This window comes from Cervus elaphus, chromosome 32 (assembly GCF_910594005.1).
Source record: "Cervus elaphus chromosome 32, mCerEla1.1, whole genome shotgun sequence".
In the NCBI taxonomy this organism is placed as follows: Eukaryota; Metazoa; Chordata; class Mammalia; order Artiodactyla; family Cervidae; genus Cervus; species Cervus elaphus.
In genome coordinates, this window is record NC_057846.1 from 22570327 (window position 1) to 22714505 (window position 144179).

Consider the following 144179-nt stretch of genomic DNA (forward strand, 5'->3'; position numbering starts at 1 on the left):
TGTTTAAGCAAAACAGAATCCAACATAGTTCTAAAAAGCCAAACACGAGGGTATGTCACTTGCCAAGCTGAAGCACATTCTATGGAGACATTCTTTACAGCCACTAACACTTTCCAAGGACAGGAAATCCTTTAAAACATTCCTTCCTACCATTACAAGAATCCTGTTTAAACTGAAAGCCTCATCCTTAAGACAATCTGGAGATGTTAAGGTTTCTACTAGAAGTGAATAATGTGCCAGCTGTTGGCACATCCTCTAAGCACCACAGACCCCTGGAGCCATTGCTCCTGGGTTCAGTGTCACATTCACCCTTTAAGGATGCTCTGTAGAAGACAGCGCCGTACCCAAGGCTGCCCCTGGGTGGACCTGAGGAACAGGTGAATCTCTCTTGGGCCTCATCCTGGTCTCTGCTCATCAGTTCTTTCCTACAGCCTTGTCTCTCAGATACAGGAGGAAAGCCAACAGCTATCTAGAAAAGTTCTCTTCTCCAAAGGGGTTCATGTTATAAAAGAACCTACAAGAGGAGGATCCTAGGGGGCACAACCTTCCACTTCATCTCACGAGAGTCTATTTATGTGTCTTTCTGTCCCGTCAGTCTGTAAGGAACTTCTGGAGGGGAAGGGCTGTGCCTTAAGGCACCGATGTTTTTCCTGTGCAGACACAGACCTCGATGTTTATGAAGGAATGAATGAACACACGTGCGAACCAAGGAAGGCATGCGGGAGAGAGGCCGACGGAATGTGGACACCGAGCGTAAGATGACCTGCGACAGAGACTCAGATCCATGATAACCACCTGGAACTCATTTCATTCTGCTTTTAAAGTGCGGCTAACTAGATGAAGAGACTGTGAAATAAAGGTCCGTTCTTCCAAGAAGCCTCTAAGAAAAACCATGTGGCTCTGATTCTGATATCTATGCAGGGGCGGGGGGTGGCATTCTTATCAACGTGCCTAGCGAGGCATGATTATCAGGAACTTTTAAAACAGAAACCGATACTTGCAATATATTTGAGATAGCACATATTTATGTGGTTGAACAACAACTTGAGTAAAATTAGAATTAGGCTTACAATATGAATCCCTCCTGAACCCTTGTACCACGTGACCACTGCACTGCACGTGGCTGGAGAGATTCCAACACACACATATGTATTCACGCATGCAAACAATAGTATCACACAAGTAGTGTGAGGACTGGGAAAGCCATTCATAGGTGGGGACCAAACATTGAGAATGTCTGGTCTATGTGTTATGCCTCACTGATATTAATTTTTTTGTTTGTTAAAAACAAATATATGTTTGTTACAGGAAATCTGAAAATTACAAGAAAGCAGAAAAGAAGCAAACAAGAATTATACATTGTCATATCTCCCAAGATGATCACAAGTATTATACGGTATGTATTTCTTGTTAACGTTCTTACACATTTTTAAACAAAATTGGGGCCACCTAGTCCAAACTATTTTGCAAACTGCTTTTCCCCCATAGTTTTCATGAACATTTCTCATGACTTTAAGCATTCTTAAATATTCTTCTGCCATGTTCCTCTCAATGGTTGCACAACAGGTCTTTCCTTGAATCATTTTCCTTCTGTTTCTCATTGTTGAACTTTTCTTTAAACGTTTTCCTGACGCTGGAATTTTTAGGCTGCGGCGAACATCCTTAAAGAAATCTGAATGTTTTCTGAAATTAGAATTCCTGGGTCAAAATCTGCATGCATGTTTAAGACTTTTAAAATATATTGTCCCATTACCTTTCCCAATTTGTTGTGTCCATTTATCCTCCTGCCAGAAGTTATGATAAGATTTATTTTTTAAAGTATTTAAAGGTCAGTTTTACTTTGGTATGTTTATAACTGTATCCATTCCTTTGTCAGTTGTATTCAAGGGTTAGATTATGGTGTCTAATCTGCAGAATTATTCAGTCTGTTGATTGAACCTTTAGCAGGAAAGATATTAATATCACACATCTCCTAATGAAGCTTCAACAAAATAGTATTAGGATAACAGATTTTTTTGACTTTTTCACCTTTAGAAGTACACCGTGGGAAAATGAATCAGTCATGTCTTGTCATAAATATGTTGAGAGAAAGGAACTTTTTTGCTTATGTATCTTTTTCACGTGGATGGCCAGCAACGGTATTCCAGTTCAGAGTTGTTCCCCACTTTGTTGTCTCAAGTTGGAAGCACAGTATAAGTATGATTAAGTCTCCAGCTTGGCAGCAAAACATTTACAGTGTAACCCAGATAGGCTCACCCTGTGTGTACAGGTTGAGTGAAAGCATCTCTAATTCCCTTGAGGATGCAACCTCTTATGTTTTTCATTTGAGTCCAGAGTGAAAGCTGCATGGAAACTCCTTGACAGTATTCTTCTCTATCGGGAACATTAGATTCCCAAGATGCAACTTGTTTTCAGATTTATTATTCTCCTATAATGAAGAAACTCAAGGATACTTCAACCTGGAGGAGCTTTTTATCTGACATCTTTCTTTCAAGGTAACAGCTCTGCAGCGATTTTTTTTCGTATGCACCCGCTTATTAGTGGTAGCTTTTGGTGAAAACATGCTTATCAAAAAAGGATGATATATAGTGAAGAGCAGCTGCTCCAAATCACAAACTATTCATAAATAGCTTCCCACCCCCACCCTGAATGAGGCCCTCTATTCTCCAGTTAGAACAGTCAGCAGAAAATGAAAACCCTGTAGGGTGATAAATAGTTGAAAAAATATGTCTCCCTAGTGTTTCGAATGTTGTCTTATAATGCACTGCACTTTCACTGAATCAGAAATTGTCTGTAATAAAAGAATATTGAGGGGGAAATGTTTAGATTCTCATTGAATGCTAGAACTTAGAAGACATGCTCTGCTTTCACTGACAGAGGTTAATAGCCGAGTATATGTCATCAGCATCAATAAAATGAGAGGTTTTGGTCCTGAGCCCCTAATAAACAATTGCAATTTTTAACATGTAAAAGCTGGAGACCTTTTCCCCCCTAATTTAAAATAACAATCCAATTAACAATAAGCAAATGATCACTTTTTAAAAATTCTATAAATATTTCATTTTTTTAAAGCCATCAAAAATAAAAGACCACTTCTTTCAGCTGTCTTTTGACTTAAAACCATCTTTTCCATTTATCTAAGGAACAAATACTATTGTTTCTGGAAAGTATGCTGCTTTCTTTCCTGGTTATTAATCATCTGTTTATACGTTGTAGGGACCACACTCCTACACACACTCTTAACTTGGAGCTTCCTTCCTCATAAAAGGAATTTGGGCAACCCGGAAATCATTTCAGAATCGTCCCGAGATCTACTGAAGTGAGATCTAAATTGTCAGCTGTGATAACAAATTCACTGTCAGTTCTGGACTGTGATTTTCCTACTTGACCAACTTGATTCTGCCAGGGGTGAATTGAATGTCAGTCTTGCCTATAGGTAACTCTTTTTTCGAGCTATTTAGTACAGTAATCATCAGTATCTACTGAAGAGAACTGCAGTTGTAAACAGCTTGACTGTGTCTAAAGTGCAACTCTGTTCTTACCCTAGAGGACTAACATCTCAAAGTCCTTGAACTTTTTATTTTTTTCTTTCAAGTATGTGCACTAAACCAAGAATGTGAGCTGGTTTTCCTCAGTCTGAGTCTTCCATGGAACAGATGGGGCTTGTACTTATCTGGATGGTTGTGGGGGGTGGGGGGAGTCCTGAGGACTCCCACCTTGACATTGCAATGAAAACTTTCCCTCAAATCTCTAAATTCTCTCATCTGGCACAATAAATTAGAAAAGCCTGCTGTTCCCTTTGGTAGGCTTATGGAGTGCCCCCATGTTAGATTAATATCCAGAAATCATCTCTTCTCTGGTGGAGCAGAAGGCAGGTGATGAGTCCCAGATGTTTCTGCACGACCGTCATTCCCAGACATAATAGATGACATCAGGGAAAGAACTGTGCCTTCTCTTTTTCTTTCTTCATCTTTTTTCCCCTCCTTCACCTCCTCCTCCCCCTACTTCTTCCCTCCCCCTCACCCCTGCTTACACACACACATGCACACACACACACGCATGTACACAAACACACACATCTTTTTCTTTCTTTTCTAAAGGTTTCAGAGGGTTTGAAAGTTGACTAAGTAACCTCACGTAATGGCCCAGTCAGTAAAGAATCCACCTGCGTGCAGGAGACACAGGATCGATCCTTGTGTCGGGAAGATCCCCTGGAGGAGGAAATGGCAACCCACTCTACTGTTCTTGCCTTGGAAATCCCATGGACAGAGGAGTCTGGTGGGCTGCAGTCCATGGGGTCACAAGAGTCGGACATGATTTAGCAACCAAACCACCAGCAGCAGCTTCATTTGATAGAATAACTTGCCCCACACTTCAGTAACCACAGCTGGCGCTGAGGGCAAAAGGACTTGGGATTGTCGGGAGATACCTCAGAGGTGGCAGCCTCAGCCATGGGACTTGGACATGGCGATGTTGAGGGCTGTGAACAGCATTGCAGGACAGTGGGTCACTGGGTTGTCCCTCCTGCAGTTCTCCTTGCTCAGAGCTGCGGCTGAGTCCATCCTCTTTGCTTTCTCCCTTGTTGCCTTAGAATTATAGGGAGAACTGTCAGCTCCCTAGGAAATTCCAGGAAGTCTCCAGCTGCCTTAAGGAAAGTGAACTTGGTAATAATTGAACCTCCCCCATTTCTCTAGTATCATGCCGGCCCTTCTGTTAGATTAGAGACGATGACTTTCAAGAATGCATTCAGCACTCTAATTTCATAGATGAGGGGTCTAGGATTCAGGGGAGCACGTGGTCCCGACCCATGGTCCAAACACGTGAACCCAGCCTGCACATCCAGACCCGTGTGACTCTAAAGCACGTGTGCAGGGGCCCGAGGGAAGAACCCAGCCTGCACACCCAGACCCGTGTGACTCTAAAGCACATGTGCAGGGGCCCGCGGGCGCTCAGTGCTTCCAGCTCCGCTGATTGCAGGCTCTCAGCACGACGGCATGACGCCACTGAACCCGCAGACTTGGCAGAAGCGCTCTTTCTGCCTTTAGGGGGCCCACAGTCGGGGCTCAGCGCTCACTGCCGGTGCCCCTGCAGCTCCGGATTCCTCCTCCTGACATGGGGAAGATCCTGAACAGAACAGAGACAAACCCTAGGGCTTTGCTGTGGCCATGTGCTGCGTGGTGCTTAGTCTCTCAGCCATGTCTCATTCTTTGTGACCCCATGAATTGTAGCCCACCATTCTCCTCTGTCCTTGGGATTCTCCAGGCCAGAACACTGGAGTGGGTAGCCATTCCCTTCTCCAGGGGATCTTCCCAACCCAGGAATTGAACCAGGGTCTCCTACATTGCAGTCAGATTCTTTACCAGCTGAGCTACCAGAGAAGCCCTCTTGTGGCCATGGAAGTTGATCAAAAGCTTTTCTAACTGCAGCGCTGTCTCTTTTATTGCTCTCAAGCTTCATCCACCTGGGATGAAAGGAGTTTATCTTTCTCATATTAAGGAGTTTCCCAAACTAGAGAACATACAGTGCCCTGTGATGCTTTCACCAGAGCAGACTTGCTTCATAAGCTTAAAAATCTGTAAACACTGTTTTCTTAGCCAATGGTTTCCCATCTAACTGAGAAGGGTTCATGGAGACTCATGTGCTCCTGTGTTTGGATGTGACCTCCCAGGGAATTGGTCTCCGAGGGAGAAGTGAGAAGCCTTCTTCAGCTCTCCACTCTGTGCTCTATGATTTAGTCCATCAGAGTCTGTTAAAAGTGTTAGTCACTCAGTCCTGTCCAACTTTTTGTGACCCCATGGACTGTAGCCCACCAGGCTCCTCTGTCCCTGGATTCTCCAGGCAAGAATGCTGGATTAGGTAGCCATTCCTTTCTCCAGGGGATCTTCCTGATCCAGGAACTGAACCCAGGTCTCCTGCATTGGAGGCAGATTGTTTACCATCTGAACCACCAGGGAAGAGTCTGTTGGGCAGGAGGGAAACTGAGACGTTGACTCCCTTTCTTGCTGATGAAAGCAGGCAGCATTTAAGAGCTTGGAAATGTTCAACCATCCACACCCATCATCCACTCTCCCTTACCTCCTATGCCTGCATCAGATGTGTGCAGAGCTTAGCCCTGGAAGTTAGATGGCTTACGTAACTCCCCGCTGTCAATTATTTTGATCACACTACCAGGGTAGCTTAAGTAGCTGGCATCCTCTCCTTTTCAAGAAGGGGAGGTTTGGACTCAGAGGTCCAGTCTGTTGTCCACAGTGACAAACAGCAGAGTCAGAACTCAAACCCCAGCCAGCCTCACCACAAAGCTTCATCTCAGGGATGTCAAGCTGCCTTCTGTACTTTTAGATCAACGGAAAGTATCATTTTGCCTTCTATTTATAAGACCGAGTTACTTATACAATTGGTGATTCCAGTGTTTTTGGAGTGTAGCATGCCAAACCAGGCTCGCAAAGGGTCACAGCAGAATGTGTCCACAGTCTAACCACTGTGCTGTTTACAGAAGACATACTTCAGAGCAAGAGAAATTCCGCAGAGCGTGGTGTTTCTATGAAGCCAAGCCATCAGGAAGTTTCTTTTTAAAATAGTATTTAACTTTTTTTCTGTTTATAAAAATAATACATAATCAGTAAAAAAAGAAAAAAAAAGTCTAAGCAAATAAATGGAAAAAATAAAAGCCACCTATAATGTTAACATTATGGTATACACAGTTTTAATATTACTATTTGTAAGTATATATGGATACATGCATATACAGGACTTCCCAGCTGCTGCTAGTGGTAAAAGATTCTGCCTGCCAATGCAGGAGACATATAAGACAAGGGTTTGATCCCTGCGTTGGGAAGATCCCCTGGAGGAGGGCATGACAACCCACTCCAGTGTTCTGGCCTGGAGAATCCCATGGACAGAGGAGTCTGGGAGGCTACAGAATCCATGAGGTCGCAAAGAGTTGGACATGACTGAAGTGGCTGAGCACCCACGCACGTGCGTATATGTATACATTTTTTAATAAATGTATATTAATATGGCTTGCATATTTAATATATTTATAAAAGTATATATTGTCTATATAAAATCTTTTAATAAAGTTAATGCTATATAGCATTAATCTAATTTTATATAATTATATGTATAATATTCATATGATGCTATATGTCTATATGGCTGGGGTTTCTTTTAAGCATGACGCTTTCTGTCACCATATGGCCAGCCGTTAGCCACGCCGTGGATCGATCCAGGGTCTTCCTGCAGGCCATCTCATCTTACAGCCACAGTGCTGCTCTGGGAGGATTTCCTGTCGTTGGCTGCCCCCAGTGGGGGGCAATGGGGCTACAATGACTGTCAGCCCACTTCGGGCTGGTGCAAGCATCTGGTAGAAGGCCATCTAAATTTGGCTTGACTTGCCATCTCTTATCACCAGTTGGTCATTGGGAATTCGCCACAAGGCCACGACGAGCATTGGCTGAGGTCACCAGTGTGGCCGGTCCCAGCGTGCTGGGGTACAACTGACTGGCTCCTGGGCTTAATCTGTGCCTTCAGGAACAGTTAGGCATCAACCTGTGTATATCATCTTTCTGCGATGGTTGAGCACTTCTTGAAATGTCCAATTTTATGGTCAAGCGGACCAGATAGCACCAGTTCATGAATGGCAAGTATGAAGTGTCTGGTCACTTGGTGGACTATGGTGATTTGCCAATCTGCCCCTCTGCCCCACCCCCCCACCCCCAGGGTCTAATGGCAAGCTGGGAGCTATTACCCCCAGAAGGAGAAGAGGTATTTGTTGGAAACTAGCTTAAATTATAAATCTTAAGGTCCTGCATTTCTGATGCCCCACTGAAGCTTGAGATAGGCTCCAAATGTGTCCTGTCCATCAACTGGTGAGTGGATACGATGTGTTCAAACGAGGAAAGTTATTCAGCCACAAAAAGAATGAAATACCAATATATGCTGCAAACTGGATGGATCTTGAAAGCATTATGCCAAGTGAAAGAAGCCAGACGCAAAAACCCACATATTATGTGATTCCGTTTATGTGAAATATCCAGAATAGGCAAGGCCATAGAGACAGAAAGCAGAAAAGCAGTTACTGCAGCTGGGAGAAGGTGGGAATGAGGTGGATGGGGGCATGACTGCTTAGTTAGTGGGCATGGAGTTTCCTTCTGGAGTGATATCAAAGTCCTAGAACTAGATAGACGTGATGGTTGCAAAACACTGTCAATGTACCAAACACCACTGTGTAATGGTTAAAAAGGTGAATTATGTGCATTTTACCACAATTTTTAAAAAGTCACAGAATTACATGAGATTTCTTTTTGTAAACACCCTTTTGTCTATCGGAGAAGGCGATGGCACCCCACCCCAGTATTCTTGCCTGGAAAATCCCATGGACGGAGGAGCCTGGTAGGTTGCCGTCTATGGGGTCGCACAGAGTCGGACACAACTGATGCAACTTAAGCAGAAGCAGTAGCAGCTTTTGTCTATCTGGGAGTTTTAAGTTGTTACTACTTTTTTTGCATGGCTTTTCTTTATTATGTCCTCAGACTTTTCAAATGGTCTGTAACAGTAGGTATTTCTCTTGTGCCCAATGTTTTCCAGGAAACCCATCACTCACAGCCCTGATTCTCCTCATCTAAAAATGAAAGTTGCTCAGTCGTGTCCGACTCTCTGCGACCCCATAGACTATACAGTCTATGGAATTCTCCAGGCCAGAATACTGGAGGTAGCAGTTCTCTTCTCTAGGGGATCTTCCCAGCCCAGGGATTGAACCCAGGTCTCCTTCATTGCAGGTGGATTCTTTAACAGCTTGGTTAATTTCTCTGCAGATTTGCTCCATGGAAATTCCCTTGACTTACCTGTACTTTTCCTGTACCCCTGTTTCCCCTCACCTTTTATGTTTCTGTTCTTTGCTTAATTTAAGCATATCTTCAAGTAATTGCAGATTGTCTCATCTGGAAATGTCTATAATCCACCCTTAAAACTGATTGGTTAATCGTCATGGTTAAATATACTTTGCCCTCTGCTTTTTTCTAGGCTTTAGTGTTGTTTCTGTTTTCTCGTATTTTGTATGTTACTTGTTTTCTCTCCCAAGACGGTATGAGATTCTTCTTATTATCTATAGTATTATGAAATTTCATTATGATATGCTTGGATAGAAGCCTTTTTTCATGCATTCATTTGTTCACGTATTCAAGTGGTCTCTTAAAATGTAAAGACTTTTATTTTTCAATTCAGAAATTTTTCTGTGTTATATCTTCACTAATTTTCACTCCTCTATTTTCTCTAGTCTCACTTCCCCAACCCTTATTTGGAAGGACATCATATGTATTTCTAAAAGATGGAAGACATCATATATAGTTCTCTTAGTTTTTTAATAGTTTCTTTTAGGCATGTGTCTCCCAGTTGTTTTTTTTTTTTTTTTAAAGAGATTTCCTTGACTCCTTCCTCCAATTACCCTATTGATTTATTTCATCTCTCTCATTTTTTAAAAAATATTTTTTATATGGGCCATTTTTAAAGTCTTTCTTGAATTTGTTACAATATTGCTTCTGTAATGTTTGGGGGTTTTGGCCATGAGGCATGTGGGTTCCCTGGCCAGGAATGAAACCTGCACCCCTGCATTGGAAAGCGAAGTCTTAACTGCTGGACCACCAAGGAAGTCCTTCTCATATTTTTAATTTGTAAGAATTTTCAACTTGTTTCATACCCATTCCTTTATCAAAACATACTGCTTTAATTTTATAGATTAAATATAATTCTTCAATCTTCGGGGGAATGCCAAAATTGTGTGTTCATTTAGTTCTTTCCCTATTTTCCACATCATTCCTTCCTTCTGGGATCACACTTTCAATCTGTTTATCATGAAGTCTCTTTTTTATACTTTATATTGATCTCAAGTTATCCATTCATATTTAAGAGTTAAGAGTCGAAAAGAAGGTTGAGAACATTATGTATTGGAATAAGGTTCTTGTTTTGTTGTTGTTGTTGTTTTGTTTTTTTAGGTCTCAGGCAGTAAGGCAGCCGTTACCATAGGAGTCCATCAAAAGCCAGAATGTGGAGGTCTTTCAAGGGGAAGGTAGTTATTTCATTTTCCAAAAAAGAAACTCTGATTCTTCAGCTTTGGAATGCTTAGGTCATAGCAATCTGCGGAATAGTCCGGGACATTGATTGCTTAATTTACCGACTTTTAAAGAAGCCACATGCTTGCAGCCTCAAATTTCACCTCCCTTTTGCCATTCCGAAGTCTGCAATTCCTACGCCCTGGAGGAATCCTGCGGGGCGCGCCCTCTCCCCCTCCCTTTGATTCAGATTCCCCCGGGTGAGTACTCACTGCTTTCTTCCTCCTCCTTGCGTAGTCCATCCATCACGCTCCCCAGGCCTTCTTCCCTTCAGAGTTTTGTGGAAATCCCTCATCTGCGGATGGGCCCTCTCCAATCTCTCTGACATGCAGGTTAATATATTTTTAATCTTTTATTATCCTTACATTATAGGGTGTCTCCAGGGAGAAGATCTTTTTTTTTTTTCTCTTTTTGCTATGGACTTAACCTCTCAATTTATTAATTTCGCCCAACTACAAAATGGTCTTTTCAAAAGTTACTTATAATTTTAAAATTCTGTTATAAATCTCTTCCCTACTAGTGAGTTGACCTTATATCCTCAAAGCTTCTGCTTCACCAAGTTGCTTCAAGTCTTCCTCAGACTTAATGTTGAGTGAGTGAATAATTTAACTTTTTTCCTAAAGGGACTGATTTATTTTGACCTGCTCCACAATCTCCCTAGAGTTCTTTGAGAAGCATTAACCGTTACATGTAGTTAACAACTCCTCTCTCTCACCTGGGTCAGCCTGCACAGAGTTATTCACGTGAAAAGTATCTTGAAGGCAAGTATTTGCCCTTGTGATTTTCAGGTTAGGGCTTACATTCAAAATGTCCCGGATTTTTGTCAATGGCATCTTAACATTCATAGATGTCTCTTCTAATTTTCAGTCCTATGAGACTTTTGTTGTACTCAAGTTTCTGCTGTTCTGGACAAAGACTGTCTATCATTTTGAAGTTTGCTTTGGCACTTTCCCAAAGTGAATTTAGACCGTACCATTTATTTTGAAGTCAGATGACTCTACATTTGGTGAAAACCTGTCTGGATATGTTGTGTGATGCAGATAGAAGTTTTATTTTTGTTTTGCTCTATTTTTGTTTCTGTTTATCAATACAATTTAAAACCTAGATAAACTAATAAAGTGTGTAACTGACAAACAAATTTCTTCATCATACAATACTATTGAGAGGAAATTCAATATTACACTTAGTTCTTATATACCAGGGACTGTTTTGGAGAATTTGTATTCATTAATGCCTTTAATCCTCAAATGATCATGTAATTTTACATTGTACAGATGAGAAAAAGGGAAGCCAGGGTATAAATTCAGGCTGTTGGGCTCCAGAAGGACATTTTTGTGGAAAGTTGTTTCTTTTCTTTTAGAAATTGTCCAGATAATTCCTTGTCCTAAGGAAGAGACATGAACCCTGGAGTTATTTTGGTGGAGAAATAAGAGGAAGAAAGTAAATATCTCAGAAATCAGAAGATGATACCCTTGTTCGTTAGGAATTATAAAAGTTTCATTAAGAAAAAACAGAGGAACCACAGAGCAGAATATCCAAAGAGACTAATAAGCCTTCTTGGTTTTAGAAGAAACACTCTTGTACAAATGTTTTAAAATTCTTCCATATCCTACATTCAATATCACTTTTTGATATATTATGGAAAAATATTGAAAAGAATTTTGTACCCAAATTGACTTATCTACTTACTCATTTAACAAATTTTTTAATTCACTGATATTATCTATATATATATACATACATATATACATTCTTTTTTTAATGTTCATTTCCATTATGGCTTATCATAGCTGCACTCTTCACAATAGTTAAGATACAGAAACAACCTAAATGTCCATTGGCAGAGGAATGGATAGAGAAGAGGTGGCACTTATGTACCGTGGATTACTAATCAGCTATTAAAAAAAGAACAAAATAATGCCATTTGCGGCAACATGGATGCAACTGGAGATTATAAGTGAAGTCAGTCATTCGAAGAATATTTTTTGAGCACCAGCTGAGAAGCTACCATCAGTCTAGGTGGAGAGGATGCGTTTGTGAACTAAAACTGAGCTAATCTCGAGCAGGTTGTCAGCAGGTGGGGGCAGCACCGGCAATAAACATCAGAAATGGATGATGTGGTAGAGGATGCCATGGAAGGAAGGAAGAACAGCCCGGGGTAAGGGAGATTTGGAATCCCTAAGGAGATGGGCACAGGTTACAGTTTCCAACATGGTGGCTGGGATAAGCCTTTAGAGAAGGTTAGAACGGAGCTAAGGCTTGAGGGAAGTCAACGCGTTAGCCTCGCTCCATCTAGGGGAAGACTGTTTCCAGCAGAGGGAATCGGTAAAGAGGAGCACCCCAGCATGTTGGAAAAACAGCAAGGAGGCCCCCCAGCAAAGGGAAGAGATGAACTCCGAGAGGGATTGGGGATCCAGAATGTTATGGGCTTAGTAGGTTGTTTTGGGGGCCATGACTTTTCCTCTGAGTGAAATGGAAAAGCATGATAGGGTTTGACATGGTCCAACTTCGGTTTACAAAGACTGCTCTGGCTGCTGTGTTGAGAAGAGATTACAGAGGAACAGGAAATGGATCAAAAAGATCGCTAGGAGACCAGCACAGTAACCAGGCGGGAGGTAAAGGGGACTTGAACCATTGCAGGGGAGGAGGTGAGGAGTGTTCAGATATGAATGTATTTTGAAGTTGGAGCCAGTAGAATTTTCTTATATGGGACTTGGGTTGAGAGAAAACTCAGGATGCAGGATTGAACTCTGGTTTTTAACTTGAGCATCTGATGTCGCTTCCATGAGGACCATGGAGAAAGTTGTGGGTGGAACAGTTTTGAGGGTCTGTACCTATCGAAGCTGACATTTCAGTTAGACATCTGAGTGTCAAGCAGGCAGTTAGATGATACAAGTGAGGCGTTTGGAAGGGAAGTGTGGGCCAGAAATATAAATCACTCCCATGAATACTTGACTGCAAGTGATTCATCTAGTTTACAGTGGGGTATACTTTTAAAAGCAATCATCGGGAGCACTTAGGAATTTGTATAAAGTGAGAACCTTTAAAATCTACAAACTGTCTCAAGTAAAGAAAATATTTGTGAATTCTGAGTCTAATAATCAGATGGACATAATGTTTTATAAATATTATGGGCTGAACCGTGTCTCCCCAAAATTCCTCCGTTGAAGTTCTAACCCCCAGTATCTCAGACTGTGACTGTGTTTGGAGATGGGGCCTTTAAAGAGGTAATTAAGATAACATGAGGGCATGGGGTGGGCCTTAATCCAGTATGACTGGCGTCCTTGTAAGAGGAGGTTACGACACAGACACACGGGCAGGGAAACGCATGTGAAAACACAAGGAGAAGGTGGCCAACTGCAAGCCCAGGAGAGAGGCCTCAGGAGAAACCAACCCTGTGGATGCCCTGACCTGGGACTTCTAGCTTCCAGAAATATGAGAAAACAAGTTTCCATGATAAATGCCCAATCTGTGCTACTTTGTTGTGTATTAGTACAAGGACATAACAGATAGCTAATTGAACTTGAATTAATTATATAGGTTTTGTATTTTTACAGTGGTTTTATATATATATATATATTTATATTTTTTTTCTTCTTTTTTTTTTTTTTTTTAATTTTGCAGAGTTTTGTAAGCACTGAAGTATGTGCAGTCTGGGCATTGAACCCAAGGCTGAAATGGTGCTGGGGAGGGGGCGGGGGGCAGGGGAGGCACTGTGGTCAAGACAGAGAAGGCTTTAACTGAAGGCTTGGAAGTGCAGAATTTCCTCCCGAGAGGATGAGCTCGCCTGTTTTATTTGATGTGTATCTAGAGAGACAATAACTTTGTGTTTTCTCTGTTTTCAAGTTCTGTCTTTTCACTTATTTTTTCCTGTCTGGGTGTTGCCTTTCACAGGGAGAAACAATGACTTTTTAACTCGGCTCCTTTCAGAAGAAGGCTTTATTAGCATCCTTATCTTACCGAAGGTGAGGCAAGTCACTGAAATTTAATATCATTTATTATCCAGAATCTGGTGTGCGCTGTGTGTGTGTGTCGTTTTAAATGTGTTCATGAATAAGATATTGTGAAAACGGTTGTTAGGAGATTTAACTTAGTGCAATTAATAGTCAGCAGTTGGGTGCAGCAATTCTCTGCCTGTTCATTACTCACAGCTGAGCAGATCAAGTCACTTGGTCGTGTGCTGAATATCATCATTTGCTCAGTGGTGTAGAGCCTCGAAAGAGAAGATGGTCAGCTGGGATCCATACCCGAAACTGACCTTGCAAAGATCCGGAAACCCGTCTCTGAATTGCTAGCAACACTGGATATTCCTGGAAGGGAGGAGAAAATGAAACATTCCCACTCACTCAGAGATAAGGCTTAGAAGGGAGCCAGCCGGCGGAGGTTGCCCTCACCGGTGGGAGTCTCGGCTCCCTGAGGGCCTGGTGTGAAGTACCCTGTAGTAGCTTCCGGAACATTCCCTGGGGCCCAGCACACAGAAAGCCTTGAGTATGTCGGCTAAACAAATAGATCTGATTTTTTTTCTCCCTTAGGAGTGAGTTTTGCTAGGAGGTAGCGGGGGAAGAGCCTAGAATGCAAGATCAACACTTTTTAAATAAAACAAGCGAAATTAATTTTCTAATGAAAATTCAGTAAATCCAGAGCTCAATCAAATATCCAGAATCAAAGCTTGGACCCAGAAGGAGACTCTCTAGCTCAAGAGGGCTTCCTGGGCTCCCTTCTTCACTAAGGTTTCACTTCTGCTGGGGTTTGCTGGGCTCTGCTGACCTCAGGGGTGTCCCTACTTGGAAAGTGCTTGCTTGAGCCTGGATGCCATGGCCTTCTCCATGTTCCCTTCAGTACAGATACAGTGGGCCGGGGCCCTGCAGACAGGGTTCCAGAAGGTGGAGCAGATGGAAAAGAGGACACAGTACATGTGAGCATTGGAACAGCCCCACTTTGAAAGACTGAGCTAATTCCTTTTCACCTCCAAAGACCTGGCACAAACCGGGTCACCCCTTCTGGGTTCTTGAGTCCCACCTCTTAGTTTTGCTTCAGAAAATGTACTCGCCCATCAAGATTGTGGCCTCCGAAAACCAGGGTCCCTTTCTCTGTCCTGTCCGAGGCTTTCCCTCCAAATTCCAGGTTCAAGTTGGAGACGTGGGCTCCCTTCCCTGATGACTGACCTCCCCCCCCGCCCCCGACATTACTCTTCCTCCAGTGAGTCCTCCATCCTTACTAGCAGAGAGGGACCCGGTGCTGCCCCAGGGCCACCTGAGCACCCCAAGCCAGAGGAGCCTCAGGGAGCGTCTGTCACAGGCAGCCACAGTCGGACCAGCTGCCACCCTTGCCCGTCACATGCAGACCCCAGCACATTTGGAGGGAGAGAGGAAAGAAACATCGCGAGAACAGCTCAGTGACAGACGGCCGTGGCCCCTCCGGGAACCAGCTCTGCCTGCTTTCCAGTTCCGCCCCGACCTGCTCTGCATTTATCATATTTGAGCTGGGGAATCGGAGGATTGAAGTAGAGCGACTGTGTCTTTAAAGTGGTCACAAGAATGTCAAAAACAAGCAGCAGCTCCATTTTAATGGTTTTCCTTGGGGAGTAGGCAGCCTGGCCGCCAGCACTGCCTCCTCCGTGCGTCCTTGTGTCCTGAGTCAGGGTCTCCTGGGAAGGAGAAGGATGCTCCAGAGAGCATGTGGGGCCACTTCCTTTCCCCTTGGCTGGGATTCAGGGTGTAAAACTCTCAGAACAAGGCTGGTCTCTCACATCTGTCACTCCCTCAGCCTATTTGTGGGGTTTTCTGGGCCCTTCTCTGTCATTGGCTGTGTACATGCGTGCTTAGTCGCTTCAGTCATGTCTGACTCTTTGTGACCACATGGACTGTATCCCACCAGGCTCCTCTGTCCATGGGATTCTCCAGGCAAGAATACTGGAGTGGGTAGCCATGCCCTCCTCCAGGGGATCTTCCCAACTCAGGGATCGAACCTGCGTCTCTTAATCTCCTGCATTGGCAGGCGGGTTCTTTACCACTGGCGCCGCCATTAACTAACAGATGCCAAATGGTTTCATGTTCTAATCCCCGCTCCGCTAACTTTTCCATCAACACCACACCCACCCTCGTAATGGGCCTGAACTTGCTGTTGTGCAAACATTGATCTTGGCCAGGTTTTAGTTTGTCATTATGCCGCATGTAATGTTCTTAGATTAATCTTCCTTCTCACTCCCTCGGCTTGGCTTTATATTAGTCATACCGCAATCAGAAATGCTTTATTTCTTCATATTCTGAATACTGATATTTCAGATAGACATGGACAATCTCTCTGGAAGCCTCAGAGAGGCTTCATTTGACTGAGAAAGGGGTTGAGGAGAGGTATCTTGTATCATTTGTAAGATATAAAAAGGGCTTCTCTGTGTTTCTGTGTTGTTTAGGTTTTTTTAAAGGATGACCTGGGCTACACTTGAGACTTCTTGAGAGTTTGAATCCGTCTGGCACTTTTATCTTTTACTACTTCTCATCTCAGTTTTATTCAGCATGGGGCAAAAAAAAAAAAAAAAGGTCACAAAACTTCACCACAAAAACATTAGTCAGAGGTGAACGCTTTGTTCTTTGCCAAAACTTTGGAAAAAAGGGAGGTTCAGAATTTAGATTCCACCCCCCACCCTTGTCTTTCCTAGAAAGAGCTCTTCTTTGGAAATAACTCAAGACCACAGATTCTTCCTAATCCCACCTGTCTCTGAATCTTTGTGATTTTCAGTCTAAATAAAGTAAATGTTCTTGACTTTCAGTTGGGTTTCTAAATGAGGAAACCATGTGCGAAGTCCCTCCGCAGGGCTCTTTTGGTATTTTAAACTTTAGTTCTCTCCCAAATGATGATGGTTCCTCAGTGAGTCTTGACAATAATTTCTAAATTAGCCTTGTCTGAACTTGTGCTTGGTAATCTCAGGTATTTAATTGTAAGTGTCGTAGATTCCTAGCGTTTCCAATGCAGGTGTCAGATTAAAAAAGACAGTTTGACATCCTCATTGCGTGGGTCATTTTAGTCATTTTCCACACCAGGAGCAAGGTAATTAATATTGTCCCCTCACTGCAGGGCTACAGTACATGTGACACTCCCATGTATGGACTGGGATCCACACTGTACCAGCGGTTTTTCTTAGGAGACACCACAGAGGATACCATGGTCAGAAAGCCAGACCGTGAAAAGTAATGAGGTAATTCTATCAAGAAGCGGAGTAGCCAGAGCTATTGCATGGTCCTGTCTGCTGAAATGTTTATTTTACATAATTCTTGAAAAGTGAGCGGAAACCATGCTTTTAAGTTGTCTTAAGAGAGATTGTGTGATGGGGGAAATCAGATGCGCAAAGTATTCAAAGGAGGACACTTTGGAGCTTAGAGTCAGATTTGTTGTTCTTCAGCTTCTTACCAATTGCTGAGCAGAGCTCACGGCTGGTTTTGAAATCAGGCAGACTTCTGGACGAAGTAGGAAAAGAATCAAGCGTGGGGAGATGGTGATTTCTGGTACCTATTGTGATGTTGCTTCACAATCAATGTTTTTTCAGTTCTTCCCAGATATTCATCCCTTTCCAGGCATCAGAATGCTCCTCTTTAGTTGGAATTTTGCTGGAGAATTTAAATGAGCAATCAGTAGGTTGCTTGGTGAGCAAGGGATTCAGAGACAAGGGGAGTGAATTGTTTCAGGGGAGGATACCTCTAGGTGAGGGAGGGACCCATTACTAGTGCCTGCCGACAGCCTGGCCACCCCTTCTGACTCCGTCTGTGTCCATCTGTTCCCTGCTTCTCTGCATGGGTTGTACCCCAGGAATCTTCTCAGTCTCTGGTTTGGGCTTTACCTCTTTCCCCAAGTTCTGGATATGTATCCACCCATTGCCCAAGTCATGCACATGAATATACTTAAAGAGCACCTGCCTGCCGGGCTTTGGTTCCCAATTTTTCTCCAATCAAGGCATCATACAATTGATTTTGTGTCCCCTCATTAGATCACACCCCTAGTCCCTGCCTTCTGATATTGCCCCATGTTGATTTTAATAGGATTAGAGATAGTTTCAAAGTGAGTTTTGTTTAGTGAATGAAAGTTTACTGGATAATATACCATTGAAACTGAAAACATCCAGTGTCTCTTTTGGAGGAATTCAAAGGAAACCAAAGCCCGGTAAAGATGAGTAGAACAGAAAACTATTTCTAAATTCCTCAGTGGCACTGCTTACTTCATGGATTCATATCATTACTGTTATTTTATATTACAGTAAAATTTCCAGTCTGTCATATTTCCCGCTGGTGGGGGGAGGGAAATCTGTGAATGGTGTCAGTGGCTGGTACATCTTGGAAAGAATTTGAAATAGATGAGTTGTTCCTCTTCTGATCACCTGCATGTGGAGTTGATGACTGTGGGATAAGAGAAATCAGTGGCCGACTTCCAAAGATCCCAAATAATGTCCTCAAATAGAGGGATATGTAAGGATCTGATTTTTTTTTTTAGTTTTTTGGAGGTATAACTGGCAAGTAAAATTGTAAGATAAGATGGACAACATGATGATTTGTCATGTTTATACAATTGTGAAAGGATTCTCTCCAATGGGTCAATTAATGTGCCCATCACCCCCATATTTAAATTTATCTGTGTGTTTAAGTTCTATTCTCATAGCAAATTTCAAGTATAAGACACAGTATTATCCACTAGAGTCACTGTATTATACATTATGCTCTCAGAACTTATTCATCTTATGGCTGAAAGTCTGTTCCCTATTTCCCCCATTCCCCCCACCAGCCACTGGAAACCACTTTTCTATTTTCTGTTGCTATGAGTTTAACTTTTTTCTAAGATTCCACGTTTAAGTGATACCATGTGGTATTTGTCTTTCTCTGTCTGACTTATTTCACTTATCATAATACCCTCGAGGTTCATCCATATTATTGCAAATGATAGGATTTCCTTCCTTTTTTAAGGCAGAATAGTATTCAATTATATATGTATATCAATCACACATGTATCTCACATTTTCTCTATCCATTCACCTGTGGACATACACATAGGTTGTTTCTGTGTTTTGCCCAGGGTGAATAAGGCCACTGGGAACACAGAAGAACAAATACTTCTTTGAGATAATGATTTCCTTTCCTTTGGCTATATACCCAGATGTGAAATTGCTGAATCATATGGTAGGTCTATTTTTAATTTATCCGATGTGCTTTATATATTATATCATCTATTGTATATTTTATATATTTATATATTATATGTAATTATGTATTATATATTTACATATATGATGCCTTTGGTGCCTGCCATGCCTGTAGACCCTTCTGGGGAGCTTAGAGGAAAGAGAAAGTCAGTGAGCAGCATCTTAGATGCCGGAAGCCTTGGATGAGCAGAGGCAGGAGGAAGAGTTGGCTCTTCAGCCCTGGCCTTGGAAAGGCTGGGTTCCTGGGATGATGGAGCCATAGTGTGAGGAGCAACAGGCAGACCGCACCAAGGGGACTGACTGCAGCACCTCTAGAACTCGGCCTGCTTTTGGCTTCCCTGCCAGGGCTGGATGGAGCCTGTCTGGTCAGCGCAGGTCCCCTGGTTTCTCTGGGCTCCTGTGCATGCCCAGCCCAGATGTCTGAGGCTGAGGTCACCTGAGTGGGTCTCAGTCCTCACTGCATAAAAGAGCATATTTACCAGCAAGTGTCGGGAGCTTCGGGAGACCCAAGTCCCACGAGGTCAGGTTTGCTTGTGCTGAGCCTTGACCTGTCACCGAAACTTTGGGCTTCGCTTTCCCATCATAGGCTTCCTTGGTGGCTCAGACAGTAAAGAATCCACCTGCAATGCAGGAGACCTGGGTTTGATCCCTGGGTTGGGAAGAGCCCCTGGAGAAGGGATTGGCTACCCACTCCAGTATTATGACCTGGAGAAGTCCATGGACTGTATAGTCCATGGGGTCGCAAAGAGTCAACATGATGGAGCAACTTTCACTTTCAGCCTTCATATGTGAAGATAAGGTCTTAACTCCACCCATGCAGCACACATGTTGAGCTTTCTGTTTTTCCTTAGTAACGGTAGGAGAATTTTGCTTATTCATCTAATATTCTGGATGGGTTTCACTTGTCTTGTGCCCAACAGCTCACATTTTGCCATATTTGGCATTTAAAGAGGCACTTCCTGAGATTAAACCATGGAGATGGGTGGCCTAAGGGGAGGGGATGGAAAGACCAGGAGGGAATTTTCTCTTCCCATCCAGTGAAGGTGATATTTGTATTCCAAACAAGAAGTCGAATTCACCAACTAATGGATTAGAGGATGATTTGATAAAGAGGGAAAGAGAGAACCACTGAGTTGCCCATAATAGAGCTGTGTGTGTGTGTGTGTCTGCGTGTGTATGTTATGATATGTTCACTCAGACAAAACCTTCCAAGCCAATTCCTGTGGATGTTGGGGTCTCAGGAAACGTGTGTCAGGATGGGGTAGTGGTGGTCCCAGGACTAAAATGCAAATGATTCTTAGGGAAGAATTATTAGTTTTATAGGTAATGGAAATGCGAATTTACTTTAAAAACAAACAAACAAACAAAAACTGGACTCAACTGCAGTTTATCTATTTATTTATGGCCGCCCCGTGTGGCATACAGGATCTTAGTTCCCGAGCAGGGATTGAACCTTCACCCCCTGCAGTATAAGCCTGGAGTCTTATCCAGTGGGCTGCTAGGGAAGTCCCCTGGAAATCTATTTTTAATTGGACAATTTTCTTTTCTTCTTTATAAACTAAAAACCTTACTTTATAATCTTAGTACAAAAGGTAACATACCTTCATTTTAGATAAACTGGAAAATACACAAAGCCCCCACACTTCCCCAGAAATAAAAATCTTGGCTTTTGTTCTTGGTCCCTTAATTGTTCATCTGAAGATCGAATGAGAAATTTCCAAGAAGGTAGAAAGCTTAAATCCAGATCTCACCTTCTCAACACTTGCTGCCCTTGAGGGGACTGTCTCTTCGCTCTCCATCAGCCTCTGCTCACCAATGGACAACCAAGCTCTGGGTGGACCTGTCTCCTCCCTCCCTTGCAGGCCCTCCTGGTTTCAAATATCATCTCTTGACTCCAAAATCTGGATTTCCAATCTCGACAGTCCGTGTAATCAATCTTCTACAGAAAATGCACTGTTCACTCCACTTTCCTCGCTCCTTCTATCGCCCTAAGACATCTCTCTTACCAGATACCAAGATGATGACAACATCCTCTAAACTGCTCTCCCCCACTCCAGGGCCTTCTTCTAACCCATCCTTCATCCTGGGATTAATTTTAATTTTCTAAAGCAACGCTTTGAACGTTGCCCTTCCCCTCTGCCTCTCTGGTGCCTCTAGGGTAATGTGCTAACACTTGACCCAGGAAATCAAAATGCTTTGCAGCAAGTCTTGCCCTTATTTACTTGATCGACTCATCTTTCCCATGACAGTCCAGTTATGGCAGAAATGTTTCACTTTCACTGAAAACCTACGTGCTCCCCTGCGTTTCTCCACCTCTCTTGCTATTAGACTGGCCCAGGTGGCTGGGACCTGCCTAAAGAGAGATGGGTAGAAATAAGGTTTATCACTTCCAGGCTTGGCCACGACAGCCCCTACCTGGCTGTCTAGTCTCTCTTCAGGTTTCAGTGTCTCTAGAGGCCATGTGTTGAGAAGATGCTGCTATAATACGGTGGCACCTCCTTCAGCCTGGGACCCCGAGTGTCCATGTGGAGTAGAACACCTTGTTGACTCTTGCTGGACACGTAATATGAGAAAGAAGTAAGTTTGCCCCTGGTGGCTGGTAAAGAATCTGCCTGCAGTGTGGGAGACCTGGGTTCAATCTCCGGGTGGGGAAGATCCCTGGAAGAAGGGAACGGCATCCCACTCCAGTATTCTTGCCTGAAGAATCCCATGGACAGAGGAGACTGGCGGGCTACAGTCTATGGGATCGCAAAGATTCCCACATGACTAACACTTTCACTTTTACTTTGAGATTTTTAGGCTCAGTGTGTTACTAGACTTCTTGATTCTGAGTTAAGAGATGGGAACACTCTTGAGTGGTCACACCAAGATGTGGGTAACGAAGGGTCAGGGATCAAGGGTAGGGGAAGGCTTCTCACAACTACTAATAAGTAGCAGGGGTGGGATTTGAACCCAGGTCTTACTCTACTATCTGAGAACCACACTGCTCTTGGGACATTGAAGACTCAACTCTGCAGGGCAAGCCCACAGAGCTCCCTGCGTTTCCCAGAATGACTCTGGGGCCATCATTTGGCCCCTCTGTTGTTGACTCCCAGATCCTGGATGCTACCTCAGCTTACTTCCTTGTGCCTGGTTAGGTCTTTCTAGGCTCTTCTAGAGGTCTCTTCTCCTGGGAACATTTCCAGATCTGAAACTGAGGACTTGAGCCTTCTCCCTCTCACAGCATCCTGGATATATATCATAGTAGAGTACGTCCTGTCTGCTAATTATCCACTTCCTGTTTTCCTTGATGGAGTTGCTCTAGGCAGTGTGGACACCCTATCCCTGCATCCCACTGCCTCCTTACTTTGCCCATCCTAAACCTTTGACACATGTCTGTTCAATAAGTGAATGAACACGTGTCTGAATGACCACATCTAAAAATGCCTCGCAGTTATTATGCTGTCTTGCATTAGAAGAAAGATGTGCTAAGTGTTTGAGACTTTTTTTTTTAATCATGGTTACTCTAAAAGATTGAAATTTTCTTCAGTTACCTCTGACTATAACTTATTGACGTCTTCAGCCTAAAACAGTACCTAGCAGCTTTTCACTGTGCCTGTTTGGGGAACCTCCTGAGGGCAGATTTTGGGTGAATTAGAAACTCCTCTTGCTCTGTGTCTCAAATAGGTGTCCCACTTTTTTTTTACCTTTCACGGTTGTTGAAGACAATAAAGATTTTAAACTTCACCTTCTTGACCTGAATCTGAAAATAATGGCTTTATCCTCCCAGTTCCAATTCCAGCACTTAGACGGAGTGAAGCTCTGAGTTAGATAATCACGGCCCATTCATGGGGAAGCTTTGTCTTGCTTGAGACTGGAATGATGGCTGGTTTAGTAACTCTTGTGGATGGAAACGAATCTGGGAGGGCACAAGGATCCACTGGTGGTGAGCACCTCACCTATGCGTGGTCCTGGGTGCCAGAGTCGGGAGAGAGACCTCGGGATGTTCACCTGTGTTCCTGTCTTGGGCCTCCCAGGCGGCGGTAGGTCACCTTCCCAGTGGCGTGAATCCATCCTTACTCGGCATTGCCAGAAAAAGGCATTTCGGAGCAGAGGGAGAGGAAATAGCAGCTACTTGAGCACCCTCGTCCCGCCCTATGCCTTTTACTCATAGAGGGCTTCCTTGGTTGTTCTCAAACACGGGGACGGGACGGGCGCCCTGGTTACACCCCGGCAGCAGAGTGCATGCCCCAACCTCTGGCTGCTGGAAAGGGAAGTTGCTGTTGTTGTTGAGTCGCTCAGTTGTGTATGGCTCTTTGCAACCCCATGGAATGCAGCACGCCAAGCTTCCCCGTCCATGGGATTTCCCACGCTGGAGTGGGTTGCCATTTCCTTCTCCAGGGAATCCTCCCGACCCAGTGGTTGAACCCGGGTCTCCCACATTGCAGGAAGATTCTCTACCCCTGAGCCACCTGGAAACCCCTGAAACCCCTGGAAAGGGAAGGATAGCCCCCAAACCAGGCACAAGATTCAACCACTCCCAGCTCATCCTTCTGAAGACTGCTGGATCCCAGGACCCTGATGCAAGGCCGAAGGGTTGCAAGAAACTGGTGAGACAGAGGCCCTGTCGCGGGTGAAACCACCCACAGTGTATGACCTGGCGACCTGGCTGGGTTTGCACGAGGCCAGGACACCCGGTCAGTTCAGGCTGTCGCCTGTGTCTGAGTCACCTGATGGCTGCTGCAAGGCCCCTTCCCTCCTCCCCATCACCGTTACTGACTCCCACACAACCTGATGGTCTAAAGCTTTACTGGATTTTTCTTCCTGAGAGGATCTTCTCACGTTCACCCTGTCTCTCCCAGTTTAGAGAGATAGTGAGAGCCACAAAATTCAAGTTATTCCCTGAAAGGCAGAGCCTGGGTGGGCCTCCAGCCATCACATCAACAGGCAGCGTCTACCAGCCAAAATGTGGCACCCTCGCCATCCTCCCTTTCTGGTGTATAATTGCTTCCTGATTTTCTTTTTCCAAATGGAAAGGAATTTTATTTTATTTGGTCATTTAGAGTTTTACAGTAATGCAAAATTAACATTAGGAATTCTGACGAAGGCAAAAAAATAGCAGATAAACCAAAAGCACAGCATTTATGTTCTTACTATTTTTATTACTAATAGTTTGATTATCATTATTAGATTATTTTCTTTAAAATTATTTATTTTCAGATTATCATATTATTTTATCATAATTGTTTTTGATTGGTGTAAAATTGGCTTAACATTGGTGTAAAATTTGCTTAAACCATTTTCAAGGGAGTGACTCATTGACATTTGGTTAATTCACAGTATTGAGAGACCATCACTTCTACCGAATTCCAAACCATTTTCCTCAGCCCCAAAGGAGCCCCCAGACCTAATGGCAGCCCCTCCCTGTTCCTTTTTCTGTTTAGCCTCTGGTAACTATTAATCTGCTTTCTGTCTCTGTGGATTTACCTATTTTCAATATTTCATATGAATGGAATCACACCGTATGTAATCTCTGTGCCTGACTTTTTTTTCAGTGATTATTCTAAAGCACTGTTTTCTACAGTAAGAAGTAGCTAAATGGAAAACATTAAGCTTATTAGGATTATTAAGCGTTCACTCCTGAATAGACTTTCATGTTCAAGGGTGCGGCGGTGTTTTATTTAATCTTTTTTTTTTAACCATGCTTTACTTTACATGCTCAGGACTAATTTGTCTTATAACTTGAAGTTTGAACCTTTTGATCACCTTCACCCATCCCCCACTCCCTGCCTCTAGCAACCACCAATCTCTTCTCTGCACCTATGAATTTGAGATCATTCAGTATTTATCTTTGTCTGACTTATTTCCATTAACACAATCCCCTCAAGGCCCACCAAGGTCCAATAAATAGACAAATGTTTCATTTATCCTTGGTGCACCCCTCTGCCTGGGCAAGTTAGTACCACTGTCTTTTGTGCTTTATTACTACTGTTACTGGGCTTCCCTGGTAGCTCAGTCAGTAAAGAATCTGCCTGCAGTGCATGAGACCCAAGTTCAATCCCTGGGTCAGGAAGATCCCCGGAGAAAGAAAGATGGCAACCCATTACAGTCTTCTTGCCTGGAAAATCCCATGGACAGAGGAGCTTGGTGGGTTACAGTCCAGGAGGTCACAGTAGTCGGACACAACTTAGCAACTAAACCACCACTATTGTTATTACTATTAATAAAGCACAAAAGGCTTTATTAATTAATAAGGCACATTAATTAATAAAGCACCAAAACCCCCAGTGGTACTAGGGGCTTCCCTGGTAGCTCAGCTGGTAAAGAATCCGCCTGCAATGCAGGAGACCCCGGTTTGATTCCTGGATTGGGAAGATCCCCTGGAGGAGGACATGGCAACCCACTCCAGTGTTCTTGTCTGGAGAATCCCATGAACAGAGGAGTCTGGCGGGAGGCAGTCCATGGGGCTGCAAAGAGTGGGACACGACTGAGCGACTAAGCACAGCACAGCATTACTATTAATACACTTTATTTTTAGAACCGTCTTAGATTTACAGGAAAATTAAGCAGATAGTACAGAGAGTTAAAATAGAGAGTATATAGGAATGCACTACCCTCTGCCCTTCATACAATTTCCCTTATCATTAACATCCTACTTGAGTACAGTAATGAACCATTGTCACAATTAATGAGCCAGTGTCAATACATCATTATCAAAGTCCATAGTTTATTCAGATTTCCTTAGTTTTTACCTACTGTCCTCCTTCTGTTCTAGGATCCCATCCAGGACACCCCATGACAGAGTAACATCATATCCTCTTAGACTCCTCATGGCTGGGACAGTCACTGGCCACGTGATTTTGAGGACCTTGACAGTTTGAAGGAGCACTGGTCAGGTTTATTATGGGATCTCCCCTTACCAGGATTTGTCTGATGTTTTTCTCAAGACTAGACTGGCGTTGTCATGGGTTTTTGAAAGGAAGGTCACAGATGTAAAGTACCATTTTCATCATGTGTATATTAGGGGTACAGACCAACATGATGTATGACTGTTGATCTTGACCTTGGTCACTCACTAAGGCAGTGTTTGTCAGCTCTCTCCACTGCAGAGGTACTCTCATGGTCCATCCCTTCCTGACTTTTAAATTAAAAAAAAAAAATAAATCTTGTTTTCAGGACTAGATTGCACTGTTTATGTAACTAAGTGGATGCTTTGTGTAGATGCAGCCTTGAAAGTCTGACTGGCCTCGCTGTCTGTTCAGCTATGCGGCCGTCTAAACAGAGGCAAACCTATTCAGGGGCTGTGTGTGCCCCAAAACTGCAGCCCCAGTGATGAACACGGGGTGCAATCCACACTGACAAGAGAAGTATGTCAAGAGAAGTGACAAGAGAAGGCTGGGACGCTGGACACTTCTCGAGAACAGTCAGCAGTTGGTTCTTTTCTGCTTGAATTCTTCTTTAAAGCTCTTCCCAGTTTTACCAGTCATGACATCACAGCTAGTGTGAGCAGGCACAGGAATGCAGGAAGAGAATCACATTTCATGTAGTCATTCAACAAACATGCCTAAAATGGGCCCAGCATTCAGCAAGGGTGCGTCATTAGGGTCACTAAGCTCCCTGTGACAAACAGGGATTGTCCCTCTGCAGTGTCACAAATGCCCCTTCACAAAGCAAGGGAATCTATTTAATACATGGCATATAATAGAAGCCCCAAAGGCATAGTCGCAAAACCTATCAAATAGTCATGCTGTTGCTTTCATGAACATTCAAGTAAATGAGAGAAGAACTCTGGGTCCTTGACACCTGGATTTAGGAATAAACTTTTTTTTTTTCTGGTTGCCTCGGGTCTTGTGGCATGTGGGATCTTCTCTTGCAGTGCCCAGACCCTCTAGTTGTGGCTCTCAGGCTTAGTTGCTCCATGGCCTGTGGGATCTGAGTTCCCCAGGGGTCAAACCTTCCTCCCCTGCATTGCAAGATGGATTCTTAACCACTGGACCACCAGGGAAGTCCCTAGGAATAAACTTTTGCCTGTATGTTTTCAATTAAAGTGTAACAGGACATATTTGGATGGTGGAGACAGAACGCCCAAGGTCCTTTTCATTATACTTTGCTGATACTTTCAGAGTTCTTCAGTGAAAAACTTGAATGTCCTGTTTGCCATTAATAAAACCCTTAGAAAAGACAGGAAAATAAGCACCTCTCTTTATCAAATAAGACTGGGAGGGAACTGAATAAAGTTATCTGGGTAACTGGAGACTTTACATAATTATGTGGAAAGTAACTTTCTGGCTTCAAATTCGGGACAGCAGGTGGCTCCACTGACCTACCCTCTGGCTATGGCCCCAGAGCACGGGAAGAAGGGAGCGGGGAAGGAAGGGACAGCGCGTGGAGGAAGAGGGTGGGCTCAGCTGGGCTGGGTAGCTTGAGTCTGGGGGCGGGTGTCGTTCTGGGGCTCAGATAATGAGCAGCAGACAAAAGCCTTTGCCCAGTAAACACACTCAGAAAAGTGGACAAGCAGAAGCCCAGCTAATGGTCCATCATCACCATCACCCTGATCGTCATAGTATGGTCAACTTGCACAGGGCATTCTGCCCGCCAAGGGCTGTTCTATCCATTTTCTCAAGAGATATTTAAGGATGGAGATATCAGATTGGTCAGTGCCTTTGAGTGAGTGACATAGCTGTTGCAGACTGAATGTTTGTGTCTCCCCTAGTTTATATGTTAAAGCCCCAACCCCCTAGTGTGGCTGGATGGGAGGTGCAGGAAGGAACTAAGGTCAAAGGAGGTCATAAGAGTGAGGCTTTGATCAAATAGGATTAGTGTTCTTATAATAAGAGACATCAGAGAGCTTGCTTTCTCTCTGTCCCTGTACAGACACGCCGAGGAAAGGCCACTTGAGGTCACAGTAGGAAGGGGGCCATCGGCAAGCCAGGAAGAAAGATCCCACCAGAACCAGAACATGGTCTAGGACTTCTGGCCTCTAGCACTGTGAGCAAACAAATGTCTGTAGTTTAAGCCACCCGGCTTGGTATTTTGTTATGTCAACTCGAGCAGACGAAGACATTTGGAGGCAGATGGAGCCTTTCAGCTGGAGCTTCAGGACTGTGCTGTACTTGCCACTGAAGGGGAGGATATAGGCTTATAGGGTTAAAACCTTCTTATATTGGGGTACTTTGCAGTCACTGCCCAAGACGTGTTTCAGTCTCTCAGGAAAGAGTGAAAGGAGCTCTGAGTCTGGTTTCAGGTATTGTCTCTGGTCCACCCGGCACGGGGCTGGCTTGTCTGAGTTTGGCAGTTTCATCACCCCAACGCCACATCGGTCACCTGCCCCCGATATCTTCATTTGAATGGCCTGGTTTATGAATAACCTGGATTTCTTTAGTCTGAAATTACCAGCTGACTTTAGGGTGGGTCTCTCCCGACTCCCGTAAGGCGATCCAGTGAGGGAGCAGGCTGCAGGACAGCTGCACTGGGAACCAAGGTCAGGTATTGGTCAGGAAACCTGAAAGCCACTATTACCATCTAGTGCCCCGGTAACACCTTTGTTCTGATCAGCTGATCACATCAACTCTGCTGAAAGCAAAATGCCCCCAAAGCTGGAACTTGGGGCCAGAGAAAATTATGGCAGAAAAGTTGGAAAGCTCCTGGGTTTGTGGCTGAGTTGGGGAATTCCTGAAGAGGAGGAGTTGCTGGGAAACTGAGTTGCATCAGGGTCCCTAAGACCTGGCTTTGATAAGAGGGGGAACTAGGAAAGGGCAGGCTGATCCCATTTCTAGGGGAGTCGCCTTTGGGACTGTCAGCCGCTCCATGACTCCTACCAGCTTTGATCTCCAGGGCAGGCCAAACGGACCCCTTCGATTTCCCTGAAATGGTAGGATTTATTTATGTCTGTATCGTATCTGCAGATGTGTATGATGTGGGTTTCCTCCACTGTGTTTCTTCAGCTGCACTTTTATAATTTATTCTGCCAGGCTCGGCCTGTCCTTGACATACCAAGCCATTAACTTGAAATCAGAAAAGGTCTGAGAGGCCGCTACATTCTTTCCTCTGATTATCAGGCCCTACGCTAGCTGGATATAAAGTCACCGGGCTGGAAGGGGGAAAAGAATTGGCCTCAACGGTCATGGAAAAGTCTAAACAGAAGATTTTCTTTCTCTCTCCACTGGCAATGATTTATTTTCATGGTTTTATGAGACTTTAATGAGGAAACCTTATCTCTACGCCTGGTAATTATCAACCAAATTCCCATTTCCTGTCAGAAAATCCACCATAAGTAAAAACAAAAAAGGTGGAATCGAGAGACTCTTTGACCTCTGCGAGCTGTATGTCTGAGAAATCACTCACTCTGCCATGCAGAGAATGTGACGGCGAAGCACGTGTGTGACATCCTTGTACATTGACTGCTGCTGCAACTGGACTGATACGCAAATCAATTTAGTGTAACTCGTGCAAGCAGACGAAGATGCCCCGGTCCTGCTGAATGCTGTCTCAAGACACAGCTGATTAGAACAAAGGGAAGTGCCATTCCGCTCTTCAGTGCTTAGTCTCTAGGTCGTGTCTGACTCTGCACGCTCACGGAGTGTAGCCCACCAGGCTCCTCTGTCCATGGGATTCTCCAGGCAGGAAGACTGGAGTGGATTGTCAGGCCCTCCTCCAGGGGATCTTCCCAACCCAGCCATCAAGCCCAGGTTTCCTGCATTGCAGGTGGATTCTTTTATTGCCTGAGCCACCAGGGAAAACCCATGAATACAGGAGTGGGTAGCCTATCCCTTCTTCAGGGGAACTTCCTGACACAGGAATCAAACTGGGTTCTCCTGCATTGCAGGCAGATTCTTTATCAGCTGAGCTACCAGGGAAGCCCCATTTCCCTCTTTATGATTTAACCTAATTTCTAGTCTGGTTCAGTTCCTTCTACTGAGTAAATGAGTTCACACCTGAAGCAAAGCCCTGACAAGATGCTATGAATTTTGCCTTTTGAAAAGTTGAGTTTGGGTTTTTTGTTGTTGTTGTTTGGGGGGGTTTCTCTGGCCACCAGTCACAGTTCTTGCTTGTACATAAAGAAGCTACAATATCGGTCACCTGGTGAAATCGCCATGATTCAAGCCACCAGGATGGATTCTTCCCAGCAGCTTAGGATTGAGGCAGAGAGCTTGTCAAGCATCCAGACCTCTAGGATGGAAGAGGAGCTCAAACAAGCTCACCAGAAAGAAGGAGGCCAGTGAGAGTGTTAGAATCTTTTTAGAATTTTAAGGCGCCATAGCACCCAGAGCAGCCAGGAAGTCAGAACACATCAAATCTTTATTTTCAGTTCCAGTTTTGTTAACAAGGTGAGAATCTCTTTTTCTTGCACTTTCCTCTAGGTGTAAAATTTGTCATGCTCCCAAATAACCTACGAATTTCTCCCTGCCTGTTCTGTCATTTAAAAAGAATTATGTTCGTGCTTCATCCTATCTTCACTGGCATCTGGGCCAGTGATAAGAGGACTGGAGTAAGAATGTAATGACTTAAATTAAAGAAATAATCTTCAAAACGGTATTTTCAAGTCACTGCAGATAGGATCGGATAGCCTTGTTTCAGGTACAACAAAGTGCACTCTGGGAGAAAGTGAGATGGCCTTCATTTGCTCTTGCCCTCACTAGAGCTGGGTACCACCTCCTTCAACCCATCACTGCATCCCTCCTGTTCTTCCCTTCCCTACGAGGGTAGGTAGGAACAGGACCCTAGATGATAGAGTTACTCTATAGCACACGAGTGGTCAACAGGTTTGACATCACTGCCATTTTTATTGTCTTTTCAGTGATTCATTTATACCCTTGACTATATACTGCAGGAGTATTCATGCCTGGCAGCCATTTTTGGACTAATCAATGAGCTGGGTCAGGCTTTCTTCTTCTCTTTTCTCTCTTGAGGAGCCATTTACAATTTAATCACCTTGCTAAGATCACAATGAAGAACAGGTTCTTGACACACCAGTATTATCCAGAAGAAGCATATGACAAGAGCAAGGACTTCTATAAATTAAGACCCAGACAGTATACAGATCTAGAACAATACTATCCAAGAAAAATATAATGTGAGTCACAGAAGAAACTTAAAATTTCTGGTACCTCATTAACAAAAGAAAAAGGAAACAAATGAAATTCATTTTAACATATTTTAGTTCACAATGCATTTCTAAAACATTACTGTTTCCACATATATCAATGAAAAAATGCTAATTAAATTTTTTCTCTTTTTTGCATTAAATCTGTGAAATCTGGTTTCTTTCATACTTATATTAAATCTTGATTTGGACTTAAAATCAATTTCACATTTTAAGTTTTCAGTAGCCACATGTGGCCAATGGCTACCCAATCACACAGCCTGAATACACAGTATTTATCTGCTCCAAATAACTATATAACCTCAGTCATTTATTTACTGCTCTGGGTACATGAATGACTGTACTTAGTAATGGTGTGGAGTCTCCCTCCCCCAGAAAATTCTGCCTCCCCTGTCCTCTCCACGATCCATTCTGAAGCAGAATTTAGGGACTTCCCTGGTAGTCTAGTAGCTAAGACCCAGTTCAATCCCTGGTCAAGGAACTAGCTCCCACAATGAAGATCCTGCCTGCCAAATAAATAAATATTTTTTAGAAATAATTTAGAACAAGGGTTGGAATTCAGTTAGGCCCAGTCTATCCCTGTCTTCAGAGAATCATGCCTTAGTTCACCAGCTGGCTGTAAAATTTAGATCCCTGATTCTCAAAGGTTGGGATGAGAAGAATCAGCTTACTTAAATTCAGATTCCTGGGCAGAACTCCAAACCAACCATGAACTCCAAACCAAACTACAAACCATGATGGTTTCTTGAGGTAAAGCCTGGAAATCCGCCTCTTATTAAAATCACCAAGTGATTTTAATTCGCCCTGAAGTTTGAGAACCAAAGACCTTAAAACAACTTAGGATGGCATTTCTCTACGAACTTCCGGGTCGCTACTCGTTCAGGGATTCGTTCAACTTCCCGCGACAACTCACATCGCACAAGTCGTCCCGGGCGCGCGGAGCCTGCTGGGAAGGCTGCTGGTCAGTTTCCGCCCTACATGTCATCATCGCCTTGCTCCCAGCCAGTTGCATCCAGAGACCTATCTAACACCCACGCCAACCGAGAAACAGCCCTGGGGTGTGTTTTTAAGTCTCCAACTCTCCTTTTGAACTTTCTTCCCTTTATTTTTGTGTGTGCCAACAGAGCCAGCCATGTGCACCACCTGATGCTTACACAATCACAGTCCCGGGGGCTTTCAGGGTATTTAGAAACATCTCATTAATCTTCAGGGCACCCCTGTAAAGTAAGTGATAAGTGAAATTGTCTTCATCTGGCAGGAGGGAAACCGAGGCATCTGGTAATTGATGTGTGAGGAAAATAAGGGTCTTCACCTCCTCCCACCACCCACTTTCCATTTCCCAGCAGCAGAGGTAGGTGGGACTCAGAAGGTGTGGGAGGAAGGGAGCAGGTGACTGGAACGCCTCCTCTTCTTCCACATGCTAGGACTTGAGCATCCAGGGCTCTGAACCGCCTTCTGCTGTCTCTTTCAAGCCATAGGGAAATGACAATGCAGGCTTGTGTTAGCATCTTGTTGAAAAGTCGAATTAAGCATGGTGAAGACAGGACTCATTTATCTTTTCTTCCTTATTCCCATCTGCTGCACTTCCTAGTGTTCATGGCTAAAGAGGGGGCCTGCTGAAATGTTGAAAAAGAAACCCCTGCCCCCTGGATTCCATGTCACACATTAGTCATTTGTCAAATCCTGCTACTTTCTACAAAAGATTTCCTGCCTCTGGCTTTTACAACTTAGCACTACTGTGAGAAGCTCTGTCCAAATTTAGGTCATCTTATGACCAGAGTGTCCTAAGCTTTTCCATTCCTTCCTTCCTTCTTTCCCTCCTTCCTTCAATAATTCATTCATTTCACCAGGCAGTTATCAACTGTTGTATGGGCAGACTTTGCTACAGATGTGGTCTGGTGACTTCAAAAATGAGAAGATACAATCCTAGCATTCTGCTTAGCTAACAGCCTTGTTGGAGAACACTTGACAACAGATTATTACAAGGCAATGTGATTTGCTCTGCAGTAAATGAAACAAGAAAAAAATGTGAGAGCCCCAAAGCCTTACAGAGAAGGCTCTGAAGGATAAATGAAAGTTTGCCAGACGGAGAGTGGGAAGGAGCATCCTGGACATGGGACCAAGGTAAGAGAGTTGACAATGGTTCGTCCGGGGCCTCAGCTGAGAAATTTGACATGAAATATCCAAGATGTAGAGGGATGTTAATCCATAGAAATGGATGGGAGGCAGAATTTGGAGTTTAATTCCATAGGAGTGAGAGACAAGGATGGTTAGCTGATGCCTTCTTCATTGTGTTACTCCTGTTTGCTGTGAAATTCTCTCCTTGCATTGCCAACCTTGCATAGCATCTCTCCTTGCATCTCCTTGCATAGCAACCAGAACATTTCATTCTATAGAAACGAGAATTTGACTCCTCTCAAAAATGGAAGAAATGACACAGGGAACTATATTCAATATCTTATAATAAACCATAATGGAAAAGAATATGAATCTAACCAGAAACTAACAGAACACTGTAAATCAGCTGTACTTCAATAAAAAATTTTTTAAAAATGGGAAGAAATGAAATGACTACCTTGTAAATTCTGTGAGAACAGGAAAGATAGTTTTTCCTCTATGCATCCCCAAAAGGTAGCCCAGTACCTGGTGTGAAGGAGGAGCTCAAGAAATCTTTGATGAGCTAGATGGACTACTTTGAAAGCAGTTTGAAAGGTGTATTAATATCCTGTGGTTGCTGAAACAGATGACTAGAAACTGGGTGGCTTAAAAGAACAGAAATGTATCCTCTCACGGATCTGGAAGTGAGAAGTCTGAAATTGAGAAGCCATGCTCACTCTAAAGGCTCTAGGAGAGGACTGTTACCTGCTTCTTCTAGCTACTGGTATTGTGACGCTTGGGGTTGCATGTGGCTGGTGTAAAGAGTGTCAGCCAGCGGGGCCTGATCTGGTTCAGAGGGGTGTAAGGAAACATTGGCCTGAGTTCTCAGGGAAGGGGCACTAAGTAGGTGAGGATGGGGTACTAATCAAGGAGGAGAAAGTGACAGGATGGAAATACCCTAAGGCAAAAAGAGCTTACAGAGTGAAAGGGAGAGTGACCCGAGATCAGGTAAAAGGACACACAGGTGCCAGCCCCAGGAAGCCTGCTGCAGGAGTTAAGATGGTAGTGGGGTGGCGGGGCAGTCAGTGATGGGTTCGGGCAGGGGAGCGGCATGGTCAGCATTTGAGCAGGACCCTCAAGTGGAAGAGAGGAGAACGAGCCAGAGCCAGCCTCCGGCATCTCAAGAACACCTGTCAGGAAGCTGACGCACAGTGATACGTAGATGTCCTGGCTGGGCTGCTGGTGAGAAGGGGCACGTGGGCTGTTACTGGTTTCTGGGGTGATGCCATAAGGATGCTCCGGGAGGGACTTCCCTGGTGGTCCACTGTTAAGACTTCACCTTCCAGTGCAGGGAGTGTGGGTTCGATCCCTGGTCAGGGAGTTAAGATCTCACATGCCTCATGGCCAAAAATACCAAAACATAAAGCAGAAGCAATATTGTAACAAATCAATAATGACTTTAAAAATGATTGACATTAAAAAAAAAAAGAGAGAGAGATGCTCTGAGAGAGACTGAGTGTATTTGAACAGTAATGTTGGCTAGAGCCTGAACTCAGACAGTCACAGAGTTCGTGGCTATTCCATTTTCTTGAAATATCCCCAAGAGGCAAATCTGTAGAGATATAGTTTAGAGGTTGCCTGGGGGTGGGTTGGGGGGAAGTGGGGGTGAGTGCTAACATGCTCATGGATATGGAGTTTCTTTTGGGGGTGATAAAATGTTCTAGAGTTGATTGTGGAATAGTTGCACAGCTCTGTGACCATACTACTGCCATTAAATTGATACTTTAAAAGGAAGGGTTATAAGGCATGTGAACTGAATCTTGATAAAACTGTTACATTTTTTAAAAAGTAAATATGCTTAGTATATTCAAAATCTAATCTCCTTCCTTTCTTCCACCAATCTGTCAAGTTTATAAGCTTGGGATGGAATATGCTTAGTCCATGAAATGAAGTATAATTATATTGTCACTTGGGTGATAAGAAAAGATTGCAATCCAAAAAGGAAAGATTTGTTTGAAAAAGTACAGACAAAGAGAAAGACTATATGCTGTGTAAGCAAGTCTCCTCAGTTTTATTTATTCTTTTTTTGATTCAACACATTTATGGGACATTTACGAAACACGTGAGACACAATACTAGGTGCAATTTTATGATTTCAAAGCAACACATAAGCATATCTTCCATCACACAGACCTGAGACCAAGTTTCCTGTGGTTTATAACTAGGCTGTCAAGCCTACCATCTTTCTTCCTCCTCACAAGTAACTTACAAGAGCTGACTTTGGCCTATCACCAATTGCTTACAAAGATTAAACACATAATCACATTTGGAAATCTCTTGAGATTTACAGACATGTAAAACACTTTCATAGAAAATTCATAAAAGAGCTGTGTCTTGAACAACGAGTTTGTCTGATAGCACCGTTGAGGATCTTAAACTCATGGGGATTGGGTATTGAAAAGCCATTTCATCACCGGGACTTACAGATCTGCTTTGGTTTTAGAAGGGCGGGAAGCTGACCCAGCTGGGATCAGTAGCCAATGCCAGGCTGATGGCCACTGAAGAAACCAGCAGATCATGAAATTGCTGTGGGAGACTCAGGTGTACCAAGGTCAAATCAGAACCCACCACTCATTAGGGCAAACCTGGACCTTAGATCCATGTGACTTAAAAGTGTTGTGGAAAGCCCCATGCCAGGTCCTCAGAACCTGCATCTCCAGAAGAGGGCCAATGATGCTGGCAATCCCAGAAGGTTTGCAAACTGCTGTCTATGACAGTTCAGATCTGCTGTGGATTTCGAAGAGCCCTTTAGAAGAGAGTTGGGACTTTGTAAGTCAGGCCTCTTGGAGGTGTGAAAGAACTCCCTGGGTCTGCTCTAATGGATGCTGAAGGCTTCAGAACGTAGTTGAGTTGGGTTCTGGTGATTCTGCATACAGGAAGGGACAGTAGCCTCTCACCTCATCTTTAACTTAAAGATCACTTCTTTCATCTGTCTTTGGTATTTGCAGGTCACTCCAATGACCTTCCTCCTGGAATTAGCGATGAAGTGGTAAAGTAGGAGGAAAGTTGTGTGTATGGTCCTAGCAAATGTTACTCTGATGGAACAAAATGCATTTAGAGAAAATAGAATTTTCCTTGGGAAAAGAACATAGCTTAGAACAAAAATCAGAAGAAAAAAATTCTAGCTAAACAGTTGAGCCACTAAAACATATGTGTTGCTTTAGGTTTACGGTTTTGCTTCCACTCAGTGTCTGAATTTTCTTATTATTCACCAATATTTATGACTCCAAACATGTCTTATTGTCATTTTTGTTGTTGTTGTTGTTCAGTTGCTCAGTTGTGTCCAACTCTTCTCAACCCCATGGACTGCAGCATGCTAGGCTTCCCAGTCCTTCACCATCTCCCAGAGTTTGCTCAAACTCATGTCCGTTGAGTCGGTGATGCCATTAAACCATCTCATTGTCTGTCATCCCCTTCTTCTTCCTTCAATCTTTCCCAGCATCAGGGTCTTTTCTGCAGAGTCGGCTCTTCGTATCAGGTGCGCAAAGTACTGGAGCTTCAAAACGACTTACAGAGTAACTACGCCTTGCCAGGCAGATGTCTGAAATTTGATTATGTAACTTGAAGATTTTAGGAATGAGTGAGGGGAAAAATTGGTAGACCAGAGTGGGAAGAACAAACTCAAGATGGTGTATCTGTTCGTACCCCTCTAGACTTGGATAATCCACTTTTAATTGAATCAGTGGGTTTCTTTTAGGTCTCCTCTCTTCACATGGGAGCACAATGAGCTCCACCAAATTCATTAGAACACAGTCCTTTACAGAGAGAGAAAACTTCAAACAATAGATGTTGTTTCAATAACCACCACAATGTTCCCAAAGCACTAATTGGCTTTCAGACAGATAACAAAGGCTGATTTGCCTTTCCTATTGACTTGATGGTTTGCTAGCGCTTTAAAAACACATTACATAAAACCTTAGAAATCTTTTGTGAAGATAAATGTGATATTTTTAAGCAGTGATCCTTCGCTCTCATGATTCAAGGTCTAGAGATGGCTCCCAGACTTCTTGAATCAGGGTGAGCGTAGATTTTCATTTTTCAAGGTAAACAGCACATAAGGGGCTTTATTGTCCTGCCGAGACCTGATCTGTTGTCTTTTCTTGATGAAATGTCTCATCTGCAGGTGGAATTCATTTAGCACAAACTCGTTTTTAAGGCAGTGATACATGTCTATGACTCTGATCATACAGAAGTGCAAGTATCCCTTGTTTTGCAACAATATATCTCCTATAGCAGACTTACAAGACTAAAAACATTTCAACCAAGGCTCAGAGCCTCTTCTTTGGGGTTTCTTAAAAACCAAGGTCTCTGAGGTGTCACTTTGCCCAAACTGTTACCTAATCAAATGGCTGAATGGTTAGTGACTGGGATTCAGTTGCATCACGCTAACTCTGTTCCCTGCGCTCCACCATTTTTCTTGGAATTCTGGGTGACTCAAGGATCCACTTTGCTGTGGCTGTTAAAGAAACCTTGCTCTCAGGGACACGGGTGCATCAAACCTACGCTCAGTACGTCACCATTTCAAGCAATGGAGTGAGATTTCTGCAAGTATGTCCACACTGTCATCAGCCAGACATCCCTTTCCCCACCCGTGATGACAGATGATATGTCAGGTGTTGCTGGAGTTTACCGTGGCACTAGTGGTAACAAACCCACCTGCCCGTGCAGAAGGTGTAGGAGACCTGGGTTTGATCCCTGGGTTGGGAAGATTCCCTAGAGTAGGAAATGGCAACCCACTCTAGTATTCTAGCCTGGAGAATCCCATGGACAGAGGAGCCTGGGGGCCCCAGTCCATGGGGTTGCACAGAGTCAGACATGATTGAAGTGACTGAGCATGCACTCACATTCCATATAGGATCCTCTAAGTCAGCCTCCCCACAGGCAGATGGGCAGACAGGCAAGGCAGCTCCTGGCGTGTGTGTGTGTGTTCACACCGCGAATACGCTAGGAGAAGGCTCGTAGGAGCCCGTATCTATGGTAAATTCTTCTGCTCCTCAACGCGGGGAGAAGATTTTGTGCACCCAGACTTTGGGAAGGAACCCATATCTTTCATTTTGTTCTCTGAAATTCTGCAGTTCTTAGTGAGTTTGACTGATGGGTGAGCCAAGCTAAGATAAGCCCTTTCTGGGACTTTGTATGAGGTGAAGAAACCCCACGAGCTGGGTCAGAAATAGACAGCAGCTATTGCTTTCACACGAGCCTCCTTTATCCCCCGATGGAAGGAGCTGTGCAGGATGGCTCCCAGGTGTAGACAGACCTCAGACCAGGGCCTATTTTGTGCAAAACAGAGGGGCCAGGACTCCATAGAACACCCACCTGGGGTCTGGTCACTAGAGCGGGAGGCCCTGTTCAGACAATTCATCTGAGTACATGAAAAAAAAAAAAAGAAAGAAAATAACCTCTAGTTGAACAAATGAAAAGCTAGAACTTTCCTTACCTCTAGAAAAAACAACAACGATTCTAAAGAAGTAGGGACTCTTGTGTATGGAATCATCCAAGAATAGATTAATAGTTGTATGGCCTTGCATGAATCAAGGAGGTGGTTAATTCACCCACTGTGCCGAGTGTTGGGGACACGGCGCACGCAGCTAGGCCAGCATCACCAGCAGTACCACCAGGACGGTGACCAGTGCAGAGGCGCTGGGCGGGGCGCCCGGGGCCGAGCTGGCCGGGTCCTTCAGCATGCACATCACCCGGGACCAGGACCCGTTGTTGGGCAGGGGGGTGACGCCTGTCACTCTGCACATGAGGTTGTAGATATCCACGACTCTGATGGGAGCGGCTCTGAAGTCAGACTTGAAATCTGCAAGGGAAAGGCAAGGAAGTAAGTGGTCAAGGCCACTCCTGGGCTGGGCAGGGCAGAGAGGGGTGGGTCACGCAGTGGAGGGGTTACGCTTGGCATTTCAGCAGCTCTAGAACTGGTAGATCCCCCTTGTCCATGGAGCCTGGCCAAGGGATTGTGACCCTGGAAGGAGATCTGGAAGGTTCTAGGTTGTGAAAGGAAGTCGCTTTTTATGGTTTACAGAGATGTGAGTGTGCGCTAAGTCGCTTTAGTGTGTCCCACTCTTTGAGACCACATGGACTGTAGCCCGCCAGACTCCTCTGTCCATGGGATTCTCCAGGCAAGAATACTGGAGTGAGTTGCCATTTCCTTCTCCAGGGGAATCTTCCTTACTCAGGGATTGAACCTGCATCTCTTATGTCTGCTGCATCTGCAGGTGGGATCTTTACCACTTAGCGCCATGTTTCTTTGAAAGACAAATCAGACAGCAAACTGATTTGTGCATAAGTGTGCTTCCATTGTAACAACAGAGCTTTCCCTGAGGACCCAAAGGCCACTTGAAGCTGCTCATTTCTGCAAGCCTCATCTTGCTCAGCTCCCCAAACCCAATTCGGTTGCAGAGGTCTCTACCAGGCACCTATCTAGCAGGGAGTGGTTAGCCTGGGTGCCCCCAGCTCAAGAATATTTCCCATTTTTCTGCCACGTGGAGGTCCCAGGACTGGACAGAACTGGCAGTGTGGCTAGTGCACAAGCCACAGAGATGGTCTCCTAAGTATGTCTGGAAGATCAGTTGAACATTCCTTGGGAGCTTTTCCCTAGCAGATAAAGTAACTTAGCTGTGGGGAAGATAAAGAAGCTGGTATTGGAGTTGGGGACCCGAATGAAGGCTGGAAGCCATCTCATGAAGGAGAGTGCTTCCACCCAGATGCTGCTCCAGACTCTACGTGGACACAGGCCACCGGGGGCAGGGCTGGCTGCTCACAGCATAGCAAGTAAGGGCACTGAAGGGACCGTCTCTTTCTCCATAGGAGGCAGGAAAGGTGCTGAATGAACATCATCAACTCAATGGACATGAGTTTGAGTAAACTTTGGGAGACAGTGGAGGACAGGGAAGCCGGGTTAGCTACAGTCCATGGGGTTGCAGAGTCGGACAAGACTAAGTGATTGAACAACAAAGAGTGAATACAAGACTTTAGTGATATTCATAAGCCACTTCACATTTAGGTTCCAAACCAGCGCTTCCAACAAAATACCCAAAACTATTGAAGTTGAATTTAGGAGGGACTTTTATCCATCAATAGTGGCTTCCCTGGTGGCTCAGTCGGTAAAGAGTCTGCCTGCAATGTGGGAGAACTGGGTTCTGCCCCTGGGTCCAGAAGATCCCCTGGAGAAGGGAATGGCTACCCACTCCAGTATTCTTGCCTGGAGAATTCCATGGACAGAGGAACCTGGTGGGCTACAGTCCATAGGGTCACAAAGAGCTGGACTTGACTGAGTGACTAACTTTCACTTGGATTATCCATCAATAAAGGCCCAGGCATGTGCTCTTTCAGTCCCTCCATAACTTTTTTAAAAGGTAGATTGGGGGCTGTGAGGACAAGTTTCTATCTTAGAAAATAATCTTTATAATTGCTTTGCTGAAACGATCACATATCCTTGATTTAAAAAGCAAACATCAACGGCGACAGCGATGTGACCCAGAAGTGTCCACACCAAATGCCGCTCTTACGTTAACCCTGAAATTACAAACACAGGAGCAACAGCGAGAACTCTGCCACAGAGTGTGTTAGATCCAGAGCAACGCCTCAAGTGATAGGTTTTGCTCATTTTGAGGTATAAAAGTAGAATTCCATATAAAGAAGTTCACAGGCTTTACAGAGCAGCCTGCAGCCACTCACCAGCTGGATAACCTCAGGGAATGGGCACAGAGATGCAGTTGCAGGCTAGTTGCAGGCTCATGTCTGTGCTCAATAGATGGGAGCTGTTGATATTAATAGAATAAGTGCCCAGCAGGGGAAAGTTCGCATTGAAAATACTTACCCCATAGCTTATGTGAAGTGTTCACTTACTTTTAGGGTATGGAGGGTAAGGATCTGCATTGCCTCAGGGTAACACTAATATCAAACAAATCCAGAGCCACCCTGGGAAGGAGAATGCAGAGCCTGGAGTGCCAGCCCTTCTCATATGAAGGAAAACATTGCAATTAGCTGAGGATGGTGGTTACGCCTCCCCAGAGAAGAATCAGCCTCAGCTAGGAGTCAGTGGCGAGGTGGTCCAATGACACGGAAGACTTATCTCCCTGACTTGCTGTGGATGTGAGGTCATCCTGCCACACACATCACGCGGTGGCCGTGTCTTGTCACATGTGCAGGTGGAGGTCAATAGCAAATCCCCAGCCTTTCAGACGTCTCTTTCTTTAACATTTGGCAAGAAAAATTGAGGTCAGGCTCTTCTGACCAAAAAAAGAAAGTTAGTGGATGGACTTAGGGATTATCATACTGAGTGAAGTAAGTCAGGCAGAAAAGGAGAAATATCATATGTGCTTTGTCACTCCATTGTGTCCAATTCTTTGCGACCTCATGGACTGTAGCCCTCCACGCTCCTCTGTCCATGGGATTCTCCAAGCAAGAATACTGGAGTGGGTCATGCCCTCCTCCAAGGAATCTTCCCGACCCAGGGATCAACCTCGCATCTTCTGCATTGCAGGCGGATTCTTTACCATCTGAGCCCCTAGGCCACCTAGAAATAATGTATGATATCCCTTATAGGTGGATTCTAAAAGGAAACGCTATAAATGAACTTCCTTACAAAACAGAAGGAAGACTTACAGACTTAGGGCAAGGTTAGATTGTTCCAATTAGGAACTGGGGTTAACCAGAGAGAGCCTGTCTTCCAGAATGATTTCCCTTTCGCTTAGCTGGACCAGACTTCCTGACTTCTAAAGCTGTATCTGGGCAGCCGTAGCAATGCTCAGCATCCTGTATAAGTGAGAATCACCTCCAATTAATCAGGAGGGCAGTACGTTTATCTCAAAGTGCAGCTAGATTGTTATTAAAGACCTCGCTCTTAAATTTTCTTCTGCATAAACAGTCAGTGTGTAGAGCTGTTCAATCTTGCATGAGAAGTGAAGCCAGAAACGTGATGGTTTGCGGGAGGCTGTATCTGCCTGGAAACAGTTTTGCAATTAGCCCAGTCCATTTTCATCTGGGGTCGTCTTTCTGTCTATAAAAGACTTGGGCTTTTAGTTTTAAAGGAGCGTATGATGGAGGCCTTTGTTAATGGATAAAAAGCTCCCCGCTGAATTTCAGCTGTTGTAGCTCTGGGTGCTTGGTTTAAAATTTTGGTTTGAGGCTAGATTCGTTTCTGTTTTAAATTCTGCCCAAGATGCTTACTCATAAACACTCCAGCTGACAACTGTTTTGCATTCATGATCTGATTCCTCTCTTTTGGGGAAGGAGGAGGCGATGCCTTTGAATGAAAGCACCCCTGTCTCATGTTCCTCTGTGTAAAGGCCATGGCCTGGGAAGTCTCCACCCTGATCTAGCGGTTGACCTCACAGCATCCTCAAGGCTCCATCCTGAACTGAGTTGGCTTCTGAGCTCCGCAGATCTAACCTGGGGCTTGGCTAACAGGTAGCTGTTACCGGTTGACGGTATCATGAGGGAGCATCCTCTGAATTCTCTGAGGCCAATGTCGTGAACCCAGCTGTGCCCTAGAAATGCTTGCAGCTACTGGTCCTGTTGCTTACTTAAGGACATGAGGACTTGGATGATGTGCGGACAATGATGTGGGCCCACGTGTGTTCCCTGGGCTCAGGCTCCCAGAGGCACCCATGGCGGGGGCAGACGTTGACGCCTTGTAGCTCTCAGCAGGTTTTTCTCGTGGTTGAGAAAGTGACCCAAGGTGGATGGAATGAAGGAGGGCTCACAAGCATCTCTGTCCAGTATGTTGCGGAGGAGGGCAGGGCTTCCAGGTGTGACCTCTAACCTATCACCTGATAGGAAAGCATGGGCTTTTGTGGGCTGAAACATTTTGATCAAAACATCCAGAAAAAGGAACCTGGACTGTGGATATCAGGGTAAGCTTATTATGTTTAATAAGGAGCGTGGACAACAGGAAGGAAGACGAAGAGCTCGTGATCTGGTCAGCTGACTCTTGATGGTGGTTGACTGCTTTTCACTCTTTTTTTTAAAGGGAGTGTACAGGTAGTAGCATGATTGTTAGAGCGTTTGATAAACTTTTCCAAAATGTGAATTTTACAGTGCTGTATTAATTAAAGCAAATGACCAAATGGGCCCCCCTCTGCCCCACCTCTCTTTCAGACCCAGGAAGACATCGGGTCCAAAAGGGCAAAGTCAATTCGCTCTCATCCTAGACACTGCAAAAGTCATTCTGGCTCATCCTCAGAGTCAGTCGCAAAACCGTTTCCTAGCCTGCCGTGAGCACATCCCAGCTTCTGGTGGGCCCTGGACTGGATGACCCGCACCGGGGTGGCCGCTCTAGACAGAGAGGAAGTGTGGAAGTGTCAGACCCCGTGAAGCGAGCACGTCGACTTTGGGACTTGTGGCTGTCAGCAACCTGGTGCCTGATAAGCTTCCCTGGACATAAGATGACTGTGAAGGGATGTTTTGATGAATTAAGTAAAAAATGAATCACAAACATGTGGAATACATTTTCCTCACCGCGCTTGAGATTTAAAACTTACAGGGAGAAGTATTTGGCCACGTTTGCCAAACCCAAGAAGCATTTGAAAGCAAGCCAGCCAAAGACATTTCGTGGAGACCGGCTGGCTTTGCTCAGCTTTGCTCATAAAGAGGATCCGTAAAGAAATCACTCCAGCCTTTCCGAGCACCGTCAGCCCCTGATGCCTAGGGGAAGGAATGACTAAGATCATGCCTACCGGGTCCGAAGGCCAGGAAGATGCCCCTCATGGTTCTGAGCTCGTTGTCATATCCGTGCCAGCCCCATTGCCAGCCTTCTGCCTTGCGGGTGATGGTGCTGTTCATCCAGAATGGAAGCGACTCTCGATTCTGAAATCAACAAAGCATTAACATCACCCGGTGACCAGGCCAGGGGGTGAGCAAGCATCAGGTTCAAACTACCACCCACCCAGCGCAGGGCTTTCCTGCTCAGGGATCTCAGCCAGGGTTGTCCGACCTTAGCCGGATCACTTCCCACTCCAGGTAGCTCGGACCTTTGGGGGTGGCCCGTTAAATTGCCAAAGAGCCCTAGTTCTGAAGGTCTCTCCTTACACTGGGCTGAACTGTGCCTCATAATCAGTTTCAGAGCCACTAAACATAGCGTGTCAGAGACAGAAGGGATGTGAAAGTGTACCTGTGGTATAATAAAAAATAGAGTTGGCCTTTGTCCCAGGTTCCCTGGCCCAGAGCACCTAAATCCTTGGAATTTCCTGAGTGCTGGGGGTGTTTTGTTATTCATGATGAGTCCTTAGTTCCCATACCTGAGTTTATGCTAATAGGATGGGATGATCTTTGGGCTGGGGGGCTAGATAGCTTCAGGATGGGGGGCTGGTCACCAGAAGAAGCAAGCGTACAAGGAGAGAATTAGAACTTTCAGCCCTCATCTCTGATCTCTAAGACTGAGTTCAACCGTGTGGGTAATGATTTTGTTACCTGGGCCAACCCAGTGAGACCCCACGTAAACCCCCAGGAACAGCAGGGTCCGGGGAGCCATCTGGATTAATGAATAGTGATGGGAGGCTGGTGCACCCAACCTGGGTTGTCTGCACCCCTCGCCACCACACTGTGCCCTGTGCATCTCTTCCATTTGCCTGCCCCTGCGTAGCATCCTTTATAAGATTGCAGTCGTAAGTGTGGCACCTTTCTGAGTTCTGCGATTCATCTCAGTGAATTATCAAAGCCGAAGGCGGGTGGTGAGAACCCTCAGATTTGTGGCCAAGTCAGACACAAGTGTGGGCAGCCGGGGGACCCGGGACTTGGGACAAGCATTCAGATGTGTGGGCCGTCTTGTGGCATGGAGCCTTTAAAGTATGGGTCTGCTCTAACCTGGGATGGTGTCAGAATTGAATTGACATGGTAGGACACCCGATTGCTGTGGGAGAAATGTCGCTGGCAAACACAGCGGCTAATGGAATCGCTTCATTTTTCTAGCCCAGCCTCGGAAGCCCAGAGGCAGCAGGCCTGCACCACCCCAGGAGCCCCTCCACTGGAGGACCACCCCTGTCCTCTGTTTATCCAGCTTCACCCCGAGGAGCAACTCCAAGCACAGAAGTCCTCCTCCTCTCCATTGAGTTAGCCTTTGAAGATGGCCCCATGTTCCTCTCCTCCACGCCTTGTGGATCTTCATGTCCTTTGACCATTCTTCATTCAGGATGGCTTCCAGACCTGTTGCTGCCCTGTCACCCTTCTTTCCTTCAGAACTAAATTTCCCTAGACTATAGTAGCTTACTTGAGAGACAACAAAGCTCACAGGAGGTTTTGCAAATCCCGAGGAGACTAGCCAGCTGGACACAAACCGAGCTCTTCGAGGTGAACTGAGATTTCATTCCTGATAGTCCGTCATCTTCTGGCTCAGCAGGGTTTAATATGACAAGTTTTCCAAATGAAGGAGGTAGAACTGACTGGTCGTGATGAATGCGTGGAAGCAGCACAGCTCAAGGACCAGGGATTTACAGGTCAGCTTCCCTGGTAGCTCAGACAATAAAGAATCTGCCTTCAATGCAGGAGACCTGGGTTTGATTCCTGGGTCAGGAAGATCCCCTGGAGAAAGGAATGGCAACCCACTCCAGTATTCTTGCCTGGAGAATCCCATGGACAGAGGAGCCTGGCAGGCTACAGTCCGTGGGGTCACAGAGACCGACACGACAGAGGGACTAACCCTTTTGCAAGACTTGTAACAGCACATGTATGCCGTTTTGTGTACGGTTCACCAAGAGCCTCCCCCGACATCCACTGGCGTCAACACCTGCTGCGGACGGTATTTTTTTTTTTTTCCCATTTTGGCACAGAGAGGTTAAGTGACACTCTTAAAGTCACGCAACTGTTGGGAGGCAGGGCTGGGCTTGGAAGCCAGGGCGTCAGTCTCCTGGTCTTGGTATACCTTCCAGGACCCCACAGCCAGAGGTCACTGCAGGGGTCCTGTAGCCTGTCCCTTGCCTCTTCATTCACAGAGTGGCAGCCAGTATGGAGATGAAATTTTGAATAGGATGTGGGTTCAATTCCAGTTTGTTGCTTTCCAACTCTGTGATGCTGGGCAAGCTGCATAACTTGTCTGAGCTTCAGCTTCCTTGCTGAATGTGACAACACCTGCCTCAGAGACTCTGAGGGATAACCTGATTGTGTGCTAAGCCCTACACACAGTAGGTGCTCAATAAACAGCCAGGGGCAGTCGCCAGATGCCACCGGCTGCAGGGTGAGGTGCTCGGGGCTTGTGCAGCAGGGTTGAACCCTCCTTTGCTTCTTTAGCTGTCATATCACATTGCACGCCCGTCCCGTCTCACCCCATAAATCGCTCCCTGGCATTACTGCTTTCCAAATCGCACTGTTTCATTGACTCTCTGTTTCCTCAATTTCCATCCCTCCTTCTCCAGCTGTAGCTTGTATTTTTCCATGGGAATATATTTATTAACTTACTGCCTTTCTGGCTTATACCCTCTTTTGTTCTTTGTGGTCATGCTCACGATACATGCCAGCTTAGCTTCGTTTGCTAATTTCACGTGCTGCTCCCCTCCCCATCCCAGTCTACAAGGCAGTGATTCCCAAAGAACTAGGTAGGACATGTCACTAGCGGTGTCACTAATCATGAACCCCATGGGACACACATGTCCCATGGGGGAGGGACAGGTGGAAGGGAGACGAAGACTGCCTGATTTGAAAATTCCAGTCTAACTTCCACATGCAAACATACAGCAACGAGGCATCTCAGCCCTGAAGATGACGGGAGATCTGGATGATTGCAGGTAAAGCCACTGATATTTTTATTAACACGACAATTTGCTCTCGTGAAACAACTGTTCTTGCATTTTTTGTTTTTTGAAACAACTATGTTTACTGATTTCAAAAAGTAATAATAACCTGGCTAGTTATGTGAGAGGCTAAGTGACTGATTACGTGACATAATCAGACTGAGTGGATTACATGACATAATCTAATTACATGACTTAATGAACCTCAAGAAGGAGTTGATGAATTTTCCCCTTGTCCTTCCTGGTGGCTTTCACTGATTCACTTGGTCCTGTGTGCCCCCCCCACCCCCCAAAACACACACATTATCACACCAGTGCGGGCCCGTGCAGCCGTGTAATGCACACCTCACACGTGCAGCCCTGCTGGTGAGGCGCTCCAAACCTCCCGCGTCCCCAGGCTGGGGGGTCCTCAGGTTACTGGTTGAGGAGCCTCCATCCCTCCTGAACCTTCCGGGTCCAGGGACCTCCACACAGCGCCACCTAGCGACATCCTGGGGAGGTGCCCGGGCCCTCCAGATGAAAGCGTGCGTGCGTGCGTGCGTGCGTGCGTGCGTGTGTGTGTCTGACTTGGGGCAGTGCGGACACAGAGGAGTCCCTGCAAGGCCAGGGGATCTTGCGTAGTGACTGCATGTGGGAAGCGCATGAGAAGGAAGCACCGTGAGGACGCTGGAAGGAGTGAGGCGGTTTCTCTACGAGGTTGTGCCAGTCAGAGGGGCTGACCAACCGCCCTGGTTGGCCCAGGACTGAGGAGTTCCAGGGATGCAAAAAAAAACAAGACAAAAAAACAAAAAATAGGACTGACCTGGGCAAGCCGGGACAAGTTGGTGACTCTGTCATGAACACTTTCTTGGCAATTCAAATAAAATCTGTGCTGAGTGTCATTTGTCCAGCACCTTCCAGGACCCCACCTCTGTACGGGGTGGATAGCAGTGCCAGGACCCGCCCCCCATTTATGAACCCCTAAACTCGTTCATCGTTTCTAACAGGAAGGACCTGGAAACAGTTCCCCAGGAGGAACACTGTGAGGAACGGCTGTTCCTGTGTTTATAGATGTATGTTCTAGTATTTGGTGCCTGCCTTGTATTTTTGAAGCCTCACTCCACTACTAGCCCCACCAAACGCCTGCCAGCAGCTTGCTGAACTGGGGAAGCCAGGCGATCACCTGTGAGATGCATGTTTTGGTTTCTAGACTAGACTTTTATCTCATTCATCCTTGGCATTAACAACAGCAAAAAGTAGCCTTCACTCTACCCCCAAGATCGGCAAACCAGTTAATGAAGTTTGTTCAGCACTTGCCGGGGCCCATCTCTTTGACTCGGCATTTTTGGATTCCTTTCTAGAGCTGAGCTGAGCTGTCGGGGGGTGGAGTGGGGGCACAGTCAGAAATGGGGCTGGCGCTGGGAAGGAGGGTCGGGGTGACAGGAGTGATGGAAGGCCGGGGAGGAGCAGAGGGCGGCCTGGACAGTCTGCAGTCACTGCTGTCTGTCTGACTTGCAGTCACTTGCTTTGGTGAACTGTCCGGCATTTACTCACTTCGCACTGTTGCATTTGGAGACTATATTAGCACATGCTGTTCTCACCGGCTCCTTTCAAGTTCCCCTGGGTGCAGATCAGAAAATAGTAGCTAAGCCACAGAGAAAATTATTCCTGAGGAGGCAGGAGGGTCACCAGGTCTGGGAAAACATCTGGACACCAGCTCTCGCCTCACACCCCAAAATGACTTCTCCTCTGACAGCCAAGGAGGTGGAAATCCGTCCTCCGGGGGTTCTGTCCCCTGACCACAGGCGCTGGTGGGGGCCTTGTCTGCCTGGCCCTGCCCTGCCCTGCCCAAGCGACCTTCTCTTCCGTCTTTCCCTGGAAACACACTGCCTACACTGCTGGATCCCAAGCCTGGCTGTGCACACAGCACCCTGATTTTATCCCAAGTCTCACTTTGGGTGTTTGGATTTGCAGGTGGGTTAAAGCGGCAACTCTGGCTATTTAATAGTCATCCCCTGGGTGGCTGGGATGCAGCGTCCGGCCTGATAACCACTGGGAGTCTTTCACCTGGCGTTTGTCCTGGGCTGTGTTCAACGATTATCTGTCCATTCCTGAGAATGTTTTGTCTTACGCTGGTTGCCACGCCGAGTCTGTGTTTCAGCTGCTGTGGGTGCAGAGTCAGGCTCGGAGTCGCTCACATGGGCTGCTTTCCAAAGAGGCATCGTGGCAGCCGACTGGCTTTTCCCAGGATTGTTGGCCGGCGCCAGGTTCACTGATGGTTACACATCTTGACCGCCATCCCTCACGTCAGCCCCTGACAGTGCAATTCCTGCTGAGAAGTGGGGTCAGGGACCCGGGTGTCCCCTCCTTCTCTCTGGATGAGGCCTCTCACCCCTTGTCTAGGGTGCTGGGGAACAAAGGTGCAATCAGGTCCAATTAAAATCAGTAAGTAAAATGTGAACCCCTGTCTGCGGTTTGTGACGGGCCTAATACAAATGCAATCGACCCTATTCCCCCAGGTCAGGGTTGTAACAGGAGCTTCCCCTGCCCTCCACAGTTCAATAAACTCACAGCATCTCAGGCTGGAAAAGGCACCCCATGATGTCTTGGAAGAGGCCTCAGTCAGGACTCTTGCGGAAGGAAGCACGGTTTGGTTGACTCCGGGGTTTTGCTGCCAGGGTTAAGGTCGAGTTAGGTGACAAAGCGCCGTGTCTCATCACCATTTTAAACCCTCCTCCCGAGAGGCTTCCTGTGGGGCTGCCGGCAGCGGTGGTCACAGACCCTCAGATGTGTGTTTGCCACACACTGCTGCGAAGACAAGTCCCCCCAACTGTTTCTCCGTCTTAGAAGGCCACCTCTTTCTAGAACAGAATGTAATGTCTTAGGCCCCAGACCCTGGTCTCACCCTGCCAAGCCTACTGCCACATGCGACCTCGTTCTGGAAATTGCGAAATGCCAGACAGCAGGAGCAGCAGGGTCCAGAGGCGGCAGAATTCCTCAGAGAAGAGAGAAGAGCTGGAGCAGGGCGCCCAGCGGGTGAGCTGGCTTTTACTTCTTCTTTCTCCCAAGATCGTGTTTGCTGAAGTGCGCCGAGGGTGAGGAGGGCATCGCGTGCCCTCCAACGGCTTACAGTGACGCCCCTGGTCTCCGCCAGAAGGCAAGCGGCTTCCAGCCCCCGACACAGGCATCCTGGACCTCCGGCACCCCGGGCCCGCAGGAAACCACTCCGGCTGCCACTAAAACTCAGGAGCCACGCTCTCCAGCTTGTCTTGATTTCCCCAAGTATTTTGGGCCCGGGCCTAACTGCCACTCAATCCCAGGCCTGAGAATTGAGCCTGGCATTTCATATCCTTTGCTGGTTTTTGAAATAAATCTTTCCTCAGGAGACTAATACGGGCCTTTTTTTGGAATCTGAAGCCTGCATTTGCTGCATTTCTCTCCACACAGATGAGAGTCCGGAGGATCCACAATGAAGCTCCATTGGGTGAAAGTCTCACGATCTTTCACCAGCTTCTGGCCACCATTTGGCCGCCTTTCTGAGCATGGTGTCAGGAGGGGACACTGTCCAGTAGAGGCCGTGGGAATCAGCCCCTGAAGCTGAGTGGGGACCAGGGACAGCTGAGGTATCCGCCCGCCCCTGGACTCCAGCTGGGGGCTAGCTGGGCCAGGACAATGGCCACTGGGGGTCTCAACACCTTTTCTCTGTTGAAATCTCTTCTAGGGCTACTAAAAATTAGTCCAGGTGAGAGGCCTGACTTAGCTTTCCTTTCTGGGTACTTAGTCACTGATTTATTAGCCTACAAAGTAAACAATCTGTCAAAAAGATCTTGATGCTGGAAAAGATTGAGGGCAGGAGGATAAAGGGGTGACACAGGATGAGATGGTTGGATGGCATGACTGACTCAATGGACGTGAGTCTGAGCAAACTCTGGGAGGTAATGAAGGACAGGGAAACCCGGCGTGCTGCAGTCCATGGGGTTGCAAATAGTCGGACAGGACTGAGCAACTGAACAATAACAACAAGTAATCAAGAGCCAGCTGTCTCTATTTACGAATTCATTTCTTAATTTCGTATTCCACAAACATGTACTGAGTCTCTGCCATGTACCAGGTTCCACAGAGGAACACTCCGGTCAAGATGCCACAGACCTGTCCTCAAGGAGCTTCCCCCCGAGGAAGCATCACTGGGCCTGCCTCCTGAGGATGTTTGGACCACCCTAGACATTGTGACAACTCCAGTGGCTCAGAGGGTGAAGCATCTGCCTGCAGTGCAGGAGACACAGGAGACATGGGTTCGATCCCAGGGTCGGGAAGACCCCCTGGAGGAGGGAACTGGCAGCTCACTCCGGTATTTCTGCCTGGAGAACCCAATAGACAGAGGACCCTGGTGGGCTACAGTCCAAAGGGTCTAAAAGAGTCAGACACGACTGAGGGACCATGCCCTCAGTGACGCTTATCCCCTGACAAGGACATGCAAAGAGACGGTTTACAGAGGATGGTGACCAGGTCTTAGGGGGACAGAGGGGTGGAGGCACCATTTCGGAAGCCCTGTTTCCATGCTTGAAGAAAGGAGCTTGGCAGGTGTGACAGGCTGGGGCTTAACCTAGGCAGGTGACCTGGGTTTTTTGTTTTTGTTTTTTTCCTGCTGCTTCATGGTTAGTCTTCTGGGAAAATGAACACACTCAGCTTCCTGCCCCTGTAGGAGAGGAGGCCAGAGAAGGTACTGGCACTAGTTGGGAATCCAGTCTGTATATTAACTCTCACGATGAAAAACAGTCTGTGGGAGCCACTGGGCAGCGGGCCTTGCTTTTATGACGTCAGCAGTCACGCCGGATAATGGTGCCATTCCAGGTGACAAAGTCAATCTGTTTCCCTGCCTTTATCTTTTTCAGGGACAGCTCTCCAAGCAACCATTTAAAAAAAATAAAAAACAGAAAGTGCTCCATGGCATCTTCCTGTTGGAGTAGCTGCCTAAGAGCCTGCAGAACTTAAGTTGGTGTTTATATGGGAAGGGCATTTTTGCCAAGGAAACCAAATCTTGCATGTTTTTGGGCTAGCGGTTATAGGGAAAAAGGAAGGAAAGATGGGATTCTGTTTTATTGGCCCCAAACAGCAGCAATTTGTCCTGACTCAGCTGTTTTCATATTTAAGCCAGAAAGAAAAAAAAGGCTCCTCTGCTAGCCAAACCTAGACTCAGAGCAGCTGCTTTTAAAGCTGAGAAACCGTCCCGCTGCAGATGCAAAGTGAGATCCCTCGCTGGGTACTGGTATGGAGGTTACAGAGCAAACACAGGTTCTGTCACCACGTGGGGAGAGATTTTGCAAATAAGAATGGGGGAGATTAAGAGTCTTGGCACAGAGCAGCAACAGGGGCCTAGAGCGACGTTTTCAATTCTCTGTAGTCAAGTAAGTTTAATAAACAGCAAGGAGATGTAAAAGAAAAAAAAAAAATCTAAGCAGGGAAAGAATGGGTGCTCGCTTTTAGGATTTTTCAGAAGATAGAGTAAAACCCCAATATTAAATCTAAGTATCAGAAATTATCCATTAAAATTAGAAATTATAACTTTAAAAATTATAATTTATGAATTATAAAATTATAAATTTTAACTAGAAATTAAAGTCCTTAGATTATTATATCTAAGGATCAGAGATTATTGTTATGCCCGATAACTGAATCCCCAAGCGGGAAGAGAGAAGACCTCCACGACAATGCAACACGCAAAGGAAGGGAATTTATTGCTGACTCGAGTCAGGGCCCCTGCCGCAACCAAGGCAGTGGTGCAGAGTCAGAGAGCCCCGGGCACAAGCTGTCACACACATTTATAGGGTGCTCAATTTTCGAACATAAGCAGTAGGTAGTTGGTGCAGGCGGATTGGTTACATGTTTGCAAAGCAATTTCATTGGTCAAACACACTTTAAAACTTTCGCGTGCGCCCGCGCGGGAATTTCCAGGGGACTCTCCCCGGAGGTTTACTGGGCGCGTGCTGATTGGCTGGTCTCTGGTGGCCTGTTGAGGGCAGATAATTACCCCACCCTTGGGAGAAACTGAAACTTAGGCCTACTCTTAGTTCAGGGCGCCTGTCATAGCACTAGTTATGCCTGTCTCACAATTATAATTTTCATATGTGAATCTTAAAAATAAAAATCTGTAAATTCGAAGATAGTAAAATGATTAAGATAGTCTAGGAGACTAAGGTACAACAAAAGACTGACTAAAAGATATCTAAATTTCTCTTAAGGGGACCAGGGACTGCCGTGATTTTCTAAAGAAACATTTATGTTTTTATGCTATATACACCTTGAGCTACAGTAATATATACTGTATATTCATTGCGCTTTCCTCTTTGAGTTGGCTGCTAGGAAGCTCAGAACCATCTTTGCGAATAAAGTTCACATCAGCGAATCCCCGTTTTTCACACCTGGGTCCCTAAATGTCTATTCATTTGCCTGATCAATATTTCTGCTGATGGCCACCCGCCCTCACTCTGGCGGATTAAATACCAGTCTTGGGTCTGATATAATTGTCCCTTAGTGTTCACAGGGGATTGTTTCCATGACCCCGTTGGGTACCAAAATCCATGGACGCTGAAGTCTCTTATCCAAAATGGCATAGCATTTGCATATAAGGACACATATTCTCCTGTGTATCTTAAATCCTCTCTAGATTACTTATGATACCGCAGACAATGCAATGTGATATAAATAGCTATAAATATAATGGAAATGTGATGTAAATAGTTGCCATAAATATAATGGAAATGTGATGTAAATAGTTGCCATAAATATAATGGAAATGTGATGTAAATAGTTGCCGACACTCAGCAAATTCAAGCTTTGCTTTTTGGAACTTTTGGGACTCTTTTTCCCCCCTAAATATTTCTGATTTGCAATCATTTGAATCTACGGATGCGCAACCTCAAATTCAACTCTACAACGACCCTCATGTGCCAACATTTGCCACTCTCTCTTACTCTCCAGTCTGATCAGTTTGCAGCCCAGCTTCAAGTTCATACAGACAAGGACTCAGGCTCTGTCTGGAAACTGACTATACACAGAACCGCAGATTCCCCTGGAAGGGGGTGAGGAGGTGGGCTTTCCCAGCTGGCCAGGTATCAAAGCTGATGGAAGAGCCGGGTGAGCACGGTGTCCCGGCAGACAAGGAGAAGGCTGCTGAGGTCTTTAGGGCATCAGGCAATCAGGGTTTGGACTCAGAAGGCAAGAGAAGCTCTGTAAAATCAAGTTGGCAAACCTGAGACCTGGGTCTGCAGGCGGACTTTTGTTTGCCAATCACTGCTGTTTAAGGTGAAAGCAAAGCGGAGCCTCCCCTGGCTGTTCGATGCCCTAAAGCAATTGCTTTGGTTCACAGTAATTGTTCCACTTTCCACTGAATAGGTTACATTGTAAGCCTTGGTAATTGAGTTAAGGCCCATTTGTTAAAATACAACAAGTCTGGAGCCAGGAAGTCTAAACCTTGGCTCTGGGTGGGAGCCTCCCGTTTGCATCTGCAGTCATCTGACCAAGCCTTTCAATTGTCTCAAGAAGGAAATAACGCAGCCAATGAGAGACTTGGGTAAGAACAAACATTTTTCAAGTGGAAAAGGTGAGTAATTATTTACATTTGGCTATTTGATAGAATTTGTATCATGGATGTCTTGTTGTGTGTTTTTTGTTTACCTCAGTTATGAACCATCCTTCATCAGCCACTAGGGTCAGAGGGGAGACAAACTTCCCTTTCTTGTAATGGAACCTGCTTGGAATGTCTTCCTTCTTGTAGACAGTCATGTGCTCCACTCGCCTCAGTTTGTTATATATCTGTAAAGAGAACCAAGAAGGACCAGGTTTGCATTCTCTTTCTTACATATACGTGACCATATATTGGTCCTGGCGGAGAGGATCCTCTTATAAAAACTTATTCATGTCAAAAATACTATAGCAAAATTAAAATACGAATGAGGAATTGGTCTGCCTGGCGTTAAATACCCCCAAGATCAAAGAAATGCATTTATTCTTTGACTAGACCTAGAGCGTGTCCTACCTACACCTGATTCTAAAAGAACTAGTAGGGACGTCCCTGGCAGTCCAGTAGTTAGGGCTCCATGCTTCCAAAGTAGGGGGGCTAGAGTTCCAACCCTGATCGGGGAACTAGGATCCCACATGCCACATGGCCAAAAAAGAAAAATACTAGTAACTGTTTGCCATTAATTACACTGCTGATCTGATGAAGGCATAAACCCTGTATGTATTTTCAGTATTTAACAGCAGCTTAAATCTGTATGGCTAAAATTAAAATCAACTGGCTGATACTTAGCCAAATCAGACATTCATTCCTGGGTAGACCTGAATAGAAAATTGAGTTTATCCACTCACCTCTGGAAAATAATGAGTCTTTAGGCTGCTTGGTAGAGAGTTTCTAATGGCCCTGGGAGTTATAATTTCCTATATTAGAAAACCGTAATTCTTAAGGAAAGGAGGGTGCATCCCCAGAAAGATTTTAGTTAAGTGGAAACTCTGATGGCACGCAGTGGGTCTCACAAACTCTTGCATCCATCATGTGATGAGCTGTCAACCAAACACAGTCCCTGCTCCTGAATAATCCACCAACTGCTTTAGGCAGCTTGCACCTGCCTGACGTACACACCACATTGGAAGCAAGAAACTCCCCAGCTAGCGAGCCGCTGATGCCCTGGCATCCTGGGGCCCAGGTGCCAAGTTGGAGACATGGATGGTGTGCCTTGCCTGCGAAACGGAACTCCTTTGCAAGAAGCCATTGACTGCAGGAGTGGCCAGCGTGGAAAGTATTCTTCCCAGTTTCACACTTACGGAGTTCATGGGAACGTTGAGCACCTGAACTTGCTGACCACGGAGCTTGAGAAAAAGGGGGGCGTCTGTGTGGGGAGGGGATAAGGCTGGGGGGAACGGCTATGTGGGCACCGTGTTCCTCAACTCCACACAGACAGATCTCAGACTCTTAGGTGGGAGGGAGCAGGCAGGGTTGGGAGGAGGGTCTCTCTCTGGGCCAAAAAGGAGGACACCCCCCGCCCCCCCAGCCTGCACCAGCGCTCCATCAACACCAACCACGTCACTGGGGTGAGGACGGGTGGAGGCACCAGGCCCCGCTGAGGCCCATTCCTGGCTCCCTGTGGGTGGCACCTCCACTGCAGGTGGGGTGGGACCCCCGGAGAAAGATGGCAGTTCTCTCCGGGAGTGGGCGGAAGCCCCAGGGCCTGCACTGGGAGACGATCAAGCCACATGGGGCCAAGCAGTCAGCCAGAGGTGCCACTTGCTCCTTTAGCTTCTCAGCGTGGTGTGCCAGCCACTCAGACGGAAGTATTGTTTGGAGGGAGGGGTGAGTGGCGGTCTCACCAATCCCAGGTGCCCAGTTCCCGGGGGGCAAGGACTGCCACATCCTCTTGGGAATGGCACTCTCCAGGGGTGATCACTGTCCTTGGTGACCATCCGCGGCCCCTGCCGTGGGCCCAGCAAGCTTCTCTGTGCTTCAGAACCACCCAGGAGGGCAGCGATGATGCCGCCAGCTCCTAGGCAGGAGACGCAGCAGGAGGGCCGGTCAGGGAGCCGCTCAGTGGCTGAGGGTTGGATCCCCATCCCTGGCTGACCTATGGCACACTCAGCCTCGCCCCGGGTTCACTGGTCACCTTCTCCTCCCCGGGCCCTGATGGGAACAGGTCGGACTGGCCACTTTCTTGCAGAGAAGAGCACCCTGGGCGGGCATCCACTGTGCCCAGCTGTGCCTGGCATGTGCTGCATGTCGGCCAAGAAGAAAGCAGCCCTGTTAGGGGCTGAGCCCTTGGCAAGCTGAGCACTGCACATCCTTGTCTCGCTTCAGAGCCACTAACGTTCCGAGCTCATCTCAGACAAGAGAAGACACGGAGGATGAACCGCCGGACAGAGGTCACCCGGCGAGGGAGGGGCCGGGTGGGTCATCTGTCTCCAGAGTCCTGGCCCCCCAAGGTCGCCCTGCGTTTCCGCCTTGAAACGACAAAGACCCAGCACAGACACCCCCACCCCCGCCCCCCCTGACTTGGCCCACCACCCACCCTTCGTACCTCCGAATGCTTCCCAGGGGCTGGCCACAGGCTCATGATTGGCCCTCGCCCCTTCACCTGCTGCAGATCACGAAGGTTGATGTAGTTATACAGCTCAATCACTTTGTCTATCCACGAAATATCAGTCATCCCGTGATCTGAGAAGATGATGACATTAAGGTCGTCCTGCAGCTCCCGTTCCTTGGTGGGGGGCGGGGGGGGGCGGACAGGAGAGGCGGTCAGGACGGTGTCCACAGAAGGACCCTCTTAACACCAGCTGTCTTGCAAAGAGGTGTTTTCTCTCTTTTTTTTTAATTTTTAATTTTTTATTCACACCAAAAACATTTTGTATTGGGGTAGAGCCAATTAACAATGTTGTGATAGTTTCAGGTGAACAATGAAGGGACTCAGCCATACGTTTATACATGTATCCATTCTCCCCCAAACTCCCCTCCCATCCAGGCTGCCACATAACACTAAGCAGACTTCCCTGCGCCACACAGTAGGTTTTTGTTGGTTATCCGTTTTAAACATAGCGGTGTGTACCTGACTTTCTCAAAGTCCTTACTTAACTTACAGACTATATATAGGAGCAAGAGTTCGTCCTCAGTTCTGAATTTAATCATCTACTTGTCTGCCTTGATGCGACACGGCTCAAAATCGTAGCAGAAGCACTTTGGGGAGGGGAGCCCGGAAGCCCAGGCTGAACGTGATACATACAGGCTCCAGGTTTTTAAGGTAGCCACTCGGTTTTCATCCTCTTTGGGGCTTGCAAAAAACTCGTGTGGGAAATATGACGACTCTCACTTGCCCGTTTTACACAGGTTTGAAGAATCAAGCCCAGGAAAGTTTAAAACATTAATACTTTTAAGTCAGACAGAGAAAGTCAAATATCATATGATACCATTTTTATGTGGAATCTAAAAAAAAAAAAATGCTATAAATGAAATTATTTACAAAACAGAATTAGACTCATGGGCATAGAAATCAAACTTACGGCTACCAAAGGGGAAAGTGGAAGGAGAAGGATAAATTAGGAGGTAGGGATTAACATATACACTCCTGTATATAAAATAAACAATAAGATGGTGGTGGTGGTTTAGTCACTAAGTCGTGTCCAACTCTTTGCAAACCCATGGACTGTAGCCCACCAGGCTCCTCTGTCCACGGGATTCTGCAGGCAAGAATACTGGAGTGGGTTGCCATGCCCTCCTCCAGGGGGTCTTTCTGACTCAGGGATCGAACCCACGTCTCCTGAGGCTCCTGTTTGGCAGATGTATTCTTTACCACTGGGCCACCTGGGAATACTGTAAAAATACAAGGGACTATATTCAATACCTGTAATAGCCTATAGTGAAAAAGAACCATATACATACGTGTGTGTGTGTAACTGAATCGCTTTGCTGTACACCTGAAATTAGCACATTGCAAATCAACTATACTGCCTTAAAAAAATAAAATTAAGAAATAATCCTGTGCTTAAAGTCATTCAGGAAGGGTGTGGCAGGATCGGGGACAGAACCCAGGCCTGGTTTCGAGGCTCCCGGCGACCTGGTGACCAGACTTTAGCCTTGGGGTAAAGCATCGGTCCACCTCGCCCGATGAGCCTGGAGGCCATGCAGATCAGGTCACTTCAGCACCAGTGGCCCAGCTGCTCACAGGGGATCTTGGAGTGTTTGGGGAGATGCTGTATGAAGAAAGGGCTTCCCTGGGGGCTCAGCTGGTGAAGAATCCGCCTGCAATGCAGGAGACCTGGGTTCCATCCCTGGGTTGGGAAGATCCCCTGGAGAAGGGAACGGCGACCCATTCCAGTATTCTGGCCTGGGGAGTTCCAGGGACGGTATAGTCTGTGGGGTCGCAAAGAGTCGGACACGACTGAGTGATTCACTGTATGAAGAAAAGAGAACCTACCCCCACCCCCGTACCCGCAGACCCTCGAGCTGGCCCAGTCAGCTCTCAGAGCAAGAAAGGCGATGTGGAGGGCTGGGACAGTCCAGGGGACAGAGGAGACGGACAGAGGGGAGGCTAGCCCAGGGGGCCGGGTTTCCGGTCACCTGGATCCACTTGGTCAAGTACGCCATCACGGTGTCCACGGCCTTCACGGCGTCTTTCCTCTGTGGCGACCAGGGCCCGTGATGGTGGCCTTCCACGTCGACGCGCTCGTAGTAGATGGCCGCCAGGTCCGCCTGGCCACTCCTGGGGGGCAGCAAGAGAGGTGCGGCTGAGAGAAGCCCCCCAGCCTTCTCTCCTCCCGACCTGCGGCCCCGGTGGGGGCGGGCCTGTAGGCCGAGCACAGCTGACACCCTGAAACAAGCAAGCGGGTTCTCCGAGGGAGAGACAGGACGAGTACATCTAGGCCGGCCAGTCCCGAGCGCCATGGTGACGAAAGCCACAGGATGTGCTTCTGTGTCACCTCCCCTCTCAGCTCATCGGGACCCAGGAGTCGGACGAGGTGGCCACAGGCAGGGGACGGTTCTGAAAGGCCTCCTTCCTGCCGGGTGCCATCGGAAGATCATAGAGAAGAGGAGCGATGATCACTCAAGTAACGGCTGCCCCATTACTGCTGGCCTTCGGGGAAGCCTCTAAAGGAAACTCTGAGCTGTAGGTGTAGCTGACCGGCAAGAGTAACAGCAAGCTTTACCAGGCCACCTCGCGGGAGGCAGACAGGTTTGTGTTCAAGGCTTGACATCTGCAGACACCCCCAGCATGCTTGTTCCCCGGGCACCCAGGACGGCTCAGCTCCAGGGTGGACACAGAGTGAATTCTGGCACTGACCACACTTCCTGCCTCCCAGGAAGACTCGGTTCTGGCTAAATGCCCGCTCGGGGCCAGAGTACTGGTGTTACAAACCCAGCTATTTAAGCCTCCACTCGGGGTTGAGACCGAGTGGGAACTAGAGAGATGAACTGGAGCAGGAGGCTGAGGGAGTCTGGGAGGAGAGAAAACACGGGGCCATGTGCCCTCCCCGCCCCGCACAGCGGGGGGCTTCCCACTGTGACTGTCCCCCGGCAGAACCCCCCCAAAGCAGGGGACAGAACTACATTGGTGAGGATGCTGGTGATGATGAGTGTAGTGGTAAGAGCAACTGACAAAAGAGGAAACAATGGAAAAGGAATGAAGGCTAACTCCTTTGCTTGGACTTTACAAGGATTAATAACAAATACTCTTGGCAGACTGCCTCATTTATCTCGAAAAACTCTATTTAAACACACAAGGGAGGCGGCAAGGTCTCTCTGGGTCTGGTCTCCCCGACCCTTAGAATGAGAGAACGTGTGTCCTGAATGCCTGCAGCGCCTTGGGCCTTGTGATCTACAGCAGAGGAAAAAGAACCCCAGAGTAGTTCAAGAGCGTGGTTGCATGAACGAACACCCCCGCCCGTCCTTCAGGTCTCAGGGAGATGCTGCCTCCTCCAGGAGCGTGTCCGCACGCCCTGGCTCAGCTGGGTGGTCCTCCCGGGTGCTCCTCCCGGCTGCTCCTGCAGCATTCCTGGTTCATCTCCAGGTTGTGATTCTTCACACTGTGCTCTAATTGCCCATTTATGTATCTTTCTCCCCTCTAAATCACAGGGTTCTTTCGCCCCCGGGGTGCATTCACGCTCTATCGTATCTCAGCTCAGTCTAGGATCTGGTATACTGTAGGAGCTCCGTAACTGTCGGTAGAAGGTATAATAATAGTAAGTGCTCAGTGTGTGCGTGCATGCTAGATCAATTCAGTTGTGTCCGACTCTCTGTGACCTCACAGACTGTAGCCTGCCAGGCTCCTCTGTCCATGGGATTCTCCAGGCAAGAAAACTGGAGTGGGTTGCCATGTCTTCCTCCAGCGGATCTTCCCAACCCAGGGATCGAACCTGTGCCTCCTGCATCTCCCGCATTGCAGGTGGATTTTTTTTATGGCTGAGGCATGGGGGGAAGCTCCAAGTGCTTAAGTCAGGCACTAAGTTGAGGGCTTTTTATGCATTATCGGAATTCATCCTTACAGCAACCCTGTCAGGTACGAATACTGAAAACAGAGAGTTCAAGATGGTTGTCCACATCACTGAGCTCATGAGAATCGGAGCCAGCACTGAGACCCCGGTGGGGCTGACTCGACATCTTGACCCAACACCCTGAAAGGACTCAGCAGCCCGCACCAATAGGGGAACATTCTGCTTAGCCCAACTGACTTGTGGAAATGGTTCTCATTCGGCTATCGGGTCCCACCATTCCCAAGAAAGCCGGGTGTGAGGTGTGGCGAAGGCAGCAGTCGCTCTCATTTCCCGGCGTGAGCTCTGTTGGATGTGCCTCCAGACTCTGGGTCTGTGGTGAAGAGCGTCCCCAGAGAATAGCTTTGGCAGATTTTGCAGGTGAGGAAACAGGCCAGAAAGGATGCGAGGAGTTACTCAGGGCCTCACAGACCTGAGTCATGGCTGCTTAGTCGCTCAGTCGTGTCTGATTTTTTGTGACCGCATGGACTATAGCCCACCAGGCTCCTCTGTCCATGGGGATTCTCTAGGCAAGAGTACTCGAATGGGTGGCCACACCCTTCTCCAGGGGATCTTCCCAACCCAGGGATTGAACCCAGGTCTCCCGCACTGCAGGTGGATTCTGAGTCTGAGCCACTAGGGAATCCCAAGAATACTGAAGAGGGTAGCCTATCTCTTCTCCAGGGGGAGTCGTGGTTAGGACTGGAGACTGTGAACCTTCCGCGTGCAAGGTCAGGACACATTGCTCCACAGCCCAGGCTTTCAAAATGTCCACACCGACGCCGTTCACTGCACGGGGATGGAGTCCAGAGCAGGTTCAGCCCAGCGTCTTCCTTCTCCACGGTCATAATCACCAAGAGGGCACACCCTTTAACGATACTGTGATGTTCTCATACCCAGAGGTGTACTTCATTCATGGTTTGGAGGATACACGGGTTTCAAGGTAAGGGAAATTGCCAGTCAAGCATGATTTTCTCTTTTTAGAACAAAACAGACTGGTCCCTCTTTAACAAATACCGTGTCCTCTCTCCTCCACAATATTGTTGTTCAGTTGCTTAAGTCAGGTCCAACTCTGTGACCCCACGGACAGCAGCACACCAGGCTTCCCTGTCCTACACAATTTCCTAGAGTTTGCTCAAATTCCCGTCCATTGAGTTGGTGATGCCCTCTAACCCTCCCATCCTCTCTCGCCCCCTTCCCCTCCTGCCCTCAACTTTCTTAGCATCAGGGTCTTTTCCAATGAGTCGGCTCTTCACATCCCGTGGCCAAAGTATTGGAGTTTCAGCTTCAGCATCGGTCCTTCCTCCATGGTGAGAACTGTGTTAAGTTATTATTTGGTTGTTTCTCACAAACAAAATTATCATCATTCATACTCGCTAACATGTGGATGACTGATAACAAATCCCCCTGCCTTTACAGACAGCAGAGAACAAAACATCACGGAGGGTCCCCGTAATGTAGGCGGTGGGAAAAATTCTTACTCGGGAATGGCATTTTCACATCTCTCCGTAAACTTTTTTGAGGCCCATGTTCATTACACTGATGGGCTGATGGCATTTCCTCCACCATGTTTGAACATAAAGGAACTTGCCACAAAATCATGCCCTCAGACGTGCCTCCGAGTTTAGCTGCCTTATGTACTTGAGCCTGGAGCATCCCAGACGTGCTGGTCCTCACAGTGCCTCCTATGTTTACCACGCACACCTCCAGGGTGGGGCTTGGATGGGGGGGGGGCGGGGGGAGAATTTCACAATGTTGACTGGTTGCACTGAAGTTCAATGAAATGCTTTCAGGTCACTAGGTTTTAGACACTGCACCTTAACTCAGCAGCCACTGGCCTGGCTTCTTTAAGGCCGTTTGGCATGTTCATAAATCTCCGTGTGGTCGGAAAGCTATCAAGTCTCACAGGTTTACCTGATGGCTTTGTGTCAGGAAGCTGTCAACCCCAGATGCCAAGAGCACTGGAGCTGCGATGCTTGCGATTTGGGGATTTATACGCATGCCTTTTGTGAAAGACGTCTATGTGGGAGCACGTTGATTCATGAGGGACCAGAGTCTTCAAGGGCTGAGCGCGCTTGCCTGTTTGGAGCTTAGCTGACAAATTCTTGGTGGCCAGCTGTTTTCCACATGGGTCTGGTCTCCATCACAGGTCAGCTCATTTGTCACGGAGGGGCCGGGCGAGGAGCGGTGGATAGGAACGCCTACAGATCTGTTTCTGGCCCTTTATAGCCTCCAGCCCAGGAACCATGCCAGAAGGACATGTGGCCATGAGCCCAGTTACCTGAGAGCTATGAGGGGCCCCCGGCCCTGGGCTTTCAGGGACACCCAGATCTCCCATCACCTTAGGATTCTGTCCAGATCTCTTTGCAATGTAAAAAAGTGCAGGATGTCACATCCATTTTCCTTATTGAAGTGGATTGTAAAGAAGGAATTAGGCAGAGAGAAATGGAGGCAGTTTAAAGGGATAGTTGAAGTTGTTGACTATTAAAAAAATTCAAGACTTAGAAGTTAAGTCAGTTTCCCCGACTCTAGTCTGCTATTCAGGAGAGCTCTACTGACTTCTGTGTTTTTCAGACTGGTGTGATGATAAGTTGCATGGGGAAGAAGGAAAAAGCTTTTATGTACTAATATGCCAATAGGCTTTGTATGTTTCCAAAGAAGATGGCAGAGTAGGCAGTTTCTCCAAACATTTTTCCACCACAGATTTTCCTTTTTTTTTTTTTTTTTTTTGCCAAAAACTTATCGATGTCTTCTGAGAGCCAAGCATTCACTATATCATGATTAGAGAAATACTGACGTTCACATTGCTTCTCTACTATCCATCAACACAAAGAAGAACGTCCCAAATACCTGGAGACTTCCTTGCTGTCAATTCAATGTTTCCAAAGACCACCCCTACCTAAAATTTCTCACGCTAGCTGGTAGCAATCACCACGGGAAAGGCTCACCACCTCTCTGAAACACTGGGCCACCTATCCCAAAGGGTTCTTAATCCACTTGAGCATTCTTTATTGGTCCTGGAAACAAGGAAGAACACTGGCACGGCTAAGAATTTGGGACACTCACTTGAAGACGTCAAGAGCGCCGCTGACTGCGTTGGCAAAATTGGCATCCGTTGGGACAGATTTATACTCGAGGCAGTAAGTAGGTCTGACGCCAAGAATCTCAACCTCACAGCCTAAGGAGGAGAAAGATGGTTAATGGTTACTTTCTTCAGTAATCAAGATAGGGTCGTGGGGCAATTTTAGGAAGCAAATAACATTAGCTGAAACGAAAATTTTTTTTCATTTTTATTAAATAAAAATGTATTAGTGATAGGTATTGTATTTAGCTCTAATTTTGTTTAAGTGGGTTTTAAATGTCATTTCTATAGAACACTTGGGTAGGAGGAGAAGGGGGTGACTGAGGGTGAGATGGTCAGATGGCATCACAGACTCCATGGACATTGAGTCAATGGACTTTGAGCAAACTCGGAGATAGAAGGACAGGGAAGCCTGGCGTGTTGCAGTCCATGGGATCGCAAAGAGTTGAATACACCTGAGTGATTGAATGATGAATAACAATACAACATGGTGTCTTATGACAAGAACTAGCAAAATTGGCTAATGGTTATCTTTCTCAGTTTGAAACAATGACAAAAATTAATTAGAACACAAAATGTCTCAATTAAAACTTTTTCTATAGAATATTTACAACTACTAATTCTTCTAGTGTATCTTTGCCTGTTCTAGAATCAAGTAGAGAAAGTCAAAGTGAAAGTCGCTCAGTCACGTCTGACTCTTTGCAACCCCGTGGACTATCCAGTCCAGAATTCTCCAAGCCAGAATACTGGAGTGGGCAGCCTTTCCCTTCTCCAGGGGATCTTCCCAACTAAGGGATCGAACCCAGGTCTCCCGCACTGTAGGCAGATTCTTTACCAGCTGAGCCACAAGGGAAGCCCAGAATCAAGTATAAAGTAGTATCTGACCAGCCTGGGAATAATAATCTGACTGGACTCAGAAGTACCGCACTGATGGAAATGCCTAAAAATCACTGAGTTCAAGCAAGGATTCTAAGCCAAACTCTTGCCTCTTCCAAAATGAAGCAAAAGAATGAAAAGCATTTAGATGTTAGGAGCTGCTGTGGCCTCAGTTTTTTCATCCCCGACCTTGAACAAGTTGAAATGGTTGCCCTGAGAAAGAGACACCCAATCTTATCATCAGAAAATAGAGCAGGAGAGGAATGAGCCAGCCTCAGTTTAAAATAGTTGAGTCTATTTCTTGGGCACCAAGTAGGTCACTATGTTCAGACATAGCATCTCCATGCTGTTTTGTTCTAGAATCTAGCCTAGTGGGAGGGGACCTCGTGAAAACAGTGTCAGACTTGAAGTCTAAAGTGAGGTGCCTGTTTACTGGGTGGTAAGGGAGTCAGACACAGGCACATTCAATTCAGATATTGTTTCCTCCTGGAAGCTTTCCTTGAATCCCCAAATGCACTCAGGCATATAGACTGTGTCTGGCCAAAGTGTTGGGGGCTGGAGGTGGAAAGAAAGAGATGCCCGAAGCGATGAGAGCAGCGGAAGCAAGAGTTCAAAGGGAGAAACAATAAGGTGTGTGGAGACCAGCAGGTACGTAACATTCCCAGGCCGGGAGGAGTCTGGAGGCCAGACGGTGAGCTATTTTGTAGCCCAGAGAAAATGAGTCCCATGTAAACTTGGTACAATCCTTATGAATCCTATATAATACTTGATCATGCCTCCATTTTATCAGGAGGAACTGAGTCAGAAAAGTGGTGAGATTTTCCCACTGCCACAGGGCAAATGTGAGGAGCAGCTAGCATTAGAATCTAGGGTTACCTGACTCCAAAACTTTAGGTATTCTTTTAAAATAGTACCTGATGAATTCAGACATGCATGGACAGAAATTATGGAAACTAAGGACAGAGATATTCCCATACTATTTAGATTTACTCAAGTTTATTGAGAAATAAGTCAAAATAATAGAATCTAAGAATGAACAAGATAGGGTTTTGAAATAAAGCAGCAGCAAAAGATGAAATCTTAAAAAACAGTTAAGTGTTAATAATAAGTATTAACGTAGTTATGTGAAAATATTTTTTTGAAAAAATAAGATGCATATTTTTAAAATGTTTAATATAATAATTTGGATCCAAAGTTCCAAGTTATTTCAACAAAAATGAAAGGAAAAGCATTTTTATTTTTGTTAGCAGGAAGGAATCATTAATATATAGCTTTTATTCTAGACACTGATTTCAAAAGATTGGAATATACAGAAAAAAGCTGTATGCATAACTTCCAAATCACTAAAGGAAAAAAAAGATGCATAAAAATCAAAGTACGTGAAAAGTTTTTTTAAAAAGGAAATATCCAAGAAGCACTAATACTGAAAGCATAATCAAAGAGAAAATCAAATATACTTGTTTCAAAATAAATGTGAATGGGTTACACTCTATTCTTGCAAGAATGTCAACATGAAGTAACTATAAACTATTTTTTAAATGTATAGTTTAAGTAAAAGGACACAGAAATGTTAGATATAAAAGAGTAGACCAAAGAAACCCACCAAAAGTAAACCAAAAAATCAGGTCTATCAATAGTATTAAAGTTTATTATGATCTCATAAGCCTGAAACAGCTACAAATCCACATTAAGCATTTAGAATGTGAATTAGCATTTATGTACCATAAATATACACAACACACAGAAGGCTTGGAAATATAAAGTGCAAAATTACAGTCTTGGTGGGAGACTTTAATGACAGCTCAAGATATAAAGAATAAAAAATATGTAAGATAGCTACATAAAGATACAGAGGCTTTGAATGTTAGTATCAATAAGTTGTACTCAATGTGTGTGCAAGCTCAGTCACTTCAGTCACGTCCGACTCTTTGTGACCCCATGGACTGTAGCCTGCTAGGCTCCTCTGTCCATGGGATTCTCCAGGCAAGAATACTGGAGAGGGTTTCCGTGCCCTCCTCCAGGGGATCTTCCCAACCCAAGGATCGAACCAGTGTCTCCTGCATTGCAGGTGAATTCTTTACCATCTGAGCTACCTGGGAAGCCCAAGTTGTAGTCAATAGACATTGAAAATGTATCTTATTATTGTAGAATGTTACTATAGAATCTTATTATTATAGAATTCTTATAAGAATGGAACTTTTATAAAAATACAACAGTTGGAAAAACTGACCATATTCTCATACACAGAGAAAATCTCAATAACTTCCCAAAAGTAGAAACTTTATAGCACAATGTATATTATCTCTGACCACAGGTAATAAAACTAGAAATTAATCATAACAGTTAACTAAAAATAAATCCAACTCATTATGAATAAAAAAGAAAACCTCTATGAAACTTGATGTAAAGAGGAAATGAAAACTTCACTGACAGGCTAGTTATGAACAATGGTGAAAATTCTACATTTCAAAACTTCACGGGACACATTTTCATTTAGGGCAGAAGCAAATAGGAACATTGCCGTCACCGCTGTAATTTGTTACTGCTACAGAACTTCTTATCAAGGCAATTAACAAGAAGCAGAAATAAAATATGAGCACTGGAATCAGAAGGCAAGCACGAACATTCCTCTATGGGAACATTTTAAAAAAAACTTTTTGTCACCTGTGGCAAAATACTCATTTTGCTTCTTGACACAGAACACACACACTCACAGAAGAAACAGATGTTGCATCAAACTATACGCAGTGCCTGCTAATATTCTTGTTCTATTCTGTTTTGTGTAGGTTTTTTAAAACACTGGTTTGTGATCCATATGTGATATCACTGTCCTTGTGAATCAAGATCGGTGTTTGAAAAAATCAACATGAGGCATACACCTAGGAGTGAATTTCTGGGTCACTCTCTTCCATAGTGGCAATGTTGGGTAATACTTATGCCATTTTTGATTGTATACATGCTTTGCCTTGCAAGCCACTTCAGAAAACATGTTCTAAGAAAATAAAGTTGCATATACAAGCATCTTTAATACAGTATTATTTAGAATATAAAATTAAGAAGCAATTTAAACATTTGGTAATAGAGGTATGTTTAAATTATGGCACATCCAAATAATGAAAAGCCATACAGGAATTAAAATTATGTCATTTGTATTCACTGGCATACTATTTTGTGTGAAAAAAAGGCTAGTGAATAGTTGGTAAAGGAATGAGATCATTTTTGTAAATATTTAAAAGATGATTATGTCTAAGAAAGAGTGGAAGCAAATATAACAAAATATAAGAAAGGGTAAAATTTCAGTGGCTGATTTGGTAGACTTATTCTTGGCTAAACTGAAGTAATTCTGAACTTCCTTTGCATCCCTTAGTATAAAAAGAGGAAAACTTTCTCAAGTGCCCAGGCTCCCCTATGACTAGGAATTACTCACGTGACTCGCCAGGGCATTGATATCTGCTGAGATGCTTCATGGGAAGATTTGCTTCCACATGAAAAATAAACATGAGGTGCCAGCATTATCTCTTTTCCTCTTTTGCAATTTGGAATGTAGATTGTAAGGATATGCTCCCTGGACTGGCGGCAGCCATTTTGAAACCATGAGTCAACAAACATGAAGATAAAATGTTAATATACCAATATGGAGCAGAAGGATAGAAAGAGCCTAGGTTTTTCAAATGACATGTTAAGCTGCTGAACTACATAAAGTACATACTTCTTGCATGATACAAAGAAATTCTTATGTGTTTGGCCATTGTACACTGTTGGCTAGGTTTTCCAAAATTTGTGGTGAGTAGTTTCTAACTGATACAGAAGGATCATAGTTGACTTTTAAATTCCTATTATTGTTTATTGAATTGAACAAACTTTCCTAAAATAAATACCTGTTATTTTTGTTATAAGAAATGAAAGACATATTTTTTAGTTGTAACTTCCAACTTCTTTCTAATAGACCCATTAGGACACAAAAGTTCTAGTATGAATATCCACTTTTTAAAAATTATGGATAATGATGATATAAACAAGCTCATACACATTCTTGGATGCACTTAGGTGTGCATTTCTGTTGTAATCTGCTTAGGAAAAGATTTGCTAAATTTGGGGTGTGCATATGTTCACCTTTATTATTAGATAATTCCAAAGAGTTTTTCAAAGCAATTACATTAATCTGTTCCTCCCAGCACTATATAAGCCTGTGTGTCTCCACCCTTGTCATCACTTGGATGTGTAACTATTAATTTCCATTTAAAAATGACATTAGTTGCATTCTACTGTATTATATGTAATATTTTCATTATTCCTCAATCTAAGATATTTTCCAAATTTCCATACTTATTTCTTCTTTGAACTATGAGTTATTTAGAAGTCTCTGGTTATTTTACAAATATGTGGATTTAAATTTTTCTATTATTGACCATAATTGCACTGTAGTCAGAGAACACATTCTGTATAATTTCATACAGTTCCAATTTGTTGAGAAATGCCCTGTGGCTAACATATGGTCATTTTTGACAAACGTTCCATGTGCACTTGGGAATGATGGGTATTTAGCAGTAGCTGGGTACAGAGTTCTAGTAATATCAATTAGTAAATATGTTAGTTATGTTGCATAAATTTTCTGTATCCTTCTAACCTTTTTATTTTCTTTTTTTATTGATGACTGAGAAAGATGTCTTAAAAATCTATCATCATTGTGAATACTCATTTCTCCTTTTAGTTTCATCAATGTTTGCTTTATTTATTTTGAGATTGTGTAACTAGGAGCATTAAAATTTAGAATTATTACAACTTCTTGGTAGATTGAACTTTTATATCAATGTGAACTGTTGTTTTTTATTTAAAAATAGTCTTAAGCTTAGGGTCTGCCCTAGTTAATGATATAGCTGCATCAGCTCTCCTTTGGTGAGTGTCTGTGTGCTATGTCTTTTAAAAATGCGATCACTCTCAACATTTCTGCATACTTACATTTAATGTAAGTTGTTTTGTTTTACATTTTGGCTGTACTGCACAGCATGTGGGATCTTAGTTCTCTGACCAGCAATGGAACCTCTGCCCCTTGGAGTCTTAACTGCTGAACCACCAGGGAAGTCCCAATGTACATCGTTTATAAGCAGCATATATTAGCTTTTGTTTTTAATCCAGTCTGCTAATAGTTGTTTTTCATGTAAATTTCTACTAAAGCTTAACAAAAAACACGTACAAAGTGAACAAATGATAAATGTACTGTTGAACAAATTCTGGCAAAGTAAATGGAGCTGCGCAGCCAGCACCCAGCCCAGGAAACAGAACATGACCTTCACATATGAGTACCTTCTCACGCCCCCTTTCAGTCACTGCCCTTCCAAGTGTAAACACTATTCTAACACTAGATTAGCTTTACCTGCTTTTGAACTTTATATAAATAGACTCCTTCAGATTAACTGGAGTATTTAATGAAATATTAGTAAAAAAAAATTTTAAAAAACTTTTACATGTAATGGACTTAAGAAAATTTTTGTGTTTAAATCAGCCACCCAAATACATGTCTTGAATTCATGATGCATTTGATAGCTTTTGTCTCCTTTCTTAATTCCTTTCAGATTATATATGTACGATTATTATTGTTCAATTTTCTCTCCTCTATTACCTTGTATTTGTATATTTTAATTAACCTCTTTCTGGCATAGTGCCCTAAAGATGATTTGTTAAAATTGAAATTGGTTTATTGAAATATAAATTTGTACTCCCATAATGTTCCAGGCAATGCAAAGACATTTGAACACTTCAGCTCTGAATTTTACATTTCTCCCACCTTCTATGCTTCTCTTGCCATGTATTTTAATTCCTTATGGATTTGTTATCTAAAAATTATTATTACTAAATATTATTATTTATTAATTTACATTTTCTACACATTTACTCTCTCTGTGGCTCTTCATTCCTTCCTCCATCTCTGTGCTTCCATTTGTGACCATTTTCCTTCTGCCTAAAGAGTTTTGCATTTCTTCTACTCTAAACCTGCTGGCAATAAATTCTCTCAGTTTTCTGTCTCTAAAAAAAAAAAAATCATTATTTTGGCTCCATTTCTGAGGGATATTTTTCACTGAATACAGAGAAATATTTTCCTTCCATCACTTTGGGAATATCATTGTATTGTCTTTCTGGATTCCAACGTTTCTGTGGGAAAGTCAGCTGTCAGTCCTATCACTGCCCCTCTGCAAAATTTTCTGCTGCTGCTTAGAAAATTTCCTCATTGTCTGAGGAGTCAGCAGTTCTCATAGCCATGGTGTTCACTCCCGGGTTTCACAGCACTTCTTGAGTCTGTGACTTGATATTTCTTGTCCGTTTTGGAAAGTTCTCAAACATCATCTCTCAAATATCACTTGTGTCTCATCCTCTCTCTCCAAACCTTCCTCATGTGGCCTTTTCATGATGTCCCATATATCTTGAACAGCCTTTTTTCATTCTTTTCCCTATTTAAGCTTGAGAACTGTCTTCAGCTCTAGAATTCATTTTTTAAAAAAGGTTCTAGTTTACTAGTACAAGTCTCCATTTTGTCACTTAATTCTTTTATCATACCTCAATTTAAGTTATCTGGTATCTGGATCAGTGAGTTTGAGTATTTTGTCCACTGTGTTTCTCTTGATTTTTCAGTCAAAACTGGTCTGTTTATTTCCCCTGAGTTTTCAGTCAGGCCTTGTTTTCCCATATTCTGTTTTTTTAAATAGCTGAACGCTCTCTATTGTATATGGAAAATTGTAGCTATCATTTGACACTCTGTATGTTATTAACTTATTCTGGAGAGCATATGCTTTTGCTTATCATGGGCATATAGGCTACAGCAGACCATCTTAACCCAGAGTGAATTTACTTTTTAAACTATTTATTTACTCGTCTGCACCGGGTCTTACTTGCAGCACATGGGATCTTTCATTTGTGGCATGTGGGATGTAGTTCCCTGACCAGGGATTGAATCCAGGCCGCTTGCATTGGGAGCACTGAGTCTATACTACTGGACCACAGGGGAGGTCCCAACCCAGAGTCAATTTAGTCAGAGATTAAGATGATTTGATTTTCCAGTAGTCATGTATGGATGTGAGTTGGACTATAAAGAAAGCTGAGCACTGAAGAATTGATGCTTTTGAACTGTGGTGTTGGAGAAGACTCTTGAGAGTCTCTTGGACTGCAAGGTGATCCAACCAGTCAATCCTAAAGGAAATCAGTCCTGGGTGTTCATTGGAAGGACTGATGCTGAAGCTGGAACTCCAATACTTTGGCCACGTGATGTGAAGAACTGACTCATTTGAAAAGACCCTGATGCTGGGAAAGATTGAAGGCAGGAGGAGAAGGGGATGACAGGATAAGATGGTTGGATGGCATCACCAACTAAATGGACATGAGTTTGAGTAAACTCCGGGAGCTAGTGGTCTGGCATTGTGAAGTCCATAGAGTCTGAACCGAGGATGATTTGAAGCTCGGCCTGGGATTTATGAAGGCTTCAGCCATCCAGAGGTCATCACCCCTTGTCTGCTTCTAGCTCATTCTTCAGTTTAGTTCAGTTCAGTCACTCAGTCATATCTGACTCTTTGCAACCCCATGAATCACACACAGCATGCCAGGCCTCCTTGTCCATCACCAACTCCCGGAATTTACTCAAACTCATGCCCATCGAGTCGGTGATGCCATCCAGCCATCTCATCCTCTGTCATCCCCTTCTCCTCCTGCCCCCAATCCCTCCCAGCATCAGGGTCTTTTCCAATGAGTCAACACATGAGGTGGCCAAAGTATCGGAGTTTCAGCTTTAGCATCAGTCCTTCCAATGAACACCCAGGACTGATCTCCTTCAGGATGGACTGGTTGGATCTCCTTGCAGTCCAAGAGACTCTCAAGAGTCTTCTCCAACACCATAGTTCAAAAGCATCGATTTTCAAAAGCTCATTCTTACTCCAAGGATATTGTCTGTTACTGTCCCAACTGAAAGTCTAAGATGTTTTCTATATCTTCTCCATGGTGACCTGTGAATGCCAATCTTTGTCATTTCCCCCATCCTGATATCCTGTCAAAACCTCAGTTTAGTGTCTTAGTCTCTCAGGGGCTGCTTTTGAGGTCAGTGTTTGAAGGGAGGGGAAATATGGTGCCAATTGTCAGATACACCTGGTTCTCTAGATCTTGGTCTGTGTCTGATCATCACCTCCCCCGCAATACACACAGTTCAGCAGCATTTTCAGTTGTTGCTGGAGAGAAGAATTGTTTCAAAGTATCTTTGGCTGTCATTGTACCAAGTGGAATCCCAAATTTCAGTAAGTGATTTTTAAAAATAAAAAGTTAGAGCGATGTTAAGGTCACCAAGAATAATTTGAAGGTGGCCAAGGACTTGTTTTTAAAGTGTTTTCAAGTCTACCGATAACTCTTGACATTTAAAAATGAATAAGATATGAATGTTTAAAATAATGTTTTCTTTAAAAAAATAATAAAAAGTTAACAATTTTATTGGAAATGCACCTCATAGTGAAAGGAATAGGATCTTTTAAAAATCAGTTTGTATATCCATGGATGAATATGATTGATCTGTAGAATGAGACAAGTTTAGAATTGACTCTATTCCTATTTGTTAAATCTAAGTGCTAAGAGAGTAGTTTACATAAATAAGTAGATGGAAATAGAAGTAGTTTGTCATTTAATTCTTTGAACTGCTTCTTTTTTTTTTTTTTTTGAACTGCTTCTTTGAATGCTAACATTCACATAGTGATCTATCATCATAAATTTTTAAATACTGCTTCAGCTGACAATTCAATTAAGTTTTTCTTAAATAATTTAAGAGAGAGCATTGGAAATTGCTTGGTTTTTTTTTAAGTTTTGTTATTTTGTCACTGTAAGCATTCTTTTCTATACACCTACTCCAATATTTTGAACAGTTCCTTTGTTTGGTTCTGGAGGCTTTTAAATACTAGGGCAAAGCACCTTAGTAAGGTTCTTCACCAAGGGGTACTCCTTTCTTGTATAAAGTGGGAAAAGGACATATTTTTAATCAGAACAAACTTTGCACTATATATGAAAGATGGTGATCTTCAAAGAGATTCCTTTAATAGTGCTCTTGGAAATCCTTACAGTTTGAAGACCCCTGAACCAGGAAACCAGGCAGTAGTCTGCTACTCTAAGGGAACTTCAGAAAGCAGCAGGGTATACAGTGCCTTGGGGAGCTGGAGGTAAGATGTGATGGATGGCTGTCATTTATTCTCAGGCTTGTCCCCCCGCTGAAGCTCTAGACGCTGAGCAGAGAGAGGGAAAACCTTCACTGCAGAGAAAACCGAGCATTATTGCTCACTGTCCCTGCAGATAAGCAGAAAGCCAGATGATGGAGTGAGAGGATTGTGTCTCAACTCAGCGGAGATGCCCTGAATGCAAGTCCTGCAGGAACAGTTAATTTGGATAGAACCTATACACCTCCATCTGGATCCGGGAAGGGAGAGCCCAGTCCCTGAGTACACAGAAATGGGGGCCAGTACCATCCTTCTGCATGCTTTGCCCTGAATGGTCTCTCCTGGGTGGAAACTCAAAAGGCAACACCAGCCACCAGACCTCTAATATTGAAAACCCAGAATGAATGAATGACTGGCAAAGGAAACAGCCAGCCAGCAAAGACAGTCATGGTGCAATGAAACATGGAAAAGTGAGTGGTAATTTTAGAGAGAGCAAGGCTCATTATTCCTGGGAGAATTTGTGTGGGGGCTTGGTTTTATTTCCTTTAGTCTTTCTCTGATGGAAATAAGCGCATCAGAGGGGCTGTGTTGCGTGGATCCCATGAGCTGTTTCTCTGGTCAGGAGTCTGTGGGCCCTTCTCTGGATCCACCATGGGCTCAGTCTGTGGGCCTGGGTGCCCTGAGGCTGCTTCCAGAACATTTTCATGGCCTCCCCAGGAGCGTGAGTCTGGCCAACTGAAGGCGTTCGGGTCACCCTAGCCATGCCTGAGGAAAGCAAGGATTCCTGAATCTCTGCACAGGAGTCGTGGGGAAACAAGGGCAGTGGCCTGGCTCTAGAAGTTTCAAAGACCAGCCGGCAACTTGGCAGGAAGCATCAGGCTTCATCAGCCCGTCAAGGGCAGGCCTTGGCTTTGCTACATCTTGTTTCCTCGCGGTTCCCAGGGAACTTGGAAGGGAACTGCCCTTAATTAGGGCTCATTGTCTAGGTCCTCATCTTATCTCTGTCAAAAGTCTGTTTTCCCACCTCAGCAACCCAATAAAAATATCCTGAGCTGAGAACAAAGAGTTAGACGGAACTTAAAAGACAACCTAAGAGAACCACTAATCCCATGCACCTTTATGCAAACAAGAAAAAGAAATTTAAGGCTTTCTTCTTCAAAACACTTAACTTCCATCCACTAGAAAATTATTTTAATATATCCTAGCAACACTTGACTGTCATGGACCAAAATACTGTCAAAATAAACATGGGAATCAGATGGCAACAGTGTCAGCCACGCCCCCATTCGAACACAAGGAACATCCCTTCACAGCAGCCTCACGTCAACCCTTTTTATTTTACAGCTGAGAAAGCAACAGCCTCAGGTGGAAGAGGTGATCGCCCCAAGGTCTCCTTGCCATCTACTAATCAGCTTCCTGGCTCTGATACTTTTCCGCTGTTTTCCTGAATAATCCTTGCTTCCTGGCGGCTCCCTCCAAGGACCACCAAGCTGAGCCCGTGAAAATCACGCTTTTCCAAACTTCCTAGAACACAGGTCTCGCCTTCCAAGTGCTGCTCGGCTTGCCAACTTTGATGCGTCTTGTAACAATAACCCCTGCGAGCTGCATTTTATGTGATAGGAGGCAGGTGTACAGCCGCTGAATATGTGTCTCAGGAGAGCTTATTAAAACAGCTAAGCCAATTAGCTCTCTTAGACACATGTAACCTTTTCCAGGGAGACACATGGGAGGCACGGGAACTTGTGGGGACAAGTCCTCGGGGGAAGCTCAGCCTTTGATCTCAGAGATCCTTTCCCGGGTTGGCCTGGCCCACGGGGCTGGGAGGACTCTTCTGATCTGGGGGCCTTGGGGGGTGGGGGGCTGGCTCGAGCACAGGGGGCCACAAGGGCTGGCCCGCCATCAGGGGCAGAGAGCTGAGACGAGAGGCACCTATCCAATAGAGAGGATTGTGGAAACTCCCCTGAGAATGACTCACTGGGCATAAGAGGTGACTGATAGGAACCCAAGGGCGGGGGCGGCATGTGCCTAACCGTGGCTGGGCAGCTGCTTTTGGAAGGCAGTGGGGAAACTTCATCAAGGCATTGTGAGGCCCAAAGTAGGTTGCGGTCTCTGCCTCTGGGAGTCCGATGGGAAGGTCTGTCTCGGGTCAGGGATCACACTCCTCCCCAGGTGTGATCTCCCAGAGACCACGTTGCCCCCAGCAGACCCAGGTGAGGTGTGAGGGACCCCCCCTGGCAGCCCCTCCTAGCAGACATGAGCAGCATCTTTGGGTCTCAGGCACATGATTCAAGGTCATCAAAATCTTGCAAATGACTGCATGATCACAATGACGTCATGCTCCCCCAGGGGCGGAGGGGGAAGGCGTCTTGACTGCTGTCCCTACCAGAGCCCCCTCCTTGAATAGTGGTTTCCTGGTATTTGGATCCGAGGCTTCCCTGGTGGCTCAGATGGTAAAGGAGGGAACCTGCGGGGACACGTTTCAGCCTCCAGCAGCGTCTGTATCCTTATCTGGGGTGTCAGCTGCTGGTCACAATTACCCATCTCAGACTTTGTGTGATCAGTCTTTCAACCATGTCCAACGCTTTGTGACCCCATGGACTGTAGCCTGCCAGGCTCCTCTGTCCATGGGATTTTCCCAGGCAAGAGTTCTGGAGTGGGCTGCTATTTCCTTCTCCAGGGGCTCCTCCCGACCTAGGGATCAAACCTGCGTCTCTTGCATCTCCTGCATCTCCTGCGTCTCTTGCATCTCCTGCATTGGCAAAAATAAATAAATAAATAAACTTCCATTGGGCTAAACCTCTGAGACTCTGGGGCTTATCTGTTTCTACAACAGATACTAACCTAATACTCCTTGTTCCTTGAACTCAAGTTCCTTTGCCTACTAAAACCTAAGTCCCTGCATCTTAAGATCTGGCCAGTTTCTGAGCTTTTGGCTCCTGCCTTAGTCTCTCAGCTGCAATCTTGTCCTACTCTCTGTAGTTCCGTGAACACAGTATGCCCAGGCCTGCTCCTCTTTGAACCTTAGCACATGTTCCTTTCTTATGCCTCAGATGCTCCTAGAAACCTATCCCACTTTCGCATCCAGTACCACATCTGCTGTAATCACAGCATCGCCCACAGTGGGGGCTGACTGCGGACTCCTAGTCTGCCTTGAGACCTGAGACGTGCCTGTTTGTCATCAGAGTATACCAGCTCCTAGCGGGAGTCAGTGGATTCACTAATCAGAATAAAAAAGGTGTTTTTTCTTTTTTCCTTTTTCTGTTTAATTGAAAAGTGTGGGAAAAAATCATGACAAATTTTATTCTTTGTACATTTTGTTTCCTTCAAAAACCAGTATGAGATGAGGTACAATGATCACTGTCACTATACAAGCCCAGACTCTTCCGCAATAGATGGGAAATTAAAGGATACTCTGGGGTTATTATTATGGACACTTCTTGACACTACATTGAAAAATGTTAAAGAAATTAAACAGCTACAGAGTTCGGAGCCGGCCAGTGATGCTGTGGGTAATTAATCCAGGTGCAGTATTTGCCGCCCCCACCATACCCCTCAACAGGGAGCCTGGGGACGGCCACTCTCTCCTGGAACCTTTTCTTTCCTCTCGTCTCTGCAGCAAGCGGAGCCAACTTCCAAGCTCCTCTCATCCCTTAACACGAGTTGTCCGCTTAGTCCGGATGCTCCTTCCACCACTGCCCTTCCACCATGCCCTCAGGTGTTAACGTACATCGCCCTCTAGGGTGAAACCAGATCCCCTCTTAGATGAGGTCATAAGGCAATCGACTTTTCGTCATTATACTTTAAACAAGTGGACTTTTCATTTATCTGAGCAAGTATTAGATTATCATCTGTCTCCTGGGCTGGATGGATGGTAAGTTCCCTGGGGGAGGGGGCAGAGGCGGGGAGAGCCTGTATCTGGTTTTGCTCACAGCCGTCTCCTGAGAGCTTATTACCGGCCCTGAGTCACACCCTTGTAAGACGTTTTATGAAGAAGCAGATTTGCCATGATTTGTGAAGAAGGGGAGTGCGTGCCTGGGTTTCTCTTCAAGGCTTTCCAGTGACTATAATGGACGTTGCTGAGAAACTATGGGCTCCCTTGGCCGAGACACCGTCCTAGGAGAGGAGCCTGGCTGTGGCTGAACGGCTCTGAAGACTCGGGAGAGCTGGGGGAGCAGTCCGTGGCAGGCAGCGCTCCAGAGCAACACCACCCTCCCGTCTCTCTGCAGCGGAACTGGCTGAGCCTTTGAAGGGAGGTTTTCGAAGATAGATCACTTCTCTGAGACAACCTCTGACTTGAAATGCGAATGTGTCATCTTTTCCTTGCTGATGCAGACAGATCACAGCCGCAGCGACGCAGACCTTACCCCCAGGTACCAACAAAGGAAAGAACCCAAGGTGCATTCAACCAGAGCTGTTGCTCAGTCACCAAGCTGTGTCCGACTCTTTGTGACCCCATGGACTGCAGCATGCCAGGCTTCCCTGCCCTTCACTGTCTCTCTGAGTTTGCTCCAACTCTTGTCCGTTGAGTCAGTGATGCCATCCAGAGACTCTTAGGGAACTCTGGCCCAAGCCTACTCTTGGCAGACAACATGAACCAGAGGATTGGGGGGTTTTATTGATACTTTGATGAGTTTTCAAGACATGTTTCTCTCACATTAAAAAAAAAAAAAACAAATCTATTAGATAGAATAGATGTATATATGTTGTCATGTCAAAGACCATCTGGTATTTCTCATCACTGTAGTCTCTTGCATTATATGAGCACTGAATTGTGAGTGTAGTATGTATGTGTTTGTTTTTCTAGCAAAAAAATGAAACAAAACATAGTTTTGATCAGTTTCCTAAAGAGATCTTGATTTACAAGTGTAGGAACCCGAAAGTTACATACTGACTAAAGCCTCTTTGGGTCCTAAAATTGCATCCATCTCAAAGGTCAATGCCAAACTGGCAGTGTTACTGGAAAATTTAGTGAAAATCTGGGTCCCTGTGTTTGAATGTTAAATGTTTGACAAAAAATTCCAGTCTCTGGTCTGGATGTTTGGAGTCACATATAGATAGAATCCAAGAACTTACACATTTGCATGATTGATGCTGGGCTCCCAGACTGCCCCAAGCCTAAGTTCATTCATCTAAGTTTGCCCAAGGGAAAGCTGTCAGGGACCTAGCATGGTGGGTCAGGGCAAGATGCTGTGAACCATCCACAAGTCCTGATCAGTAGCCAGGAAGTGTCTCCTCACTTATCCAGACTAAATCAACTTGATTTTAACAACCCAGACTGGACTGGGAAGCTTCCTTAGTGGCTCAGACAGTAAAGAATCCATCTGCAATGCGAGAGGCCTGGGTTTGATCCCTGGGTTGGGAAGATCCCCTGGAGGAGGGCATGGCAACCCACCCCAGTATTCTTGCCTGGAGAATCCTCATGGACAGAGGAGCCTGGTGGGCTACAGTCCATGGGGTCACAAAGAGTAAGACACACCTGAGCGGCTGAGAACACACAAACTGGACTGGAGCTGGGTCACATACCCACCTGTTAACTCCCCACGCAGCCCACCTCTGCAAGGCAGGGGAGGAGAAGCCAGTTGGAAATGTGCCTTTCCCCACATAAGGTGTCTTATTTGTCTCAACACCTGCATAGGACAGGATAGAGGCCATATCCCCACCCAACACCATCCCTAGCCACACGATCGGTTGCCCCCAGGTCTTCCTAACTGCTTGGACTTGGAGTTAGTGCTGCAAAATCATGACTGAAGATGTAACCTTAGAGTCTTCAGACGCTTGCTCCAAGAGTTTTAATCACAGACTCCTAAAAGGCTGCTGGTTTTTTTGCCTTTGCGGGGGTTTCATCAGAGCCATGAGAATAAACCTAAAAACTTCTGCCATTGTGTAAAGTAACATCAATTGTTCACAGAGCCCAAATTCTATTTCCATGCAATGTTTAACTTGCCCTCCTATATTCCCCCATGTCACCTCTTCCCCTCAGGCATCCTTCTCTTTGGTTTGGTCTCCATCTGAAGTGAATATTGGAGCCTCTTCTTTTTCCTCCTCAATAAAACCCCCTGGACTTCAAACCAATGGATGGAATAGGGGAATAAAATTAGGGGATGACATACCCTCAACTCATCCTTCACAGAGCACTCGTAGACCCTGGCTGATCTGGGGGAGCCTTCCCTCCAAGTATTTGATTTAGGGCCTGGGATCATTTCCTGAGGGGACCATCTCCCCACTGAGCAGCCCCATGGCACCACTGGGTGGGGAAATAAAGGGTCTGTTTACAATATTAAGTTTCTCAAGACTTGAGGTGGGGTCCTTTGGACTCTTCAGCAGTGATCAATTTTTCAGTCTGCCGCTTTATCTACCTGACAGGAAGACTTGAACTCCTGCCATTTCTAAATTGCACTTCTAAATATTGACTTCATGGCGAGACTCGGAGTGTCATAACACAGCTCACTGGAGCAACGAAGATTTCCCAGGCCTCGTCAAGAGGTCTGTACAATGTCCAGTGGGGAGTGGAGAGGGGAGAGGAGGATTTGAGAAGGAAAAGAAAACCAAGTCAAGTTCAGAAGAAACGCCACTGCATTCTGCTTAATCTTGCAGAGGCCAAGGAACACCCCGGGCCAGGCGCTGTGTCTAGAAGGGACAGAGGAGGGAAGGAAAAAGACAGCTGTCCCTGTTAGTGCCTCGGCGGTCAGCCAGTAGGAGCGGAGGGGCTGGAGCGCACTGGCCGTGGGCTGGGCGGCAGGGCCTTCAGAGCCAGCGGGTTCTCAAGGAATCTAAATTTGTGGATCCAGTTTACAAGGACTGGACAGTGTCTAAGAAGCCAGAGACTTTTCATCCAATTTCTCTCAAGACTTCCACACAGCCAGACAGTTAGCTAATCTTCGTTTGGGTCACCGAGGAAATTCTAGGAGGTTATCTTTTTTAGCTTCTGCCCTCCCGACAGGTAACACCTTACACTGACCTCAAGGTGTATTTGTCATGTCACGTTAGCTGGGACTCAGAGAAAGCGACGGGCTTTTTCTTGCCCTTCAGGAGCCGTTTTGGAGGTGCAGCAAGATACTTTACATGCAAACTAGCATCAAGACTTTGTAGCTACTCGGCGATATATAAATTCAAATTGTTGATCATGGTTACGGAGCCAGATGCCCCAAGGTGAGATCAAGAGTGATGCTCTGGAATAGGGCAGAGAGGAGTCTGAAATACGGCAACTGTCTCCTTTAGGGTCTTCCTCTGCCTTTCCGCGAACATCAGCATTCAAAGCCACCCAAAAGGTCATGGGAGAGGGGGAACACAGGTGGATGAAGCATGTGGGGTGAGGGGAGGAGATTCCGGGGAAGGTCCTCTCCAAGGCAGGAAGAACTCAAGTTCCAAGACATGGAAAGTTAAATTAACCGGATACTGTGGAAGGGCAATATTTGTCTTGATGGTCTGTTCTGAGGTGGCCCCTAAGACAGTGCGATCCATTTGTGCCTCTGCTGGGCCTACACACCATGATCCTTGGGCTTTTCAACGCCGATTACTGAGAATGACCTCAAAATGCGGCAGCGTTTGGCTCCGGATCTCATCACATTGTGCTGAACCTAAGCTTGCCTCCTCTCGGAGTCTGATTAGCTTGGCTGAGGCACCCACTAGTTTTCTTAATCTTACGTCCAACTCTTTGAAAAATGGAGCCTCCATTTAAGGTGATGGCATCTTCTAAATCCTACCCTTGCTTGAAAGCTTCTTCTCACGTCAGCCAAGGTAGCCATTAGGGACCAAACCCCAGGTGTCTCCTGAAGCAACTCTAATGCTCCCCTAGCTCGGCATCTGGCAGCAGGACCAGTCTGTCTGTCTCGCTGCTCGGAGGTGAAGTAGCTGATGTGATGTGAAAGCCGCCCTGGTCGTCCCCGGCTCACCTCTGGGTGCTAGTCTCTGCTCAGTGGCGGCTTTAGGGCACTCGCCACAGCATGGCAGGTTGCCCGTTCTCCATCTGTCTGTGTTCCACGCTCCTCCCCCGGGAGCTGGCACGGCCTTGAATGCCCTGAACCACTCTCCACGTGACTGCCTCCAACCAGCATCCTCCAAACTCCTGCTCAAGGCCCACGTCCTCCACGTGGGCCACCTGTGACTCAGCCTGGGCTTACTCACCCTTCTCTCCAGGCTCCCCCAGCCCCCAGAACCCACCACGCTCTCACCATTTCATCAGGCTGCTCTGCCACCAGCCCAGCCCAGCGAAATCCCTCTAGCAGCTTCTCTGCTTGTAAACCTTCGCTTCTTCTAGGCCTCCCCCATCTCTCCTTCCACAAGGACGATCATCTAGTATTACACCATGAAGCAATAGGAAAAAAGTGTCTGCAGCCATGTGCGTGGAACAGTCACATTGTGCACTTGCCTAGCAACATATCCCATCAATGGGAAGACAGAGGTGAGTTGCTTATTTTGCTGTCATGGAATCCTGTCACCCTTAATGACAGAGTTTTGGCTGACAAAATGAGAGCCTCCCGGACTTGCCTGGTGGACCAGTGGTTCAGACTCTGTGCTTCCACTGCAGGGGGCACAGGTTTAATCCCTGGTTGAGGAAACTAAGCTGTACGGCGCAGCCAAAAAATAGAATAAAACAAAAAGATGAGAGATGCTGAAGCCTCCTTGCGGTCTCCAGGACAGTCTACATGACTGCTTACCTCCCTCACTGAAGTAAGTTAAGTCCTTCAGTTTCTCATTGACCTATGATGTGCAGGCAGACTGTTAATACAGAGGCTTCATTTAATGCACAACCAAAAAGTTGTAAGAGCTTTGAACCCTCTTTCCAGTATTGTAGGGGATCTCAAAATCTATAGAAATGGTACTCCAAATTCTTTAGTAAAGCAAATAAGCACCCTATTACTTATCTCTCCTGGGTATCCAAAATTCTGCCCATGAAAATGCAGAAATATTGCTGAACAAGGATAGTAAGAGATGGCATAGTGTCTGGTCTGATGCTAGCGTTCAAACCAAAATATAAAGGAGATTTCCCTAGTGGTTAAGAATCTGCCTGCCAATGCTGGGGACATAGGTTTGATCCCTGGTCTGGGAACTAAGATCCCACATGCCACAGGGCAACAAAATATAGAGGAACACTTCCATAAGCCATTTTTTGAACAAAGACCCCACTTTTCCAAACCCTGGCTTGGTCTTCAAATATATCTATGTGCAGCAAAATATAAAGAAACACATCCATAAGATATTTTTTGAACAAAGACCCCAGTTTTTCAAACCCTGGCTTGGTCTTCAAACACCTCCACATGCATGCTTGTCCTCAGAGATGCCACTGTATTTTGAGATTTGGAAGGTTGGAGTGGCCTGGAGGCCAGTTCACTCACCTGGCCAGTAGTACATGTAGACCTTCCTTTTGGCCTTGGTCAGAGTGACCCACAGAGGTTCTGATCCGTTCCACCAGAGAGGCAACCGGCTGTCTCTGTTGATACCTATGTTAAATGACTTGTTGGTGTCAGAGTCCCACATGTAGTTCTCGGTCATGTGATGGACCTCACAGTGGCGACCTGCATTAACGAAGACACATGGCTGTCAGTTTATTGTTCTGGTATTTTTACATGTCATCTTTATTTTCTGAATTTATAAGCTGTTCGTGCTTATTTAGAGAGCAGAGAACAGCATACATTCTTATTTTTTGATTTTTAAAAAAAAATCATAGATGTTTCTTTTCTCTTAGATTGTACCATAAAGGCAAACAACCCAGTAAGAAGTTCAATACTGATTGATGATGAGGCCATTTCAAGTGAAAGTAATTGGCCAAGTCTGAAGCTATTTTAAGTTAAACTGAGACCATCGTGTGTAAAACCTGACCCATTGTTCGTGGCTCGACATCCAGAAAAGAATCAGTGTGAACACTGCAGATTCCCATGGGCTTGGGTTATGTTCTCAGCCCAGAGCTCTCTCTGCAGCTTTTCCAAGTCCTCCTCCCACCAGATCACGAATCTAGACGCCACGGAGTTTGTTCCCATTTTTCCCAGATAAAGAGGAGTTATCGCTTCAAGTGCCGAATGATGATAGAACCCCTGATGTTTGGAACAGAATGGTGAAAAATAGACTCCGCTTTGAAAAACAAAGCAAGAAAACAGCCCTCCCAGTGGAGCGTGGTGTAGACACGAGGGGAGCTTCTGTTGGGTGCAGAAGTGAAAGACGCAGCACTTGGACTCATTTGAAACATGAAGCTTAAATTATTTATTTTGGAGCAATCTGTTACATCTTTAAAGTAAAAATAACACAAACATTGGCAAGTGCATCAGAAATTGCTGTGATTTTAGTGAGCATCATTTGGCTCCGGGATGACACATGCTTCATCGAGTTCACTGACGATGCTTCATCAAAGTGGCTTTTTTGTTTCCTTGTTTGTCTGCTGTTGTTCTTTCTTCCTGCCAGCGCCTACCCCTCAACGCCCACACTTTACTTTTAATCAAAAAAGGAGAAACCGTAAAATATAATTTTGAAAATTTGCAGACTCCAAATATCCCAAAGTAAAAACCTCTTATTTCATCATAGAAACTCAGGTGTTCCACAAGTGATGCTTTCGATTTAAAGCCCAGAGAGCCAAACAAAACTATTTTTGTTCAAAGCTGTAGAGTTAGTTTTTTGACCCTGACCAAAGCTTTCACGTGTGAATTGACAGAATTAATAAATAAATTAAAACTTTGAGCAAATTATCCAATGACTACAGAACTTCCGAGTTTCATTTATTCCTCCAACTAACATTTATTAAATGCTCCTCTGGATGTAGAGATTCACATTTGAATAAATGTGGTACCCATACTCAAGTACCTTGTTATGCATGTTGTTGTTTAGTGGCTAAGTCGTGTTAGACTCTTTGCTACTCCGTGGACTATAGCCCTCCAGGCTCCTCTGCCCATGGGATTCTCCAGGCAAGAATTCTGAAGTGGGTTGCCATTTCCTCCTCCAGGGGATCTTCCCGACCCAGGGCTCAAACCCACGTCTCCTGCACTGGCTATCAGATTCTTTACCACTTAGCCACCAGGGAACCCCTTGTTATGTATAGCGTTGGCCAAAAAGTTCAAATAGTAGGGAGAAGGTGTGTGTGTGTGTGTGTGTGTGTGTGTGTGTGTGTGTGTGTGTGTGTGTGTGTGTGCGTGCACACGCGCAGCAATTTCTACTTTCAATTGGAACTGTTTCGATTACTGTAGAAGAAATGCATGAAACCCAGATCTAAGCAAGGGGCCTCATATGATTCAGTTTTGAAAATGTGCTGTATTCAGAGAAGCATGAAGCAAACAAACAAAAAAACTTTAAGTATTTAAAACTTCCATCCTTGTATGTCTGAGAAACCCTACAATATCATTTGATGAAATTCCCCTCTTCTTTTCAACACTCGCTTTCAACACTCTAGACCCAAAGTTTACAGGCTTTCTTACTATCTTTTGCTCTTTCCCTCATGGGTGAAAAGTGATGGCATCCCCTAGATTATAGAGCTGTAACATGACTGGATTGTGGAGTGGGGGTGTGTGCATGTATGTGTGAGAGAGGGAGGCAGAGAGAGAATATTCTCCCTGAGAATTTCTGCTAAACTAAATTCTCTACTTCTTCCACTTGTGTTTTTTAAATACCCACAAGGCCTCACTGAGGAGAGGTAGGATCTGTGTGTGCAGCTAATGCACAACTCTACCATATTTTTACATTTCAGATGATGAAAACTTTTTTCCTGTGGTCATCTGGGTCTCTTCACTTTTTCCCTAAAGGGTCTTCTGTTCTCAACGATAGGTAGGACCTAGCATTAGTTTTTGTATCTTCTTTCCATACCAATTGGTTATGGAGCCTGTAGACTCCGGTGAGCCTCAGAGACCTTAATTATGGCCCTCTCCAGGGAAGCATCTCTGAGACAAGACCTCCAGAGATGGCTTTGGTCCCCACCGGCACCCAGGCTGGTCCAGGCTGGCCCAGAGTGGCACATCCCTTCTAAGGGGAGCTCAGACCTAAGCAGGTAATTCATCCATCCCCACTGTCCCGAGACCCAACCCCTCTCCAGAGGATGAATGACATGAGCACCAGCAGGGAGGGTCCTGACCACTTCCTGGGAGAGGATGGTGCCCAAGAAGGTCCTGGAACCAGTGGTTTCCCTTCTATGATTAAAGGGTTTCGAAGTGAAGAGGGAGACCTTTCAACAAGAAGGTCATCTCGGAAACCTGTTCAGAAAGTGGGTTTTATTCTTTTAGTAGATTGGGCCTTGAGTTGAAGTGAGAGGGTGTATTTATTCTTCAAAGGCTTAATCACAGATGCCGGGCTGGTCCCCAGGGGCATCCCTTTGTTCTGGGAAGCACTGCCTTTCACGGAAGCCAGCAGGAGACGTTTGCTCTCCATCTCCTGCTCAAATCTTTTCTCCCGGCTGAGCTGGTTTTCCTTCGCATGAATATATGAAGGCTGGCAGTCTGTGTCTGTGACTCTGAGTCTGCTCTTCCTCAGGCTGGTTTCCTTACCCACCCTGGCCTTCTCTCGCTCTTTTGTTTTTATTGCTTGGGCAAAAGCGGAAAAGAACAGAACAGAGCACAATGTACCGGCTTCTGTAGCCCACAAGCTCTCCTTTCCATATTTCTGCCTGACCTGTCTATTTTTATGCATCTGCAACTCTTCTTGATTTTTCTCTGCTCTGGGCTTTCTAAACAGAGCCTCGCTGTAGTTTGATTACTCAGACCCTTTGCTCAAAACATCAGTAGAAACTCTCCTGACACCATCACAGACCACAAATCTCAGGTGGATTTCAGGTACAGTGTTAAGGAAGATCAACCTCCTCTCCCTCCTCCCCCACCTCCTCCAAATGAAGCTCTGTACACACATATGCCTATGAATACATACATAAATTCGAGAAGGTAATGGCAACCCACTCCAGTGTTGTTGCCTGGAAAATGTCACGGACAGAGAAGCCTGGCGGGTATCAGTCCATGGGGTTGCAAAGAGTCGGACATGTCTTAGCAACTAAACCACCACCACATAGATGAATACATAGCACATAGTAAAACCTCTGAACATTAAGTTACATTATTAATATGAGGGTAGAGAGTCATGCTGACAAATGAAATCTGGAGATCAGTTGGAGCCTCCTTTCTTCTGAGTTCTCCATGTGATTTGTCCCAACCCCGTTTCCACTGCATTCTTGCACTTTCCTGTGACACTCACTACATCACAGGCATCTCTCCTTCTAGACTCCTGCTGCCATAACATATGGCACCCCAGAAGTGACGCTCACTGCTTTACTGCCTGGCACAAAAAACCTGCTCACATGAAACATGCACGAGTCGGATAAACTTAACTGGGGATTCAGTGGGGTACGAACAGGAAGACTGAGAGCAGTGCAAAGAACTGCAGATTGAGGGTCAGACATCCAGGTTCTTAAAAGTCCTTTCAACTTCCCCCACCAAGGTTTCCTCCTTGGCCCCTCACTCAAAAAACTCTGACCTTGCACACCTTACTGATTCATCTCTGCTACATATCACCTACCTCCAAAATTTCTCCCTGAACTTCAAAGTTCTCTCAAAAACAGTTCAGCCCTCCAAAGCTCCTGCTTCACTCCTAAGTTTGCATAGCTCATTAGCTTATGCACGCGCACTAAGTTGCTCAGTCCTGTCCGACTCTTCGAGCCCATGGACTGTGGCCCGCCAGGCACCAGAATCCATGGGATTCTCCAGGCAAGAATACTGGAGTGGGTTGCCATGCCTACTCCAGGAGATCTTCCCAACCCAGGGATTGAACGCAAGTCTCTTATGCCTCCTCCATTGGCAGTTGGATTCTTTACCACTAGTGCCTCTTGGGAAGCCCTCATTAGCTCATCAGTTCAGTTCAGTTCAGTTGCTCAGTCATGTCTGACTCTTTGTGACCCCATGGACTACAGAACGCCAGGCTTCTCTGTCCATCACCAACTCCTGGAGCTTGCTCAAACTCATGTCCATCACATCGGTGATGCCATCCAACCATTTTATCTTCTGTCATCCCCTTCTCCTCCTGCCTTCAATCCTTCCCAGCATCAGGGTCTTTTCCAATGAGTTGGTTCTTTGCATCAGGTGGCCAAAGTATTGGAGTTTCAGCTTCAGCATCAGACCTTCCAATACTCATTGGAAAAGGACTGATTTCCTTTAGGATGGACTGGTTGGATCTCCTTGTAGTCCAAGGGACTCTCAAGAGTATTCTCCAACACCACAGTTCAAAAGCATCAATTCTTTAGTGCTCAGCTTTCTTTATACTCCAACTCTCACATCCATTAGTGACTACTGGAAAAACCAAAGCTTGGACTAGATGGACCTTTGCTGGTAAAGTAATGCCTCTGCTTCTTAATGTGTTGTCTAGGTTGCATATGTTGCATATGTTGTCATAGCTTTTCTTCCAAGAAGCAAGCATCTTTTAATTTATTAGCTTATAGAATGCTTTAAAAAATGGGGGTAAGGGGAAAGAAGGAAGAAAATAAGGAAGGACAAAAAGGAAACAAAACAAAACAAAACAAAAAGAAAATGTTTCTTTGAACAGGAACTACCCACTTCAGAAGGCCATTCTAGTTGGAGTTGTTATATTTTAGTTAAAAAAAGAAAAGTTCTAAGATTCCCAGTTAAATTTGAGTTTCAGATAAACGATTTTTTACTATAAATATGTCCCCAATATTCCATGGAACATACTTCTGCTAAAAAATTATTTGTTGTTGACCTAAACCTCTAATTTAACCAAGTATCCTGTATTCTATCTGGCAGGTCTAGAGAAAGCATCCTTTATTTGCCCCTATTTCACAGTCACAGTGAAGGAGAAGTAAAATCAGGAGGTATTCAACTGAGGTGATAGCATGTGTATACAATGATGAGATGAGGGGGAGAACATTTTATTCAGGTGAAATGTAGAACTTTCCACCCTATCACTCAGGGCTCCCTTTCCTGGGAAGGCAAGATCTCCTTAATGACATGCTGGGCTAGTATAATTCAAAACAGTCAGAGCTTCCCGCAGCCAATGTCCTGGCATGACACATGGTTGGTTATCAAAGGGGTTGTTTGCAAAGGGGTGGCCAGGGCCCTGGGGGGTCAATAAGAGACAGTGAAGCAACCCGGGCTTTTTCCATTTTCACCCATTGTGCACCTGCCCCCCAGGGTTGAAGGGCAGGGGGAGCTGGTGTGGCCAGCAGGGAGCCTGGGGGGAGATCAATACAGGCCTCCACTGTCCCCCCAGTGCTGTCCAGCTGAGGCTCTCCGTGAGATCCTCCAGGGGCTCCAGGCAGGCCAGAGAAGGGGGAGGAGGGCAGAGACCAATAGAGAATTCCCAGCACAACCGCCAAAGAGAACGCTAAGGCGTGGGCTTCTCGAGAAAATCAATCGTGTTGACTTCTTAGGTGGAGGAGTGAGTCCTTAACTGGAAATGGGGACCACCTGAGCCTGAGGTCCCGGCACACGCCTTGTGAGTGCATGTGACCCTACACACATCTCAGGAACGGAAGACACCCCAGCTGGTCTCCTGCTCTAACTTCTGCGTGCGTGTTGCTCAGCCGCTCCAGTCCTGTCTGACTCTGTGCAACCCCACGGACTGTAGCCTGCCAGGCTCCTCTGGTAAGAGCACCGGAGTGAGCTGCCATGCCCTCCTCCAGGTAATCTTCCCCACCTAAGGACTGAACCTGCATCTCAGGTTCTTTACCATCTGAGCCACCAGGGAAACCCCTGGCCTAACCCACCACCTATGAATTCAGAAGTAAGGAATGACTCTCCACATTTTATATGTATTAGCTGCAAAGGGTTGAATATTTTGCTCACCGTCCCAGTGCTAATAAATCGTATGTGGACGGCGGTGGGGGCAGGGGGGCGGGCAAAGAGATACGAGCGACTCGAACTTGGGTCATCTCTCTTTCATCATCATATTCTGGGCACTTCACTTTTTCATGGTTGCAATAGGTTTAGTGGTTATATTTGCAATCTGGAGCATAAAACTATGCTGACTTCAAGATGAGACCTCTTGGCCTTTTTAGATCATTTATTTATGTCTCTAAACACACATGCCGAGAAACGACGACATAGTGAATTCATCACTAAACACTCAGGTTCCACAACCAATGAGGAATTTCTCTATTATACAAAAGCTTTCTGAATTCTTGGGGTGTACAATCACCTTTACAAAGTTATACTAATCTTTAATTTCTAAAGTCATTCATTGTTTTTCTGACATCCATGTGTTTCCATTAGCTGAATATGGCCACGTCTACTAGATATCAAAATAGCTGGTTGAAAAGTGAAGTCATACTTTAGGCACATCAGTTTAGTCAAAACATGGAGATATAAATACAGGTTATAAAATATTAATGTGGACTTTGGAAATGATTCTTTTAGAGCATACACATTTTCACCCAAAGGCAGCACTCAGGTGACTTCTGAGCCCAGAGCTGCAGGCAGGCAGGCCTCTGTGGCCACACCGGCTGGAAGTCTGGGTCACAACCATGCTTAATGGACACCCGGCACCAGCTGTGGGCAAGCTGTCCATCTCTGAGAGGTTGACGGGGACACTGGAGAGAGCATGAGCCTGTGGTCAGACAGGTCAGAGTTGGGGTGAAGGCGTCTTCCCCTGTTTCTAGCTGTGGAAATTGAGGCTAATCTGTAAATTCTCAGAGCCTCACTTTTCCATCTCTAAAATGGGGATAATAATACCTCCCTGGCTGGACTGTGGTGAGTATTACAGACAAAAACAGTTTAAAAACATAGGCAATGCTTACTGTGTTCCAAGGTTTGTTCTGAGTCCGTCTGTTACAGGTTGAGCGGTACTGTGCTGTGCCGAGTCGCTCAGTCATGACCGATTCTTTGTGACCCTGTGGACTGCAGCCAATTAGGCTCCCTGTTCATGAGGATTCTCCAGAATACTGGAGTGGGTTGCCATGCCCTCCTCAGGTTGAATGGTACCCTTCCCCCAAAAATATACTGAAGTCTTCAACGCCCAGTACCTCAAAAGGTGACCTTATTTGGAAAGTGGATCTTTACGGAGGAAATCAAGTTCAAATAAGGTCACAGGGGGCCCCTAATCCGATGTCCTTATAAAGGGGGCATTTAGACACTGGGACCCACATGCACAGAGGAAAGATGCTGTAAAGCCACAGCGAGAAGATGGTCATTGACAAGCCAAGGAGCACCAGGGGCCCCAGAAGCGGGGAGTGGCAAGGAAGGACCCTCCCCTGGTGCCTTCAGAGGGACCGGGGCCCTACCAACTCCTTGGTTTCTGACCTCTGACCACCAGAACAGCGAGACAGTGCATTTGCGGTGTTCCAAGGCACCCAACTTGTGGTACTTAAAGCAGCTTTAGGAAACCAGCACGTTTAATCTTCACCATCACCCTCACGGGCAAGTACTCGTGGTAGGCCCACTTTATAGGAGAAGTAAATGAGGCCCGGAGAGTCAGCTGGATTGAATTCTCACACCGGCAGGTGAAGTTGAGCCAGGATTCAACCGAGGGAGCCTGGACCCAGAGTCCTCACTCTTGACCACGATGACCCTCTAACACCAGCTAACTGGGGGTCACTAGTTCACCTGACACTGGGTACCCTCCACAGCCCTAACACACCCACAGAGATGGAGCTGCTGCCACTGCTGGACCAGCTTTCATGCCATCGTAGAGCATCTGCCCTCAAGGACCGGTTGACTTCCGGGGACCATGAGGGGTCAGGGGTCAGGCTCTGGGGATCAGCCCACTCAGGAAGCACTTTACCTGGGCTGGAGTTAGACTCAGGAGGAGCCATGACCTGAAGGCCAAAGGTCTGAGCCAACTTGACGGGTGTCTGCTGATCAGCTTAGTAAGAGGACTAGTTAGTTCCCAGGTCTCCCCCACCTTCCATGTACCTGGAACTAGGTGCTTCCATCTCATTTAGTTTTCAACACAACTCTGAGAGGCAGATAACACTGTGCCCGTGCTGCAGGTGGGAGAGTAAGGCTCAGCGTGGCTGAGGGGCAAGGCTAGTGCCAGGGAGCCGCTACGAGGGCAGAGCCCCAGCTCAAAGCCAGGTCTCGGGGACTCAATGCTCACACCCTCCCCAGCAGCCTCTCCCCTCCGGCCACCGGGTGGCTCCCCGGCCCACCAGGGTTTGGTCATTTGGGTAGAAACTGCCCCAGATCCAGGGACTGCCTCTGAGGCTCTCCCCGAGGTGACCACAGAGAGGAGCTCGGATCTTCAGAAAAGCCAGACCCGCCTGCCGCTGGCAATTGATTATCATGCACAAACTGTACCAGAAATATCTCTGAAGGAGGGGAGACTGCCAGACAAGGGGTACTAACAAAGCGGATCGGGACTCCTACCCTCCCTCTCCTTCTGGAAGGCGTCCAGCTGCGGAATGAGAGGCTCCCAAAGGTCTGCAGTGTAGGGGTCTCCAGTTAATGGGTGCATTTTAGAGACTGAACGTATGTACAGACATCACCTCAAATTGACACGATGCCAAGAAGTAACTGCATGCTGGATTCAGAGCCCGGCAGCCTGAGAACGTTATATAAGCCAGACTTTTCCACCGCTAGACTCCTCTCTGCACTTTTCCATTTGGAGGGTCTACAAATGAGTTGAGACCCTGTTTAGACTAGTGAATGTTCAAGGAACCACTCGATACCCAAGAGATTTGAAAGAATGAAGAGTGCGCTGCTCGAAGCACCGGCCTAGCTTACAAACTGTAACTGGCTTTATGGGTCACCTTTGCTAGGAAATACATCTCATTTTCTTAACTTGGTCAAAGACAGGATTTGGTGTGTTAAAGAAGAGGTTTTAAGAGAAATATGCAAGATCAAGTTGAAAGAAAAGTTCACAATTTGCACATCTTTAAATGCAACAACTGATGTATGTGCTAGACACAGTCCTGATTAAGTCTGAGTCACAAATATTGCAAGTCCGAGATAATAGGCTTTGATTATAGTGTGAAGTGTAGGGACTGCAACAAAAATAACCCCAGAATGTTAAGAGAGGAGAGATTTTTTGATTGGAGATAGTCATGCTCAGAGTTTTGAGGTCACTGGACTCAAAAGAATGTATTATTTTTCTGGAACATGCTAGCTTGGTGTAATTATTTAGCAGCTAGAAGACAGGTACAGAAACAAAAGCTATTTTCCAGTATAAGGACAAAAAGGTAAGCTTGGGACTTTTAAACACTCTTTATTTGAGGAAAGCTAATTTTTACCAAAGCTCAAGGATATTTCCAGACAATTTAATCTATCCTCATCTCAGCACAAAGCTGGAAAAGAGCTTGAATTAATTACTGCATTTAAGATGGAATCCCTTCTGAAACACACTCCCATTTTATTGAGCATTTCTGTGCTATGCTGTGCTTAGTCACTCAGTCATGTCCGACTATTTGCGACCCCGTGAACTGTAGCCCACCGGGCTCCTCCATCCACGGCATTCTCCAGGCAAGAATACTGGAGTGGGTTGCCACATCCTCCTACAGGGAATCTTCCCAACCCAGGGATCAAACTCAGGTCTCTTGCATGAGCATTTCTAGGGTCTTCCAAAGATGGTAGGTGTGGGACTTCCCTGATGGTCCAGTGGTTAAGACTCTGCATTCTCTATGCAAGGGACACAGGTTTGATCCCTGGTTGGGGAAATAAGATCCCACAGGCCATGCAGCCAAAAAGTTTAAAAATAAAAATAATAAATAAAATTGAGTCTCAAAGAAAAAAATTTTTTTAAAGATGGTAGATGTTTGGAGGGGGAAAGTCCTTATTCCTGGCCTTTAATCTTCCATACACAAGAGTGTGTGTTTTAGTCACTCAGTCATGTCTGACTTTGCAAACCCATGGACTAGAGCTCGCCCAGCTCCTCTGTCCATGAAATTCTCCAGGCAACAATGCTGGAGGGGTTATCAGGGATCTTCCCAACCCAGGGATCGAACCCAGGTCTCCCGCACTGCAGGCAAATTCTTTATGGTCTGAGCCGCCAGGGAATACATCATATACAAGAGAGAACCCACCAACACCTCAGTCTAGAAGCTTCTTCTCCCTCTCCCCAATGATAAAGCATCCAACTCCTCCCCACTCAGCCAGCCTCCCCTCCCACAGTGACGTCAGGTCGGCCACAGTCCTCCTGCTAAGAGGGGATGACTTTGGCATAAAACAGGCTGCAGCCACCTCCCGTCCTGTCTGCCTGCTGGTGGTAGGAGGCCCCTTCTGTGTTCCCTCCCCATAAATTCACCCAGGACAGGAGTCTTCCTCCCACCAGGGCAGGGGGATGCTCTAGTTCTCCAGCTGCCCCCACCTGTGACTGGGGCAGGGCTGGGGGTAAGGAGGGGAGTTCAATTCTGTTTAAAAAAGGGGGAGGGCACACTTAGGTCCTGGATCCAAGCCATGTTCGACAATCCATCTTTTCAACTGGTGCACAACCTGGAATGGCTGATGGGTGATCTCCAACAACAGGTACCAAAACATTATTGGATCAACCATTAATGACAGCAATTGATAAAAAATGATCAAATTCAGCTATTCGGGCATATGAGGTGATCACAAAGTTAATGGTTCAATCCAGCCCCTGGTGGCTTAGTCAGTAAAGAGTCCTCCTGCAGTGCAGGAGACTGCCTGTGATGCAGGAGACCCGGGTTCCATCCCTGAGTCGGGAAGATACCCTGGAGAAGGAAACGGCAACCTGCTCCAGTATTCTTGCCTGGGAAATCCCATAGACCAGAGGAGTCTGGTGGGTTACCCTCCATGGGGTCACAAGAGTCAGAACTGGTGACTAAACCACCACCAGTGTGAACCAACCAATCTACAATAAACAAACAAAAACCCATGTGTGAAGTATGATGCTAGCCCATCCAAGTTCACTGCCTTGGGTCAGGTGTGGCCGTAGAATAGTAAGACCAGTCTCCCAAATCATGGGATTAAAAAATCAGTTTAGGTCATGGCTGTAGCCACAGCTTATCTGCCCAGATCAATGAGCGACCCGCATATAAACAGACTGTTTGGAGCTGACCCTGCACCTGGCCTAATGATCTGTGTACATAATTCTCCTTAGCTGCTCTTTGCATATATAAAATGTGTTGAAAGATAACTTGCCCTGGGGATGAAAGAGTAACTCAAATGAGCACCATCGTCACGTGGCTAGGTGTGAGAAGTATCTTTCTGATGTATTGAGAGCTTCCCAGTCCAAACAGAAGACGTCATTGGAATAGAGGAGCTTTTTGAGTTAAAAATAGAAGCATCCGGAAGGATGAAAACTGGCAGGAACTGAGGACCGATGAGAAGCACGTGGCCGAGCGGAAAGCACTTGGAGCCCAACAGATCAAAGTCGGCCCCTGCGCTGGGATCTCACACAAGTCACTTAACTGTAGAGAGCCTCAGCTTTCTCCTCTGAAAAGCAGTCATACCTTTGTGTGTGCAGGGTGCTCAGTCGCTCAGTTGTGTCCGATTCTTTGCGAACCCATGGACTGTGGCCCATTATGCTCCTTTGCGCATGGTATTTTCCCAGGCAAGAATACTGGAGTCGGCTGCCATTTCCTGCTCCAGGGGATACTGCCAACCCAGGGATCAAACCCTAGTCTCTTGGGTCTCCTGCATTGACAGACAGATTCTTTACCACTAGCGCCACCTTGGAAGCCCCATACGTTTGTCCAGAGTTAAATAATTTGGGGTAGGCAACACTTTAGCATGAAGTCTGGCACACAGTAGGCGTTGGGGAAATGCAAACCACCACCTAAATCCTCTTTTAAAGGGCAACCCTATTGGGCTTCCCCGGTGGTCCAGTGCTTAAGACTCTGAGCTTTCAATGCAGGGGGAGCAGGTTTGATCCTTGTCGGATCCCTCATCGGGAGACTGATATACCACATGCTGTGTGGCCAAAATAATAATAATAATAAATAAATAAAGGGCAACCTTATCAAACAGCATGCAGTGGTCAATGGCTCCAGGAGGGATAAGGCTGGGTAGACTATTTATTGTCTCATAGTCACACACAAGCCCTTGAAGTAGATTCTCAAATCTCCTTGGGCGGGGGGGCCGAGGCGTAGAAAAAGGCACTACCACCCATTACCCTTACTCAGGAAGCTTTGTAACCAGTGAATCCCCAATTCGGAAACTAACCTCAGGCGTTTATGACATTTCCCCTGCGCCTGGGAAATGCCTGGCCCAACACTGCCCTCTGCTGGCCATCACAATCATCACTACTCACAGCCTCACCCAGGCTCTCGCTGGGCACTGCGTACCTTTGCCAGCCTGGTATTTTGTTCTGACATTTTTCATATGTAAAGGCATCCTAGCATCCCCAGAGCTGCTTGTGAAGATACTAAACATGCTGAGGATTCAGGGCGAGGTACAGAGAGAGGCCAGGGGGGCCAGGCGGCCACACACCCAGGGCAGCCCCCTTAGTCGCTGCAGCAAACGCAAACCTGTAGGAGGGATCCCTGGTCCGGACTTGAGTAGTAAACCAGTGTCAGACTAACGGGACCTGACGAGAATATGAGATTCTATCAGGCACATATCGTATGTAGGAATAAGTGAATAGCTTCTCATTTTAGATTGCACAGCCAACAAAATAAACTTGAATATTAGAGCACAGATACTTGCCATTGACAGGTAAGCGAGGAACACTGATGTGTATGCTCTGAAAGACTCTCCCTCTACAATAAAACTACAATATACAATGTAACTAGATCTTGGGTAACACACACACATATGCACGTGAGTTTGAAATATTGCCAAGTTCACAAGTGATCCCAGGTCAGTAGTGTCCCTTCTTTCTTAGCAAAGCAAATGAATATCTTCTCTTAAGTTCCAATTTAAGCTCTCGGATTTCCCACAGACTAAGTTCAATCAAATATGAGCTAAAAGAAAGAAAGGCCTAAGACACAGAAAAACAAATCGTACGTCTCAGGCAGGTAGTTCTTAGCTAATGGCCTTTGCCTTCCTTCCATAGTGAATAATTGTTGCAACAGACCAGCCAGCAACTCTAGTTTCCAGCCACCCTTGTATCCAGGTGGAGCCATGACCCGTGGTTTGGATAAAGGAAGGAAAGCAGAAGAGGTAGATGGCATTTCCAGACCTGGCCCACAAAGACCACTCTTGGGGTCCTCTAGGGACGCTCCTGTCCACTAGCAGGATGCTGGTGCTCAGGGCGATCCTGGAGGCCACGTGTTGAACATGGCAGAGCCTTTGTCAGTCAATGTCCTTGAATGACCACACAGGACATAGCCCCACGTCAATCCGTCAACTTGACATGACGGAAGTAATAGAGAAAGACCCGGAGTGTTAAACCACTGAGATTTTGGAGGTTAAGTGTGCAGCAGTTGGTTTTATCTTAACTAATCAGTCATTGTGAACATCAGCAGAGACAGTAAAACCACAAATTTAGCATCAAGGGCTTTAGAGTTTTGGGATTATCATATTTAGAATATGAAATAAGCTTTATGACATGTTTAAAGAAATAAAAGAGAATCAACATTATCAAGGAACAAAAGGCTATCAAAAATAACCTGGCAGGATTAAGAAGGAATCAAACAGAACTTTGGACGTTAAAAATATAATCATTTAAATTAAAATTTGGTGGCAAGATAAATCACAGAATAAACACAGCTGAAAAGATAGGGAAACTGAAGATATCACTGAATGACCCAGAGGAAAGAGATTAAAGAGAAAGAGGTCAAAATATGAAAGAAAGACTGTGGTGGGCTGAATGGTGGCTCCTTAAAAGGTACATCCCCCCAAAGCTTGTGGATGTGATTGTACATAGAAAAAGGTTCTCCACAGGTGAAACTAAGGATCTTAAGATGAGATCATCCTAGATTGTCCAAGTGTCCTTATAAGAAGACGACACATAGTTGCACAAAAGGAGAAGACGATGTGACGATGGAGGCAGAGATCAGAGTGATGAATCCACAAGCCAAGGACACCAAGGAGTTCTGGCAGCGCCGGAACCTGGGAGAGAGGCATGGAACGTTCTCCCTCTGAGCCTCTAGAAGGAACCAAGCCCGCCAACATCTTGATCTCAGAGTTTTGGACCCTCAAACTGTGAAAGAAAATACTTCTGTTGTTTTAGGCTACCTGGTTTGTGGCAATTTGTTACAGCAGCCGTGGGAAACTAAGACAAAGGTAAGAGATGAGGATAGAATGGGAAGTTCTGAGTTACATCGGATCAGAGCTCCAGAAGGAGGAACAGGGGGACCAGAGGACCGGCAACATCACAAGGGATAACGGCTGACACTTTCCCAAACTGACGAAATACAGGGATCCTTAAACAAGGGACCCAACATACCAAAAAGTACATTAAAATTTGTTAAGACTTTTTTTGATGTGGACTGTTTTTAAAGTCATTATTGAATTTGTTACAATATTGTTTCTGTTGCTTTATGTTTTATGTTTTTTTTGGCCTTGAGGCATGTGGGAATCTTAGCTTTCCGACTAGGGATCAAACTCCTACCTCCTGCACCGGAAGGCAACGTCTTAACCCCTGGACCACCAGGGAAGTCCCAAAGAAGATTCAATTGTAATCCCCAAATTTATACTCAGATAAACCATAATGAGAATGATGAAAATCCACATCTTCAGAGTCTTATCTCTACCTAGGACTAGGATTTCTGGGTCACGGGCAGCATTTTCCCAGGACAGTTCTGATTCACAGCTGTTGTTTCTGATTCTCAGCAACTTTTTTCATTTTCAAAAGTATCTTCTTGATTTTGCACAGATTTTGAATGTCACCAAATCCGCCCCCCCCAAGACAAAAATAGCAGTACCAACATCCCATGGACAACATCTACGACAAAACTCCCTGTGAACTTCAAGGTAAAAAAAGCCTGTGAGAACCACCCAACCAGGGCCACAAAGAGCCACTGGTGTGTCAGCATCTGTGGGGTGAGCGGAGGGAGAGCTGCAGGGACCCTCTTCTAGAAAAGTCCCAACATCTTAGACCTTTGTACACGCGTCATGCTGTCCTAACTTGCATGACCCCTTGTCCTAGTTTGGATTCTTAAAAATGTAGAATTCTTGCCAAAAAAAAAGTTTTTTTAATGCATCTAACCATGAAGAAAAGTCAGACAAATCTAAAATACAGCCCAGGCTTCTCAAGAATGTCAACATGGTGGGAGTCCAGAGGAAACAGAAAGTCAGGGACGTCACTCTTGACGGAGAGCAAAGAAGCATGGCAGCTGAGTGGCCTGCTTGAACCGTAGTTAGAATTTTCCTTTCAGAAAAGGTTATAAAGGATATTTTTTTGGCAATGGAGAAAAATCTGAAAATAATTGTGGTCATATAGAAGTATGTCCTAGACACGCTGCATTATTTGGGGGGCGGCAGGTGGGGCCAGGTAAAGTGTCATGATGTTAACAACTGACATTCTTTCTTTGGCTGCACCATGATCAAATCCCTTATGACTATACAGTGGGAGTGAGAAATATATTTAAGGGACTAGATCTGATAGACAGAGAGCCTGATGAACTATGGGGGGAGGTTCGTGACATTGTACAGGAGACAGGGATCAAGACCTTCCCCATGGAAAAGAAATGCAAAAAGGCAAAATGGTTGTCTAAGGAGGCCTTACAAATAGCTTTGAAAAGAAGAGAAGCAAAAAGCAAAGGAGAAAAGCAAAGATGTACCCATTTGAATGCAGAGCTCCAAAGAATAGCCAGGAGAGATAAGAAAGCCTTCCTCAGTGATCAATGCAAAGAAATCAAGGAAAACAACAGAATGGGAAAGACTAGAGATCTCTTCAAGAAAATTAGAGATACCAAGGGAACATTTCATGCAAAAATGTGCTCAATAAAGGACAGAAATGGTATGGACCTAACAGAAGCAGAAGATATTAAGAAGAGGTGGCAAGAATACACAGAAAAACTGTACAAAAAAGATCTTCATGACCCAGATAATCACAATGGTGTGATCACTCACCTAGAGCCAGACATCCTGGAATGTGAAGTCAAGTGGGCCTCAGAAAGCATCACTACGAACAAAGCTAGTGGATGTGATGGAATTCCAGTTGAGCTATTTCAAATCCTGAAAGATGATGCTGTGAAAGTGCTGCACTCAATATGCCAGCAATTTTGGAAAACTCAGCAGTGGCCACAGGACTGGAAAAGGTCAGTTTTCATTCCAATCCCAAAGAAAGGCAATCCCAAAGAATGCTCAAACTACCGCACAATTGCACTCATCTCACACGCTAGTAAAGTAATGCTCAAAATTCTCCAAGCCAGGCTTCAGCAATACGTGACCGAGAACTTCCAGATGTTCAAACTGGTTTTAGAAAAGGCAGAGGAACCATAGATCAAATTGCCAACATCTGCTGGATCATCGAAAAAGCAAGAGAGTTCCAGAAAAACATCTATTTCTGCTTTATTGACTATGCCGAAGCCTTTGACTGTGTAGATCACAATAAACTGGAAAATTCTGAAGGAGATGGGAATACCAGACCACCTGACCTGCCTCTTTAGAAACCTATATGCAGGTCAGGAAGCAACAGTTAGAACTGGACATGGAACAACAGACTGGTTCCAAATAGGAAAAGGAGTATGTCAAGGCTGTATATTGTCACCCTGCTTATTTAACTTCTATGCAGAGTACATCATGAGAAACGCTAGGCTGGAAGAAGCACAAGCTGGAATTAAGATTGCTGGGAGAAATATCAATAACCTCAGATATGCAAATAACACCACCCTTATGGCAGAGAGTGAAGAGGAACTAAAAAGCATCTTGATGAAAGTGAAAGAGGAGAGTGAAAAAGTTGGCTTAAAGCTCAACACTCAGAAAACTAAGATCATGGCATCTGGTCCCATCACCTCATGGGAAATAGATGGGAAGACAGTGGAAACAGTGTCAGACTTTATTTTTTTGGACTCCAAAATCACTGCAGGTGGTGATTGCTGCCATGAAATTAAAAGACGCTTAACTCCTTGGAAGGAAAGTTATGACCAACCTAGATAGCATATTAAAAAGCAGAGACATTACTTTGCCAACAAAGGTCCATCTTGTCAAGGCTATGGTTTTTCCAGTGGTCATGTATGGATGTGAGAGTTGGACTGTGAAGAAAACTGAGCACCGAAAAATTGATGCTTTTGAACTGTGGTGTTGGAGAAGACTCTTGAGAGTCTCTTGGACTGCAAGGAGATCCAACCAGTCCATCCTGAAGGAAATCAGTCCTGGGTGTTCATTGGAAGGACTGATGCTGAAGCTGAAACTCCAATACTTTGGCTACCTCATGCGAAGAGTTGACTCATTGGAAAAGACCCTGATGCTTGGAGGGATTGGGGGCAGGAGGAGAAGGGGACGGCAGAGGATCAGATGGCTGGATGTCATCACTGACTCGATGGGCATGAGTTTGAGTAAACTCCGGGAGTTTGTGATGGACAGGGAGGCCTGGCGTGCTGCAGTTCATGGGGTCGCAAAGACTCAGACAGGACTGAGCAACTGAACTGATGTGGCACGTGACATCTTAGTTCCCCGACCAAGTATTAAACCTGCGCCCCCTGCAGGGGAAGCACAGAGTCTTAAACACTGCGCCACCAGGGAAGTCCCAGAAATTGACTTGCAGCTGGTTCAGCAGGCACAAAAACCAAAATAAAACAGAACTCTGTATTTCTCAAGTGAGCATAAAAGCAAACGTGCCAAATGTTAACAGTGAGAGAGGCACAGCACACAGATACTCATAATACTATTTCCGCATTTCTGTAGCTTTGAGACATTTTCATTATAGAAACCTGGGGGATAGCCACATGATGGAACATTTCTCGGCAATTAAAAGGAGCAAACTATGGACACCTGCCACCTGGTGACTGAACTTCACAAACAGTTCAGTCCAATTCAGTCGCTCAGTTGTGTCCGATTCTTTGCAACCCCATGGACTGTAGCCCACCAGGCTTCCCTGTCCATCACCAACTCCTGGAACTTACTCAAACTCATGTCCATTGCATTGGTGATGCCATCCAACCATCTCACCCTCTATCGTCCCCTCCTCCTCCCGTCTTCAAGCTTTCCCAGCATCAGGGACTTTTCCAATGAGTCAACTCTTCGCATCAGGTGGCCAAAGTATTGGAGTTTCAGCTTCAGCATTAGACTTTCCAATGAATATTCAGGACTGATTTCCTTCAGGATGGACTGGTTGGATCTCCTTGCAGTCCAAGGGACTCTCAAGAGTCTTCTCCAACTCCACAGTTGAAAAGCATCAATTATTTGGCACTCAGCTTTCTTTATAGTCCAACTCTCACATCCGTACATGACTACTGGATGAAAACCATAACTTTGACTAGATGGACCTTTGTTGGCAAAGTAATCTCTCTGCTTTTTAATATGCTGTCTAGGTTGGTCATAGCTTTTCTTCCAAGGAGTAAGTGTCTTTTAATTTCATGGCAGCAATCACCATCTGCAGTGATTTTGGAGCCCAAGAAAATAAAGTCTTTCACTGTTTCCATTGTTTTCCCATCTATTTGCCATGAAGTGATGGGATGAGACGTCATGATCTTAGTGTTTTGAATGTTGAATTTTAAGTCAACTTTTTCACTCTCCTCTTTCACTTTAATCAAGAGGCTCTTTAGTTCTTCTTCACTTTCTGCCATAAGGGTGTCATCTGCATATCTGAAGTTATTGATATTTCTCCCAGCAATCTTGATTCTGGCTTGTGCTTCATCCAGCCTGGCATTTCACATGATGTACTCTGCATATAAGTTAAATAAGCAGGGTGACAATGTACAGCCTTGATGTACTCCTTTCCTGATTTGGAACCAGTCTGTTTTTCAAAAATAGTATGCTCAGTAAAAGAAGTAAGACCCAAGGGACCATGTATTGAATGACTCTATTTATGTGAAATATCATAAAAGGCAAAACTAAAAAGACATGAAGTAGATAAAGTAGTGGTGATCTGGGGCAGAGGTGGTGACAAATGGGAATCAACAGTAAATGTGCATGAGGGGTGAGACCTCATGAAGGATGAGACCACCGAAATGGGGAGAGAGAATAAGCAAAGACCGGAGAACAAGGGCCACACGGAGTCTCCGAGTGAAGGGGTTAGCAGAAGAGAAGTCAGCAGAAGTTAGTATAAAGGTGGATTGAGAGGAGGGAGGAAATTTGGAAACCAATGAAGAGTCTATCGAAGGCAGGGATGGTCAAAAGAAATTCCGCAGAGAGAGGCTGAAAGATAGCACTGGATGTTGCTATTAGAAGGTTTGGCCTATCAGGCTGTTTCAGAGGCTCAGAACCCAGCAGCTCGTGTGCCCGGCCGGCCAGCAGGCCCCACACTGGAAGAGTGGACTGAAGTTGATATATTAATCATAAATAGTTCCTCAAGGCTACACCTTGAATTGCTCCCTGGAATTCCAAGGAGGAATTGCAGGGAAATTCCTCCCTGGCTGCCCTTCTTTCCTTGCCACAGTTCTATGGGGGGATTTCTCCAGTGAAACAGGGGGGCATGGAGTCCATTAGTTTTTTCCCCCCAAAGAATTATTAAACTTTATTCCTCTGGGAAATTGATAGTGAAGGATATGATTTTAAGTAAAACTTTCTGGCCTAGGATTCTAACCCCTCCCCACACACCCTGCTCCCCAATCCTACCTCAAACCAGGTGACTTTCCTCTTTTTAAAATCATACTCTGGGGGCTTCCCTGGTGGTGGCTCAGTGGTAAAGAATCCGCCTGCCAATGCAGGAGACTCGGTTTTGATCCCTGACCGGGGTCGATCTCACCAGTTGGAGCAACTAAGCCCGTTGGGCCACAGCTACTGAACCTGTGCCCTGCAGCCCGGAGCCGCCACTCCTGAGCCCACGTGCTGCAACTAGTGAAGCCCTCACACCCTAGAGCCCAAGCGTCACAGCAAGGAAGCCACTGCACTCAGCCCACGCATGCAACTGGAGATTAGCCCCTGCTCGCTGCAACTAGAGAAAAGCAACAAAGACCCAGCACAGCCAAATATAAATAAATAAATTATTATAAAAAAGAAGATGATACCATTTTTATAGGGTCTCTGGTAGTCCTTAAAAAAAAAATCATAACTATGAATCTTAACAGGGCAAGGATTGTAAGTGAGTGTAAGAACAACATTCATCCTTTGAAAAGTGAGTATATGGCTGTCTGGCTTCAAATGCTAACCACAGCTACAGTGCCCTTTGGGTTCAGTAGCCACTGTTGTCCAGAGGGCGCCCGGGGCAATAACAACACTCTCTTCCCTTTGACATGCATCAGGGTCGGAAAGTTCCAGGGGAAACAGAACTGGTCACAACAGGAGACGCCCCTGGCAGCCCAGTGGTTAACTCTCCGCCCTCCCAGTGCAGGGGGCACGGGTTTGATCTCTCGTCGGGGAACTGCGATCCCACGTGCTGCTCAATACAACATTGAGCCAAACAAACAATAAATAAAAATGTTATAAAGAAGAACTTGGGTTAAAAAAAAAGAGAAGCGATCACGACAATACATAAGACAGAGGACCTCGTCACAGCATTTAAACCCACTCCTTGGAGCCCTCAAGCTCAGAGGGGACTTCCCCATAGCTCAGATGGTAAAGAATCCGCCTGCAGCACAGGAGACCTGGGTTCAATCCCTGGGTCAGGAAGATCCCCTGGAGAAGGGCATGGCAACCCACTCCAGTATTCTTGCTGGGAGAATCCCATGGACAGAGGAGCCTGGCGGGCTACAGTCCATGGGGTCGCAAAGAGTCGGACACGACTGAGTGACTAACACTGCTATTTGGAGCCCTCAATCCCCTCATTTTTTTTCAGGAAAGAAACTTGAACCCAGAAAGACTTTGAAGCCACAGGGTTTAGAAGCCACTGTAGCCAGACTAGAACTAATACCTCTTGCTTCTAATCTATCACCCTTCTTGCCAAGACATCATCAAAAGTCAGAGAGGAAGCGAGCAGGCCACACCCAGGGTGAGGAGCTGGTCAGCACCAGGGTGGGCGCCCAAACGTGGAGAGAAAGGGGACTCATGCGAGGGGACAGGCGGTTGCTTATGGCCTTGACTGGAAAGACTAGAAAACAGGGCAAAGTCAAACACAAGGTAATCTTGTTTTGGTAGAAGCACTGCCTTTTTTTTTCACGTTACTAAGAAATTCATATTCTGCTGACCACGAAACCACCTGAGGTAGAAGCTGGGTAAAAAGGATACCTTCTACCTCACACCATTCTCCCAAGGGAACTGCTATTTCTGAAAACTTTTCCAGACTCCTGGTTATAAATGACTTAAACTCCCAAACCTAAAATCTCTTGGGAAGAAGACTGAAGTTGTTTTAAGCCACCAGAGCGCTGAAGTCCTCCCCGGTTTGGAATTTAGTGAAAAGGTAAACCATAAGGAGTTTCCAATTGGCTATCTACTCACTTCTTAAAATATTTGACAGAATGTGCAAAATACTTAATTATACACACTTCTACTTTGCATTTCGGAAACCTATCCTGAACTGGTGTGGACTGGGGCTGGGGAGAAGGGGGCTGTCAGGCTGCTGTTTTAGGCAGTGTTTGCAGCATCCATTTGGATTTTTCATCCACTGTGGAACTGCAAAGCTCCCCCATGATGGCCTAGCCTTGAGGGCTGCCTTTCTGTAAGAAGTAGGGGGTGTGATGGGAAAGAGAATTTAAAAGGAAACGGGCTGAGTATTTAGGATAAAGCAGTTTCCAAGTAATTTTAGTGAAAGTGCTCGTTGCTCAATTGTATCTGACTCTTTGCGACCCTGTGGACTGTGGCCCACCAGGCTCCTCTGTCCATCGGATTCTCCAGGCCAGAATACTGGAGTGGGTAGCCATTTCCTTCTCCAGGGGACCTTCCCAACCCAGGGATTGAACCCGGGTCTCCTGCACTGCAGGCAGATTCTTTACCATTTGAGCCACCGGGGAAGTCCTAAGTAACTCTAACACGCACAAAGGAATGCTTACTGAGTTCCTAAAGTGTCAGGGTACGTGAGAAACTTGAGCGAAGGTCCTGCCCTCACTGGGACCGCCAGGCCCTCCCGGGCCCCAGAACCAAGTGAACGAACGAACGCCTGGTCCGGGGTCACTGTGATGGCCTGGGTCAGTGTCCCAGATGTGGCTTGTCAAAAGAGGCCTGTTTAAACCATGCCATACAACTGTTCGGCCGTGGCCGACTGAGATAAGTAGCTAAGTGTCTGAGGTTGAATCCTCTCTTTTATATTCAACCCCAGAAGCGCTTATTGTTCGTATTGTCCATTGAGACACACAAAGGAGGGTTTAAAAGCAGAGTTGTCCCTGAGGTTCTTGGTCTGGAAGAAGCCTGGATGGGCAGGGACACACGCACTGTGGCGTGTGTGTGTGCAGGCGTGTGTCGCGTGCATAATGAAAGCAGCTACAAGGTCTCTGGCTGAGGGGCAGACACTTGGATGGCCACAGGACAGCGTTGCGCTCAGAGCCACTTCCTTGAAAGCAGGAGGTCCCAACAGGAAGACAGGATGCTGTTCTCACAGGTTCTGCCAGCCTGGGGCTCTGTGAGCTTGAATGAGCGATTTTATATCTCCCAGCCTCAGTTCCCTCAGATGTAAAACCAGGGTAACCAGGCCTGCCTTACAGGGTTTTCTGAGGATGGACTGAAATTCGATTTGAAAGCATCTCGCACTAAGTACTGTAGACACACAGATGTAGAAATCTGGTAGGCGTTTGGGAAATGTACATTCTGTTCCCTCTTGACTGAATCTGGCTGCTTGTAACAAAGGAGGACAACAGGCGTGCTGCTGAGACATAGGCCTCCATTGTAATCACAGATTCTGACTCCAGCGACCAGAGGCAGCGTGGCCAAGATGCTGAGGGATGGATGTGGGGTGCAGAGGTCCCCTGCTCTGGTCCTGATTTACCCATTTCCTGGCTAGGTAACCTCGGACTAACTGCTTACCCTCCCCAGATTTGAGCTCTCTCATCTGCGAATTTGCCCTCACATAGCTTCCAAGGGGATTATAAAGATCACTTGAAGGTATCAAGATTAGAAAGGAAGAAGTAACTGTTTTTATTTGCAGGAAATAGGATCTTGAAGATCCTCGCGATGCAGAAAATCCTGAGGAATCCACAAAATTCAATTAGAGTTAATAAACAAATTCAGCAAGGTAGAGAGATGCAAGATCAACACCCAGAAAGCCACTGAGTTTTCATATACTGCAAAAGTGAAATTAAGAAAATAATTCCATTCATAATAAAATAAAAAATAAAATGTCTAGAAGTTTTTTTAAAAGAAGGGCAAAACTTGTGCACTGAAAATTATAAAGCGTTGTGGGAACACTTTGGAACCTGAAAGGACGTCCCATGTTTGTGGATCAAAAAATTTAATACTGTTATGTTGGTAATATGTCCTAAATTGTTGTATAGATTCAATACAACACCTAACAAAATCCTAGCTAGAGTATTTTTTCCCCCAGAAATTGAAAAGTTCATACTAAAACTCATTTGGAAATATAAGTGACTCAAGATAGCCAAAACAATCTTCAAGAAGTACAAAGTGGAAAAACATACACATCCCAATTTCACAACTTACTACAAAGCTACAGTGATCATGACCGTGTGGTCCTAGTATTAGGACAAACAGAGAGAGTTAAAGTGAGAGCCCAGGAATAAATTCTAACATTCATGGTCAGTTGATTTTCTACAAAAATGTCAAGAAAATTCAGCAGGAAAGAAATTATTATTTCAACAAACGGTGCCAGAACAGTTATCTCACACCAAACACAAAAATTAGCTCCACATGTATCGTGAACCTAGATGTAAGAACTAAAAGTATAAAACTCTCAGAAGGCTAATGACTCAGGGCTGAAGTCCTAATGCCTTAGGACTGGGTATGTGGTCCAGGACCTTTGCAAAATCATAGAGGAGGAAAAGAGGTCACATCACCACCCACCCAGTAAAGACTGAAACTGAATCTCCACTGAGCCCAGTGGGATTGAGATTTACTTATTTTTTATTGCAGTAAAATATACATAATATAAAAGTTACCACTTGAACCACTTTTAAGTGTACAGTTTAGTGGTATGAAGGACGTTCACTCTGCGTGTGCAACCGTCAGCACCACCCATCTCCAGAACTTTTTATTATCCCAAACTGAAACTCTGCCTCATTCAGCATTAACTCCTTATTCCCCCAGCCCCTGATAACCACCTTCCACTCACTATCTCTGTGAGTTTGGTGATTCTGGGCACCGCAGGTAAGTGGAATTAAACAATCTATCTCTTTCTGTGTATGGCTTATTTGACTTAGAATGTTTTCAAGTTTACCCATTTAGATGCTTTTTTTTTTAAAGAAAATCAAGAAATGAACAATTTCTAATACACTCAATGGACATGAGTTTGAGTAAACTCCAGGAGTTGGTGATGGGCAGGGAGGCCTGCCGAGCTGCAGTTCATGGGGTCACAAAGAGTCGGACACGACTGAACAACTGAACTGACTGAACCAATACACTCAAGTTTGTGAACTTGGATCCACTTTACATACAGATGGACTTATTCATCTTCCCCTAATTCTGGTCAAATTCTTATCTTACCCTGAAATTGTTTTTCTCTCTGATCCTCCACATCCAACTAGTCTTGCCAGTTCCCTATCAGGCCCCTGACCCCAGGTTCACTCTGGAGACTTGACTCCCAGGCTCCTTAACTCTCCCCTTGGACTTGGATGGCCTTGCCCAAATCCACACAGCTCAGAAATGTCAGAGTAATTGTCTCAAAGCCCAGCTCTGCTCTCCAAATGCTCCATCATTCCCGCCTCCCCACCCAGCCTTTTCTTCAGGTTTCAATTCCTCCCTCAAATCCTGGTGGCTCAGGTGATAAAGAGTCTGCCTGCAATGTGGGAGACCTGGGTTTGATCCCTGGGTTGGGAAGGTCCCCTGGAAAAGGAAATGGCAACCCATTCCAGTATTCTTGCCTGGAGAATACCCATGAACAGAAGAGCCTGGTGGGCTACAGTCCATGGAGTCGCAAAGAGTTGGACGCGACTGAACGACTAACACTTTCACTTTCCCACACCCTTCAGGCTTTACTCAAATACCATCACCTCAGCAAACCTCCTCAGAAGTGGTCCCTGCACCCTCTGTCCCTGTTCTGTCCTGGTCTGTGACTCCACACACTCTGAGCTGTTCAGCTTCATTACAAGTTCATCCAAGACAGAAGACATGTCCCTTCAGAAGAGCAGTCTCACCTAGAAAACGTTTGCATAGCCCTGCATCAGGAGTGATCATACACAAACGTACACTATAAATTTGTGTCAAAGTTACATGTTGCTGTAATAATTGCCAGATTCAGTGGTTCGGACAGTAAGCGATACAGGAGTCAGCAAATGAATGAAAATGGGATCTCAAAGCACTACCCAGCTCTGAAAGGTGACCATTTGTGGGTCAAGGCCGTATGGGGGGTGGGGGGCATCTTACTTTGGCCTGAAAGAGAAAGATGGGTTGGAGGGCAGCTGCAGCTGGGCTGGGGTTGAGGCTGGGGCTGTAGGGAGGATGGGAGGAGAGCCCTCTCAGAAGTAGGAAGCAGTATCAGCCAAGGGAAAGACAGGACGTTCTGGGAGAGGCCTCCAACCCAAACGGGGAAGAGGTCACTCTCCAGAGTTTCCATTCCCACAGGGGCGTCACGATTGGCTGACCAGACCCCAGTGATCCCCGCTTTTGAAGGGTAGGAGCCAGTCTGTGTCCACTGACGGAATCTCCTGAGGCATGATTCACCACATAGCTGGCTGATGGGTTCAAAAGTCCAACAGGTGGTTGAGAATCGGATAAATTAAAAAAGGCATTTTTGTTTTCATTGGATTGTTTTAGCTTTCAGCAGCTGTTGACACAGTCTGAGAGTGAACTCTCTGGAACACGATTTTGCTTCTTATCTGTTCCACCGGAACTCGGGAGGTTATTCCAGGCTTGTAAAGAAGAGCAGCCATTCTCTGAGGATCATCCAGACTCGGGGAAGTGGGGAGGGTGGCTGAGCTGAGCCCCAAACATCCCCATCCCCACCCCCACCACACACAACCTTCTAGAGGCTTCCACCTCCCCCTTGACCAGATCTTGATGAAATCTACACAGAAGGCTTCTTCGAATCCCATCTCTACTTCACCTTACACATCTTGGCAGATGTTCCTGAGGCCGAGGGAAAGTCAAAGCTGTCCAGCAGGGAAGCCCCACCAGGACAGAGTGGAGTGCTGAAGGGCGCTGGTCAAGTGACAAGCATGGATAAACAGGCAGGAAGGACCAGAAAGGACAGCTCAGCTTCCAGCCCCGTGCATCTGAGGGAGGCCGTCCTTTCAGCTGGGAAGCTCTGCTGCCGCAGTCCTGGCACCACAGGAGCGCCCGCTTTTACAGGCAGGTGCCCAGGGGAAGTCACTTCCTCAGGGCATGAAGGATGGGCAATACCCCTCACACAAGCCTGTCTGCGATTTCGGCCTGGGCGGCCCTCGTCCAGGTGCGTGTGACCCGGCTCTCAAGCCCCTTCTCCTCGTAGGAAAGGGTCAAAGACAGGAGGAGGTCACGATCAAGCACCAGGTCCAACATGGAACCCCAAGGAGCCCCAGACCTGCCCCAGGGTCCCCTCCTGGGAGACCGTGGACACAATGGCCTTATTCACGGATGGGGACTCTGAAACCCGAGTAGGTGTTGTTGAAAGTGTCTCTGAAATAAACGTTGACCTGCTGACTCAGGCTCCCTCCGAATCCACTGGAGGTGCTCTCTAACCCGTCTGTGGCAAAGCAGTCATGATGCGGCAGCCGAGGCAGCATGCCTGCATCCCCTCGGTCAGCAGCGGGGAGAGGGGAGTGAGACGGGAGACCCGCCTGGGGTGGAGGCCGCCTGGCTCTGTGTGGGGAACCTCCTGAAGGAGGGCTTGCTGTGCTCAGAATCAAAGGCTTTCAGCACGCCTTTAAGCTCTGCCCGCCACCCTCGCCAGCCCCTCCTGCTGGGAATGTGTTTCTTGAAGCCAGACGAACCCCTGTAACAAGAACACCCTGGCGTCACCGTGGACGCCAAGAGAAACAGGCTTTTTGAAAAGTGGCACTTCATCGTAGACAGGTCTGGTGGTGGGAGCTGAAATCATGACGCGTCGAGAGAGGTTACTTTTGTAAATTCTTGGAAGACGCTTTTTTCCTGCAGCCTAGAGCCTCTGAGTGTTCCTAACCCATTCGGCCACCCGGATACCTCCCACACCCACTAATCAGCATCCATTACACACACTGTTAGTTTTAAGTGGAAACGTGAAAGGATGTCATTAGGTGTCTCTGGGAAGTAAGTGACAAAATTCAGACAAAAGTTCATGCAGTTGAGAAGACAGATTTAACTGTGTGTCAGCGAGAAATATCCTCTACCAGCTGTGGGGCAAGTGGAAAGACAAGTCCATGTACGGGGGTCCAGTGGGACCCACAGGAGCAATTTCTGTCTTGGACCCCCATCATTTTTCTACATGTTTCTGGAACTCTCCTTCACTCTACTGTCTTTGATCCCCTCAAGGGCCAAGTCCAGGTGAATATCCTAATCCAACCTGAAATCTAGTCTGATGAAAATTGACTTCATCAAACAAACAGCTATCCAAGCTTTCCCATCTCTGCTCATAGGAGCCCCAGACTTCTGAATTTCTTGTAGCCTTGGAATTGACTCAGGTTCCCTTCCTCTTAGCTCTTCCATAGTCACTCATACTCAGTCAGCAAGTTCTGCCTCAAGGGCATGCCTCAAATTCGACTTTTCACTTACAGTCCATCGTAAAGAATAGATGCTCAAGGTACATCATTGCAGCCCTAGTTACTATTGTAACTAGTGTTATAACCGGGACATGAAGGCATCAACATCCATCAATAGAGGAATGGATAGAGAAGATGTAGTACATATATACAATGCAATATTACTCAGCCACAAAAATGAACGAGATTGTAGTGATGCGAATGGACCTAGAGTCTGTCACGCAAGGTGAAGTAAGTCAGAAAGAGAAAAACAAATATCCTATATTAACACACATACAAATATATATGGAAGCCAGAAAAATGGTACAGATTTATCTATTTGCAGGGCAGGAATATAAGCACAGATACAGAGAAGGGACATGTTGACACAGATGGGGAAGAGGAGGGTGGGACAAATTGGGAGACTAGCATTGACACATACACGCTTGCATGAGAGCTCAGTCAGGTCCGACTCCTTGTGACCCCATGGACTGTACCCAACCAGGCTCCACTGTCCATGGGATTCTCCAGGCAAGAATACTGGGGTGGGTTGCCATTTCCTTCTCCAGGGGATCTTCCCAACACAGAGATTGATCATGCATCTCCTGCGTCTCCTGCATTGACAGATGGATTCTTTACCAATGTGCCTCCTGGAAAGCCCTATATATACACTAGCGTGTGTAAAATAGATCCAGGGGAGGGGAGGCCAGGGAGCCAGGAGGCCAAGTCCACGCTGCTTGTGCTGGAGGCTCACAGAGAGGCCCCCAGGTGAAACCCTGAATTCTGCAGAAGGTTGAGAATGTGGGCTTTTTTCAAAATGTGATTTCTCAAGTACTATCTACATTGATTTCCTTTGGCCCAAGTGACAGCTGGTTTTAATTTAAATCAGCTATTTTCTTGAAAGCAAGGGAAAGCTTACCTTATCCCATAATCCCTCACTCCAGAATGTGGGGCCTTGCTATCTGGGAAGAATTCATTTCAGGTGGCATTTCTAGGAGGGTGGTCAGAAGTGCACCAGCACAGATATTAATTCTAAGTAGTTAACTTTCTTGGTTTTGCCTTGATTCCAGTAGATGATTAATCAAGGGCCTTTGTCCAGGCTCCGGCTGCCTTCTGGACTGGGCATAAGGAGACCTCTGTCTGTGGACCCCAGGTCACACGCACCGCCTTCTGGACATGCCAGGACTGGGGCAGCGCCATGCTGGCCCCTGTGTGACATGTGGACCGCTGGAGCCTGCCCTCGGATCTCAGCCCTGACACCGATGCCCTCAGGTGTCTGGAGGGAAGCACCCAGTCTCCCAGCATTTTATTTGGTAGTTCAGTCACTCAGTCGTGTCCGACTCATTCTGACCCTATGTGACCCCACTGTAGTCCGCCAGGCTCCTCTGTCCATGGGATTCTCCAGGCAATAATACTGGAGTGGGTTCCCATTTCCTCCCCCAGGGGATCTTCCTGACCCAGGGATCGAACCTGAGTCTCTTCCATCTCCTGCACTGGCCGGCAAATTCCACTGCTGAGCCACCGGGGAAGCCATATTTGTCCTGCTACAAATACATTTTGGGCTTCCCTGTGGCACTAGTGGTAAAGAGTTCTCCTGCAAATGCAGGAAATGCAAGAGACTCAGGTTTGATCCCTGGATTGGGACGATCTCCTGGGGGAGAAAATGGCAACCCACTCCATTATTCTTGCTTGGAGAATCCCATGGACAGAGGAGCCTGGAGGGCCACAGTCCATGGGATTGCAAATAGGCAGACACGACTGAGCACACAACACACAGGCCTTCCAAGAAGTGCCAGTCCTGACTTTTTCTCATTTCATGCCTGCTTCTGGCAGCAGCTGAGATTCTGGCCTGATGAGGACCCAGAAACTAGGGAAACTGAGGTTCAGGGCACAGTGATGACTTGCGCCTGAAGTCTTCCCGACCCTGCGAGGACTCCCACCACGTTCTCCCAGCTTCAAGACCAAGTTCTTTCCAGTAACCCATCATTCCTCATTACACAAAGAGAACACCAAGGGCTTTATGTGTTATGGGCAATAATTCACGTAAGGAAGTGAGATTATAGTCCATCTTAGGGATTCTGAGGAACCTTAAGACAGTGTGTATTTCGGTACCAAAGAGATCTAGCATGATTCTTTTGTTGGTTCATAAAATGCTCAAATGCTCAAACCCTAAGTGCAATTCCCAACAGATATATCCTTCCTTATATATATATATATAAAGAGGAATTTTTCAGTATCAGGTGGAAAAATAAGCATGGACATTGGGGGAAATAGTGTAGATTTCACCCTGAGTCAGGTCCAGGGCAGCGGACATGACAGCAGCCTCACGGCTGGGCATCACCCAGCCCACAGTCCTGCTCCAAGCCTTATGTCCGCTCACTGTGTATAAGGCAAGCCACACCCAAAGACATCTGCACATGAACATGTCTTGCGGGACACATCCTATACATACTATTGCTTCCATAGAAGTAAAAAAGGGGAGGGGCTTCCCTGGTGGCTCAGTGGTAAAGAACCTGCCTGCCAATGCAGGAGACACGGGTTCAAGCCCTGGTCCAGGAAGATCCCACATGCCACGGGGCATCTGGACCCATGCGCCACAACCACTGAGCCTGTGCTCTGGAGCCCGGGAGCAGCAATAACCGAGCCCTAGCGCTGCCGCTACTGAAGCCTGCAAGATTGAAAGTAAAGAAGATCTCTGTCACACATTCCTGGGATCTGCACTGTCCCCCCCACGAAAAGAGCCCTTCTGTCATGGCTAGACCAGAGACCAGACGATACCCACAGCCTGACAAGAAAGTGTCTGCGTGACTGAGGCTTTGTGCCAATCCGTCCTCGCAGGGATATCAGGAACAGGGGCATCTGACGAACAAAGGGTCGTGTCACTGGCTTGGCTTCTCTTGGAGCCTGTAATGGTCCCTTTTTGCTCACTGGAGTCTGGCTTGCTCACACTGGATTTTCTTCATCTGTTACTGACACTGAGAGAAGTGCACGTGGCAGTCTGTGAATTGAGTCTCCCGGCAAGGCTCTGAAAGACAACTGCTGTGGGGGGTGGTCTGTGTGTGTGAAAGCCCCCGGACGGACACAGTGGAAGCTGGGCTGCGACACACAACAGCATCTATGTGTGGCCCAGCAGCCAGCAAACAGCTTCCTTCCCTGCAAGGGGAGAGCCGCGCCAAGTAAGGACCAGAAGATCTTAGAGATGCTGATCATTTGTCTGTCGGAGGGAGATGTTTCAAAATGGACAAATAATTTCCTCGCTGTGTGCAGTCTGGATTTTCTTTCCTCTCCATGCCCTTACTTCTAATTCCCAAACTCTCCCCCCTCCTTCATCTTATAGCATTTTGATGTACACATGCGTTCAGTCTCCATGTATGAAGACAGACATAGCAATTTGTCTTTCCAGAATCCTGGGGCTTTGCTGTTCTGTGAAGATCCATAATGAGATACAAGAGTTCTCATTCCCTTCCTGTTAACATAATTCATGGAGTTTTTCCCTGCGCTCAGAGCACAGGGCTAAGTCCTACATAAGCACCATCAATAACAGTGCATTCTTACCAGCGTCCCTGGACAGTTTGCTAAATTCCTTCCGAGTGCCTCTTGCTGGCCCTTACAGTGGTTAACTGGTAAACAAATTGGAAGCTAGGAATCCCATTGTGCCATCGGGATGTACATTCTGTGACACAGATAGAGGACCGAGTTCATGGAATCACATTTGGTGTGCCTGCAATCCTAGGCGAAGTTTATCTTGAGGCAAAAGTCAGCTTTCGCAAACGTCGGCACAGGCTGGGTGAGCAGGGGATTTGAGCTTTGTTTTCTTAACAGATGCTAGAAGTTAAAAACGGGAATCTGAACTATGCGTTAATTTTTTCTTCTCCATGTCATTTTTCCTGGCCCGAAAAGGCAAAAGAAGGAGCAAGTAGTGTTGCTAAGTAATACTTTAGGATATGACCTGAATATCCCTCCGAGTCATGCAGGAATCCCACATGTAACTTTCATAGCCCAACAAGCCAAAACAGTTCCAGGATGACAGATGACCACAGAGCAAAAGGGACAGAAGGAATTTGATACAAACGAAGACCTGTTGGCTTTTTAAATTTCAACTTAGAAAAGACAGAGTTGGCTAGAATTTTTAATTTGCAAAACAAATAACCACTTTAACCATCATCTAATCATAGAGTCCTCTGTTCTCCACACTGCAAAGCCAAAACAGGTCCTAGGGAATAACTTTAGGAAAATAACACATTCATGCACCAAAAAAAAAAAAAAAAAAGGAATCTCAGCCTAGAACACGCTCTTCTTGCCTATCCCTGGGTTCCCCAAAGACGAAGGCAGACTGAAACTTTAAACACGATTCTAATGCCAGGAGCTCACTGTTCCTGATGGACTCCAGCCCACCCTCCCCACCCAGAGGAGAACAGGGTACTCACCGGTCATGAGGCTGTAGTAATTGGGATAAGAGAGACTGGGAAAGTCCGGGGTCAAGTAATCCACTTTGACCCCTCTGCTCACAATCTCTTTGAACCCAGGCAAGGACTCCAGGGCCTCATCGCTGATGTAGTCTGCTCGGAAGCCGTCCAGCAGAAACAACAGGAGTTTCCGGCGGGCCGAGGCTGGCTGCGCCAAGCTGAGCATGAGGGCCAGCAGGAGGATCCCCAGCTTCCCTGCCATGCCACCAGGAGCCTGCCCCAGCCTAGGATGCAGAGACTGCAGCTATTCTCTCTTCTAGGGGCTGGACCTTGACTACTGGCCTTCCTGAGCCAAGTTCACTTTCAGAATTTAAAGGTACAGCACCCCCTTTTAAAAACGTCTAGGCTCACCCTTTACTAGCAAGTCTGGAGATGGACTCCTTCAGAGAAGTCAGGTTCCCAAACCACCTGGGATGAACACCAGGGGAGACAGAGAGTGCAACTCTTAAACCACAAAGGTGCCCGGAGCCAACAAGTAAGATCCCACCCAAGACAAGGGCACCAGGAGAAAACCTGACAGGCAAGGCAGATCAGGTTTTCAGGGATTCTGAAAAGCTACCCCCGGCGCTAACCTCAAAGATGATATCTGTCTTTTTGATGCTTGCTTCAATAGACTACTCCCTAATTTCTGTGACATAGGCAGAAGGCCTTCCCCGATCTCTTTCCAAATCAGAATCAATTTAGAACTTTAATCAATAAGTTTCCCGGCTGGTGGTATCTTATGAGATTATCCAAGATGAAAGGAGTGTTTTAATTTAAACTCCTTTGCTGGTATTTTAGTTTTAGTTTGTTTGGCAAATGCCTTTATGCCCTTGGTACTAATATGCATGATTGCTCATAATACTCTAATCATAAAATAGCATAAAGAACCTGATCATATTAAGGCCCTAATAGACATAGAGCCTTTTTGGGGGGTGAAGGAGCCCTATTAGAAAACACAAGAAAAATTATTCTAAAAGTGGTTATTGGGTTAATGTTTGCTTGCTGTGTTTTCACTCTTAATGTGTTAAGGTTGTGTTATGGAAACCATTGATAATACAGTTAAAGATCTAGAAAACTAAGAGCTTAGCCCTAGTGTAGTAATAATGAGATGGTTGTTAATTGTCAACCAGGAGTGCTAGGCAGAAGCTGCCTCACTGAAGCCGCAGAGTCAGTGTGGGGTAAACTTCTTAGATAAACGCAACTGACAACTTCTGCAGAAGGATTAACTTTTGTGTTAACAAGGTTATACTTCTACTCTATACTGTTGCCCTATGAGACTGCTACCTTTCAGTTAAGGTCACCATAGAAACAGAAAATAGGTTTACAGTCACCTGACTTGCATAAAATATTAATAGGCCCCAAGGCCAGAAGATAATGTACAAGACCCTCATAAACAAAGAAGTATGCAGAAAACAACCTGGTTTCGTGAAGGACAAGCTGATGTAATGTTAAACTATCTTCCCCTTAGAAATATACTAACTTAGGGTATAAAAGGTACGGTAAAAAATAAAGCATTGCCAGACCCTGCCAGACTCTGCTGCACACCCCCGTCTGGCCACTCTCTCTCTCTCTCTCTCTCTCTCTCTCTCTCTCTCTCTCTCTCTCTCTCTCTCTCTCTTCCTCGCAGACTTGGCCCTATCAAGGCTGGTCTCCAGTCTCTCTCTCTTGCCGACGCTGTTCATCCTGACGGTACCCCCTGGATCCTGCCGAGGCTGGACCCTGGCACAAAGGGGCACTTGCCATGGGTGCTTGCCATCTATTGTATCTCTACAATGGTGAAGTCATGTGATGCTGTGGCGCTGACCTCTGACCCCCCCCCTCCCAAGGAGTCTAGGGTGGAGATGAGAAATGAGTGCCTCAGGAATGAGGCACTCTGTACTCCAGGAAACTGGCAGGGAAGGTCTTCGGATGGTGGTCAGATATTTTCAGGAGCTGGTTTCCCCTCATATCCAGTTGTTTCCTCATATTCAGAAAAGCACTAAAATACTTCTGCTAGTTACTGTATCTCGTGACTAGCAGAAGCTCCACGAGAACAGAAGAAACTCTACCAAAAAAGAAAAACAACGTGCTTGATGGCATGTACTCCCCCTTCGCCAGAATCACATATACACTGCCCGTCCCCGCGACCTCTTTGGAGCAGTTTCCAAGAGCTATGAGAGGTGCTGTCTCCAGGCTGCAGTCCTCATTTTACCCCAAATAAAACTCAACTCGCAACGCTCACAGTGTGCATCATTTTTAGTCGACAGTCATGGCGACCAGTGAAGAGACCCAGAGTGGACTTCCCTCCTTTGCCTGAACTCTACAAGGACCCCAAGCCTCGGTACCACCAGCAGCCCCTCGGGCCCATCCACCTCCTCGGGAGTGCAGACAAATTTGGGGAGGTCTCCTTTGGCTCTAGGATCTCCCGCGGGGCTGAGGATCCTGAGTTCTTGTTTTGTTTTTCTAATATGGGGAGAGGGACCAGAGCCCTGCCCACTGACCTTGCTATTGGGCACAGGCCCCAGGTCTCTGGGGACAGAGCGTGGAGGGCACTCACTAGGACCAGCTCCCTCCATCCCCGGTGATCTGGGGCCAAGAGCACTGGAGGCAGAGCCGGCCTGGAACCCCACCGCCCTGGCCCCGGCCGGCTCCATCCCTACACTGGAGGTGCAGTCCTCAGTCTCCTGGGCACCTGAATCCTCAAGGCAGCTAAACCTGGGGCCCTGCCCTGTCTTTTCATCACGTGATCTTCCCAACCCCAGAGACCTTTCATTCCTCCTGTAAGTGAACCCTGGAGCAGCGAGGTGGAAATAGAGACAGGAGAACTCCAGAAGAAAAAGATACACAGAAGAACTGTACAAAAAAGATCTGCATGACCCAGATAATCACCATGGTGTGATCACTCACCTAGAGCCAGACATCCTGGAATGTGAAGTCAAGTGGGCCTTAGAAAGCATCACTACAAACAAAGCTAGTGGATGTGATGGAATTCCAGTTGAGCTATTTCAAATCCTAAAAGATGATGCTGTGAAAGTGCTGCACTCAATATGCCAGCAAATTTGGAATACTCAGCAGTGGCCACAGGACTAGAAAAGGTTAGTTTTCATTCCAATCCCAAAGAAAGGCAATGTCAAAGAATGCTCAAACTACCGCATAATTGCACTCATCTCACACGCTAGTAAAGTAATGCTCAAAATTCTCCAAGCCAGGCTTCAGCAATACATGAACCGTGAACTTCCAGATGTTCAAGCTGGTTTTAGAAAAGGCAGAGAAACGAGAGATCAAATTGCCAACATCTGCTGGATCATCCAAAAAGCAAGAGAGTTCCAGAAAAACATCTACTTCTGCTTTATTGACTATGTCAAAGCCTTTGACTGTGTGGTTAACAATAAACTGTGGGAAATTCTGAAAGAGATGGGAATACCAGACCACCTGACCTTCCTCTTGAGAAATCTGTATGCAGGTCAGGAAGCAACAGTTAGAACTGGACATGGAACAGACTGGTTCCAAATTGGAAAAGGAGTACGTCAAGGCTGTATATTGTCACCCTATTTATTTAACTTATATGCAGAGTACATCATGTGAAATGCTGGGCTGGAAGAAGCGCAAGCTGGAATTAAGATTGCTGGGAGAAATATCAATAACCTCAGATATGCAGATGACACCACCTTTATGGCAGAAAGTGAAGAACTAAGGAGTGTCTTGAGGAAAGTGAAAGAGGAGAGTGAAAAAGTTGGCTTAAAGCTCAACACTCAGAAAACTAAGATCATGGCATCCGGTCCCATCACTTCATGGCAAATAGACGGGGAAACAGCAGAACAGTGTTAGACTTTATTTTTTTGGGCTCCAAAATCACTGCAGATGGTGATTGCTGCCATGAAATTAAAAGACGCTTACTCCTTGGAAGGGAAGTTATGACCAACCTAGATAGCATATTAAAAAGCAGAGATATTACTTCGTCAACAAAGGTCAGTTTAGTCAAGGCTATGGTTTTTCCAGTAGTCATGTATGGATTCGAGAATTGGACTATAAAGAAAGCAGAACACCGAAGAATTGATGCTTTTGAACTGTGGTGTTGGAGAAGACTCTTGCGAGTCTCTTGGACTGCAAGGAGATCCAACCAGTCCATCCTAAAGGAGATCAGTCCTGGGTTTCATTGGAAGGACAGATGTTGAAGCTGAAACTCCAATATACTTTGGCCACCTCATGCGTAGAGCTGACTCATTGAAAAAGACCCTGATGCTGGGAAAGATTGAAGGCAGGAGGAGAAGGGGACGACAGAAGATGAGATGGTTGGATGGCATCACCGACTCAATGGACATGAGCCTGAGTAAATTCCGGGAGTTGGTGCACAGGGAGGCCTGGCGTGCTGCGATTTCATGGGTTAGCAAAGAGTCGGACACAACTGAGCGACTGAACTGAACTGAAGAACTCCAGAGGCACTCCTGGTCCAGGGCTCACCTGCCCCTTAGGGCCAGATGACACCTGCTGCCCACCCAGGGCTCTCTACTGCCTGGGAGGGCATGGGGGTATCAGACACTTCCCCGAGGCCCCTTGCAGTAGCTCATACCATCTATTTATTTAAGAATGTACGATTCCAAGATCAAATGGCAAAGCTCAACAATGCAAAACTGCAGTTACTTTTGCATGAACCTAATAGATGGGATCCTCTCACCTGGCCAACTGATAATACCTGCTCTGACCCTTGTCATAAAGTCTCTTTTCAGCTCATAAGGCTCAATCAAAACAACGAGCCAAGTCTCAATCAAAACCTATGACCTCTCGTCTATTAAAAGGAACCTCCCCCCTCACCAGCCCCACATTATGAGATGGGCTTAGACAGTTAACAACAGGCTTTGGTCATTTAAGTTTAAAAGCTCCTCAATTTTGGGAACAATTAAATCACACTGTGGAAAATTCTGAAGGAGATGGGAATACCAGACCACCTGACCTGCCTCTTGAGAAACCTGTAAGCAGGTCAGAAAGCAACAGTTAGAACTGGGCATGGAACAACAGACTGGTTCCAAATAGGAAAAGGAGTACGTCATGGCTGTATATTGTCACCCTGCTTATTTAACTTCTATGCAGAGGACATCATGAGAAACGCTGGGCTGGAGGAAGCACAACTGGAATCAAGATTGCCGGGAGAAATATCAATAACCTCAGATATGCAGATGACACCACCTTTGTGGCAGAGAGTGAAGAGGAACTAAAAAGTCTCTTGATGAAAGTGAAAGAGGAGAGTGAAAAAGTTGGCTTAAAGCTTAACATTCAGAAAACTAAGATCATGGCATCTGGTCCCATCACCTCATGGGAAATAGATGGGGAGACAGTGGAAACAGTGTCAGACTTTATTTTTTTGGGCTCCAAAATCACTACAGATGGTGACTATAGCCATGAAATTAAAAGATGCTTACTCTTTGGAAGGAAAGTTATGACCAACCTAGATAGCATATTAAAAAGCAGAGATACTACTTTGTCAGCAAAGGTCCATCTAGTCAAGGCTATGGTTTTTCCAGTGGTCATGTATGGATGTGAGAGTTGGACTGTGAAGAAAGCTGAGCGCCAAAAAATTGATGCTTTTGAACTGTGGTGTTGGAGAAGACTCTTGAGAGTCCCTTGGACTGCAAGGAGATCCAACCAGTCCATCCTGAAGGAGATCAGTCCTGGGTGTTCATTGGAATGACTGATGCTGAAGCTGAAACTCCAATACTTTGGCCACCTCATGCGAAGAGTTGACTCGTTGGAAAAGACCCTGATGCTGGGAGGGATTGGGGGCAGGAGGAGAAGGGACAACAGAGGATGAGATGGCTAGATGGCATCACCGACTCGATGGGCATGAGTTTGAGTACACTCCGGGAGTTTGTGATGGACAGGGAGGCCTGGTGTGCTGTGATTCATGGGGTTGCAAAGAGTCGGACACGACTGAGCTACTGAACCGAACTGAAGGATAACCAGCCTAGTAACATTGGGAAACTAGGCTGGGTGCCTTATGAACAGTGCCTACATATTATTACCCTTAGAGACAGTGATCGGTATGGAACTGACTGGGCAGACGACCAGAGAGTCACTGGGTTGCACCAAATGGGACTCTGTGGGTTTGTGGTACTAATTTATGACCTTGGCTTCCACCTGGATGGATAGGAAAGTGTACCCTGGGATTTGCATGGTGACTGACTCTTGTGACTAGCAGAAGCTTCAGGAGACCAGCAGAAACTTTCTACCAAAAAAAAAAAAATATATATATATATATACACTTGATTGCATGTGTTACGCTGCCAGGGTCCAGCCCCAGCAGGATCCAGGGGAACCCTCAGGATGAACGGCATCGGCGAGAGAAGACAGACAGACAGACACACACAGACGTTGAGTAGAAGAGGTAGCTTTTTTTTATATTTTTAGGATAGCTCAGTTTTTATAGAATGAATGTTACCTCCCCCTTAAGTCACCACATATTACATCAGATATTGGTTTATGCTTCTGTCAATATTTTTTTCCCCATGTTTTTCCCCTATGCATTCATCTAGAACGTTTCCAATTACAGGGTTTATACTTAAATATCCCGTACATAATCTTCTTGCCTCAATGGTCTAACATTCTCACTCTAACAAAAACAATGTTTCATAAATCTCAGGTATAGTGTAAATTCTTTGGACAATAAAACAATACATGGGAAGGGTTACAGTAACATGTTTGACATTTCTGAAAACAGTACCATGAGAAAAACCTGATATTTTTCTTTACCTGAAACCACAAAATCCCAATTTACAGCGGTTAACTATTAAACAGCAAAAACACCTCTAAAGCAGCAAAACACCTCTATTAATAGTAAAATAATGGCAGTAAAGCTGGTTAATATAAGTCTTCTATTAAAATCTTATATACCCCATTTTCTAACTTTACAAAAATACCCATAATATCCCATGTTGTTTAAAGAAAGGGAAACAATGAACAAGTAGCAGCAAGGAAATAGCAATAGTGAAAACCCTTTCAACCAAAGAGAAAGTAAACTAAAGCAGTATATCTACTTCTAAATCTAAACGCCTCTACTCTTTTCTATTCTAGAACATTATAATCTTTTAAGCAAGCAGCCAAATTATACCTGTGGCCTTTTCTTTTACGACTTGATGTTTATGGTCATGTCCTGAGCCAGAGCAATCTTAAGCATTTCCAAAAAGGCTTGGACTTTTCCAGCGAGGCCTTATTACTATAAATTATCATTTCCAAAAATTAATAGAAAGCCCAACACAGTAAGACAGAAGGAAGAAGGACATACCGGGCCCCCGGGACAACCTCGAGGGGAAGAGCTGCCTTGCAGGTTCCTTTCTCGTCCCGGCGGCTCCCAACATTACGCCTTTACCAAAATCACACACACACTGTCCTTCCCCAATACCTCTTTGGAGCAGCCTCTTGGAGATATCTGAGCTGCTGTCTCCTGAGCTGCCGTCCTCAATTTGCCCCAAATAAAACTTAACTCACAACTCTCACATTGTCCATCTGTTTTAGTCGGCAAACCATATTATTTTGGGGCGAATATTCCAGAAATACAAGCACCCACGGAGAGGTAGAATTTTAGATGACAGAAGTCAACTCTAACTTTGCAGTTGAGCTAACCAAAGGGAGGAGTCAAGGGAAAGGGTAATCTCTTAATTTGCTGTTATCCCTCATCTCTGCCCAATTTAAACTCTCTCACTGACTTCCTCAGAATTTAGTAACATGAACCTCTTAACTCAGGGTGTCAACAGGAGACAGTAAACTTAGGTGGACGTACTGTTGAACTTTTCAGCAGCACCCCCATCTCCAGAACATATAAAAACAAATTTGTATTTGTCTATGTGTCAATCATTGATTGTTTTAGCATCCATCTATAAACAGAACTTACTTTATATTTCAAGTTGCTTGTGTCCAGACACAACTGTAGGAGGAGGCACCTCTCAGCAGAGTCATAGAGCCAGAAAGTTCCGGAGTTGGACAAGATTGTCAGGGGTCATTACTGGAACATTGGTCTGAGACAGCACTGCCCTAGGAGGGCAGCAATGAGACAGCCTTGGTGGGTGAGATTTCGAGATGGACAAGCACAGCTAGGGATAACCATGAGGCTTTGTGCCAAGAAGGACCAGGCCGAGGAGGGCCTGGGAGGCAGGCCAGGAGGTCAATCCAGGGCAGCAAGCACAGGTGGGTCAGGAGACAAAGCACTAAGTCCGGATACCAGGCATCTGTGGGTCTTTCATTTGGCAGGAAATTCAATATAAAGGCTTACAAAATGTGCGTGGCCCATAGCATGCCCTTGATGAACGCTATTATTATCATTATAACGTTGCTCAGATCCTGGTGAAGCTTGTAAGGTTCTGGTCAAAGCTTCCCAGGGACTGAAGGCAGTTTGACCTTAATCAATTCCAGAATTGCTGTCAGCCAACCTCGGTCCTCTGTCTGTGATGCAACGGAGGTGTCAACTAACCTTATCGTGATCATCTTTTCACAATATACATCTGTACTGAATCAGAACAAAAGAAAGAACACTCTGCAATGTATTAGAATTAAAGATTTTTTAAAAAGGAGTAAAAGAGCATTGAAAAAAATTCATACGACAATCATTCTATGTCTTCCTACTAGGAAAGCAGTTTCATCTGTGCACGCTTTAAATTAAATGGCCTTCAAGAATGTACGCGGGGTTCCCAGGTGGCTCAGGGGTAAAGAATCCGCCTGCCCACGCAGCAGATGCCTGCATTTGGGAAGATCCCCTGTGTTAGGAAGATCACCTGGAGGAGGAAATGGCAATCCACTCCAGTATTCCTGCCGGGAGAATCCCATGGACAGAGGAGCGTGGCAGGCTACAGTCCATGGAATCACAAGAGTTGGACACGACTGAGTGAGCACACAGGTGCACAAGAACCTGTATATAAGAGGGAGCTAAGTGAGCAAGATCACCCAGATACTAGGTGGAATGTCTAAGAACTGCTGGCCTGACTGCTAATCTCATGCTTTGGTCCTGCTTGGCCATTTCATGGCGGGGAGCAGGGGTTCTCTCTTGATATGATCAGCCTCAGAGGGGGCTGCAGAATCCTGTCTCCTGTGGTGGATCCTGGCCTCACTGTTCCAGAGTATAGACGAGGACTGAACCCATCCCACCACAATTCTAGTCGGTAAGACTGGCTTATTATATATCTTTAAAGATGCCGCCTGTATTTTTTTTTTTCCAGTTACAGCTCAAGCAAGCAGAATTTCATTAAACTGGAAGCAGATAGTACACCCTTGGAATATGAGGGCGGGCTGACCTCAAAGGAGTGGCCCCTCGTGTCATTTTGATCAAAAGCCAGGCTTTGGAACCACTGCTGACAATGACAGGCAGCAACAGACAGACCTGAAGAAGGTCACGTCACCTTCAGATCTGCGTGTTAGAAAGCAGGATCCAGAAGCCACGAGGAGGCGACATCAGTGCTGATGGAAGCAAGAGTAATAACATCCACCTTTCTTGATGTTAAGAACTTCACATGCGGGACTTCCCTGGTGGCCCAGGGATTGAGAATCCACATGCCAATATGCCAATGCAGGGGACATGGGTTCGATGCCTGGTTGGGAAGCTAAAATCCCACATGCCTCGAGGCAAACCCGTGCTTTACAACAAGAGAAGCCTGAGAACTGCAACTAGAGAGAAGCCCCCAGGCGCCTCAACTAGAGAAAGCCCACCCACCCCCTGCAATGAAGACCCAGTGCAGCCAAAGGAAAATAAAAAAACTTTACATGCACTATTTCACTTAGATCTTCTGATCATTTGTAAGGCAGGTATTTATATCCCTACAATGCAAAGGAAATCGAGGTTCAGAGACGCCTAAGGTCAAATAACCCGAAGAGTCAGAACTGCAATTCCAGCCCAGGTCTCTTTTATAGCTTTGTATTTTAGGGGAACACATTCAGTTTGTGAAATTGGGAAGAAAAATCAAAGTCCCTAAATATCTTCAGCTTGTCTTGATTAAACTGAGGGGGAAACAGAAAATCGCTGTAGGAACACTGCAGAAGTAACTGTCACAGGCAATATCCACTGATGGATGCGAAAATTAGTAGAAGAACCAGAAAGGGAGGAAGTGTTCATAAAACGAAAGGATGGGGCCTAAGGCAGGAGACATAAGAGAGACACAGGTTTGATTCCTGGATTGAGAAGATCCTCCCCTGGAGGAGGGCATGGCAACCCATTCCAGGATTCTTGCCTGAAGAGCCCAGAGGAGCCTGTTGGGCTACAGGCCATGGGGTCACACAGAGTTGGACACAACTGAAGCGAAAGCATGTACTCACTATGCATTTTATATAAAGGACTTGAGCATCCATGGATTTTGGCCCGGGGATGCGGGAGAGTCCTAGAAACAATCCCTGAGGACACCATGGGAGGACCATACCTACTGTGACTCTGATGATGAACCATCTAGAGTTATTCTGCATCTTCTCATGGTAAAGTTTCTAAATCTTCTTACTGAAATAGGCAGAAGATTTTTTTGTGTATCAAAATATGTTTTAGTGGTTCCAATGATGACAGAAAGCCTATAACACTGTGACCATTAAAAAAAAGTTTGTCAAAGGAAATCATGAATGCTGAGCTAACTCCACTGTGCACGAGAGAAGCTGTCATGGATAAGCTTGTACAATGAGATAGATACATGGGTATTTATTGTTACAGTGTCTGTAATGGCAAAAAAAAAAGTAGAAATAATCTAAAAATCCATTAACAAGAGTATAAATAAGTAATATCAGTATTCAAAGAACAGAACACTCTATAGCTGTCCAAAAGAGCTGAAAGTGTTAGTTGCTCAGTCATGTCCCACTCATGGACTGTAGCCCACCAGGCTCCTCTGTCCATGGCATTCTCCAGGCAAGAATACTGGGGTGGGTTGCCATTCCCTTCTCTAGGGGATCTTCCTGACTCAGTGATCAAACCCAGGTCTCCTGCATTGTCAGGCAGATTCTTTACTGCCTGAGCTACCACAGAAGCCCCAAAAGATGTAGATGTAGAACGAGATGGAGATGTCTGGTTCTTGAAGATCTCAAGAATAACAGTGAGTTAGAAAAATCAGTTGGAGATGGATACACACGATCTAAAATATTAACATAAAAACATCCAGCACAATATTCTGTATAATAGTACCAACACCATGGAAATTATAAACATCAAAATCAGGGCTGAGGTTTCCCCTGGAAAGGACAGAAGAGAATGAAACCAGGGAGAGCTGCCTTGGGGTCTCAAGTTTGGAAGGTTCTATTCATTTAAGAAACAAAATACAAATGCCAAGGGTCCTTGTAGGACAAAATGCTACAATTTCACAACCACTAGGGTTGGGACAAGGCTGCTATTTATATTATGCCCTTGGATTTTGTGCAGGCCAGAAACATATTATAACTTAAAAATCATCAGCAGCCCTGGTGATGAATTGAACATGTGGGTGGTAAGAGAAAGGGGTCTTGGATAGTTCCCAAGGTTCTGCCTCTGATGACGGAGTAGCACCATTTGTCAAGATCAGCACCATAGGAGAATTGCCATCTTTAAGCAATCACCTCATCATATAAATCAGAAAAAAAGAGGGAAGTTAACCTAATTCAAACCACGATCCAAGGTAACAAAGGAACTTTATCTTCAGAATAGAACTAGGGAAGTGATCTCAGCATGGCTGTCAAGAGTACGCAATTCTGAGCCCTGGCCCAAACACTCTTGTACAAATGACCTAAGGTTCTCTCTTTCTGTCTTTGCTGGATAAACAGAAATCATCATGTAGGCTGAGGAAAGTAAAATGGATTATTTAATAATTACATAAAAGCTGAATGTAAAAACTCACGTTAAACCAATAGAAACTCCTCAATGTTTTTCTTTTCAAGAAAACTGAAAAAATGGTTAGTTGAAGGAGTTTACATTAAATACGTGAAATATGAAAGGAAAATGCAGTAGCATGTAAACCTTGATAAGGAATTGCTACCAAAAAAAAAGAGAGAGAGAGAGAATTGTCACATCTTGTTTGCTGCCAGATGAGAAGAACTGCTTTGATAAAAGCAACTACAATCACAGAATTATAGAGTTGTGAATATGAAAGAGACTGCAGACATAATCTGCCGGGGTCCAGCCTCGGCAGGATCCAGGGGGTACCCTCAGGATGAATGGCGTTGGTGAGAGAAGACACGTGAGACCAGCCTTGATAGGGCCAAGTCTTCGAGGGGGAGAGAGAGAGAGAGAGAAAGAGAGAGAGAGAGACAGTGACCAGACGAGGGGGTGCAGCAGAGTCTGGCAATGTTTTATTTTTTACCGTAGCTTTTATATTCTAAGTTAGTATATTTTTAAGGGGAAGATAGTTTAATATTACATCAGCTTGTCCTACACGAAACCAGGGTGTCTTCTGCATACTTCTTTGTGAGAGCGTTGTACATTATCTTCTGGCCTTGGGGCCTATTGACATTTTATGACCTTGGTGAATGCAAAGCTGTTTTCTGTAATCTATTCTTTAATGAACACAAAGTCAGTCCTTTTGCAGAAGTTATCAGTTAAATTTATCTAAAAGGTTTACCACACAAAGACTCTGCAGCTCTGGTGAGGCAGCCCCTGTTTAGCATTCCTGGTTAAAATTCACAATTCTAAACTCTTATTTTTCTAAATCTTTAACTACAACCACTTTTAGAATAAATTTTTGTGTTCTCTAATAGGGCTTCCTCACCTCCCGAAGGGCTCTGTGCCTATTAGCGCCTTTTGTGTGATCAGGTTCTTTATGCTGTTTATGATTAAGGTGTTGGGAGCAGTCATGTGCATTAGTACGCATTTGCCAAGCAGGCTAGAATGCCAGCGAAGGGGTCTAAATTGAAACACTGCTTTCATCCTGGATAATCTTATAGGATACCACCGTCTGGGGGACATATTGATTAAAGTTCTAAGTTGATTCTGTTTGGAGAGAGATCGGGGAAGGCCTTCTGCCTGTGTCACAGAAATTAGGGAGTAGTCTAATACAGCAAGCATCAGAAAGACAGAGATCATCTTTAAGGTGAGCACCAGGGCAGCTTTTCGAAATCCCTGAAGTCCTGATCTGCCTTGCCTTTCAGGTCTTCTCCACCCTTGTCATGGGTGGGATCTCGTGTGCGGCTCCCGGCAATAATCTAGTGGTAATCTGTTCATCTTGGAGAAGAGAAAGCTGCATGTCAAATAGGGAAAGAAGTGAAAGATCACAAAGATCACTCATAAAATAATGAGTACAGAGTAGGTATCATCTCCCATAATAATGCTTTTCAAAATTTCCACTTCATTTATTCCACCTCTCTACCCAACCCACCCCCTTTCATTGTTTATTTGCCTGTAATAGATTTCTTTCCTGCTTGTAATGGTCCACAGGCGCTTTGAAACCCTTGAGGCCAGCTATGTTTGGGAGTTGAGCATTTTTCTGATTTGAAAAGGTAACATGGTGCATGTAGAATATGTCATATAAACTCCAGCAGCATCCGAGGCATCACCCAATTATCAAATCTGTCAATGTTTCTACAGAAAAATGAATGTACGTTCACACTAAGTGGGATTAAAGAAAAGACCACCAATAGCCTCCCATTGGAACAACAGACTGGTTCCAAATAGGAAAATGAGTACGTCAAGGCTGTATATTGTCACCCTGCTTATTTAACTTCTATGCAGAGGACATCATGAGAAACGCTGGGCTGGAGGAAGCACAAGCTGAAATCAAGATTGCCAGGAGAAATATCAATAACCTCAGATATGCAGATGACACCACCCTTATGGCAGAAAGTGAAGAAGCACTAAAGAGCCTCTTGATGAAAGTGAAAGAGGAGAGTGAAAAAGTTAGCTTAAAGCTCAACATTCAGAAAACTAAGATCATGGTATCCGGTCCCATCACTTTATGGCAAATAGATGGGGAAACAGTGGAAAACAGTGGCTGACTTTATTTTTCTGGGCTCCAAAATCACTGCAGATGGTGACTGCAGCAATGGAAGTAAAAGACGCTTACTCCTTGGAAGAAAAGTTATGACCAACCTAGACAACACATTAAAAAGCAGAGTCACTTACTTTGCCAACAAAGGTCCGTCTAGTCAAGGCTATGGTTTTTCCAGTAGTCATGTATGGATGTGAGAGGTGGACTATAAAGAAAGCTGAGCACTGAAGAACTGATGCTTTTGAACTGGGGTGTTGGAGAAGACTCTTGAGAGTCCCTTGCACTGCAGGGAGATCGAACCAGTCCATCCTAAAGGAGATCAGTCCTGGGTGTTCATTGGAAGGACTGATGTTGAAGCTGAGACTCCAATACTTTGGCCACCTCATGCGAAGAGCTGACTCATTGGAAAAGACTCTGATGCTGGGAAAGATTGAGGGCAGGAGGAGAAGGGGATGACAGAGGATGAGATGGTTGGATGGCATCACTGACTCGATGGACATGGGTTTGGGTGGACTCTGGGAGTTGGTGATGGACAGGGAGGCCTGGCGTGCTGCGGTTCATGGGGTCACAAAAAGTCGGACACGACTGAGTGACTGAACTGAAATGAACTGAGATCAAGGTGAGTGTATGCCATCCAGTGAGCTCAGATAAGATTAAGATTTTCCTCAAGTTATCTAAATCTTCATGCTTTCAGAGCTTTTTGAATTCCAGAATTGTGGATAATGACATAAGCTTTGGGAGAAAACTCTAACTGTATCAGGTGAAGATATATACTTTGCCCTTTGTCTATACGGCATGGTGTGGCCGAGTCTATGTGCAATATTGTTAGAAAGACAGACCGGAAGGGGTGGAGCCAGTCCTACTTGAGCCTTGGGTCCTTGCCAGCTCCATTTCTAGTCCACAGAATCCTTTCAATGAACCCCCAGCTTCATAAGGGGGTGGGAGTGAGAAGGATCTTTACACCAACAGCCACCAGTTAGACTACTAGTTGCCAAGTCACAAAAAGTACCTCTTTCTTTTTTAAGACTTTTTTTTAATGTGAAGCATTTTTAAAGTCTTTTATTGATTTTGTTACAATACAGTTTCTGTTTTTTATGTTTTGGGTTTTTCCAGCCACAAGGCAGGTAGGATCCTAGCTCCCCAGGATTGAACCCACATCCCCTGCACTGGAAGGCACAGGCCACCAGGGAAGTCCTAGTATCTGTTTTCAAACCAGAACCTCGCTACTGGATTCCAGAAAGAAGTCTCCAGTCTCCCTTCTTAAAAAATTTTAACTAATGTTAATGATGCATCTGCCTTAACTGGGTCAGGTGGAACCAGAAGTGGCCCGATTCACCAAGGAAGATATTTACTAGAACTTTGCTTATCCAGGCAGGGAAGTTTGGTCTTGGTTTGACCCAAGCTCTTCCCTGACTGCAAGAGGCTGACTTCAAACGTCCAGTTACTGGGAGTCTGTTCAATGAAGAGATCCAAGGATTGAAGCAATCTGCAAATAAGAATTCATTACAGAGACAATTTATCTTCTTGAAAACAGTGACTAATTTTGAACACCAAATGCTGTTATTATGCAAAATATGTGCAGCACTCTGACCTCATGCTGTAAAAGAACTAAATGTACATATCACAGAGAATGTATATTTCAAGTCAATATATGCAGCCTGTAACTGAAGTTTAATTTTAAATCTGGTTATAGAAGTATAGCCAACACAATCTACAGAGTTCACTCAACCTTATCAGTTAATTGAAGTAGCCGCTTGATCAAGAACACACCATTTACCAATAAAGTAAATGTATTTTACTTAAAAGAAGGAAGCAGCACAGTCAACAAAACCTTTAAAGAGCCTGATAGGAAAAAATAAATAAATAAAGAGCCTGATAGGGATGTCATTTCTAGGAAGATGATGAACCAAGACTGATCTGCCTGGTGAAAACAACTAAAATGCCAAGTGATTTCATAGTGGAGACCCTTTCACCTCTTCAAAACACATGAAGTGAAAGTCGCTCAGTCACGTCCAACTCTTTGCGACCTCATGGACTATACAGTCCATGGAATTCTCCAGGTCAGAATGCTGGAGTGGATAGCCGTTCCCCTCTCCAGGGGATCTTCCCAACCCAGGGATTGAATCCAGGTCTCCCGCATTGCAGGCAGATTCTTTATCAGCTGAGCCACCAGGGAAGCCCAGAAAACACATAAGCAATATGACAAATCCCTATTAGTAACTGTGGTTTGGGGCCAGTTCTTCCAGATTTGAGTCAAAATCTCTGCATGAGTATAAGAGGAGGTGAGGCAGGCACGAGTTATTATCCAATAAACCCTCGCATCTCTGAGATTCACCACAGAGGGTGTTGGGCTAAAGTCACCCGGCTTCTTTCCTCCTGGGCCCTGACTGCAGATCTGGTCTTGCATAATCTCCATACAAGACGTTTTACCTCATAGAAAGCAACCTCTTTACTACAGAAGTTGCACTTTTTAAACTAGGAGATGAAAAATAAATAAATAAACTAGGAGATGTCGAGAGCAAATCTTACGTCAGGAAACCCAGCACTCTCTAACAGGGAAAACATGCCTGGGTTCCCATTTCAGAATAATGTTGTTGAACACGGTTGTAGTGGGGCTTGTCTGAGTGAGCAGGGGCCTGTTTTAGGCCCTACGTGACAGCACTTGAAATCTCCGGGATTCTGTGTTTGTACACAGAATCAGTTCTAACAACTTATCCAGCTTTATCTCCACAAAGTTTACCCTAAGGCAGAAAGACCGAGAAGTTTTGTTTGTTTGTTTAATGATAAGCTGCCAAGGGCTAAGTAAAATGGACCTTTGCTTTGAGAGGCAACGATGACTATGGAAAAGGGAGCCGTGGGTGATGGGGAGGGCTGTTCGGTGAGGTCTGCACTGAGGTTGAGCGCTGGACTTGCCCCGTTCTTTGTCCACCTGTGAGGTCTGCGCTGGATACCACTTTAAAACACAAACAGGATTTCATCTGTTTATACCCACAAATGGGAAAAACGGCCTCAGTTCTTCAAAGAGCTGTCTCCCTCTAGTGGCCAAAGTTTTTTTTTTTAAAAGCTTCAAGCCTCCAAAGGAGCCTGGATCTGCTAAGAATATAAAACATCTATATTTTTTTGTGGGGAGTGTGTAAATAATCCTTGAATTTGGAAACATCACTATGGTATATAATAAGTTCTCTTACTAGAAATCCTGGAATAATAATGCCAATTTCAAAGGGTTATTGTGAGGAAATATCTTGTTGCTATTCAGCTGTTCAGTCGTGTCCGACTCTTTGTGACCCCATGGACTGCAGCACGCCATGTGTCCCTGTCCTTCACCATGTCCTGGAGTTTGCTTAAACTCATGTCCACTGAGTCTGTGATGGCATCCAACCATGTCACCCTCTGTCGAAATATCTGAGGATCAGCAAATGAGATCAACAAAGGAGCCCCGCTTTGGTTTGGCAACTGGAGGCTGGTGAGGCTCTCTCACTGGCCAGGCGCTGGCTTTGACTCAGGAGCTCAGAAGCCCAAGAGCAAACAGCCATATGTCATGAACCTTCATGAGCACTTCCAAACAGTTGAAACCAAGAACCTTCAAATGATGAGGCAAGACTATGAACGTCAAAGTCAGCTGTGGGGACTGCTCCTGACAAGCCAGGATGCCCTGTGATAGGCAGAACAGGTCGGTAGCGCTAGCGGTAAAGAATCCGCCTGCCAACGCAGAAGATGCAGGAGACTCAGGTTCGATCCCTGGATTAGGAAGATCCCCTGGAGGAGGAAATGGCAACCCACTCCAGTATTCTTGCCCGGGAAATCCCATGGACAGAGGAGCCTGGTGGGCTACAGTCCATGGGGTTGCAAAGAGTCAGACACGACTGACCCGACTTAGCACTCGCCAGCACACAGCCGGGAGCCCAGTCCTTCCTGCCCAGGAGAAAAAAGGGAGCAAACAGTGGGTGTTCCAGACAGCTCCCACCCGGCTCAAGGCTGCACTTCCTTTCAGCTTCTGCTGCTCCAGCTGGACGGCAGCCACCACAGGCCCACAGGTTCACACGCACTCCCGGAGGGAAGGTGTGAGTACACGCGCCCCCACCACTGCCAGGCTTTGGGAAACCAGGCTCGAGCTGCCGAGGCTGCCGCGCCATGGTTATGGCTCACAGGGGGCGCCAGGCGGTGCCGCGGCAAAGCCACATCACTGTTTTGTTTCCACTTTCTTAGCTCTGTCTGCAAAAACTGGGGGCCCTGGGCCTACAAAGTGTGATATTGATTTTCATGAAACCCCAAAGACCCCCAAATCACTAGCCTGTTTTGACTAATGGTTTCTTAGGGGTGATGCTGTTCTATGCTTAGTTGCTCAGTCATGTCCGACTCTTTTGCGACCCTGTGGACTATAGTCCGCCAGGTCCTCTGTCCATGGGATTCTCCAGGCAAGAATACTGGAGTGGGTTGCCATGCCCTCCTCCACGGGATCTTCCCAACCCAGGGATGGAACCCAGGTCTCCCGCATTGCAGATGCATTGTTTGCTGACTGAGGCACCAGTGAGGCCCATCTTAAGAGTGATATGTTTCCTTAGTGATTTACAACACCTTTCATTCTCAGAGCTGGTCCTGCACCTGCCCCCACCCCTAGTATACATGAGGCTGCTGCGGGGTCTCCCTCATGATTTTTATGGGGAGCTGCTGCCATTCACTTTGGAGGGCTTTACCGTCAAAATTCTCACTCTGCCTGAACCATCAGTAAATACCCTTTTCGGGCTTCATTCCAGGCTTAAAAAACAGTGTGGGTAATTTTCTTCCTGAGTTTGATTCAGCAGTGTCTTGTTTCTATGGAAACCCAGGCTGCTTCAGAAGCCCAATTCTAACTTCCTATTGCCCAGCCCCACGTTTCACCTGCGATTTTAAAGTTGATTTTCACCTTCCCCGTGTATTAACCTTTGACTTTCAGAAGTTGAAGTACCTCTGTGGAATGCATACGATCCAAGTGCAGAGAACTCAGAAACAGCGGAGTCCAAAGGAGCCATTTTACACTGTGCGGTCTTCAGAAACCGAGGCCCGCTCAATCGTGAAGACAAACATGGCGGATTCTCCGAGAAGACGGAGCGCAGCTGTGGCCGAGATGGCTGGTCGATCGCAGTGTGCCGGGATTGATTGGTAATGTCTGCCACAGGCATGGGCGAGGCCGTGGAAGTGCACGCTCCCCCTGAATTAAACACCGTCTACTTCAGAGCAAAGCAGCATATTCAGGCTGCCAGTCACCCAGGCTCCTAGAAGCTCAGATCCAGAGGTTCAGGGGTCAAGCAGGAAGGTTGCTGGAGTCACTTCTCATCCACCCAGGGCACAAACAGCCTTCTTGAGTCCAGTTCCTTGGAGTTGGGGCACTAACACCCCATTCTTTTCATCTGGGTCAAGCACTTTGATATAAACCTTAAGCGTTTGCCCCGTCCTGCATAGAGCAGGGGCAGGGAGTATCTGATTTGCCCTTCCCGGAATTGGAGACTCCAGGACTCAGTGGAGGAGGTTGTCGTTGTTGGTGTAGGAGGAAAGCTGGCCTGAGCCGGCTTAGGTGAAGCCCCAGACTATCCTTGGGGGGAGCTGTGGGGTGTGGGGGGTGTGGCAGTGAACACCTCAGTGCACCCCGGGAGGGGCAGGATGCAACCGGGTCCAGCGTGGACCATCCAAGCAGGCCTCTCCCACCCGCTCTCTGAGAGTCTCATCACTCTGGCGTTGTTTCCAGACTCTCCCACAGGCTCCCCTGGAGAACTAACCTGCTGCCTCAGCACCCAAGCCTGTAACTCCCCATGAGCAAGGCTGCCTACTTGCCTGCACTCAGTAAGTTGGGTGGGGCTGGCTGTTTGCTCACTTTCATCTTAATTCTCTGCCCCAAATTGAATGCTGTCAGTCTTGGCTTGACTGCAGGTAGCAACAGAAAACCAGTTACTTTCTTTAACTCACTATTCAATATTAATGGACTCTGGAGAATGGAATAGCAACTTAATCCAGTATTCTTGCCTGGAGAACTCCGTGGACAGAGGAGCCTGGTGGGCCCCAGTCCATAGGGTCATGAAGGACTAGACAAGGATAAAAGCAGAGACTCCTTAACATTTGACAGATTATAACTCCATGTGAAACAAATAAAAAAAGCATTTAAATTAAATTCATTTAGTAGGTTTATAATTATTGTCTAAATAAACAGACATTTCCTAATGAAGAGGGCACATTTTACATATATTTCTAATATCGAATCAATGAATGCCAAAGTAAAGGTCACTTGGTCACTACTTTTGGGAGGACTTTTTTAAAGTGTTGTATTATGGTCACTGACGGGAGGGACATTTAACCATAGACCTCTTGAACCTGAAAAACATTCATAATCTTTGGCCCAACTGTCTTCTCTCTAGGAATTCAATCTAAGGAAATAATTAGAAACAGAAAAGATTTATGTTTAGATATGTTCACATTAGTGTGGTCTATTACAGCAAAAATATTGGTTAGAAAATTACATTTTATCAATAGAATTGAATACTGAGAAACCATTAACTATTATTTTTCAAAACTTAATGTTTTGGGAATATACAATATAATGTTTATTGCCAGGAGCCGGCACACAAGATCCCACCCATGACAAGGTCACCAGGAGAAAACCTGACAGGCAAGGCGGATCAGGTTTTCAGGGATTCCGAAAAGCTGCCCCCCGGCGCTCACCTTAAACATATCTGTCTTTCTGATGCCTGCTTCAATAGACTACTCCCTAATTTCTGTGACACAGGCAGAAGGCCTTCCCCGATCTCTTTCCAAATAAGAATCAATTTAGAACTTTAATCAATAAGTTTCCTGGGTGGTGGTATTTTGTGAGATTACCCAAGGTGAAAGGAGTGTTTTCATTTAAACTCCTCTGCTGGTATTTTAGTTTGTTTGGCAAATGCGTTTATGCCCTTGGTACTAATATGCATGATTGCTCATAATATCCTAATCATAAAATAATGTAAAGAACCTGATCATATAAAGGCCCTAATAGACATAGAGCCCTTCGGGGAGTGAGGAAGCCCTATTAGAAAACACAAGAAAAATTATTCTAAAAGTGGCTATTGGGTTAACATTTGCTTGCTGTGTTTTTGCTCTTAATGTGCTAAGGTTGTGTTATAGAAACCATTGTTAATATAGTTATAGATCTAGAAAAATAAGAGCTTAGCCCTAGTGTGGTGACAATGAAACAGTTGTTAATTATTAGCCAGGAGTGCTAGGCAGGGGCTGCCTCACCGAAGTCGCAGAGTCAGTGTGGGGTAAACTTCTTAGATAAACGCAACTGACAACTTCTGCAGAAGGATTAATTTTTGTGTTAACAAGGTCATACTTCTACTCTGTACTGTTGCCCTATGAGACTGCTACCTTTCAATTAAGGTCACCATAGAAACAGAAAATAGGTTTACATTTACCTGACCTGCATAAAATGTCAATAGGCCCCAAGGCCAGAAGATAATGTACAAGACCCTCATAAACAAAGAAGTATGCAGAAAACACCCTGGTTTTGTGAAGGACAAGCTGATGTAATGTTAAACTATCTTCCCCTTAGAAATGTACTAACTTAGGGTATAAAAGCTACGGTAAAAAATAAAGCATTGCTAGACCCTGCCAGACTCTGCTGCACCCCCCGTCTGGTCTCTCTCTCTCTCTGTCTCTTTCTCTCTTTCTCTCTCTCTTCCTCGCAGACTTGGCCCTATCAAGGCTGGTCTCACGTGTCTTCTCTCGCCGACACTGTTCATCCCGAGGGTACCCCCTGGATCCTGCCGAGGCTGGACCCCAGCAGTTTATATAAATGAATAGGATGTAAAACTTTATAATAAAATGTCATGTGTAAGATACAGAATAAGTTTATTTTATATACTATATTTAATAATACATATCTTGTGTTTTATTGTTGTTTAGTCACTAAGTTTTGTCCTGTAGCCCACCAGGCTCCTCTGTCCATGGGATTTCCCAGGCAAGAATACTGGAGTGCGTTGCCATTTCCTTCTCCAGAGGATCTTCCTGACCCAGGGATCAAACCTACATCTTCTGCACTAGCAGGCAGATTCTTTATCACTGAGCCTCCTGGGAAGCCCTACATTATGCATACATACATATATATCACATAGAAAAAAAGCTGTAAAGAAAAATACACTAAAATGCTAAAAATAGTTTTCTCCAGGTGGTGGGACTATGAGTGGTTTTTATTTTCTTAATATTGCTTTTTTGTGGATTCAGGTTTCTCACATAAGCCTGAAGATTTGCCAGGAATAAAAGAATATGCTGGCCAGGCTGACACAAGTTGGATGTAGACACGTGTGACAATGATACATCCAATTCTAAAATTATAAATTAACATTACTTTCAGTTTCTTAAGATAAATATTTAGTGGCAGTAAAAAAAAAAAAAATAGTCACGATGAGAGATGAGAGATTTGGCAAGTACAGAAATGTAAAAGTATCAAGAAAAGAATCATGGAGAATTCTACCAGTCAGAGAGAAGGGTCATCATCAGTATCCTGAGCTTGACCGAGCTGTGGCTCTGATCTGTGCCCTGGAGTCCTGTGTGTGCGGGCAAATGCCTTAGGAGGTGTCACAGAGGAGCGTGGGGACCAACCAGGTCCTCAGTCCAGTGGGGTGCTGAAACAGAACCCCCTCCCCCACTTGGGCCCATCCATTTGTACCTTAGACTATACATTCCCCTTGAAGAAAGGCTCCATGGAAAATTACAGAAATAACATTTGAATGCCTCCATATTAAACCTCTTCCCTGAAGCTAAATGTTTAGATTGCGTCCAGTTTTCTCTAATGTGATGGAAGGTTACATGAACAGCTTTGTATTGTAATCTTTGCCTATATTTCTGCCTCCATAATTGAAATTTCCAAGAAAAGAGTAATGATCATTTTCAGAGCTCTTGATGTTACCAGGTTGCCCCAAACAAGGTCAACCTGTTTATATTCCCATCCATCTGCCCATCCTGCCACACCCTTAGCTGAGCATATTTGTTTTTAATTGTTAATTTGACAGATTTTAAATATTTGCCCATTTAAAATACTGGGTTTCTTCCCCCTTGGATACCTCTTCCAAGGAGTCTTCCAGCAGCAAAATCTGCTGCCCATGCCCTGTGAAGAGGACATGGGCGCCCCTCCCTAGAGTGACCGGCACTATCCTAGGAGGCTTGGGCTTGGACGTTTTCTCATGGTCCCAGGCCAGCCCCATGACTCCACCTCACAGCAAGCCCAGTTTGTGGAATAAGACTCCTCCCCCCGAGAAACGGCAGATGCCAAGGTCTGAAGTCCCTCTTCTTCCCAAACCCCTTCTACACCCACAGAATCTCAGAAGCAGATGTTGCCCTCGACAGACTCGGCCTTCAGGCCTCTGGTTACATAGATAAGGGCTCTGAGCCCCGGTGGGGAAAACAAGGGTACAGTCAATGGAACAGCCAGCAAGAGACCTGGGGGTCTCTGCCCCGTATTCTTCCCACCACCAGCCTCCAACTGTCCTTCTATCTGCTGACACTCTGGGAAGGGTGTGTCTTTGTCCTACAGACGTAAGAACAACACGGAAGGGTTTCCCACCAGAGGGCGAAGGGAAGCTAAAATCTAGCGCAAGTACAGGGGTAGAACTTAACAGCAGAAAGAAAACAAATTCAGAGACGCTTCCTGAACTGGCAGGTTCTTAGGATCCTAGCGGTCAGCCTTCGAATAGCCACTAGGTGGAGCTCTATTTTCAAAATAAAGCCTTAAGCCCTCGGCTCTGAGCTGGCTTTCCATTCAAACGGCCTTAGCCTGACAATGTCAATGGCTTATTGCAAGGATTTGCTCAACACGCGCATTGGATCCCATCCAGATTTTGTGCCAGTCTACAGTCTGTAAGGCGACCACGAGCTAAACTTTTTCCATTTTGGTCCCTAGATTATTGCCTTAAAATTAAATACAATGGAGATACACATATACATTTAAAAGAGACAAGGGAGTTTCAAAACATGTGTTTATCTCAACAAAGATAATTTAAAACATATATTTAAAATATATTCTATATATATATATATATATTTAATATGTATTATGTAAGTATAATGTAAAATGCACTTATATATTTATTTTGTGTATAATGTATATTTCCTTATTGTGTTTTATGTATAATCACAGTTTACTCCCTAAGTCATGTCTCTTTTGAGACCCCTTGGACTGTAGCCTGTCAGGTTCCTCTGTCCATGGGATTCTCCAGGCAAGAATACTGGAGTGGGTTGCCATTTCCAACTCCAGGGGACCTTCCCAGGGACCTAACCCTCATCTCCTGCATTGGCAGGCATGTTCTTTACCACAGAGCCACCTGGGAAACCCATATATTGTATATATTAAAGCCTCTTTCTGCTGTTGAGTGATAAATACATAATTTGTAACTTCAGTCATATATAAAACACCTGTTAAATGTATTCTATATTACATGTAATATGTTAAACATGTATTTTATATAATAAAACATTTTCAAATGTATATTTAAAGTTTTCTATGGCTCAGTGATAAATACAGATTTTCTAACTCCTGTGGTTCTGTTTTCTCCATAATAATCACCAAAACCCCTGGGAAAGCAAAGTAGCCTTTTAATTAACTCATTCAAGGTTTTTAAAATCTATGTTTCTCCAGCCCATATATGTTCAGAAATAGTTGAAAATAGAAAAGAAAAGGGGGGAGATTCATTTAAAGAGAAATAGGCATTTGCTGTTGGTTCTCCCTTAATCAGGAAAAAGAAAGCATAGAGGAAAATGAAAGTCTGCTGTAGCTATGAGAAGAGAGGTTTTCAATAGTCTCAACAAAATATTAATATATTCATATATTTCTTCTAATTTCCTTTCGTGCCAGTTCCTAACATACAGCTGATTGAGAAAAAGTATATATTTAATAATTATTTATGCTGCTTTGAGGAAAATCGTGTCAGTGTCTCACATAAAATAATGTTATAATATTAATATAGTGTTGCTTTTAAATAAGATCTGCTTGGCAACCCTTAAATGTAGCTTTTCTCAATTGCCCAGGGAAAAACAAAATTTATACCACCACCAAAACTAGGATTGACAGATCATCTAATGAAAAGTGTAGACAAACTCCATGAATGGCATGGCAGGCAGAAGTGGGTGGAGGGAACACCTACCTACAACAGTCTTCACCTCAAGCATGTCCAGGATTCAGTTCAGGAAACTGACAGCACATAAAAGACGTTGGAAGATATGTTGTATTAATATATCCCTGCAGTCTGCTCTCTCCTTCTGGGACCCAGGATCTGAACACTGCAACGACCAGAGAATTACACGGGAGTTCTTTGTGATTCCACTCCCATCCCAGTCCCCTTTTAATCTATATTCATTCAGAGATAGGAAGAACTTTAAAAAACAAAAAGCTTGTCAGAGAAAATAAAATATCATACATTAATGCATATATATGTAATCTTGATAAATGGTATAGATGATATTATTTGCAAAGCAGAAACAGAGACACACACAGAGAGAACAAATGCATGGATACCAAGGGGGAATTAGGGGTGGGATGAACTGGGAGGTTGGGATTGACATATATACACTACTATGTATGAAATAGATAACCAATATGAACCTACTATATAGCACAGGGAACTCTACTCAATGCTCTGTGGTGACCTAAATAGGAAGGAAATCCAAAAATGAGGGGATGTATGTAAATGTATAGCTGATTCACTCTGCTGGACAGCAGAAGCTAACACAACATTGTAAAGCAACTATACTACAATAAAAATTAATATTAATTTTAAAAATCCTGTGCAGAAATTAGAAGGGACTGGAAGTAGCTCATCACATTTCAGGAAGAATAGGCCCCACAAGTAAAGTGCTCCAAGTGACAGAAGAGTAGGAAATACACTGTATAACAATATATCAGAAACCTAAGTTTTCCATGCATTTCTTGGACACAGAATACCACATCAGAGAACCAATTAGTTAAGGTAGGAGAAGTTGGCAGTCTGGTAAAACAGAGCTTCTATGGGTGAAATTCTGCCAGAAACTGAAAACAGGAACTCGTATTGTCCACCTATCCTCTGGCTATTGGTCTGAGAATGAGATTCCACACAAGTGGACATGACCACAGGCAATCAGCTGACCCTACCTCTTTACAAATACTAGTTCTATATAGATGTCACTTCATTTAAGATGAAGCAATAAGGGGGGATGTGAAATGCTCCATTACATTTAAAAGAAAAGTTATACAATGAAAAATGTATATTACTAGTAAATTCTACCTAAATCCTGAATGTCTACAAAAGTTGGGAAAGGTGAGTGAAAATTTTGACAGGGAGTGAAGATACTCTATGTGATTTGTTTTACATAAGTGCTATGAAGAAAATGAATAGGGCAATGGCTTAGAGATTAGCAGGCAGAACTACTTAGACGAAATAGCCAGGGCATCTCTAAAGAGCTACAGTTCCCTGACTCTTCTGTAAGTGGAACTGAGGTTCCAAAAGGACAGGATATTAATATGTGGATCCAATTGTATTTAACTAGGTGCAGAACTGACCCAAATGGAATAAATAACAAGACACAACTGAAACCCATAACCAATAAAGAAATGGAAATTAAAGGCAATTTATTTCTTAACACAGCCTTACCTGGTATATAGATGTTTTAAGAAGATAGATTAGGCATCTTATCCTTCATCTTATAATTAAAACAGGGTAACATTTAGTGGGGTTTCCCAGGTAGTTCAGCAGTAAAGAATTTGCCTGCCAGTGCAGGAGATGTGGGTTCAATCCCTGCGTCTTGAAGATTCCCTGGAGGAGGAAATGGGGGTCTCAGAGTCAGATACGACCTAGCGACTAAGCACAACATTTGGTGAATATTTACAAAACGGTTAGTGTAGCATTCAAGTTAAATTGATACTCTGTATCTTGTCATCATAGAGCCGCCATGATTTTCTAAAGAAACATTTATGTTTTTATGCTATATACACCTTGAGTTACAGTAATATATACTGAATATTCATTGCACTTTCCTCTTTGAGTTGGCTGCTAAGAAGCTCAGAACCATCTTTGTGAACTAAAGTTCACATCAAAGAATCCCCATTTTCCACACCTAAATGTCCATTCATTTGCCTGATCAATATTTCTGCTGATGGCCATCTGCCCTCACTCTGGCAGATTAAATACCAGTCTTAGGTCTGATATAACTGTCCCTTAGTGTTCACAGGGGATTGTTTCCATGACCCCGTTGGGTACCAAAATCCCAAGTTCAATGTGACATCTCCCAAGCGAGAGGTGTAACATCACAGAGCTGTTGTCCCCGCAGTACCAAGAACTGTGCTAAGCACACAATGGGAGCACTGTTTGATGAATGAATGAAGGAGGCAGCTAAGGGCTCTGGGGATTTTGCCACCATCATCACCTTTCTAACACCCACCGGGGTTGCAGGACAACGCATATTGCTTTCCGGATGCCTTACAGGGGCATCAACAACGGGCAAATGTTTTCAAGAATCTCACCCCTCGTCCAACAAGTCTTTCAGTGAGATGAAATAAATATTTCTTTGTGAATCTCTACTTTTGGGTGCCATCCAGTTCTCAATCAAGCCCAGACCAAAGCTTTGACTCTTGGGATGTGTCAGAGCGGGAAGGAGCCCTTGTTGCTTACATGGCTTCCCATACAGGTTTCCATAAGAATCTGCACGCATGCCTGGTAGACAATTACCTTTTAGAGCATGCTGTTCCTCCAGCTCCACGTCTCAGTGGCTGCCGTAAAGCACGGCTGTCGTAAAGCACGGCGGTGGTAAGGGCCGGGGGAGTCTCCTCCTGTCCCTTGTGCGTTAGTTCAATTCCCCAGACAGACCTTCCCTGAACACTGAATGTGCACGAGGTCTTGCAGCCCAGAAATGAACATCCTGAGGGGTTGCTTAGGCTTGTAACTCCACCGGACGCTCCACCAAGCACTTTCCCTGAAATCTTCTCAT

General features: G+C 45.4%; 1 protein-coding gene and 3 long non-coding RNA genes across 4 annotated transcripts; 2 read left to right on the top strand and 2 right to left on the bottom strand.

The window, feature by feature from the left end:
* The first annotated feature begins 667 nt into the window (after positions 1-667).
* Positions 668-10015, top strand: LOC122688004. The gene is made up of 3 exons (XR_006339292.1): positions 668-859; positions 1309-1396; positions 9990-10015. It is a non-coding gene; the product is annotated as an uncharacterized LOC122688004 (long non-coding RNA).
* A 2158-nt stretch (positions 10016-12173) lies between these two features.
* LOC122688003 lies at positions 12174-48006 on the top strand. Its single transcript, XR_006339291.1, has 4 exons — positions 12174-12264; positions 14001-14071; positions 43634-44387; positions 45443-48006. It is a non-coding gene; the product is annotated as an uncharacterized LOC122688003 (long non-coding RNA).
* ENPP6 (ectonucleotide pyrophosphatase/phosphodiesterase 6) lies at positions 35515-116613 on the bottom strand. The gene is made up of 8 exons (XM_043893797.1): positions 116320-116613; positions 83706-83885; positions 64306-64417; positions 59333-59474; positions 57300-57479; positions 54910-55047; positions 44212-44341; positions 35515-39332 (listed from the first exon to the last, which is right to left on the bottom strand). The coding sequence occupies exons 1-8, from the start codon at positions 116558-116560 to the stop codon at positions 39118-39120; spliced, it is 1338 nt and encodes a 445-aa protein (XP_043749732.1). The 5' UTR covers positions 116561-116613; the 3' UTR covers positions 35515-39117.
* Positions 116614-131313: 14700 nt separating this feature from the next.
* Positions 131314-144010, bottom strand: LOC122687993. The gene is made up of 4 exons (XR_006339289.1): positions 143921-144010; positions 142847-143008; positions 141365-141500; positions 131314-131706 (listed from the first exon to the last, which is right to left on the bottom strand). It is a non-coding gene; the product is annotated as an uncharacterized LOC122687993 (long non-coding RNA).
* Positions 144011-144179: the final 169 nt, after the last annotated feature.

What these genes read in the sequence shown, in the direction of transcription:
- ENPP6 (XM_043893797.1), bottom strand. Translation starts at nt 116,560, where the DNA reads ATGGCAGGGAAGCTGGGGATCCTCCTGCTGGCCCTCATGCTCAGCTTG. An exon ending in ACTTGACCAAGTGGATCCAG is followed by an intron (nt 57,480 to 59,332) that starts GTGACCGGAAAC and finishes CCCCCCACCAAG; the next exon opens with GAACGGGAGCTGCAGGACGA. An exon ending in CTTCCTGGCCTTCGGACCCG is followed by an intron (nt 39,333 to 44,211) that starts GTAGGCATGATC and finishes TTTCCCTTGCAG; the next exon opens with ATTTCAAGTCTGACTTCAGA.